General features: G+C 37.3%; 8 protein-coding genes across 9 annotated transcripts in view; 4 read left to right on the forward strand and 4 right to left on the reverse strand.

Moving 5' to 3' along the window:
- Positions 1 to 47,429: 47,429 nt before the first annotated feature.
- LOC112043080 (E3 SUMO-protein ligase EGR2) lies at positions 47,430 to 90,475 on the forward strand. 2 transcript variants are annotated; one of them, XM_024078343.2, is made up of 2 exons: positions 47,430 to 47,960; positions 84,652 to 90,475. In XM_024078343.2, the coding sequence occupies exons 1-2, from the start codon at positions 47,675 to 47,677 to the stop codon at positions 85,554 to 85,556; spliced, it is 1,191 nt and encodes a 396-aa protein (XP_023934111.1). In that variant the 5' UTR covers positions 47,430 to 47,674; the 3' UTR covers positions 85,557 to 90,475. The 2 variants fall into 2 exon arrangements, with proteins under 2 accessions (XP_023934111.1, XP_023934113.1); XM_024078345.2 differs by lacking the exon at positions 47,430 to 47,960 and adding an exon at positions 80,725 to 81,058.
- Positions 90,476 to 92,987: 2,512 nt separating this feature from the next.
- On the reverse strand, positions 92,988 to 105,218 carry LOC112043065 (protein TAPT1 homolog). Its single transcript, XM_024078329.2, has 10 exons — positions 104,923 to 105,218; positions 104,569 to 104,833; positions 104,165 to 104,478; positions 103,224 to 103,321; positions 102,252 to 102,490; positions 101,385 to 101,573; positions 100,682 to 100,831; positions 99,967 to 100,075; positions 98,605 to 98,748; positions 92,988 to 97,611 (listed from the first exon to the last, which is right to left on the reverse strand). The coding sequence occupies exons 1-10, from the start codon at positions 105,044 to 105,046 to the stop codon at positions 97,459 to 97,461; spliced, it is 1,785 nt and encodes a 594-aa protein (XP_023934097.2). The 5' UTR covers positions 105,047 to 105,218; the 3' UTR covers positions 92,988 to 97,458.
- A 588-nt stretch (positions 105,219 to 105,806) lies between these two features.
- Positions 105,807 to 107,192, forward strand: LOC112043067 (8-oxo-dGDP phosphatase NUDT18). The gene has a single exon (XM_024078330.2). It carries the CDS (start codon positions 106,052 to 106,054, stop codon positions 107,051 to 107,053), a length of 1,002 nt encoding a protein of 333 aa, XP_023934098.1. The 5' UTR covers positions 105,807 to 106,051; the 3' UTR covers positions 107,054 to 107,192.
- Positions 107,193 to 109,377: 2,185 nt separating this feature from the next.
- LOC112043081 (peroxisomal N(1)-acetyl-spermine/spermidine oxidase) lies at positions 109,378 to 118,926 on the reverse strand. Its single transcript, XM_024078346.2, has 3 exons — positions 117,468 to 118,926; positions 115,740 to 115,860; positions 109,378 to 114,299 (listed from the first exon to the last, which is right to left on the reverse strand). Exons 1-3 carry the CDS (start codon positions 118,814 to 118,816, stop codon positions 114,111 to 114,113), a joined length of 1,659 nt encoding a protein of 552 aa, XP_023934114.2. The 5' UTR covers positions 118,817 to 118,926; the 3' UTR covers positions 109,378 to 114,110.
- Positions 118,927 to 119,285: 359 nt separating this feature from the next.
- On the forward strand, positions 119,286 to 134,554 carry LOC112043082 (protein CREBRF homolog). The gene is made up of 6 exons (XM_024078347.2): positions 119,286 to 120,607; positions 121,295 to 121,481; positions 122,246 to 122,450; positions 123,390 to 123,640; positions 124,878 to 124,994; positions 125,085 to 134,554. Exons 1-6 carry the CDS (start codon positions 119,879 to 119,881, stop codon positions 125,177 to 125,179), a joined length of 1,584 nt encoding a protein of 527 aa, XP_023934115.1. The 5' UTR covers positions 119,286 to 119,878; the 3' UTR covers positions 125,180 to 134,554.
- Positions 134,543 to 136,139, reverse strand: LOC112043083 (uncharacterized). Its single transcript, XM_024078348.2, has 4 exons — positions 135,978 to 136,139; positions 135,671 to 135,813; positions 135,142 to 135,566; positions 134,543 to 134,742 (listed from the first exon to the last, which is right to left on the reverse strand). Exons 2-4 carry the CDS (start codon positions 135,751 to 135,753, stop codon positions 134,567 to 134,569), a joined length of 684 nt encoding a protein of 227 aa, XP_023934116.1. The 5' UTR covers positions 135,754 to 135,813; positions 135,978 to 136,139; the 3' UTR covers positions 134,543 to 134,566.
- Positions 136,140 to 136,729: 590 nt separating this feature from the next.
- On the forward strand, positions 136,730 to 140,702 carry LOC112043084 (cullin-5). The gene is made up of 4 exons (XM_024078350.2): positions 136,730 to 136,923; positions 136,993 to 137,554; positions 138,082 to 139,712; positions 140,498 to 140,702. The coding sequence occupies exons 1-4, from the start codon at positions 136,915 to 136,917 to the stop codon at positions 140,633 to 140,635; spliced, it is 2,340 nt and encodes a 779-aa protein (XP_023934118.1). The 5' UTR covers positions 136,730 to 136,914; the 3' UTR covers positions 140,636 to 140,702.
- Positions 140,703 to 141,373: 671 nt separating this feature from the next.
- Positions 141,374 to 144,179, reverse strand: part of LOC112043085 (eukaryotic translation initiation factor 2 subunit 3) — a 34,754-nt gene continuing 31,948 nt past the window's right edge. Inside the window, exons 7-9 of the mRNA XM_024078352.2 lie at positions 144,103 to 144,179; positions 142,867 to 143,015; positions 141,374 to 141,512 (exon numbers count right to left, since the gene is read on the reverse strand). The exon at positions 144,103 to 144,179 is cut by the window's right edge and continues 61 nt beyond it. Coding sequence (XP_023934120.1) covers positions 141,455 to 141,512; positions 142,867 to 143,015; positions 144,103 to 144,179 — 284 coding nt within the window. The 3' untranslated portion in view covers positions 141,374 to 141,454. The remainder of the gene's footprint in view (positions 141,513 to 142,866; positions 143,016 to 144,102) is intronic.

Below are 144,179 nucleotides of genomic sequence, written 5' to 3' on the forward strand. Positions count from 1 at the left end.
ATTTGAAGTAAATTAATTTTGACTTTGACTTTGACTTTATGGAGGCCGCCGCAGCGACACCGCTCCGGCACCGCTACCGCACCGCACCGTGTGGCGTCTCCCTAATAGGTTCTCGCGCGGCGCCGGTGAGCTGCGCAACACAAATCAGTCTAATGAACGGATCCCCTGAAAGCCTTTTAATTTCCCATTCGGTCCGGGCCCAGATATCTGACTGTTATTAATATAGCGGAGGCCGGTCGCCGGTGGCGCTCCCGACAGCCTCGATTGCGTCCGACCTTACGGAGGTATCGCGACGCTCTCCGCGACTTATCTCCCGCTATTAATTACGCTTAGATATGCACCGGACAAGTTTTAATGCAACCGCTTCATTTGTTGCTGCACTAAAAGTGCCATATCGGAGACGTTATAGAAGCGATAACTTTGTGAGTCTGACAGCCGGTCATACGGATACACCACTCGGTGAAACGGCTCTTGTTGCCTATCAGCTTCGCCTATCACGGCGGCCAGATGACTGATAGCTTTCCGGTATAACGTGCTCCACTTCGCGCGGATACTTATCTAAGGCTAATCCACTTGGATTTTGCAAGTGTTTTAGTCACAGTCTCAGACCAATTATAGAAGGACCTGTATCGCACTCATAGTCACGAACAAAATTGTCTGTCATTTTCTGAAGAAAACGAGCTTAGATTTGGTATATATCTTATACTAAATAAGAAATTTTTGCCTGTTTTTTACACCAATCAATTACACAGAAAGGTATTTTTACGGAGCTCTTTAACCGACTAACACGATTACAACTATTTAACATCGATTATATAGAGACAGTTTTTATAATCGCATTAGATCGTTGATCATATACTTTGACAGAAAAGTAACGTATAGCGAGGCAGGTCCTATACAATAATTGGTCTGAGGTCGCAGTACACGACTATCGTAATGCTATTTAACTGAAAGATCTTTTGTTTTTTAGATAGATAGGTTACTGATGCGCATTATACCTATGGTGGAACAAAAACAAAAAAAGGAAAAATAACTTTACTGGCAAAGAATGGATACAAATCCAATAAAATCAATTAATTGCCTGTGGTCTCCACTCAAAGCTCTTGTATCTTGGAGACAATATTCTTGTATTGAACACACCCATGTTGAAGGTGGCGAGGAAGACGGAAGTTGGAAGAGCATTCTAGCTTCAAGGGCAACCTTCATCAATATTTATTTAATGTCTACCTAATTCACGTGTATTTTGAAAGTTTCTGCTCCGGAACACAATATGATCCTTATACGCGGAGAGCGTCTGCCAAATTCGAGAGAACGACTAACAACAATGCGACAAGCTCCCCTAACCAAGTGGCACGTCGATTCTCTTTCTACAAACGCTAACGCTTCGAGTATTTTGCAAGTATTTTCGCTACAGTACACGATCAATGCAATGCCGTTTTCTGTTTTAAAAGAAAATTCAGATCAAGCGAAGCCGCAGGCATCAAGTGGCTAATAACACCCCGCTAAGAATATTGCTAGCTATTACAAAACAAACGGAACAAGTATTTCGTTCCATACAAATTCACCTTAATTTATTTACCTTCGGTGTTATTTTATCAAGATAGCAGTTTCAATGCAGTTTCTTCTCATTTGTAACTAGTTAAATAAACACCACTAAAACTAATTGATTCTTTAGTTATACCTACATAAGACAATTTAAAACAATTTCGTTAAACTTACAAGGCCTGCCTTTGTGTGCCTGCCTGTATAAATATCTGATCTTAATTTAAATGATTATATGTAGAATATGCTACCTATGGTATAGCTTGGCAAGTTCGTTCATGACACTTCCATGTTATGTGGGCGACGGGGAGGAAAGGTCTGCCGGGTGTGAAGTCGTGCGCGCGGGGCAGAGGCTGGAAGTAGGGTGCATCAGTTGTGGGTTTATCTGTCATCGCTAAATTAACATTATCTGTGACCGTCAACCCACATTGGAGCAGCGTGATGGGTCTAAGCTCCACATCCCCGTTCCCCTCCGTTCTTCGCCGTTAAAATACGCTCATGATATGAAATTAAATAAAGTTGAAGTGTTTGTCTGTGATTTTAAAGTAAACGTTTTCTCAAGTAAATTTTTGTCAGTCTGTTTGTCTGGGGCGAATCTTTGGAACGACTGTACCGATTTAATGGGACTGTCACTGAAAGATAGAGTAGGTTATTGAGCAACTATAGGTATGCTTTTTTGCCCCGAAAAATCCATACATCCATACTGATGACATGATGATGATGACGAAACTAAAAGAGATGTTAACGGAAGGCGAATGAGTTACAATAGAGAATAATGTCTTAGATATTCAGAATTGCATGAAGACAACGCAAGTAACCACCTGCGCAATCAGCATGAAAGCGCAAATCGCAGGTCAGATGGCAATTGCGCGCGCTTGTCAAACACGAATAACGCATTGATCGGGAACACGCGAATCGCAATCGTTTGTTGTGCGACTTGACATCCGTCACCCCACACAATTCACTGTACGACTTGGTGCTCAACCAAGGTATAATAATAATAAGCCGTTTATAACCTATATATATAACTAGCGGACGCCCGCGACTTCGTCCGCGTAAAAATTGATGTAAACTTCTCTACCTCTACCTTACCCTGCTCGTAAACCTACCCAACCCTACCCTACCCTACCCCTACCTTACTCCTACCCTACCGCTAACGCTAACCCTACCCTCCCCCCACCTTACCCCTACCCTAACCCTACCCGTAACCTATCCATACCCTATCCTACCCTACCCTACCCCTACCTTACTCCTACCCTCCCCCCACCTTACCCCTACCCTAACCCTACCCGTAACCTATCCATACCCTATCCTACCCTACCACTAATCTACCCCTACCCTACCCCTACCTTACCCCTACCCTACCCCTACCCTCAGCAAAATTGGTCCAGCCTTTTGAGCGTGGTGCAATGACCAAAAGACTATAATTTCCCAAGCGACTTCTATGCTAATACTATAAAGAGTTAAAGTTTGTGTGGTTGTCGGGGGTAATCTCTGGATCTACTCGACCGATTTGGAAAATTCTTTTACCAATAGAAAGCTACATTATTTGCAAGTGTCATAGGCTATGTTTGGTCCTCATATTCACACGGGAACGGGAACCACGTAAATAAAACCGCGGGGTGTCATATAGCGGCATTTCTGCGACTTTCAGAAATTTTGTATTATCTCCGAAACTATATAACTAATTAACATACTGTAAAGGGCAAATCTTATCTCTATAATATCCTTGTGATTATTAAATAATTTATTTTGATAAGGATTTAAGTTTAGTTGTGTAAATAATGACGTAAACCTTAGTTTAAAATTTAAATAATTTATTAAAGTACTAAAGGTACTATATCTGCTAAAATATAAAAGATAGATATATGGTGTCGCGGACTTTTTTGTAGAACTTTTAAAGGTTCAAAAAGTCTCCATACATTAATTTCAGTTATACGCAATGGTTGAGGCAGCGCATGCGAATAAGTAAGTTTTTCGGTCCGACCTGTAAGAGAAAACCCGCGATAACTCAGTAGTTATATATGATAGAAATATAAAATATAGCCTATAGCATTCCCCGATAACGTAGCATCCTACTGGTGAAAGTAAGTTGAAATCGGACCAGTAGTTCCGAAGATTACCCCATTTCAAAAAATTGTTACAAACTTACAAACTTACAAACTTACAAACTTTACCTCTTTATAATATTAGTATAGATATAGATTATATTATTTTGTAATGTGTGTTTAGCCAAAACACACATTACAAAATAATATAATCCAAACAATTAAAAGGTTATAGAACATAAAACTAACTTAAATTAACAAAACCTAATTCTAAAATCTATAATATAAAAATTAATCCCAAAATGCGTTGGTAAGCGGTTAACTTAACAGCGCCTTTATCAATTTGGCCAATTCTTTTTTTTAAATGTTCGTTGAAGTTCAAGGATGGTTTTTATGGGGATAAAAATTCGAATAATTACCGGACAACCCACAAAAATAGCCCTTTTAGGGTAGGGTAGGGGTAGTGGACAGCTTACATCGAGATTCATGGCTTTCGTCTAAAAAATCCGGACCCTTTGCTACCGACGAAAGACGTTACGTTACGACGAAGGTTAACAATTCAAATGTATGAACATTTGGCACATTTCGGTGCCAAGCCCGGAAAAAACACATGAAAAAAAAATATTTCTGAGAAACAAAAATCTTTATGACATCTACGCCTTGAATTAATATATCACTGGCTTCGTACCTCCTTCAAAGGGATCAATAGGTAGAAAATATTATGTTATTTTTCCCTATTTTAGTTTCGTGGGTACGTAAATGTTAAGAAGTCGGTTGTATTTTCTTTTTAATAATTATAACTTAAAAAAGGCTATCATACATAGTTTGCTCTCTTAGTAATAAAATATTGTTCATCTATATAGTCCAGTGGAATCCAAACAGTTACTGTTGCAAATTTTTGTCATCTCAGTATCAGGTGTGCCGTTATATCTGCGATCATAATTCACGTCGCCCTGGAGTCTGGACGCTAAACCAGTCCGCTAAAAATAATTGTTTAGGAGCGATGTCCTGCCCCGCGCTATCTACTGCACAGAGCACAGCACAGTTCGTACTGTGTCAACTTTGTCGTACATTACCATACACAATTTTTAGATTTCCGAACGTACGTTACGTACAAAAACTTAATGCTTATAATCAAAATGGGTAGGTTCAGCTGATCCAAAGACTAGACCAGACAAACAGACTGACAAAAATTTTAAAAAAGCTTGTTTGTGTTTAATTTTGTGTAATAAGTAATATGAACAACACTAGAAAAAACACAAATATTTTTAAATCACGAACAGATACTTTTATTATTAGTGTAAGAATCATATTCTTAGTAATAGTTGTACCTAAATGAAGTACAACTATTAATAAGAATAGGATTTTTACTAGGTAACCTAATCCATACTTTCATAATTCTTACTAATATTGTACAAATACAAAAGGCCCAATGCTCTAGTGAGGACCAACCCATGGAAAGACTGTCTAGAAATAACAATTAGTTGTCGAGGAAAACACAACAATGATCATTTTAAAATCTGACAATGATACGCCAAAACCTATAGGTATCTATATTATAACTAGCGGACTCGGTCAAGCTTCGCTTTGACTTACCTTCGCTGAACCCTACCCTACCCCTACCCTACCCCTACCTCTACCCTACCCCTACTCTACCCCTACTCTACCCCTACCCTACCTCTACCCTACCCCTACCCTACCCCTACACCTTTTTCTTTGCTATAAACCTCACGGAGCCCGAGACCTTTCAAACGAATGCAAAACCGTGGAAATCGGTTCGTGCGTTCTGGAGTTCTAGCGTCAGGAAGGAAAACCCGACTTATTTTTATCTATATTATAATATACGAGAGGACGCTCGCGACTTCTAATATTAATGCCTTTCGTTTTTCCGTAAGTTGTTCTTAACAGTAGTTAGATGACATTTCAACAGAAATCTCATAATTTTCATCTCCATTTAACCAGTCTATATCTTTGCCATTTCGATTGTAACAATTCCTTATCCATTTTCAATTTCAACAGCACAATGAAGGAAAGCTTATCTCAGACATAAAATGATTTATTTTATTGCGTTCAAGTTGTATTTTAAACTAGGCAATAAACTTAATAAGAACTGTTAAAGGCATCGACTTAATTATTATTCCGTTAGTTTACTTGAACCGAAATTGAATTGAATTTATTGATTGTCTTTCTGTTAGAGTAAGAGCTGTACACCACCGAGATAACACACCAGTTATATTTTAATGAATTGCTACATAATTATTTATACTGTTGGTACGTTGGTTGGTATAATTACCATTACCTATAATTATTAAAAGTATGACTTAAAGAAAACAAAAAATCATTTTTTCTTTTCTTTTCACGCTAATCTCCGAAGTTACTAATCTGGTTTTTATGCTGCTTTTTCAGGTAGATTAAAACATGCTTCTTCGGTCAACCGACCCTCAGATTGCCTGCAGATTCAGACGACGTCAAAGTCACAAGACACCGCCCCAACGCAGGACAATAATGTCACATCACCAACCAATAATGGCACACCGAGACTATCCCAAATAAGGCGGGAATACTAAGGAATTGAAGGTTTTATACTTCATAAAAATGCAATTCGCGCAACATTCAGGTAAATTGAAATTAAAAGTATAAATATTGTAGGTCTCGCACCGCGATGTCCAGCAGATTCAATCCTCACCCCATGAAGCCTCAATTGCAAAGCGGTAAACAGGACTCAATACCGTGGTTGTGGTTTCGATTCCAGCTCGCTGGACTATCGCGCATACTCCTAATAGTCTTTTCCGACTAATTAAAGGGTAACGGGCCATATTTAAACAGGTAGGTATAGCAAATATAAAAAAAATCGTCTGCAAGTATCTTAAACTCGTCAGTTTATTATAAGCGTAATAAAATGTGTTTTACCACACTCCTTGAACTCATGCTTTGGCAGGTCAAAAGCTGTTTTGGGGATCTAGATAAGAAGGCGCATATTACCTACCGTTACAACTTACATTTCGTAAGAAAATTATGCAGGCGCAAAGAAGTAGGAATATAAATTTCTAAAATATTATAATCTAACCGAACAAGATGAATATCGCACACGAAATATTATAACTTGATATGTTTGAATACAAATTTTTTCCTCGCTCCCATTAAGAGAGGGCACCCGAAAGATTTTTAGATTGTATCAGGAGGCATTACCCGCGTGATGTGCAGTCAGCGGCTGCCTTATCTAGTGACAGCGCTGAAACCAGAGACACTGCCAGGGCTGCCACAATAAACAACTTGTTTATGTTGTTTTGTACTGCCTGACAAAACACTGTATCTACAAAATAGCCATTTTTGAAAAATAACAGAAATGTATAATTTTGGACATACATTATATATCACTAATGCAGCTCTCATTATTACTAAATCTTAAAAATCATTATTTTTTTCCAGTATATTACATAAGTTACTGTAGTATTACTCGACTTTCAGAAAAAGGTTACATTTTCAAGCCTATTTATCTACAAACTGTGTGTCATTTTTCTTTGTCTTTGGCTGCCTATTTGGTCATGTGAATAATTTGTTGTTAAGGATTCCGAAGCCTGGGTTCTAGTTCTTAGTTGTTTCTTTTGGATTTGGATTCTCTTTCTTCCAAGAAATTCTCTGTAAAAATTCTAAACCACAAATTAGGTCTAATCCATTCTTACGGATTTATTTCCTAAAATTATAAGAATAAGTAAAGTAGTAAGAGATTATAAAGTGAAAATCTAAGTATTAGGGATGAGAAAATTAAAAGTTCAGGCATGTTTTTGCCACGAAATTAAAGTGCAGGTTGAATCTTTAATCATACCTTCATTTCTTTTGAGAAGCGAGTCAAAGCAGCGTGGTGGATCTAAGGTCTACATCCTTAAAAGAGTTTGGAAGCCTGTGTCCAGTGACTTGCACTTCATATATGCAAATATGCGCTGAGGCCTCATTAAGAACCTATAAGGAATTTTGTGGAATTTGTACGTTTAGTGCCTACCTAATTTAAACCTTGTGCATTTTAGGTGGCATAAAACTAGCTGATGACGAATTAATTTTGAAAGACTAAAAGTAATTCCAGAAGCCAGTGTCGAGTGCCAACCCTGCGCCTGCACCTCTAGTTGCCATAACTCAAGACGATAACACTCTAGCGCCCCGCGGAACTGTTAACAACAAATAACACAGATAACGAAACGGCCACCTAAACGACCATATCTGACATTCGATAATATTTAATAATTATTTACATGTATTTATCTGATGGGACTGTGCGCGTGCGGCTGTTGACAACATTTTGTCTTCGGACCTGTAGTGTATGTATTTATAGTGGTGTTTGTCTCGAGCGTATACGTCATTAGGGCAGGCCGAAGAGAGGGGGCAGTCGGTGTCAGACCGTCGGACAGGTAGCCCGTGGTGGTGCGTAGGCGAGCCAAATAATCAGAAATACTACATTGGCGACGAGGTGAAAAAAAAAAAAAAAAAGAAAAAAAAAAACTGTAAGTAGTTATAATTATTATCCGTAAATTGTTGTGTTCTGTTACTTGGTAATTGGCAAAATCGCTTGCCCAGACTACGGACCCGGTTCTTGCCTGCCGGTCTGGTTTGCAGCGATTAAGCTTAAACTAAGTCGCTGTGTAGACTATGGTCTAGTTTACAGCGATTAAAAATAAAAAAAAAAAAAAAAAAGAAAAGAAAGAAAATACGTAAAAAAAGTAAAATGAATACAGCAATGCGGTTAGTCAATTTTATTTTTGAAAAGGACAGAAGGTCGAAGTAATAATTATTCTTTTAATACTGTTGAATAAATTTAATGTTGTTTATCAAGACATTGTGTGATGATAGATAATCAAATGACATGGCATTTTATGAGTGTACAAGTGATAGACATGTCGTAGCGTGGCAATTTCGTTAAGTGGGCAAGTGATAAGTCAATAGCTAATTTAGTTACCTTCGCTGGATCAAGTAGTCCTTAAGCCGGGATAACATCCTGCAGGGATTCAGAGAGGGGATAGCTGGAACTGACTATCACTACACCTAAAGTAATTCAAATAGCTAAATTAGTTACCTTCGTTGAGTCGAGCGATCCGTAAGCCGGGACAGTATCTCGCAGCGATTAGCTGGAATAGACATATTCCGTTTTGTGAAGTACGCCTTGCCGATTTGCCTGCTAGACTGTCAAGTTCACTATACCTAAGCTGGTACGGCCAGTACGGTAAGACAAAAGTTGTTGTGTTGTTTGCCAGTTGGAGTGACGGTCTTACATACATTACGTATTTACTAAATGACGTATACAGGAATTTAAATTTATTTATCGTCACATCAAGTATTACCCTCAAAATTAAAGTTTAATGGGTATCGATATTCGTTGCAGGTATCACATTGTACAAACTTTATGATAAGCGTTTGAATGAGCGATAGCCTTGTCTCAACGTTTTATGATGAGGAAGGCGGTATTCGTGAGCTCCAACGTTATTTAATGGTGGTGTTAAGAGTCCAGTATTACAGCGATAGCAATACGGTGCTACAGTACACAATTAAGTGAAAGTAATTAATTGAGTGAACAAATTAGTGATTAGGTAAACTGCTATTGTGTGCGTGTACATTACATTGACATAGCCGATTTCTGCTTGCTGGTCTGGCTTTTACTGATTAGGCTAAACTCTAAAAAAAAAAAAAAAAGACGAAGCGAATACTGAAAAGTAGTAAAATTAATAAAATAAGGAGTCGGTTGTGCCATTTAACGGCGGTCAATCTCGGACTGATTTATTAATGTTTTATGTTTACTCCCATAACATTTCAGCTAATACATTACAAACGTGATCTAAATCTAAAACCATGGTTGATGGTTTGTATAATTTGAAAAGGGATAGAAGTGATAAACGTTAATTGGTCAAATGTAACTTTTACGATGTTTTACATAATTTTGATGTTTATCAACGTGAGCATAATAAATAATAAATACTCTTGGGAAGTATTACCCAAGTTACATTGTGTGATGTTTAATTACAACCAACATGACAATAACAATGCATTCGTCTTCGTCTGTTGATACAGCTTGGTGTTCTGTGTCAAGCGCATAAGTCGCCCGCGTCGATAAACATTGGCATACTGCAATTTGCGCACGGGTTTGTGCGTGAATTGAATCTATCGTGTGAAGTGTGATAACAAAATGTTGTGGGTGCGGCGTGCAAATGGATATGTAAAAAAAAAAAAAAAAAATTACGAAAAACATTGAGCTGGTCGGTGACGTACGTGCCACCGGGCGTTTGTCATTTACTTACGAGAAGGTATAGCTATGAATCATCGAGAAAATAGTGATGGGACAGTCTATTTATGATAGATACGTATGATAAATTACGATTAAAGTACGATTGAAATGTTATTTCGTTTCACAACGAGTAATGTTACTAGAACGTTATATTAGAACGAGTACCACATTCAAGCAACAGATTCATTCTGGTTTATTGAAAAAAAAAAATCTTGGATTAGCAAGTGATGAACGATGATCAAGAAAATATCGTACTATTACGTTGATAAAATAAATATTGTTTTAACACTAGGGTAGAATATCCACGACATATGAATTACTTAGACAAGCGTAATAGACATATATTCTATAAGCACAGCTGGTCGTTAAATCGACAACCTGGAAGCAGCATTGCTTATAAAAAATTATATTTTGTTCATAAAAAAAAAAAAAAAAACATAATGCAGGTATGGCTGATCGCTAAGTCGTGCAGTTCATGTATAATATGAAAGCAGCATTGCTGGTCGTTAAATCAACAACATACAAGCAGCATAGCTGGTCGTTAAATCGACAACATACAAGCAGCACAGCTGGTCGTTAAATCGACAACCTGAAAGCAGCATTGCTGGTCGTTAAATCGACAACATACAAGCAGCATAGCTGGTCGTTAAATCGACAACATACAAGCAGCACAGCTGGTCGTTAAATCGACAACCTGAAAGCAGCATTGCTGGTCGTTAAATCGACAACCTGAAAGCAGTGTAGATGGTTGTTAAATTGACGACCTACTAGCAGCATAGCTGGTCGTTAAATCGACAATATAGAAGCAGCATAGCTGATCGTTAAATCGATAAACTTTTTAATTTCAGATTCTGCGCTAATATGGCCCAACTTACGCTGGAAAAGTTTGAATGTGAAGGGGATACTACATCCCTTCCTTGGTTGTTGTAGTTGTGTCGTGGTTAAAGGGGTCACTCCACTGCGTCGTTGGTGTTGGTCGTGAGTATGACATGGGCTATGCTGTGATAGAAGGGGACGTTCAACTTGTGGTTAAGGTGGTTAAGTGTTGTGAACGCAAAATGGTGTAAAGGATCTCGTAGTAAGAGACCATTCTGAACGAATGTGGACATGGAGATGTCACTAAGAGTTGCTGTTCGATGGTGAGGTGGTGCAGAATTGTTCTGTCATCATGCTTGTGACACTCAAATAATAATTATTTGTCTTTGTATTAGGGTATTAATACTAAATCACTGTGTTAGTTTGAAGTTATAAATAGCCAAGGAACATCCGAAGTCAGGCGGCGTGTTATGTGAGCGACATTGAGGGAGTCGCTAAAAGTTTTAGTTGTTTTACATTTGAGTTATTTAGTATCATTCGATTAAAGATTTGTTGTTGAACGTTGAATTGAAATTTGTTGTCGTTTCACCCTTATGTGTGTGTTATGGTGTATTCGATAGACTTGTTAATTGATCAAGCAGATGCCTGATTGTTTAACCTGCAAGTTTGTACAACTTGATGAAATTTAGTTTTCTTATTTTCAAAGGGTTTTTATGATGGTGCTTGCAATGCGTTGTGAAGTGAAATTGCACAGGATCATCATTTGGTCGGATTACAACAAGCTTTAATTATTGATTAGTCATTTTGCAATGTAGGTTGGTGGAAATACTTTCATCAAGACCTAGCGCAGTTAAGTTTAAGTTTTGACGCAATTTAACTATGTATAGGTGCATGATTGAGTTTAGCAGGTGTTAGCAGTGGACTGTGAATGGCAGGGAGAACAGTCCTATATATATATATATATATATATATATATATTAGAATGAGAAACAATAGCCATTGGTTCGAAGTCAAACAACATTGAGGCTAACAACGAATGAGCGGGTCAGCGTAAGTTTCAATTTTACAAAACTATTTGTTACAATTAAATATTATAACAAAGTAAGAGCATTGCGGCAAAGTTAGAATTATCTGTCAATTATTGTGACAGCTTTCGACGGGTACTTAATAATACTTGATTAATGAAAACTGACATTTGTGACAGCTTCAACCAAACGAATGTTCGAAATATCATCAGCTTTGTTTTATATGTTGTCTTCTGCACCAAAAAATTACAGAAATATAGTCAAAATGTAAGATTTTGCACCGCTATGTAAAAAAAAAAAAAAAAGAAGAGAGAGAGAGAGAGAGAGAGAGAGAGAGGGAAACTGTTGAGTTCTCTGTCATCATTGCTTCCAAAGTAATAGTATTAGAAGTGCCGTCCAGTGTATTGATAAATCTGACTGCATTAGTGTCACTTGTGGAGCAGGGTTCAATTTGTGGTCGATCCTACGATGCTTACAGACTTTCTTAAGAGTGTCATCTGTAATACGGAAATTAGTAAAAACAAAAGGTTCTTACAATGTTTGAGAGTGACTTACTAATAAAGCTATAAAATAGCGATTGCACAAATACAGATTATACCAGTGTACAATTTATTTAAGCATAATAAGTTGTGTGAACTCTCGGTGAACTTGGAAACGTCAGCAATACAAATAAACTAATTTTCAACACTCTACCACACACGTCATTTATGCAACAAAAGTGTATTGAATTTGAATAAGGAACTCTTAAAGTATAAAACTGTCATCTGGTTTAAATAAGTTAAGTACCTACACAGCTTTTGCCTTAACTGGAACTATGTGGTACGGACATCTCTAAAACCAAACAAAAGGATGTTCTTATTTTGTGATGTTAGTAAACATACTGAAATTGTTACTTATGCCTGGTTGATAGTTACGTTCCGTTATGCGAAAATCACTATCTTAGCGATGTCTCATAATGCTCAACAGACTATTTAAGGCGGTGATGGCGTAATTAATTTTATTAAGTTGTAGATAAACATGTGTGATGGTGCGTGCTCATGCAGACGCATGCTCGTGCAGGCGAGTGCTCATGAAGGCAATGCTGCAGAAGTTTATGCAGAGCGCGGAGGATCGTGTTGTTCGCAGTGGCTCTGGTACATGCTGTGGCACTGGATTACAATGGGCGTGATGAACTCCCGACCAAAACGGGGAGGTCGAGCGTCAGAATCGCGATATTTTAAAACGTCTGAAGATTTGTTAAGCAGAAAAAAGCAATTTGAAAGAGGCTTTGGAGGAATACTTAACCATGTACAACAGTACACCACATAGTGTAACTGGCAAACCGCCTGCAGAATTATTCTTCAAAAGACAATTTCGTGACAAAATTCCAATAGTTAGCGACCTAACTCGTCACCTAGAAGACTCTGAAATGAGAGATATGGATAAACAAAAGAAACAGCTTGGAAAAGAGTATGCAGATGAAAAGCGAAAAGCTAAAGAGTGTGACTTAGTGCCAGGATATAAGGTGTACTTAAAAAATTTACACAAGGATAACAAACTAAGCCTAAATTATAATCCTGTCCCCCATACCGTAGAGAAAAGTATTAGCGGAGATATTGAAGTTCGCAATGATTTAATGGGACAAATATCAAGAAGAAATGTAGTTCATTTAAAAAGAATTGAGGGACAGTGGCAAGTTCTAAATGACAAAGAGAAGGAAGTAGAGCATACAGAAGATAGAAATAATGGAAATAAGGAAGATAAGCAGGGTATGGTATCAGATTAAAATCAATATGTATGTGATTGTTATGAAAATAATTATGAAAAGCATTTATAGCTGATTATTAAATCTAAATGGAAATAAGGAAGATAAGCGGAGTATGGTAACAAATTAAAATAAATATGTATGTGATTGTTGTGAAAATAATTATGAAATAAATTTATAGCTGATTATTGAATCTAAGTTTATCAAACAAACAAAATTAGTAGATGTGTAGAAGTGCAGAGTTTATGATATCAAATTATAATGTTACAGAGTTAATAAGGATTACTGCTGTACAGACCTAGTGGTTTAATTATCATGGAATACAATTATACATACAAAGATCAAATATATTAAAATAAGGAAGGGATGTAGTGTATGTATTTATAGTGGTGTTTGTCTCGAGCGTATACGTCATTAGGGCAGGCCGAAGAGAGGGGGCAGTCGGTGTCAGACCGTCGGACAGGTAGCCCGTGGTGGTGCGTAGGCGAGCCAAATAATCAGAAATACTACAGGACCGTTTCATAAGAGAACGGTTACTTACACATGAGAAGAGGTTCTTAAGTTGCGATAACATACTAGTACTGCAATTAGTCAAGCTAAGTGTTATTTTAATTTTACCGTCTGATTAATAAGCTCGTTCCTACACGATTATATTTATTCATGCGTTTCATATTAAAGATTTACATATTCTCTCCGTTTGTATTGAATCTTCGACTACTGCCCCTGTAGCCAAGTGGCACGTCGATTCTCTTTCTACGATCGCAAACGATTCGAGAACTAGAAAAAGGTATGAGAATGACATTTGCTATCGACAGGTCACGTGATCAAGATCTGTCATTCCTATACATTTTTCGAGTTTTCAAAGCGTTTGCGATCGTAAAAAGAGAATCGACGTGCTACTTGGGATACAGTGGCAGTTGCGTTTCCCTATTTGTACCGTAGATCTTCTTTTACAACTTGCTTTAAATTTCAATTTGCGTTACCTAGCTGATGACTCTTTATGTTGGGGTCAGCGCCTTGTGTCTTCGGGTGAGAAGGAGATCTGACCGTGGTATGTTGTTGATAATAATTTAAACCAGCGTAAACTGTATTAATATCAAGTTTATTTAATATAAGATTGTACAAGTAAAACGCGACAATTTGATCGGTCGTTCAATGCGCAGTGCCCTGTCGTGCGTCGCGCAGGTCTTGGTTCCTCGTCCCGCGCCCCGCGCTCCGCTCGCCCGTATGCGCAGGCGCAGCCAGTAATTGTCGTGAACATACTCCCCCCGTTGAAGTATCTTCAACTGGAAGAGGACATAGGGTGTTGAACGCTCGTTTCATAATGCCCTTTTTTGTCTTGATTTCGGCCACCCTTGCTACGCCGTCTCGTCCGGGAAATACACGCAGTACTCTCCCAAGCAGCCACAGGAGAGGTGGGCAGCCTTTGTCTTTTATCACCACCAGTGCTCCTTCTTTTAATTCTCCTTGTGATTTTGCCCACTTCGTTTTTTGTTGAAGTATTGTAATGTACTCGTGGGAAAACCTATTCCAGAAATGCTGCTTCAGTAGTTGAATGCGTTCAAATCTGGCAAGGGACGATATTCTGCTGCAAGTGATTGGTGTTTGTGGTACGAACGTAAGAGGTCGCCCAATGAGAAAATGAGCTGGAGTGAGTGGACAGAGATCGGACGGATCATCGGATAAGGGAGTAATTGGACGAGAGTTTAAAATTGCTTCTATTTGGATTAACAATGTATTCATCTCTTCGTAGTCTAAATGTGTCAAACCTAGAACGCGTCGTAGATGATATTTAACAGATTTGACCGCAGACTCCCACAAGCCACCAAAATGAGGAGTGTATGCCGGAATAAATGAAAATTTTATACCTTCTTCAACCATGTCTATGGGAGAAATTTGACTTAAGACCTTAGAAAGCTCATTAAATGTTCCAACAAACGTAGTTCCCCGATCTGAATACAGAGTTCTAGGCTTTCCTTTACGCGAGCAAAATCTATTTAGAGAAGCCAAATAAGCCTCCTTTGTCATGTCAGAAACAAGCTCTAAATGCACGGCTTTTGTGGCTAAGCAGATAAACACACAAATGTAAGATTTGATAAGTTTGCTTCCTCGACCTTTGCGATTGGCTATCATTACTGGCCCGGCATAATCCACGCCACTTTCTATGAAAGGATGTTCTAGTTCCGCTCGTTGTTTTGGTAAGTTACCCATGATGGGCTGAATGATATTTCCTTGGAATCTAGAACATTTAACGCAAGAGCGAACTATAAGCTTCGCCAAATTTGTGCCTCCTAAAGGCCAATATTTATGCCGAACTGTTGCTAAGAGAAGTCGTGGACCTGCATGTAAATATTTTTTATGTGTACTTTCGAAAATAAGTCTACATAAAGGATGTTTGCCGCTTAGAAGGATCGGATGTTTTGTGTTAAAATCATATTTCGTGTTGGCGAGTCTACCACCTACGCGAATCAGTTTATTTTCATCTATGAATGGTGAAAGAGGTAGAAGTTTATTTTTATATGGCAGAGTTTTATTAGAAATAAGTAACTTTCTTTCCTCTGAAAATGACTCTTCTTGAGCGACCCTTAATAGAAGTTCGTTGGCTTTATCAAGTTCGTTCAAGGTCATACTGCCGCTGATCCTTTTGGTTAATTTACGACAGTTATTTATAAATCTAAATGCAAAAGCAACAATACGCTGTAACTTTGGAAATGAAGAAATCTTTTTAATTAAATCGGATAAAATGTTTTGCTCATCAGTAATGTGAAAAGATTTTACTATAATTGTTTCCGGTAATTCAGACGTCTCGGCTTTGGGCTTTACTGGCCAATGAACTATGTCGGACTGCAAAAATGATGGCCCCGACCACCACAATGAAGAATTGCCTAATACCTCAGCCTTCGCACCTCGTGACGCTATATCAGCCGGGTTTTCCTTAGTTGGAACGTACCGACATTCGTAATCAGAAAAACCTTCCTGTATCTCAGAAACACGATGACGAACAAATGGTTTCAATTGACTGGGAGAAGAGTTAAGCCAACTTAAAACAATAGTGGAATCTGACCACAAAATACATTTACTAAATCGAAGCGTCAAAGCACCTAATATTTTTAAACCTAATCTAGCTCCAAGAAGAGCACTTAGCAGTTCTAATCGAGGAATTGAGGTAGTCTTTAACGGAGCTACCTTACTTTTGGATGCTAAGAGACTAGTACTTATTGTACCATTACTGTCTAAACATCTTACATATACACATGTAGCATAAGCCTTTTCAGATGCATCTGTAAAAATATGTAGTTGTACATCTGTAGGTGAGTCTGAAGTAACGCATCTAGGTATATTTAAGGTATTTAAATAAGGAAGTGATTCAGCGAAATTAAGCCATGCTTTTCTGATATGTGATGGAACTGGTTCGTCCCAATCACATTTGTGTATCCACAATTGCTGCATTACTATTTTTGCTTCCACTATGCATGGTGATACCAGACCTAGTGGATCAAATACTTGAGCAATTGTGGATAAAATTTGACGTTTATTAACGACATTATGTGAAGTTATATTTATAGAAAAAAGAAGTGTGTCAGGATTGAAATTCCAAATTAAACCTAATGTTTTAGAAAAATTATCGCCACTAAGATCAACAGATCCCTCTGCCTTGTGGTCACCTGAAATAGCTAGCAAGATGTCTTTATTATTGGAATACCATTTACGCAAATTTAATTGAGCTGATGACAATGCACTTATTACTCCACGACATAAAGATATTGTATCATGAATAGTTGTGTGTCCGGATAAAAAATCGTCAACATAAAAATCGTGACGAATAGCTCGCTTGACATTTGTATCTGTCGCCTCATGACTTAACTGAAGTAAACACCTAGTAGCCAAATATGGCGCTGAAGCTGTACCATAGGTAACAGTGTTAAGCTGATAGCTTTTGAGAGGCTGAGATGAATCAAACCTCCATAAAATTTGTTGAAGCTTACGATGTTCCTTAGAGATTTCTGTTTGACGGTACATTTTCTCAATGTCTGCCGTTACTACATATTTATGCTGTCGGAAACGCAACAATATTGACAACAAATCATCTTGTATTGTAGGCCCTACCTTTAAGATATCATTAAGAGATTTCCCTGATGTCGTTACAGCTGACGCATCATACACCACGCGTAATTTAGTAGTAGTCGATTCCCTTAACACACCATGGTGAGGTAAATAACATGCAGATTTTGAAGAATGTGATTTTAGTTCTGACATGTGCCCAAGAGTGAGATACTCTTCCATGAAATTTACATAAAGTTGTCTCATGTTTGGATTTGCGTCAAGCCTACGCTCTAAAGAAAGAAACCTACTCTTTGCCATTTGATAGGAATCCCCTAATACATCGGGTGAATCTTTCAGTGGTAAGGAAACTATGAAGCGTCCATCAGCTTTACGTTTTGTAGTTTGTACGAAATGTTCCTCGCATTCTCTTTCTTCTTGAGACAAATGGTGTTTTGGAGAAATAGAATCTAACTCCCAGAATCGCGAGAGATCAAAGTCTAAATTTCTATTGAGCATGCAAACGTTATTTTTATTATGTGCATTAATAGCACCTGAAACAAGCCACCCTAGCTGAGTTTCGAACAGAGTGGGTTTATGTTTGCCTAAAGAAATGCGATTTGTTCCGATAACGCTCCAAAATACATCTGCTCCTACCAAGATATCTATTGCAGATGGAATATGAAATGACGGATCGGCTAAGCAAATTCCTGAGGGTATTTCTAAATCTTGAAGATTGATATAAGCTGATGGTTGTAAAGTAGTGATAGTTGGCAGTACTATACAATCAATGCATTTTTTATAATTACCAACATAGGACTCAAACGCTAATGAGCAAGACTGTGAACTGTTTAAAGCTTGACTATTTATGCCTGTAACCTTCGAATCGACAAGGCGTGTATTAAGTTTCAACTTTGCACAAAATTCTTTTGTTATAAAATGAGAAGTACTTCCATTATCTAGTAAAATTCTAGCAGCATGAGGATGACCATTGTTATCAAGGACCTTTACTAAAGCTGTAGAAAGTAAAACAGTTGAAGGAGTAAAAAGTGGTACATTTAATTTTTTCGCTGATAAAGCTACATTTTCTATGTTAGCAGGATTATTAGTTTCATGCGAATGTAATAATGTATTGTGCCTTTTGGCGCAATAATTGCATTTTGGAAATCTACATTTAAATTCTGGATGACCAGTTGTGCGTAGGCAAACTTTGCAGACCTTTAAGTCTTTAACCTTTTGAATACGAGTTTCAACTGGCAGTGCCCGAAAGGATTCACAATTATACAAATAGTGATCTTTTTTGCAAAAAGGACATGATCTAGGTTTACTAGTTGATGCTACAATAAAACTTTTAGGTTTATTACTGTTTAATGAATGTTTACTATTATCTTGCTTTGTAGCATCTAAGGTTTCTAAAACATTAGCTCTATTTGAAAGGAATTTTAAAAATGTTTCCAAAGTAGGAGAATCTTTTAATTTATTCCTATGTGTCTCCCATTCTCTTTTAGTCACACTATCTAAATTTCCTGTTGTTATGTGAATTATTAAAATGTCCCAATGTTGAACAGCATGACCTAAATTCGCTAAAGCTCTTAAGTTTTTATTAATAGTGTCAACTAAATTACGCAAACCCACACTCGATTCCTTTTGAATAGAATCCAATTTAAAAAGCGCATTTAAATGATGATTTTCAAGAAGGCGTTTATTGTCATATCGATCGCATAGAATTTTCCATGCTGATTGGTAATTATCACCGCAAAAATCCAACCCTGAAATCGATGACGCAGCGTTGCCTTTAAGTGATGCACGTAAGTAATGAAATTTACTAATTGGTTCAATAGTATCATCATTATGGATTAACGAACTAAAAGTATCTCTAAAGCCGAGCCAGTATTGATATTCGCCATTAAAGTATGGTAAATCTATTTTAGGAAGTTTTACAACCTTACGTTTGTGTGGATCTGAAGCATCAGAATGTACCATCGCCGATGATTCGAGTGGTTCCTTACGATGACTTGTTAATAAAGCCCTTCCCGCAGCCACAAGCGAATAGTATAACGTCTCAAATGTTTGACGTTCTTGGTACTCGTCTTCGGGCGATTCGGAAAGTTCTTCTAATTCACTCTGAAAATTGTCAAAGTCATCATATAATTTCTCAATTCTATCTAATCGCAACTGAATTTCAATTTCATTTTGAATTAAATCGGCGTTTTCATTTTCTTTTAAAGAATTTAAAAAGTTTCCAAAATTCGTAACCTTTCCTTTAATGGTGGCTCGCCTTTTAATTAAATTTTTCAGTTGCCTATCGGTCATCTTGTATTGTACTGTAAAATAATTTTAATTAAACGTAAGAAAAAAGCAATAGCAATTTTGTAAAAAAAAAATGCCTGTTTTAATAAAGTTAAAATTTTAATATAATCCTTCAACAAATATTCGATAATCACTAAGCGCACTGAGCAGTATAAAAAACAATATTCAATATTTATTAATGCCGATTGCGGAAAATAAGAAATAAGCAGTGATTCAGTGCATATATGGATTGCGGGCCGTTAAGCCTCGCGACAAGTGAAAATGAAATAGCTACTCTTTAAAAAGAATGTCTGGCGCACCTCGCACCGCGCAGCGGTGAAGTCAGCGGAATGGAATAGTGAATGTCTATCGCGAAGGATTACCTTACTTCATGTAAAAAGCCGTGATAAATTATTATGCCTAAATTACACAGTGAAGTAAGTATTTAATTTATGAAAATAATGAACAGCAATAGATATGCAAATATGCTTAAAAAAATATATATATAAATAATTAGGTACATAAGCACATTACTTCACGTGATAAGCTGTAATAATGTAATTATTTAAATTACGCTTTAAATTGCACTATGAAAATAAAGTACCTACCTAGGTTATAAGCAAAAATGCCTTAGAAAAAAATCAATAAGTATTAGTTACAATACTTCATTTCACGTAAACAGCTGAAATAATATTATAATTATTACGCTTAAATGTACTATGAAAATAGGTATGATGTATGAATACTAATAAATAAGGAAGAAATAATGATAACTACCTACATTAATGCTTTATTTCACGTAAAAGCTGTAAGAATATAATTATTACGCTTAAATGTGCTATGAAATAGGCATAATGTTTAAATCCCATTAAATAAGGAAAAATAATAATAACTACCTACAATATTTGTTTTATTTCACGTAAACAGCTGTAATAGTATTCTATTATTATTTATTACGCTAAATGTACTATGAAAATAAAACATAGTTAATTAAACATTAAAATAACTGCATTAATACTTTATTTCACGTGGTGAGCTATAATAAATTTATTATTACGCTAGGAACACTATGAAAATAAAGTATAACGTATGAGTATAATTAAATAGGTAGTAACTTCATAGAAAGATTATAAACGTTATAATAACTACATTAATACTTTACTTCATGTGATGAGCTACAACAAATTAATTATTACGCTAAAAATGCACTATGAAAATAAAGTATTATGTATATAAGATTAATAATAAAAAGATAGTATGGGACTACTTGCAACATGCTAAGAAAATATGTAAGAACTGCATCGATACTCGTAACTACCTACTTTGTTTTACGTGACGCGGTAAAGATATGCCTATTTAACTATCTATTATGAGTAAATTGAACTATAAAATTAGCGTCGGTAATGCATGAACGAATATATAAGTAGTATCTATGCAAGCTTTAAAATATATATATATATATTTAGACCTATATGACTGCGCAGAGATGATACTTGTTAAATAAAATGAATGACGTAAATGTAAAATGAAAAAGCAATAATAGACTAGTGATAATGATAAATGGATGAAGAAGGATGGAACAATCTCACGTATGTGTCCGTTGCACTGAATCGCCAATTTCTCATCACCAGATTTCACTTTGTGTACACAATCTTCCAGACCGTTCCAAGCAAGGGTTCCTTTGTTAGCTCGATGGACCATATGTTGGGGTCAGCGCCTTGTATCTTCGGGTGAGAAGGAGATCTGACCGTGGTGTGTTGTTGATAATAATTTAAGCCAGCGTAAACTGTATTAATATCAAGTTTATTTAATATAAGATTGTACAAGTAAAACGCGACAATTTGATCGGTCGTTCAATGCGCAGTGCCCTGTCGTGCGTCGCGCAGGTCTTGGTTCCTCGTCCCGCGCCCCGCGCTCCGCTCGCCCGTATGCGCAGGCGCAGCCAGTAATTGTCGTGAACACTTTAGGAGGTAAGTTAATCAGTCATTGACTTCTGCACAGTTATTAAGTTAAATCTGAATGTATGAGCCTAGTCACCAACAGCACAATCTTGTCACTGGAACATATCATCGCCATCATCATCATATCAGCCTATGGACGTCCACTGCAGGACATAGGCTTTTCTAGGGCCTTCCAAACATCACGATCCTGAGCCCTACATTTAGCGAATCCCTGCGACAAAAAGTTTACATTAATGATTGTGCGTTAAAATTTTAGAACGCAATATATAGAAACAATTTAGAAAAATGTTGAAAAAAAATTTAGAAAAGAAGTCATATTACATATTATATCTAACCCCTTTTCTTTCAGCTAAGTGAATCTTTTTGCTAGGAGTATTGTATAGTTATGACATATTAGTAAATATATTCCTACGGTCTGGGATTGCATTCAAGATTTGCAGCTTAGTGATTAAATTCTCCAATTGCAAATTTAATTCTTACCAATCACAAAAAATACCGAAGTCATTATTCAAATGCAAAAAGAGGTTATACCGTTCCGGCGTTTTGTTTCTTTTTAAATAACGTTAAACTTAACATCGCTCACGTGGTCAGATCAGCACTCAAGCCACCTCGCACTTAACGTCATAAATAACTTTGTCAATCTGCTAACTTAATAGCATAATTTATCCGTCGCAGGACAACATAACGAGCAATGCCGATAATAAACCAGAAAAGCCACGAGGTGATAATAGCCGTCCGTAAATAATGATTCCTGATTGTCGGACCACGCTTCGACGGAGACAACGGAACAGTACCGCTACATCTCTCGAAATATTTTAGTTATGGCAACCTGTTGATATCCTACGGCTAACGAAATGCCCAAAGAAACAAACATCATCAAAATCGGTACTATAACAATAGATGACAAATGGGGGATCCCATTTTATAACTTTACAAGTACAACTTCCTGTAAGTGATTTCATCATCATCATTATCAACCCATATACGGCTCACTGCTGAGCTCGAGTCTCCTCTCAAAATGAGAGGGGTTAGGCCAATAGTCCACCACGCTGGCCCAATTGGCAGACTTCACACACGCTGGTATGCAGGTTTCCTCACGATGTTTTCCTTCACCGTTTGAGACACGTGATATTTAATTTCTTAATAATGCACGCAACTGCAAAGTTAAAGGTGCATGCCCCGGCCCGGATTCTAACCCACACCCTCCGGAATCGGAGGCAGAGGTCGTATCCACTGGGCTATCACGGCTTTTATTGAATATACGTAATTTATTGAATATACGTAAGTGATTTATTGAATGCTAAAACACAATGTTTCTTATTAAAAATTCAATTTTAAATACAAAATAAATAAATACACAGATTTCTCACAATTTTACGGTTATAATTGTTATGCTTTAATAATTTATATTAATACTAGGCGTATTACCTTCACAGGAAGTGTATAAAGCAAGCGCTTTTAGACCTTGCACAAGCAATGCCTAGCAAGCGATATACTTACTTGTACATGTACATATTAGATATGTTTTCTGTGATATTAGTATGTCCTATCATTTGGCACTTCTTGAAATTTTACTTTAAAGTTAAGCAAACCAACACTTGGTTTAAACGATGAAGGGAAACATCGTGAAGCTGTGCGAAGTTTGCCATTACGCACTTTGCAGTGAGATAATTTTCTATCCTTTGACATTTTTTATCATGTTTAGTATATAGAAATTTTTAAAAGAATATTAATATAGAATATACTCAAGCTCTTCTATTCCAGTACTATTTTGAAAATAAACTATTGCTTCCTTAATTAATGCAAAAAGCCAAATTTTTTTGTGTCGGCATCGCTGTTCCTGGCCCTCACGACTGTAAAATGTAGATAATAGAACTCTTCCTGTACTTTGTCTAGGACACCGCGATTTGACCTCGCTTCGCATGTCTTTTATTCCTTAAGATGCATTAAGCACAGAATTGTAACGCACAGAAACGCAATCTGAATGATTGTGTTTCTCGCACGCTCTCAAATAGTAGCTGACTTTTTAAAGACTATCGTGGTACTACGTAATACGTAAGTATATTTTTTCCATATTTATGAGTACGGGTACTTAATAAAATAAAATAAAATGTTTTCAAATCGGACTGCCAGATTCCACATATTAGCGTAATTTAACAAATAATTATACTCTTTAGCTTTATTTTGTCAGTCTGATATGTATGGGTGATGTTTCTAAATCATGAAAAACTTGCCGAATGAATTTTTATACACTTTCACACAACTATGATAGAGCCTATATCTCAAAACAACACAAAGGGTACTTTATGTTTGTCTATTGAAGGAAGATGAATTTCTAAATGATTTTCAAACATGAATAAAGCATGAAAATTTTGTTAAGGTATATTCGTCGTCATCAACCCATATTCGGCTCACTGCTGAGCTCGAGTCTCCTCTCAGAATGAGAAGGGTTAGGCCAATAGTCCACCACGCTGGCCCAATACGGATTGGCAGACTTCACACACGCAGAGAATTAAGATAATTCTCTGGTATGCAGTTTTCCTCACGATGTTTTCCTTCACCGATTGAGACACGTGATATTTAATTTCTTAAAATGCACACAGCTGAAAAGTTGGAGGTGCATGCCCCGGACCGGATTCGAACCCACACCCTCCGGAATCGGAGGCAGAGGTCATATCCACTGGGCTATCACGGCTCTCAAAAAAGATGACAAGGTGACAAAGGTATATTACCTTAACAAAATTTTCTCCGAAATAAATATAGAAAAGATTAAGGAAAAGACGCTTAAGTATCAGCTAACTTATCTTTTAAAAGCCTGTTTCTCTGTTTGGTTACGCTTCAGCCCGCGTGTGTCGTCCGCGCTTCTAAGCGTAATTACTCTATGGCAATAAGAGTCTAATTAACGCAGATGCCTGGGCAAGGATGTTCCGATTACAGCGGCTCGCCCGTTAAGGAGAAACAATCACATCTCCAACAAGGAGTACGCGAGATTAGCTACTTCCCAGACTTAGTATTCCGCCTTGTAAATGGTATGTTTGATGAGGCAAAATAGAAGCAGCCATTGTTTCAAGAAACATCTGGACGACCGAGCTTCAGTCGGCGATTGTTTTCTTGTAGAGATCTTGTAGAGTTTTAAGATATCAAAATATAGCGCAACGTATTTTTCCCTTTCAATTGCCGAAAGAGGGTTCTGTATTTCGATCGTATCGTATTAGGGTTATGGTTTTTATTAGGTACCTACCTATGATTATTGCTTCCAACCTGCAGTTTTTTCCTTTTTAATTTATGTGCCTCCTCATTTATATAAGCGATTAGGTTACTCTTTCGGTTTCTGTAAGAGAACGGACGCAGAAGTAGTAGATACTACAACGCCACGTTGCATAGAAATATTAATCACTGTTTTCAGACCGGAAGCGAAGGCTCAAGAAAAGTTGAACACAAACTTGATAATGAAGAACAATATTCTTCATTTATTTATTTTATTTATACTTTATTGCACAAAACAAAAAGAATAACAAAGAAAACAAAAGAAAACATAGTAGACAAGTATGTGCAAAGGCGGTCTTATTGCTTATAGCAATATCTACCAGACAACCTTTGGATAAAGGAATTCTAATTTAATTGGATTCTTCTTTCTCATTTAAATGAAAATCCTTTAGTAGATTCCTGTAAGAAGAACAAAAGGAGTCCATCAATGGAGATAGAAAATTAGCAAATATCTATATTAAATTTCTTTGATTGATTTTTAACCCCCGTCACAAAAAGAGGGTTGTTATAAGGTTCCGTCGATGTATATAGCTCTTAGCTATATTTTTTGGTTAGTATCGGTCCATCAATGTAAGAGAGCCTATCGGCTGTTTACCAAAGTGATGTAAGGCATTTTAACTCCCGATGCAAAAAAGAGGGATGTTTATAAGTTTGACGGCGATGTCTGTCTGTCTATGTCTGTGTCTGTGGCATAATATTCTCAAACCGATTGCAATGGATTGTTTTCCATTTGAAAGTAAATAGTTTCATTGATTATATTGCATCATCATTTAAACTTTTCAGTTAAGATATTGGGTTGTACCAGTTTCTGGTACAAAAGTCGTAGTTCTGGTTAATTTCGTGACCTCCGGGAGTTTATCATGTTCTATTTTAACCTATATTTCTTTCTATGTGAGCTATATAGGTATTGTAGATGTAACCGCTAGCATTGGTACGTTAAAGGTAGCGGGATAATGTAAAGGCAAGCGCAAACTAAATACACGGGTGCTGCGTCGATACGCTTCCTGATAGCGGGCGCACCATTTATTCACTGCGCAATAAATTCAAATTACCGGATTAACAATATGGCGGATAGCATCTCCTTCCGATAGCTCTTGTGAGACGCAAATGTACGAATGCGTCACTTAATCACATGAAACACTTGGCCAGTTGAACACCTTAAGGTGTTGTTAGACTTGAGCATTCATTTTATTTTTTCTGATTGTGTAAGTGCCGTAGGCTCCTTATGGGGCTCCTCAGCGGCGTCATCGGGGGGTTTGGGCGAGCGCAGAAGCATCGCCTTATGGGTCCCGAAGGCAGAAGCAGAGTAGATGGGCGGAACGACTCTCTAAGGGCGTCTCCTCTGAGACTCGGACCTCGACTTAGAGGGCCGTTCGGAACTTGAGCATTCACTGTTGACACCTTAAGGTGTCGATAGATTTGAGCATTCACTTGTAACAGAACATAGAGCATTCAACGTTTTTATATTTGTCAAATTGAACAAAGAGCCGAACCAAGCATAGAGCCAAATATTGCTGCGAACATCTTGAGAATTCTAATAGCGAACGCTGTATTCGATGCTCAATTGCTCATCAAAGCGATGACAGAAGCTTGGCTCGGCAAAAAGCTCCAAGCAGATCTGCTCGCTAGAATGCTCGCCAGAACGCTCGATAGAATTCTCGCTAAAATGTTCTCGTATTTTTCTGTGATGTAACATTCATATAAATCCTCAAGTCTATCAGCACCTTTATACAAAAATAGTCTATAACTTAGCATAACTAATAATATAAAGGACATGTCCATAATTCCATGTATAGATTTTAAAATAAATGTTATTTAAAAAAATAGTTTTATCTACACTAATATTATGAAGAGGAATTGTATTTCTGGACAGATTTCAAAAGTTCTTTTTCCAATGAAACCACATGCCGCATGCCACGTTTTACGTTTCACGTGGCATTTAACACTGTAAAATTTTGATACCAGAATTCGCACAGGAACGGGAACAACGTGGGTTAAACCGAGTGGTCCACTTGCCGTTTATAAATGTATCTCAAAATAATAAGCTTGGAAATAGCGTAATACTATAAGGTAATGGTAATGAAATTTATAAGATTACCTACATAAAAACAACATTTATAACTATTACGCACAGTCTGTATTTATACTTACAAAATTTGTACATATTTTAAAACTTAAAAAAAAAAAAAATACCGACCGAATTGAGAACCTCCTCCTTTTTGAAGTCGGTTAAAAAGATATAAAGTACGTAAAATTAAAGAAAAGTAAAATATGATGTTCTGATTAATCTGAAAACTTTAAAAGAAAAAAATACTCGCCTGAATTCAATGTGGACTTAAATTATTAAAAGTGACAGAAATAAGATATTTGGTTTGTACGACATCCAAAATAGGCGTCAAATATAGAGCAAGAGGAGATTCAAAAACAGCATGGACTCTCAATAGTAAGTACCTAAGGCAGATGCAAAAACATTTTTCTTGTGAGAATTTCAATTATGAGTGCTTTTGCAATTTAAATCCACTGGATTATAAAATATACAAAAAGTAGACACTTTTATTTGCTTGTATTAATAAAATACAATCAATAAACGTCGCAACTAGCGAGGCATGTCAGCGAAGGCTCATGAGGCTTGTACCGCTCGCGAAGTGGACGCGATATGGCCCAATGAAATCCTACACCACGACGAATCGAATGCTGTCCTGTCGAGTTTGAAATTTCTGCAATATTTCGCCCTTTTCACGCAGATATCCCGGCCCGTGTCTAAACTCCGGACGTGAAACACAATATCTCCGAGTGCGCTCCATAATTTATACGCACCGGCTCCGCTGTTTATGTGATAGTATACTGCGAGTGTAAAATTTTAGATTGTCCACCGTCATATCAGCGAAACTGAGGGGGATATGGAATACGGTAATACTCATACAGTAAAAGCTCATTATTCGCGAGGGATACTCTAAATGTGTCGCGTATACAGAAATCGTAAATATGGAATGGTTTTTATATAGGATTCTATGGGATACTTACATTCTTGAGTGACAAAATAAAAAACAAATATATAAAGAAAAAACAATTAATTGAAGTTATTGATCTAATCTTCAGTCTTAGACAATGGTTTGAAGAATTTTGAAATTTTTTATTGCTTGACATTTTTTAAAAGCTTCAGAGTGATTTTAAGCAGTGGCATTCTTAAACCATTCGCAATTTCGGCAATAGGTATTTGCAAGTTAAAGTTTAAATTTGCAGATTTTACGTCAGTTTCGTCAGTCAGATCTGCGAATAACGAAATATTTAGCCGCGAATATAGGAATTGGGACGCATATATAGGAAGTGTGAATAAGGAGTTTTTACTGTACTGAGTATCCAAGCTAATGGGATTCCCGTAAAGGATTTTTCATGCGACTGTCGATCGACAATGGGGATGATGACTAGGTGTAAATAATATTGATTTTTATTAAACATTCGGGTAAATAAGGTCAATATTAACTAATATATACGTAAAAAAGCATAGACTGTCTGGATGTTTGGAAAATAAATAAGATTTACTTTACACATCGATGCTGCCAAGTGGTGAAATCACCTTAACATGGCACTAGTAGTTTTTCGACAAGGTAAGTTCTAAGGTAAGTTCACCAAGGACAAAGGACTCAACTAAGAAATATAATATTGTGACGGCCCTCGTGGCGCAGTGGTATGCACGGTGGCGGGTGGATATACAAGACGGAGGTCCCGGGTTCGATCCCCGGCTGGACCGATTGAGGTTTTCTTAATTGGTCCAGGTGTGGCTGGTGAGAGGCTTCAGTTGTGGCTAGTTACACCACGGCACCACCCTACCGATAAAGACGTACCGCCAAGCGATTAAGCGTTCCGGTACGATGTCGTGTAGAAACCGAAAGGAGTGTGGATTTGATCCTACTCCTAACAAGTAAGCCCGCTTCCATCTTAGATTGCATCATCACTTACCATCAGGTGAGATTGTAGTCAAGAGCTAACTTGTAGAGAATTGAAAAAGAAAAAAAAAGCATGAATATTTAAATTATTAATATAAAATTATTATATAAAAATGCAGACACTTGAATATAATGAATACAATGTTCTCTCTATTTAAATATAATCAAAATAACTGAACATTCATGAAATGTTGAGACATTTTTGCTGACACCCACGTTAAAAGTTCTCAATGTCTAAGAAATTAGACAAAATGCTAAATAAACAAAGGAGACACGATTCAAGAAACCAGTAGGTAGTACCTCCTAGCTAAAAAAAACAGATCTCATTCAGAAAAACTTTTCTAGTAGTTTTATTGAAAGGGTACAATATATTATGAGTTGCGTAGTAGTAAATGTTTTATTTATTAAAATATTATGCTCCAGACCGAATTGATTTTCTTTTCGGCCACGTCGATCAATGTAATGGTGAGATGGAAATATTATAGTGCCCAGGTGTGTGCGCTAGCATAGGTGCATTCTCTTTTCCCTCACTCTCATAGTCCGATGGGACGGCAGACCGATACGACCGGTGAGAGATCACGCGCAGGACCGACGGCTTTACGTGCTCTCCGAAGCACGAGGTTGTACCAACACTGCCGACTTCTCAACTCCAAGTTGCTATTACCCAATAACGTATTTTATTTTTGTTGACCTGACCCGGGACGCAATGTTTTATTTAACTGTATTAAAAATTGTAGATAATATAATACTTAGATATAGATACGTACTTATGTATGTTATTAGACATGTTTACCCGACGCAAAAAGAGAGGTGTTATAAGTTTGACGTGTCTGTCTGTCTGTCAGTTTGTCTGTGGTACCATAGCTCCCGAACGAATCAAGCGATTTCGGTTAATTTTTTTTTTGTGTTAAAAGTGACGTATGCGCGAGTGTTCTTAGACATGTTTGATGGAAATCGGTTAAGCCGTTTAAGTGTGGGAGGTGAAAGTGGGGAAGATTAACCGAATTTCTGCAAATATACCTACTCGAGTGGGGTCTCGAAGCAAGAAAATGAAAGCACACTGAAAGAGACTTGATCGGGATTGTAATTAATAATTTCATGACATTATTATGACATTTTATGTTATTATTAAGGCTTTAAATAAAAATAATTCGAACATCTCTGACCCGGTTGGTAATGCAGTGGTTTTTAATAGAAAGGTCTTGTGTTTAATCCCTAGCTCGGGTCAATTTAGGATTCTAAATTTTCTAAATTATGTATCTAAGTAGGCATAGTAGTGGCTTGTTAGACGGCAAAGACGTCCAGTATGAAACCGCGTGTATCTCTCTGAAGAGATCGGTAGAATATACTTGTACCTACCTCTTCCAAGTAAAACCGCTTCCATCTTAGACTGCATCATCTCTTATCATTGAGTGAGATCTCAGTTCAGGTCAGTCTCAGCTAGCCTGTTATTAAACCAATTTTCACTCATAAAGACAAAATGTTAGTTAACACTGGGGGCAGTGTGATGAACTGAGGACATCAAGCGAGTCGCAAGAAGTCGCTGAGAGGCTTTTGGCGCTTTTGACGGCCTCCGTGGCGCAGTGGTATGCGCGGTGGATTTACAAAACGGAAGTCCTGGGTTCGATCCCCGGCTGGGTCGATTGAGATTTTCTGCATTTATCCGGGTCTGGCTGGTGGGAGGCTTCGGCCGTGGCTAGTTACCACCCTACCGACAAAGACGTACCGCCAAGCGAAACCGAAAGGGGTGTGGATTTTCATCCGCTTCCTAACAAGTTAGCCCGCTTCTATCTTAGACTGCATCATCACTTACCGTCAGGTGAGATTGTAGTCAAGGGCTAACTTGTAAAGGATAAAAAAAAGGCTACTCAGTACCGCGTGTTACCAATACAAATCTCGATGACAATCTCTATTGAGAGATAAACAAAGATTGTCAAAAAATATACTGTTACATTAAATTTATTATTAGTTTTTGATAGCCTGCTAACGCCTACATACTGAGTACTTCCTGGTAAACAAAATAACGTGGGCTTTTACCACAAAATATAATAATGAACTTTTTGATAAACTTCATTGAACAAAGATCTCCTCTCCCACTCGATAACAGAACATTATCCATCCCTTAATGTCATAATGTTTTATGTATGTTAGTGAAAATGTCTACCTATTAACATTTAGAAAGGGCACAAGGAAAGCCCACGTATGTATCTCATAAAGTATCTATTTAAAAAAAAACATGTTTTATTTATTCGAATATTGACATTTTATTTTTCTTGATATTGTCACATAAATTTGACCGTGAATTCAGATAATTTTTCAAATGAAATATATTCAATCCTTGTTTATTTATCTTTCTCCGAGTTTAATTTTTGCGCAGTTGGCGCAAAGGGTAGCCTTACCTTTCTCCATTTAGCAGGGGCGTATCTACCGCCGTATCAGGCGTATAAATGACTAGCTGATGCCGCGCGGTTTCACTCGCGTGGTTCCCGTTCCCGTAAAAATACGGGGATAATATATATAGTCTATAGCCTTCCTCGATAAATGGGCTATCTAACACTGAAAGAATTTTTCCAATCGACCCAGTAGTTCCTGAGATTAGCGCGTTCAATCAAACAAACAAACTCTTCAGCTTTATAATATTAGTATAGATACGAGGCCCCCAAGACTTCAAGGGCCCTTAAATGTATAAGATACAAATTTGTAAAACTTTATCTATAATCTCTCTCAATCTGGTGCTTCACGGAGGAAAAAAACATAAAACCTGCTAAAGAGATTTACGTGATTTGCCGCCCTGAATGGCAAGCTACGCCACTGCCATTTAGGTATGTAAAGTTTCAAATCGTATAAAATATATTTCGCAATAAAAGCTAACATTTTATATGACGAGTGAGCAAAGCACAGCTTTTTTACCATTATGAAATCGTATTCACTGCGACGCCCCGTGGAGCAGTAGATACATCGTACTCTTACCGAAAAACTCACGACATTGTATATCATCACCTAATGCCATAACCACGGTACCGTTTTCACTCAACCACGAATTTCAGGCAGTCCGCGGAAATAGATCCACATTTGGCCTTTCACGGGAGAGAACCGGAAGGTCCTGCGAAAAATTAGGCAAGGTGAACACAACCTCCCGTCCCAGATTTCCAAACGCCGACATCGCATTCGTCTATTAAAATCAGACTTTTTTGTTATCGTGACCTAAATAAAGTACAACTTGACAAACTCGAGTGCCTTCAAAATGTATGCATACGCTATAATAGGTTACGGTTTGCGTAAATTTGATAATATTTCAGAATTTCATAGTCGTATAAAATGGTGACCAATTATAGATTTCGCCGTCAGCTCCATCTTCTTAGACTCCTTTGCCTTTCTTGCAAAAATGCAGCGTAAATTCATATATTATTTTGAACTAGCAAGACGCGATAAACATTTTTCTTAACGCCCGAAGGTATGAGCCATCGCGGTGGTCATTCCTGCGGCAATTTACGCACCAGCCGCGGTAATGGCCGCATTAACGGAATCCGACACCGGTCCGTGAGACCCCACTCACGAAACATAATATTAACAACGCAATCACGATATAATAATCTAATCCTCATCCTCACACGGTGAAATGCCTTGTCCTTAACTCGATTATCGCATGAAAACGCGGTTTTTATATCTTCTTCTCCGATTTCTGATCGCATTGTAAATATTTATCACGATAATACCGCCTACATATCAATGGTAATTAAATACATAATTGAATTTGAAATGTAATCGAACATAATGTTGAACAGCATGTAAGTACCTCTGTACGAGTGGTTTTATTACTCGAATGGCTTGCATCAGCGGATCTACAATGTATAGAAATTGTTCTATTACAGGGACCTATTACATTAAGTTGAATTACGACACAGTCTTAGTCTAGGGACCGATATAGCGAGCGTCTCTCGCATTATTTATTGGCACATAATGGCTTCTAATGGGCGCTATTGAATCCGCCACCTGGACGTCTTTTATCTTCGACGGGTCCGCGAAAGGGCGTGAGTCCCGACTGGCCGGTCATGTGAATATTCATAAGTCATAACGGCTGAGGTTTCGATTCCACGGATGATTTAATTGATACCCGGTCCGCATCGCAGACGAGTACAGACAAATCGTAATTGCTCGTTAAGGCTCGATACTCGATTGTTTCTCGATAATGAAAATAAAAGAGCGACGAGCAAACATTGTGCGATGAATTTTAAAGGTTCCTTTTAAAGGCGCGGGGCTATATTTTAATCGAGCCTTCGTTCCAATTGTATCGCAATAACGATATTGAAATATAAATGCAGTTACCTATACTGTACATCAAAACAAACATTATTCCCCTCTCGATTCTGCGTTGATGATGATATCGACGAGCAACAACAAATAAGTGTATATTCGAATTTATTTGGACCTTTCGTCGATAACACGTAGTACTCCAGTTCTTTTATTTGCGCGACACGACGGACGCAAGTGCAATTTATTGATACTGTGTTCGATAGGCAGTAGGTGCGGCCCACGCGACGCGCGACCGACACAATCGCGCGCGCGTCCGACCCGTAGGTAGGTACTATTGCGTCCCTCGGGAGGAATTGTGACGCGGACTATGCTAAATACACTCCATAAATAGCTGAGGTTATGGTGTCGTAAAAACAAAGTCAAGCTGCGCGGACAGCATCGCAGGCTATAAAGAACGAGTGTCATCGCGCCTCGGCCGACGCTCACCTCTACTTAGTTCATTTTCACAATCGTTGTAACTATATTGTAACAAATATATTATGTTTACTCAGACCAATTATTGTATAGGACCTGCCTCGCTAGACGTTACTTTTCTGTCAAAGTATATGATCAACGATATAATGCGATTATAAAAACTGTCTCTATAGAATCGATGTTAAATAGTTGTAATCGTGTTCATCGGTTAAAGAGCTCCGTAAAAATACCTTTTTGCGTAATTGAATTTTGTAAAAAACGGGCAAAAACTTCTAGTTTAGTATAAGATATACACCAAATCTTAGCTCGTTTTCCTTAGAAAATGACAGACAATTTTGTTCGTGACTATGAGTGCGATACAGGTCCTTCTATAATTGGTGTGAGTATGTTTGTAATAAGAAACGAAGCGCGAATACACGCTTATAAACAAAGACCTATAATATTGTAATGCTCGAATGAAAGTCCGTTTGTAATTTTGAAACAGAAACGTATCTACAGATATCAGTTATGGTTAACTAAAAATGGTTCTCTAATTTCATCAATCTCAGCGCTTTTTGCTTCATAAGCAGACTTTTATTGACTTTATGTTGGTATTGTATGGTATTTTAATTAGCCATTTAATTTAAAATTAAAATAAATACAATTAAAATAAACAATTTCAAATATTGTTTATTTATTTTAATATAACATAATTTAACTGTTCTTTTGCTTAGTGATTACCGCATTCATAAAGTAAACAAACTGTTTAGGCTTTCATAGAAATACAAGTATTAATAATATATAGTCTCTTTGTAAAAAATAGATGTCCAATTGTGGTTAAAGATCAAATATACTCACTTAATCGTTTCTGAAGTGAATTTATAATGGAATAAAAATTTCATTAAAAATCTCATAGCACAAAATTGAATAAATTATATTAGAAAACTCGGGATTATTAAAATTGGAAATCGATATCAAAACCAAAGAGAGGTCAGATCAAACCTTATACACAGCGAATAGAATGTATGAGCCCTCATTCGCACGAGAGTTTTTTTAACGGACGTTAAAAAAGTGTTCCAATCTATATTAATATTATAAAGCTGAAGAGTTTGTTTTATTGAACGCGCTAATCTCAGGAACTACTAGTCCGATTCGAAAAATTCTTTGAGTGTTAGATAGCCTATTTATCGAGTAAGGCTGTAGGCTAAAAATTATTTCTGTATTCTGGAACGGGAACCACGTGGGTAAAACCGCACGGCATCAGCTAGTATAGTAAATGACGGTCTATTTCCAACGCCCAATTGAAAATGCAACACTGCTCGAAAACCCTCGTGCGAATGGGGACTATACACAGTGATTAAAATGTAAAATAGGGCTATCACCCAGTGCGAGTCGACACATTAGAAAACTACTTAGAAAACAACTTAAGATATCATTTACATTTAAGTAACCGGGGCAATATAGTCATGCTGAGACTCTTTAATATCATGATCACCTCGCGTATTTTATGACTTGTTATAATGTGCATGCATGCAGTGAGCTATGCATAAACGAATAGGTGTTTAAGTTGGCATCTACCACTGTTTACGAGACAGAGTAATATCATAATAACAGTTTACAACAAAACAAGCGATGCGTTGGGAAATTCAATTAATTGATGTAATAAAACTGTCGTAAAACCTTACGTGTGAAGTCTGCCAATCCGCATTGGGCCAGCGTGATGGACTATTGGCAGTACCCCTCTCTTTCTAAGAGGAGACTCAAGCTCAGTAGTGAGTCTAATATAGGTTCATAATGATGATGATGATGATGAAGACCTTACGTGATCTACTAAATGCGTCTGTTTATATGGATCTATGCTGAGACTAGACTAGATAAAATAATAAAATAAAGTTGAAAATTTACAAAACCCCCAAATGACGTGAAATTATTAATTACACTCTCGATCAAGTCATCAATATTCTCTTACAGTGCGCTTTCATTTGAGATCCCACTCGAGTATATTTGCAGACATTCGGTTATCCTTCCCCACTCTCACCCCTACCTACAACTTTTAAACGGTTAAACCGATTTTCATCAAACACATTTAAAAACACTTGCACATAAGTCACCTATAATACAAAAAAAAAATTGGAATCGCTTCATCCGTTCGGGAGCTATGGTGCCACAGACAGACTGACAGACACGTCAAACTACACCCCTCTTTTTGCGTAGGGGGTTAATAAAGAATGAAAGGATTTTATCTACCGTAAAATTAAAAATCTGTTTGATGCGATGCGTCCGATACGAACGATGCGGATAAGTGGACGCCTACGTTTATTAGCTTGCGTCAACATAGGTCAACATATCTCATAAAATGAAAAATAAATATTGTCCACTAATAAAGCACACATCTAAGGCCTACCACTAATTATGTGTGTGTTATTCCAACAAACCTACTCGACTAAATCAATAAGATAGTAAAACCAAAAATATTCCAAAATCCAAATAATAACAATAGCAAAATAAAATACTTGGACCTTGCTCACGAGATTACCGCCATGTGGAATGTTGAATCAACTATTTATTGTTCCGATACTTGTTTCAGTCAATGGTTTTACAGCGAAAAGCTTCGACCCTAAGATGCTTTCGCTTAACCGTCGCCATTGACGGTCAATTATTCTCACGTTTCTGAAAAGCAAACGGCAGGACCTACGCGGCATACTATACAAGTCATGTACGCAGTGAGCAACACACGATCAATTATAGTCGTGGGTGCTACAGAAACGTGAGAATAATTGACCGTTTGTGGCTAGCGATACAGAAGGTAGTGATTCTTGAAACGGCGCATATTGTGAGGAGGTTCGTAACTCTCGAGCCCTGACCGTGGGTGGGGGGGGTTGATTTTGTTTATAATTTTTTAATAGTGTTTTAAATTATATTTTGTATTAATATTGTTAAAAATTTTAAAAAGGGACATATAAATGATAAAAAAACAATAGTAACAGGAAACAAAAATTAATTCTAACATAAATCACATCATCACAAAGTATTAACCTCGCTATTGTTACTTTACCTCTTTGAATAAATCTTAACCAAGAGCGAAGCGCCTCACAATTTTAATTTGCCCTCCGGCTTTGATCTTTACGCGCCCTTGCACCTTCTAGCCCGTGACCTACGCACTGTGGAACTGCATAAATCTTGTCATACGAAAATATCGTGCATAATTTTCTGGACGATGTTTGAAAGATCATTTATTAATGTTGTCTCACTTCATATCGAATTTAAGCTTCTGTGGCATCATAAGAAAGGTATATTTTATATTAAGTAGTAGAATAAACAAATAGTACGCGATCCGGTATAAGAAATATATACCCTCATCTATTATTTATTTAGTGTAAGAAATAAATTATATAAAATATTCACATTCGTCACATAGCACATAGGTTGTGTAAAATTGCGGCCGAATTATATTAAATGATTACATTTTTTATTTAACTTATGTATTTATTCGTATATACCGTTATCATTTATTTTGTCGTCTAATTTATGTCAAATGATAGCTTATTGTATGCTAAACTTAAATTTAGTAAGTTGCCTTTAGTTCATGGTTTCATAATTTTTTTATGAAAAATGTGTCTGGCTGCAATTTAACTAGGCAAACTATTTGCAATTTGTCACTGTGAATATTATCTATCATAGATGAGGGTATTTTTTTCTAATGCTGGATCTTAGACTAGTCGTAAGATGGCTTTTTACCTGTAACTGTATAAGCTCTTTTACAGTAGAATCACTACGTACCTACAACAGACAACAGGCAGACTTGTTTCAAGTGTTTAAGCTATTTTAAAGGCTTACTTGAAATATTCTATTTTGATTTCGTGTCGAAATTGTTTTATTTTGTTACTAGCGGATGCCCGCGACTTCGTCTGCGTGGAGGTCAGTTTTTCACATATCCCGCGGGAACCATGGCTTTTTAACGGACGTTAAAAAACCATGGTTCCCGACGACAGCGTTTTTAGAACAGGACGCTTTTTTTCGAGCCGTGTTTTATTGTCCATTGGATGTTGGAAATAGTTCTTCATTGAATGAGGGCTAATACCTACGATTGAACTTCAGTTCAAGAGTGCCCTCATTCGCACGAGAGATTTCTTAGCAGCCGTTAAAAAAAGCGTTCAAATGAATGAATGTGAATGAATGAAAAAAGCGAATGAGACCCACCGGAATCGGAGGCCGAGGTCATATCCACTAGGCTATCACGGTTATTGGTCCCTGATTATGAAGCGTAAATACATAACTCTTCAAAAGGTTGCATATAATGCGATTCACAAGCAATTACCATTATTACATCACGCAGAGCGGTTTGGGGATAATTGAAAAAGGAAAAGCGCCACCCCGACACAAATTACCGACACTATATCAAGTGTTAAATGGCACTTATCGACGCCAAAACGGCGAGAGATCATTGATGATGAAAAATACACAATTTAAGCCGATAAATCAACGTCACGGCTAACTCGGCCCGCGGTAGCTACTATCTCAATGCTTCACTCTTTTATTTATTACTCAAAGCATGGTTTTTATTGAGTGCCTAGTAATAACACGCTTGTTACAGGTGTTCTTTATTGCTAGCAGCGATCATGTTTAATTGTTGTTTTATGGAAATTGTGAGCTGTGATAGCCCAGTGGATATGACCTCTGCCCCTGATTCTGGAGGGTGTGGGTTTCAATCCGGTCCAGGGCATGCACCTCCAACTTTTCAGTTGTGTGCATTTTAAGGAATTAAATATCACGGTTCTCTCAAACGGTGAACGAAAACATCGTGAGGAAACCTGCATACCAGAGAATTTTCCTAATTCTCTGCGGGTGTGAAGTCTGCCAATCCGCATTTGGCCAGCGTGGTGGACTGTTGACCAAACCCCTCTCATTCTGAGAGGAGACTCGAGTTCAGCAGTAAGCCGCATATGGGTTTATAACGAACGATATGGAAATTTTCTTAAATTCTTGTATCTACAATGTATGGTTTTATCGGAAAATTAGTGTTTATTTTCCAAATTCGAAATTCAAATTTCATTTTTTTCAAGTAGACTTGGTTTGCAAGCACTTTTAAAACGTCAGGTATTTCCGTCTGTAATCGAAAGGCAAGATCTTTTGATGAGAGGAGCCGGTTATAAACTCAACATTTGGTCTTTTAAAAAATCATATATTATTATAGTTTCCAATGGTTAAATTAATTACAATTTCTTTTACTTTCTATGTGAAGGTGGAACCTGACCCAAAGGCCGGCAATCATCCGATCATTTTTAAATAACTAGCCCGATTACTACCCCGCAGTTACACCTGCTTAATTTCCTATTCTCGTAGGAATACGGAAATTTTATTTTACTCGCTACATCCAGTATTCACAAGTCCTGGATTTTGCTTGGTGTTCTTCACTCTACCACGCGATGGACCCGGCACCTGCACGGTGAATCCATGGAATGCTAAGATATTCGTCTCTCTAATGTAGCTTTCCATTGGTGAACGAGATTTTAAATTCGGTCGAGTATCATCGAAGCCTATATTAAACTAACAAATATTTACTTTTTATTACTTTAGAAGCTTAAAAGATGCAAAGCCTTAGCAAAATGTCGTTAATATGCTTAAGTCGTCATTCTAAATTCAATAAAAATAATATAAAACTAACTTACTATAGATAAGGAAGATTTATCTATCAGTAAGAAAATCTATAATACAAAGTAGTGTAGCACGTAGTCTTAGTTGTCGGCGAAGGCGCGTGTATCGCTATTTGTATTCAATACGCAAGCTCTAATACGGAGCGCGATTCATCGACAGTGAGCAATTTATCTCAGCCGGGAATCGAACCCCAGCCTTGCGAGAAATTGCAACAACATTTCCTGTTGCCTTGCATGACACCGAATTGCTTCTACATACGGCAGTGAATGCAGATTGTCTGTTATTGTTTTGTTTTAGCGTAGGTACCTTGCGTCTTTAAACACGATTTGTCTATTTTCATACATACTGAAATTAACTGATATATTGGAATCAAATTGTTAATGGTTCTAAATTCTAATAAAACAAACATTTATCATTTTAGCGGTTTCAGAAGTGATTACAAAAATAAGAAAACTAATGTCGAACAAAGGATATGATTCACAACATTTAACACACAACATAATTAACAAATCAAACTTTAACCTAGAATTGCAGAGAATGACCTTGAGTGAAGTCACGCACTTGTGAACGTTGTGTGTAGGGTTAAAGGATCCTTTGACACTCCCCTTTTCCACTCAAGTCACTCTCCCCGCCTATCCTAAGTAACCCATAAAGAATTACACGACAAGAGATGTGGATGGCTCGAATGCCACGAGCACACGGAATCCGTACGTACCGCAAGTCGTTGCAACGCGGCGATAACACTCATCATCTTATCAACCCGATGTACGTCCACTGCAGGACATAGGCCTTTAGTAGGGACTTCCAAATATCACGATTCTGAGCCGCCTGTATCCAGCGAATCCCTGCGAATCGCTTGATGACGTCAGCCTACCGTTTTGTTTCGATCAACACAGTGCTTTCTAGTGCAGGGTCACCATTCCAGCACCTTGGGACCCCAGCGTTCGTCGGCTCTTCGAACTACGTGTCCTGCCCACAGCCAGTTCAACTTCGCGACTCTTTGAGCTATGTCATTGACTTTGGTTCTTCTGCGAATCTCCTCATTTCTGATTCGATCAAGCAAAGATACTCCTAACATAGATTGTTCCATCGCCCGCTGTGTGACAAACAATGTTTTTATTTAATGTTATTGTACTATTTGATGTCCGTGACTGCGTCCGCATTAGTTTGTCACTATATCGCGAGAACTAAGAGTTGTTCTCTATTTAAAAGTTCACAAAAAAAATGAACAGGCTGTATAGTCACATACCATTGCCTGTAATACTCGTGCCGTAAAGAAAAATAAATATGGCAGTGTCTTAGGTGCCGATAGACTTGAGCATTTACTTGTAACAGAACAACGAGCATTCGCCGTTTTTATATTTGTTGAATTGAACAGCAAGCCGAGCCAAGCATAGAGCCAAATAAATATTCTCGTATTTTTTTGTGATGTAACATTCGCACGAATACTTATTACAAGTGAATGCTCCAGTCTATCACTAATAATTCTTAAGATATTCATAGCAATATTTGGCTCTATGCTTAGCTCAGCTCATTGTTCAGTTCAACGAATATAAAAACGGCGAATGCTCGATGTTCTGTTACAATTGAATGCTCAAGTCTTCTCACCTTAAGACCAGTTGACAAGTGTTTCTACCATTGAAACAAAACTAAGCCATCCATAGCTGTCCTTATAGCATTAGTGCGAGTACAACAGTACAACAAGTCAGTATAGGAACTGATCGTGTATGCTGCCATCATAACTGATGGTCGGATTCACGGCCACAGTAGAGAGTAATCAGTATTCCTTGCCGGTGTCTATAATATATGTATAAGCTCCAAGCAAATCTGATCGCTAGAATGCTCCCTAAAGCGTTCTCGTATTTTTCTGTGACGTAACATTCGCACGAATGCACCTTACAAGTGAATGCTGAAGTCTATCAGCACCTTAAGACCAGTTGACAAGTGTTTCTACCATTCAAACAAAACTAAGCCATCCATAGCTGTTCTTATAGCATTAGTAAGAGTACAACAGTACAACTAGTCAGTATAGAACTGTTCGTGTATGCTGCCATCATAACTGATGTTCGGATTCACGGCTATAGTAGAGAGTAATCATTCCGCCATGTTTGTTAATTACATTCGAGCTCAAATTAAATAGCCTCATTACCTCGTCTCAATACCATGTCGAGATTGAATGACCATATTATGTACCGACAATTACACAGATGATAAGTACATAGCTAAGCATCAAAAAGGAAACGTCTTTATCCTCGTAAATTGTGTAAATAATTAATACTTGTTTGGATATTAAAATAGAACATTTCACGAAGCTTCAATGCGATGAAGGACTCAACGCCGAGAAACTAAGTATTGTTAAAATATCTATCTTTGAAAATATCGGTAAAGACTTGAAATTTAAGGTGAATTAGTAATTAAAATTAATTTTATTTATTTATTACATTTTATTATTTTAATTAAAACTAATGATCAAAAAATAGATGATCAGAAAGGGCTCAAGAGACGAGCACCACAAGATGTCATGAACATTATTATATTTGTTAAAATCAAACATATAACGAATTAAAAAAACCTGCTGACGACTGATGAGTTTATTGTGTACCTACTTCTTAGACCCACTTATTTGTAGCAGGCCAGTATATGCCCTTTTAAAAGCATATTATATTTCATTCGCTGTTCATAATCATCACCACCATCACATAGATGTCCAGTGTTGTACATAGACATTCTCTAAGGACTTCTCTAAGGCTTTCTGCTACCCGTTTGCGGTTCTGAAGCGCCGCTAAAAGTCACAATGTTAAAATTCATTTATTTCAAGTGAAACGTTAGGTTAACTTACCTACCTTATCAGCCGATAGTCCACTGCTGGAAATAAGCCTCTTGCATGGACCTCCAAGCACAACGATCTCGAGCCGCCAGCATCCAGCGGCTCCCTGCAACCCGCTTGATATCCTCGGTCCACCTAGTGGGGGGTCGACCAACACTGCGCTTTCCGGTGCGGGGTCGCCATTCCAGCACCTTGGGACCCCAACGTCCATCGGCTCTTCGAACTATGTGGCCCACTGCCACTTCAGCTTCGCGACTCGCTGAGCTATGTCAGGTCACGTTATGATAATATGGCTTAGAATTTTGTTCTTCGCTATGGCGCTATCATGTATAAATAAAGAAGAAAAAAAATACTTTGTTTTTTAACCATTCAAACGATCTCGTTAATGACTAACAACCTAACCCTATTGATTTGACCCTATAAGGCAGTCAGTCCAAATTTCAATATGTCTATACAAGTACACGGAAGAGCGAATGTTTTTTGTGCAAAAGTCAGGCAAAAGCTAATCGAGCGGTGACGCCGGCGCGCGCGCCGCTACCTTATAAGTCGATGTAACCGCTCGCCCCCGCGCCCTAACTCGCGGAACCTCTGTCGAACCATTTTACTATGTCTGATTAATATTTTAAACGATCGATGACAACATAGCTTGGAAAAGTTTATCATTGTCGTTAGATAAATAAAACTAATGATATTTTATACTAGAGGGGGCACATCAAAACTGAGGTGGACAAATGTGGAAAGAATTTCCATTTCACGTCCACTCTTGTACCCCGTATCATTAAAATTAAAAAAAATACAAGGATTTTATTAAAATTTATAAAAGTGAATAAATCCAACTAAATTAAAAGAAATAAATAAAATAAAAATCCAAGTTTTTTAGATATATCAAGATGGCGCCTTTAAAGCAAACATGACAATTGACAGCAAACGTCAAATCGATTACTGCATTAAAAACGTCATCTATCCGCCATTATTACCCTTATTAGTGTTGCATTTCTTGGGAGATAATGAATATTATTTCGAAAGAATTAAAGTAAATTCGTAGATTTGTATAATCAAAAATTGTTAAAAAAATATCTTCTATTATTTCCGCTAGGGTACAATGACTGATCCTGGGCTCCATACAATTTTGGACCATCTCCTTTGACTTAATTGCATTTAGTCGCTTATTAAACAACAAACGTTATACCTAAAACTCGTCTACAAAGTCGAATTGTGTGTTCAGGAAGCGTAAAAACTATATATTACATAAATATATAATGGATAAAACAGTAAAAGAAGTTAAATTCGTACATTAAATGTATTTTTAAGGTATTGCATTGCGTGATGGACTATTGGCCTAACCCCTCTCATTCTGAGAGGAGACTCGTGCTCAATAGTGAGCGGTTAATAATGAATATTCCCATTCCCCTCCAACTAGTCGAGAAAGACTACATTAGGAGTGGATACGACAATAGACCAACGGGGCGGGGATCGAACCACCACCCCTCGGTGATGAGTCCGACCGCTCTTACCATTGAGCTATTGAGGCTCAAGGGAAGCCATGAAGCAGGCAGACGTCAATAGCAAGGCGATGAGTGGAGACGTAGACGTCACCCGCCCCCGAACAATGATGCCACTGCCAGCTGTACGTTTGTATTGTGTGAGTGTCAATTTACGTACTCCCGTGCTCATTACGCGTATGCTAAGTCGCGCATAGTCTAAGAGACTGTTACAGCTTTTGTAATTCTATAAAAAGAAAGTTGTGCATTCTCTAAGCTGGTGTTTGAGGCCTATGTTCTCACATGAGGTCGTCCATCAAAATTGATGACGATGATGATGGTACTTAATGGAATATTTGACAGCCCATGATTCTTCTATGAAATACATAGACGTTGTAGGGGCTGAGCGTCAAATCCTCAAACAAATAAAGGTTAAACTCGACACTCAGCGGCTGAATGATCTCCTACAACGTCTATGAATTCCACTGTTAGTTAGGCAATTACGAAGTTGAAATTATGGTAGATTTACAAGTAAATAACAAAGGTAACAAACGAAAAACCTATTTCTTATATTTTCTTCGGAATAATAGGCGAATAAGAATAATGTTTTCAGATCAAGCACTTGTTGCAAGTTCAAGTAGGCTTAGTTTACAAACACTTTTAATAGAATGACCAGCTTATGTTATAATGATGTATAGCTTTTTTTTCTGTCTGAGTAGGTGCCGATAGCTCCCTGCGGAACCACTACGGCGTCACCGGGGGGGGGGGGGGGGGGGGGGGCACAGGCTCGCAGACTATAATGCTGAAACCCGCGCTCTAAATAGATCCCAATAGACGTGTAACCCTTTAACGATTCACACCGACGTATTAATTTTGCTGGAATCTTGTTTCTGTATACGTTACGTCTAAAATGAGCACTGCGGTCATATCTAGTTTTAGCTACCTATAATTGGACTGGTTATTTATTTGTTACTAGCGGACGCCCGCGACTTCGTCCGTGTGAAAGTCGATGTAAGCTTTCAACTACCCCTATCTTACCCCTACCCTACCTCTACTCTATTCGTACCCTACCCTACCCTTACCCTACCCCTACCCTACCCCTACTCTACCCGTACCCTACCCCTACCATACCCCTACCCTGTGTATCTTATTAAAGGTTTAGCCAATGATGGATATGAGTTGGTGCCCTAACCCTGTACGATCAAGTCGTTTAATAATCTCGATAACTTAACAATTCCCTACGATAATTAATGTCGCATGTGGCCACTAAAATTCCTTTATAGCTTGCCATAATTCATTTGGTAAATATTTTATACATTCTAAAACGAAAATATAAATCACGTAGGGTTGAAAAGCTCACAAAATAACAGCATTCATTCGAAACAAATTGGCATTTGAGCCTATTTTTACTGAGAATCAATTAAGATCATTTTATTTAGACTAATTTTATTTCAAACTCTTATACTTAATGTATTTTGTTAATTACGTACGTAGGTTGTTATTTTCTCTCAAGTTAAACTAAATTTAGATAAGTACCATTCAATTCTGAGTTGATTTATTTTATTTGAGACTAGCGGACGCCCGCGTCTTCGTCCGCGTGGAATTCACAAATCCCGCGGGAAACATGGATATTTTCGGGATAAAAAGAGCCTATGTGTTAATCCAGAGTAAAATCTATTTCCATTTCAAATTTCAACCAAATCGCTTCAGTTCCAGCACATTCACCGATTCTTCGATCTATTTGGCAATGGGCGTGCCACTTCAGCTAGCGACTACTTGAACTATGTAGGTAACTTTGGTTTTTCTGCGAATCTCCTCATTTCTGATTTGATCACGCAGAGACACTCCAAGCGTAACTCTCTATCGTGCACTGAGTTATTTTGAGTTTTAATACAGTTAACTCTTCATTTTCTTTATCAGCCTGTTTAAATAACACTACAGCCACTTTACGACACAAGCCTTGTCTTTCCTATAAGAACCTTTCTTAAAGTCTTTCTGAGTCTTTTCCTTAAAATACAGAGAAGGCCTGTGTCCTTTTCTGATGTCACAATGAAGGCCTGTATCCTTTTCTCATACAACAACGGAGAGCTGTTATTTTCTTTTAGGATAGCGAAGACCTCTTCTTTCTTATAGAATAGTGGAGGCCTGTGTTCTTTTCCTACACGCTGTCGTAAGCCTGTATCCTTTTCTTATACAAAGCGTTTGTCCTTTTCGAGTAGGAGAACGGAAATCTATGTTCTTTTCTATTAAGAGAGCAGAGGCCTGTGTCCTCTTCTTACAGTAGAAGAGAAACTGTATTCTTGTCTAAAAAGATCCTGTGATAGTCAGATATTCGTGAGTTTGTTCACACTGAAAGTTTATTAGCCCCTTCGACCATTAGCCCTTGCTCATACAATAGGTAAGTTCCCCGCCCAGATTATATTATCTATTATTTCGTGGGGTAGAAGTACGACTTAAAAAGAACTTAGGTTACTTTATCTATACTAATATTATAAAGAGGATATATTTGATTGTTCGTTTGAATGTTTTGAATAGGCTCTGGAACTACTGAACCGATTTAGAAACATTCTTTCACTGTTGAGAAGCTATACTATCCCCGAGTGCTATAGGCTATATTTTATCCCCGTATTCCTTCGCGCGTCTGGTAGTTGATAATATATTTGAAAGTTCTAATGTGTAAGTACTTAAGGGGAAAGTTACCACACTTTATTGACAACATATCGGCAAAATGTTTGAGTGCGCGGGTGAGCTAACCGCAACAGGTGCCGGCACGCGCCCACTCGCTGCTCTCTGACATTTCGCCTCGCCGGGATCAACAGATGGTCGCCATGGCAACGCCTAAACAGTTCGTGACCTTTTCACAGTCTCTTTCTCGGAATTCATTCATAAAAAACTAATTCGTTAACTTTTATTCCAAGCTTATTTCAATACACTGCCTTAGTGATTAAGGCAGGTATTTACCGCTGATAAGTACTCTTGGGTATGTATATGAATTATAGGTAGACTCATAAGACGTTTGCTTACTGATGGTAACAGGTACTATTTTTTTTTACTTATTACGTATTACTATATACGTAGGGGTTGTCTCTTTAAACTTATAGATACTATAGGTATACCGTGTAGGAAAAATAAATTCAGTGTTGACATGATAATCTTGAATGCCTGGGTATAATGCCTATGTCGTAAGCCTTACAACGTGACGGATACGTATAACTGCTGCCTACTTACCCACGTCGTCAATAATTACGATGTACCTAAAAATAGCGAGTTATTACGACCTACATCGTCGTTGGTCGCGCACGTTACGTCGCTCGCGGATGAGCAGAGGCATATATTTAGCAAACGCAATGATTTACCCGATGTACGTAACTCGGCGGCTCTGGTCCGGGCCGCGACGTCACTGGAGCGCGTGGCGCGCGGCTAATTGTGGCATCGCCAAAACGGTCTCCGGGAGCGAGCGAGCGCCCGAAGCGGCGCGTGAATCAGCGGAGAAAGTGCGGATGACGCGCGAGCACGCGGCGAGCCTCCGTGCCCGTGCCCACGCGTGCTCGCGCGCCGCACGCTCTGCGCGATGCCGGCACTACGCTCGTGCTGCCCGCACTTTTCGCGCGCCTTCGTCGTCGCGACGCCGCGCCATTTTCTCGCGCACGTGGGCGACGGCAGCCGAACGAGGACGCCCGGCTCGAGCGCCATTAACGCGGCCGTCGTGAATGAACACCGACCTCGACCGGGTGGCTGGCGTCCATTGATAGGGCGCGCGGCGGTCCTCGACCGCGGCTCCGCGCCTCATCGCACGGGGGCGGCCTCACGCCCTCGCCGCCTCGCGCCTCAGTCGAGGATGTGGCGCTCGCGGCGCGACGACACTCTCCGCGTGCTAAATCTGTGTTCATTTATCAGTAGACGTTCGTGACCCTTCCGTGTGTATCCGTGCCCCGATAATGTTCTGTGATCGCGTCAATTGCCCTAGGACAGTAAGCGAGTGAGCCGGAGCGCGCGAGCGCGTGCGAGTGCGTGCAGTGAGCGAGTGCATGTGCAGTGCGGGGATGCGCGCGAGCGATGCTCTCGGTGATCGCGATGCGTCGGCCGGAGGACGAGGAGCTGGGCGGGCGCGGCGACGGCGCGGGCGACGAGTTCGTGGACATCTCGCACATGCAGCTGCTGGTGGAGGCGGGCCCCAGCGGCCTGTGCCCCGGCCTGTACCCGGGCCCGCCGCCGCCGCTGGCGCAGCACCAGCCGTACGCGCCGCCGCCGCACGCCAGCGCCACCGTCACCTCCGCCACCGCCACCGCTTCCGCCTCCGTCGACGACTTGTTCGCCCTCTACTTCACACCGAACACTCATGGTGAGCATATCAACATAGCTACACTGACCCGCTGGTTTCAGGTAAATCTCCCGAGTGTCTAACGTCGAGTTTCATACTCTCACTCACAATCGCAATAGCTAATAGATGAGTGAGGTTTTAGCCCTCAAGAGGATACAGGTACTCAAACAGCAGATCTCATACATAACATAACACAGTACATACACAACGTCAAAAAAATACTAGATTAGTATAACCAGGAAACTTTATTCCTACTTTTACTTTTCAGTTATGTGAATTTTAAGAAATTAAATATTGCGTGTATCAAACGGTGCAGAGAGAAAAACATCGGGAGGAGATCTGCATGCATAACTATTTTCTTAATTATCTACGTGTGTGTAGTCTGCCAATCCGCATTGGGCCAGCGTTGTGGCCTATCCCCTCATTCTGAGAGAAAACCCGTTCTCAACATTGAGCAGAAAATGGGTTGCTAATGATGATGATGAAGTATTTGCTCTATCTCTGTCATGTAGATTGTAGGTACATTATTCCATCAAGAGAGAGGTATTGCAGATAGTAACAGACAGACGAGACAAACCATGATGATATGGTTCATTTGGATACACTTTCGATTTCGTCTAGAGCTAGGTATGAAACAAATTTAGATTTAAAACAACTGAACCAATAAACTCTTCTTAATCTATTAGAATACGAAAAATATCGACTGTTATATTAGTGTTAGCTACACATTGCTCTAAAAAGACAACCCTAATCTACAATCTCACCTGATGGTAGGTTGATGATGATGCAATCTAAGATGGAAGCGAGCTAACTTGTTAGGAGTAGGATGAAAATCCTCATCCCTTGCGGTTTACATAGGTAACTAGCCACGGCCGAAGACTCCCACCAACCAAAAGCTGCTAGTATTGTTAGGTCTTTTACAGACTATTTCGGAGACTGTCCACATGGAACTATTTGAGCTCATCACCGTCAATTCACCATGGCACTGCAAGAGATTATACAATTAAACAAACATTTTTCATATATCAGCATAATGGTTGATTAAATTTTGGTCAGCATTCCGTCCATCGTTATCTGGACCGGACGGAGCTAATCGGCTGCGTCTGCGACAAAACGCTATCAGGTTTGCTCGTTATTGCAGTACACTGCTATGATTTGTATGCAAGACATCATCATGGGAACTTGTTATTTGAGCAAGCTTTCAAGGACAACAAAAACGAGAATTTTTAACAAAATAAATGCTTTATCTATCAGTTAGGTACTAGCGGACGCCCGCGTTCAAACCATTGACAAAATTCAACCTTTAAAGATGGACTTTTTTAAAGGGGAACAATCAGTCATTTTCATCAGTTCATCAGTCAGATTTCTCTAACTTTAACCGTTTACGCAAAACACACAATTGAAGCTCTTAAAATGTTATATGTTTTAAGAGCTGTAAGAATTTTAACTTGACTTTATGAAGATTGAGAACGTTTGGTCGATTGGATCAAATCTTCTTTGCAAAAGATTTAAGGGTCTACTTTTCAAATTGTCTTGTCATTCATTTATGGGCATCTAAGCTGTTGGCATCGTCAAATACGAACCTGACGGATTTCTGGCCTCTTTTCTCTGAATTAGACAAAACGTACAACGTCAAGGTAGTAATTATAGATCAATCTCTTGACTAATCGTTCTGTTTAGAAATTCTGTCATTAATAACAATTAGTATGAGCCAACAGAGACGCGCCAATTCTTAGAGAAACATAATAGATTAAGACCCCTCGTGAATTTTTAAAAGCTGAAAGTTGGCCATGCTCGTGCCATAATTAAGTATAACTATAGTATTACTATCGTATGGTACGATGTACTATATATAAGTATAACCAGTGGCGTACCCTTTCTAGATGTAGAAATAACTGCCCTAGAAATTCCTCCCCTAAGAACTCATTAGAAACCTGTATTTGAGAAGGATTTAGCCATTTCTTTACAATTTTCCCTTATAATGCATACCCTAGTGGAAAACTTTTTGCACGCCACTGAGTATAACTACTGTATTTTGGACCATGATGGCTTTGGGAGGTGGCAGGTATCAAAAACTTTAACCGTTCTTTAAAGGTACGAGTATATAAAGCGAACTTAATTTTCTTTATCCTTTTGAGGACAATATGAGGAATTATTTCCCCAGTCGCCTATCTATATACCTTTTTTTACCTTTACCTGGGAAATGCGTTTACGCATCAAATCCGGAGGCTGCAGAGACTGTGCAATCTGCGGCCGGGTATGTGGGACTCGCTGAGAACCAGAATACCCACTAAAACCCAGCGGGGTCACCTGCGTCCTATTAGGATGTGTTCACATCCCGACGCGCTCGTCGTTCCACTCACTGGTGTTTACAAGGGTGGGAGAAGATGCGCATAACGACGCCTTCTACCACCCGTTCTTCCATCGACCATAGTTCTTCACTGTCTAGCATGTAGTTCGCTCGACAGCGAGAGTAAGTTTTCTATTAATTAATATCGATTTTATTTCATACCTTTAATCCATGTTCCATTCGAAATTAATATTATTTATATTAATTTTGAAATGAATCAACAACCCTTTTGTTCGTACTTACGTTTAACGTAGGAGTAAACGTTTCAGCTTATATAAACTGACGATGGTCTAGCTGTCACTGGCTTTCGCCTGATACAAGGTAACATTCGAATTTAAAAATTATTTTAGTTTTTAAAAAAGTTCAAAAATATTTTTACCTATAAAAAATCAGGTGCTTATAAAAAACCTTCCATGGTATTCTGTTTTGCAAAAACACATCATAATATCGTTGTTATTTGTAGAAACCTTTTTACTACACCCACATAGCCTTTTCAATTATGGAGTGGTACACACCCCTCGAACAGCTTAGAATATTTCTAACAGTATGATTTGATTTGACTGTATTGAAAATTCTAGAAAGAGGCGGGGCCTACAGCGTCTTCTTCGTCGTTGATTGGGCGATGCAGTGTAGCGAAATAACGGTGAAATATTTTCTCTTGTTAGCGATCTCTAATTAATTATATCTATTTGCCGTATGATAGTCAATATTGATAAAAATAGCTTGTTATTTGTTTATTTTTCTGCTTTTACTTTATGTTAGGATTCCGTACCTCAAAAGGCAAAACGGAAACTTCTCGAGATAAAGGGTCTTCACAAATATACTAACAGATAGACAGACAGACGTACAATAAAGTGCAGTACGAGAACACGTGGAAATACCGAGTTGAAATGAAAACCACACACTCAGGTCTACAGTTCCTTGAAATTGTGAAAAAATCAAACTTCTAAGATCAACTTGAAATTATATTTTTAGCCGTTTATGTCGTAAAAAACCTATATTTCGTCAATCTCGGCTGTTTGAACTATACTTATATAGCTGATAGGCATTGGGGTCCTTAGATGCTGGAGTGGCTACCCCACTCTGGAAAGCATAGGAAAATATTTGCCATAATTATCTTTTTAAATATGTTCAATATCCCCGTTCCCCTTAATCAGAAAAACTGTTTAAGGAGTGGGTTCGACAATACTTAGTCATTTACCGTAGAGCCATTGAGCAACGTGATACTTCATTGAATATGACGTCTGCATTCCAATATCCGGAAAACATCGTAAGGGAACCTGCATACCAATCAATCAATCAATCAATTTATTTATTTGCAGATACATGCATTATATACACAGGTGATCGGTATATGTCGATGGTAAATGTATCTTGCCATACCTGAGTATGTTCTAAATTCTCTACGTGTGTGAAGTTTGTCAATCCGCATTGGGCCAGCGTAGTGGACTATTAGCCTAACTCCTCTCATTCTGAGTGTGAGAGAATATAAGTTGTCATGATGATGATAATAAGCCTTCTAATTGGACTAAAAATTATAATTGGACCAATGACACACTCCATGCAACAAGCAACACGCAACCACTAAAACACAGAAGATAAAAAAGAATACTTAGCATAATTAGTAATTGTGTCCATAAAGACAGTGTAAATACTTGTACTTTAGTTATTAAAATAATATAATATTCAGAATAATATAATATTTAGTGAACTCGCCATCCTTACAAAAACGTCAAGTTTATGAGGATGGCTAACTATGTACCTAAATAATGTAAAACTTTTTGTTTTGAACAATAAAATTAAATAAGAATTGATCCCTTCCCCTGCAAATAAGTGTAAAACCTCTGTTAGGAGTACTACGTCAATAGTCTAACGCCTTAAATTTTATAAAGATTTCAATACTGAGACTTCATCCCTATACCGTTGATGTCCCTAGGACTCGTAAAAAGTACTCGTAAGCGGTATACATACGTTATACGAATGCAATGCCCGTTATGAGAATATGGATATCTTTACTAAGAATAAGAAAAATGAGGTACTTACGCAAGGAGCTTGCAAATTACTAGGTAGGTACTTACTACGGGTGCAGAAAAATTTAAAACAGTAAAATAGATGCCGTAGGTATACTTAGTAAGAGCCGTTCAAGCCCAGTGGATATGACGTCTGCTCCGATTTCGGAGAGTGTAGGTTCGAATCCAGACCGGAAAAATATCACGTGTCTCAACTGGTGAAGGAAAACATCGTGAGGATGCAGGTTTCCTCACGATGTTTTCCTCACCAGAGAATTTTCTTAATTCTCTGCGTCTGTGAAGTCTGGTAATCCCAATTTGCGCCAGCGTGGTGGACTATTGGTCTAACCCCTCTCATTCTGAGAGGAGACTGGAGCTCAGCAGTAAGCCGAATATGGGTAATATAATAGTGGAACACGTATATAACGTGGTGTATAATGTATATTTTAAATGTGGCAGACCAAATTTTTTTCTCAGTATAGGCACTTTTGCAAGAGCGTGCTATCTTAGGCCACATCTATACTTACCATCTTGTATAGTGGTCAAGCGCGAAGTATAAAAACTCTTGGAGATTTCCGATTCAGTTCCCCTTGACCACGGAGCTACTGAGTCCCACCCCAACATCAAAAAGTGACGACAAAAATGACAAGGAGCATAAACGATAGAGCTTCTGGCATGCTGTCTTTCTCCTTGACCACGGAGCTACTGAGTCCCACCTCAACATCCAAAAGTGACGACAAAAATATCAAGTAGCATAAACGATAACGCTTCTGGCATGCTGTCTTTCTCCTTGACCACGGAGCTACTGAGTCCCACCCTAACATCCAAAAGTGACGACAAAAATGTCAAGTAGCAAAAACGTTAGAATTTCTGGCATGCTGTGTTCAGCTCCCCTCCACCACAGAGCTATTGAGTCCCACCCCAACACCCAAAAGTAACAACAAAAATATCACGTAACGTAAACGATAGAGCTCTGGCATACTGTGTTCAGTTCCCCATGACCACGGAGCTACTGAGTCCCACCCCAACACCCAAAAGTGACAACAAAAATGTCACGTAACACGATGGAGCTTCTGGCATGCTGTGTTCAGTTCCCCATGACCACGGAGCTACTGAGTCCCACCCCAACACCCAAAAGTGACAACAAAAATGTCACGTAACACGATGGAGCTTCTGGCATGCTGTGTTCAGTTCCCCATGACCACGGAGCTACTGAGTCCCACCCCAACACCCAAAAGTGACAACAAAAATGTCACGTAACACGATTGAGCTTCTGGCATGCTGAGTTCAGTTCCCTATGATCACGGAGCTACTGAGTCCCACCGCAGCACCCAAAAGTGACAACAAAAATGTCACGTAACACGATTGAGCTTCTGGCATGCTGAGTTCAGTTCCCTATGATCACGGAGCTACTGAGTCCCACCCCAACATCCAAAAGTGACAACAACAATGTCACGTAACACGATGGAGCTTCTGGCATGCTGTGTTCAATTCCCCATGATCACGGAGCTACTGAGTCCCACCCCAACACCCAAAAGTGACTAGAAAAATGTCACGTAACGTACTCGTTAGAGCCTCAGGCATGCTGTGTGTTACTGTTAATAAAGAGGTGCATCCCACGCCGTGCGTCACATCGGGAGCGGCGGCGCATGTGAGGTGCCCACGGTACGCCATTACACCTCGCGACGTACTGATGGCTGATAGCTGCAGCTTTGATCGGCCCGCTTGCTCTCGGGGGCACGCACGTGCCTTTGAAGCGGCCCGCCGTCTCGCGTCACTATTACGAATTGAAATCTATTCACTTACCGGATACGCCAAGTTTTTTTTTTATTCTCTACAAGTAGCCCTTGACTGCAATCTTACCTGATGGTAAGTGATGATGCAATCTAAGATGGAAGCGGGCTAACTTGTTAGGAGTAAGATGAAATCCACACTCCTTTCGGTTTCTACGTACTAGGTACGTCTTTGCCAGTAGGGTGGTAACTAACCACGGCTGAAGGCACCAGCCAGACCTGGAACAATTCAGAAAACCTAAATCGACCCAGCCGGGGTTCGAACCCAGGACCACCTAGAAACCACCAAGAAAACTAAAATCCAGAAAGGTGTACTTAGATGGTTTGGGCAGGTAGAGAAGATAATTGCACGGATACAAAAAAGGAGCCTATTAGGAGACGGTGAATGGAATTGATGGAAAGGGAAAGCCAAAGCGATTAGATCAAATCCAGGACATTCTCAATAAAAGCCAGGTAAAGAGTAGGTACCTACCCTAAATCGAAGAACTTGTTGTTGAACTGGGTTTTCCTATATGAATATGGCAATATGATAGAGTACGCAATTCTTCAAAAGACATGCAAAGAACACGTCTAAGTAGTCATCAGTTTACAAAATTTAAACCTACAAATTTTTCACCGAAATAGACATGCATATATCTCTCCCTAACTAAAACGTTTATCGATGACAAAGAAACCATGGTTTATACATAGACGTTCATTCTTTAAACAATTACAGTTTCCCATGGCATTAAATCGGCTATTTTTTAAAAGTAATCGCACACTACCGCATTATACGTATATGATGCTATGAAGTGATTTAGTGTGGATGAAAGGACGAAAATGTAAAAAAACATCACCACCAAGATTCCTGAACTGCATTTAAAATACCAGAAGTATGCAACTTCATCTGCGAGGAAACCCTTGATTATCATAAAATATGTTATAGTGAGTCTACCATAAAGGAATGACATCTAAACATGTACTTTTTTAAAACTTTTAAAACATCTCGGACCAAGGCGCGTTTGGATCCCTCGTAACTTTAATTTTAAGTTTTTGAATGCTTATTATTACCATTATCTTAAGTTTAATATTATTTCGTTTCGAAATAGCTTGTAAACTAAGCCTATTTGAAATAAATGAATTTTGACTTTGAATTAGACATCTGAGGTTATGGATTTCTTTCCAGAAACGACCGCTTAATGTACTCTCCAATCCAAGGTATTCTTACCACTAACATCCTAACTAACTCTTAATTTCTCAGAGCAATAAAAGCTCAATATTTCATAGCCCAATCTAGGACACGCATCCATCTCATAATCCGAAGCCACGTAGGGTAAACACTAGATCAACAAGGCAGTTAAAGAGGATGCCCACAATTTAAAGAAGGACCTGTCTATAGAACTCTCCGATCGGCTACTAGTGTTCATTGCATGTTTACACTGCACAGGCTATTGCGTTTCTGCTGGCAGTGCGCTATTTACATAAAGAAGCCTGGCGCGGCGCACCTGCGTAGCGGAATCAGTGATGGGGAACAATTGCCATCATTAGAGCCTATCGAGCCCACACGCTAAATATTCAAATTGTCGCAATGACAATGCGAGTTCATTTTAAAGTCAATAAATTATCGCTAATGCCCAATTTGCGTCGACCGGCTAACAATGGCGGTTCCCGCAATTACTTAAACGCATGTTACTGCAAAAGATACGATCTAAGACCGAAGCGGGCTGCGGCCAGTTATTGTCTCACTCGATTCAAGTACATGCTCTACAATTACACTATCGATTACAGTTGAGTCAGTCTTGGGCCGATTGACTGCGCTATAAAACATTGTTTTTACTAACCGTAATTAGTGTTTCGTTTGAACGAGATTAGCCTTGTAAGGCGCAGAGGTACATCGAGTTTAAACGTGTACACTCGTATCTTACTTATCGCTGACTCACAGTGTATAAAATTCAGGTAACGTCCAAGTAAACGGCTTCTGGAAACCGAAAACGGCATAAAGTATTCATGTCGGTTTGCAATCTTATTATCTCTTTGACCGGAAGATCTCGGTTCAATGATACCGTTTTACATCACTAGTGGTAGATAAGTACTTCTTGCAAAGACTTCTTCGTACATTTTTTTTATTATTATTTGTAGGTGGTATTAAAGCAACACTTGCCTTTAGAATACAAATTAATGCAGATATACCGGAATTAGATTCTGAACCGTTCTTATTTCATTTCACTTTTAGCAACTAAAGTTGGAACAGCGAAAATGGTTTCCGTATCCGAAGCCATTAATCCTACTTCTCCTAAAATTATGAATCAATAGTCAAACATTGTACAAATGTTTCATTAGAAGATTCCATTGCCAGGAAACGATGGTGATATAGTTTTTCGCTATAGCTATCTTAAAGCTAATTACAAGAGTTTTAAAGATGTCCCGATTCTCAATTGCTTAAATTTTTCGATTTGGAGTTTGGCACAGGAAACATATGTACAAGTTCGGTCCCATCAAAGGTTTTTTATGATTTGACCTTTGATAGTATTTGTTTATTTTCATATACTAAAGCTGACGCTAAAAACAAATAATACGCGACATGCAATACTGACTCAACGTTTCAGTGTTGCAAAGTCGACAGCACCGAAGCAGTTTCACAAGTTTATCGGTTCATTACCGCACTAGAGTCAGACCCTACACAGTGTTAACGATTATCTAAACAGCTATTTTAGACAATCGTATATTTCATATCATGAGACATGTAGGTATTCTTTAAGGCAACAGTTTACAAGCATCTTCTGTGCAAAAAAAAAACAAACTTTATTTTGGGTACTGCCTTTAGGAGCGTTTCGATCTAATTCCTTCATTTACTATTAATAGACTGCCACTTAGATAATCTGCGCAATATAACTTTGGTTTGTTATTCCTAATTCACACTGCAAGACATAGTATTCCCTAACGGAGTTCGTTTTCCATATTTAAGGCACGAATTTTTTTTTTTTCTGGTTGTGGGATGCCGTGGCTAGTGACCACCCTACCGACAAAGACGTACCGCCAAGCGATTTCGCGTTCCGGTACGATATCGTGTAGAAACCGAAAGGGTTGTGGATTTTCATCCTCCTCCTAACAAGTTAGTCCGCTTCCATTTTAGATTGCATCATAACTTACCATCAGCTGAGATTGTAGTCAAGGGCTAACTTGTAAAGAATAAAAAAAAATGTCACGAGAATACAGGTAACCGAATATGCCTATACCTAGCGTTTGCCTGCACTTACTTCTCTTACCGATGATTAATGATTCGCTTACCTACGTGATTGCAAGCAAACGCTTGAGACTAGACATAGTGTAAAATGGGCCCTGCAACGTCGACGCTGCTTCCCATCATGATTGTAGTTAAGCACAAGACAATCCAGTATAAAAAAATAAAAAGGCAACATAAAGAGCAACAGTAGGTATGAGGAAATGAGAACAACGTACGTTGCGATACTAATCTCCGACATTCCACGGAGCGCGAGAGTCCTGCGTCCCGAATACGTGACGACATCACACTAATGACTTCAGAGCTGTAGGTATCATCATATTACACACTGTACACTTGAAATTTAATACTCATGATACTGTCGTTAAAAAAAACAAACAACCGACTAACGGCCCTGTTGGTCCAGTGATTAGCCTGTTGTCCCGGATCACGAGGTCCTGAGTCTGTAGCATTAAAAAAAAACAAACAACCGACTAACGGCCCTGTTGGTCTAGTGATTAGCCTGTTGTCCCGGATCACGAGGTCCTGAGTCTGTAGCAGTGGCGTAGCTAGGTAACCAAGGGCCTTGGTGCAAATAAAAAAATGGGCCCCACTACCATCTAAACTGGTTAGGTTTTATCAAGCAAGAATATTCATTTTTGTTTTCGAAATTTTCTTAATTCAGTTCGTGGTAAAGATTAAAGGGCCCTCTGAGCTTGATTGCATTACCTAGCGCCTGAGTAGTTACGTCGTTGGTTGGAATGACAGATCCGGTCGACACTTAGACCATCACGTGTCCTGTCGATAAAGAATGTCATTCTGATATATTTTTTAATTTTCAAAACGTAAGCGTTAGTAGAAAGAGAATCGACGTGCCACGTGGCTATAGGCTCTGAATTCGATTTCTGGGTCGGGCTATAAGAGATACTGATTTTTTCCTTCTTCTAAGAAATTTTCACTTAAAATTCTAAGCCTGCCAGAAGATGGATCACCATCGTGATTCCATCGGTCCCGGTATTCGTTAACCCATATTTGGGTTACTGTTACACGAGTCTCCTCTCAGATTGAGAGGGGTTAGGCTAATAGTCCACCACGCTGGCCCAATAGGCTAGGTATAGGCAGACTTCACACACGTAGAGAATTAAGAATTTCTCAAGTAGGTATGCAGGTACCCTCGTGATGTTTTTCCATCACCGTTTGAAGCCGTTTAATTTGTTAATATGGACATATCTGAAAAGTTGGAGATACATGCCCCGGAGCGGATTCGAACCTACACCGTCCGAATCAAAGGCTTGCATGTCCCCTGTGCTATCACAGTTTCTATACCTAACTACTAGGTACAAAAAGGGCCTTAAAATCTCTTCCAAAACTCAGAAAATATCTTTAGCGATGACATCAGCCAAGCGGCCAGGCTTATTATGCATGATTTCTATTTTAGTCTACACTAAAAACCTTTTTAGGACGGTTGTAATCATTAATAGATGAATAACAAAGTTTTGTAGTTTCAATCGACGTTTTAGTCATCACAAAGTTCTTGATTCACAATAAATAGAGGACAGGCATGAGAAGTCGGTAGGTAGAGACTTAAATATTGTTATTATTCATCATCTTCATCATCATATCAGCCGATGGACGTCCACTGCAGGACATAGGCCTTTTGTAGAGACTTTTATCCTGACGATCCTGAGCCATGAATATTATTATTATTTACAGATAAATCTATAAATATAATACCTAAGTCAATAGAATAATAATACATAGTGTGTAGTCGCAGAATTCGTAAGCCGTTTTTTGTGCCCCGAAATGGGAGCCCTTGACGCATCGCTACGCTGCGATAAGTACGCTTGTTGTGTGTCGGGGAATGGAATAAGCTTAGCTCTTACGCTCACATAGTCACAGAAGTGGCTTACGTTTCGAGCTTTAAATCGAAAAATTTAAATTTAATTGTAATTTAAAAATACATCTTTGTGATTAGTAGATGTATGTACCCTACTAGAATATATTTTTCTTTGATGCATTACATATTGTTTATATTACACTAAAAAGAATTTGTAATATAATACAATTACAATTATAAAACCCTCGAAAGAACTTGAATAATAACTTGAATAATAACTTGAGGCCTTACATCAACGGCATATATTGTACCTAAGGTACGTATACCTACTCGATGATCACAGTCGCATGGCTCTCGAAAGTGATAGCTAGCCTATTCACTATTTTAGTCTTATTTGGATAATATCAACCTATTAAAATAAACAACAAATCAATTGACAAAATGTCATATACTACTATTATATAGATAGCCACCAACAGGCACCGGATGACAATTGTTACATAGAATTTCAATTTCGTATATGTCAACTAGCATACGTCAAAGATAGCGAATAAGCCTGCAGAAGATTATATGAAAACTTGTCAAATACTTAGTTGCTCCCCGCTTAGTATTGGGAACAACTTTTGTGAGCCGTTTTTATGAAAAGTAAATGCAGTCTTTACAGGCTTATCTATCTGTCTTACATTCATCATTGACGTTTGTGGCTCAATAATTGAAACTATCACAGTTATTTTAGAGCGGAAAGATTGTAGAATTTAAACTATAGTGAGTGTTATTCATAATAATTGATTATTAAACACGGCTAAAACTCACGTGATATGCGGTCGGAGTATGCCCGACTAGTTTCGACGGGGCCCTTACTCATGAGCTGGTTCTTGCAACGCAGCATGATCCAAAGCACGACTAGTCAGGCAAACTCCGACCTTATATCACGTGAGTTTTAGCCGTGTTTCATAATCAATTAAGTGGAAAGATTGTTAAGTAGAGAACGTTGTTACAGATTGTTTAAACATTTCAGTTAATATTTCCACTCGAGTGGACGAGATATTCAAAAGAATCTGTTGAAAACCTGGAATTGAGCCAATGTCTGAGTCATTTTGAAGTTTTATGCAATCGCCCTATTTTTTCTAAACTAAATTAGTTGCACGCGACACCAGATACATCTGTCTCATCGTGCCATCTTAATGGCCATTTCTCATTTATTTTTTTTTTATTTCGTAAAATAAATTAACTAGGTATCAGCGCCGAAGAGATCATGCAAGCCGATTCCCGCCGGATTACCTTTAAAAATCCATGAATATTAATTGTTGTATTGTATCTAGACATATGAGAAACCGGAGTTTGTATTACGCTATATGAATTTCCTTTTCTTTGACAGACGGGTTATCTTCATCTAAATTCCATCTTTCGCCACTGCTAGGTACCTATACCTATTTAGGGTGGCATAGGAATTAACGGGGGAGCCGCTGGATGCTTGCGGCTAGAGATCGTTGTGCTTGGAAGTCCATGCAAGAGGCCTATGTGCAGCAGTAGACGTCCATCGGCTGGTAATGATGATGATGATGATGATGATGATGAGGAACTAAAGTAGGTACTCTCTGAGACACTGGCTACTTTTCCACTGGCTACTTAAAATTTCCAACTCTGGGCTGAGAATTAGAGAAGAAAGATGAGCTTAGCCAGAAGCCGAACCCAGAACTTTGTGATTCGAAGCCAGATAGTCTAACCATTTGACCAATAAGGAAGATTGACTATGCTAATATTAAAATAATAGCGTTGACCTACTGGTGGCTAACTGTACATGAGACACCAAGTGTCCATTGTGCATTAAAATTAATTAACGTCATCTCGGTCGCGTGCCCTCGACTTTGACTCATCAATGAGTTTACCAGATTTTTGTCAATTTGTGGCTATGTCCTAAAGTAGATTAAGATTTAAAAAAAAAACTTTAATTAGATTAGAATCTTTAAAAGTTATTTGTGGAAGGAATAAGTTTCTTTTTTTTTAAATTGATCGTTATTGGAGACTAGGCAAAATCGATAAATGAGGTACATAAATACCTAAGCGATAGTTTTTAAAGCCCATTATTTCTTATAATTATTTAGATTTATAATAATTTAGTTACAATCATACTAACAAAGATGTAAATATTTAATAATTATTTAATCATCACGCCACAATTTACAACAGTAGGTATGCTAATAAAAATATATCATGGCACAAAATCTAAAAGTAAATATCATTTCTAAATTATAAGAGCCGATTTTACTTGGTTTTAATTTAGATTTAGAGACACATGGATTTAGCACTATCGTAGCTTTATCATTAATTTACCTTTTAAGGCAAATTAGGCACAGTTTCCGTTCCCGTAGGAATTCTGCAAATAATTTCAAAAGATTTTTCAAACTATACTAAACTAAACTTTACCTATTTATAATATCAATATAGAGATCGTACCGTACCAATTTATCCCATATATAATTATGATATTGGTTTCATACCGATGCTATTGAAACAAAAAAAATTCAATTACATTTGAGTCTTGGTTTACCTGGCTGGCACGTAAACAATTACTAACGCCACAGGAACACAGTATGTGAATGTACAAAAATATTGAAAGAGTCCTGAAAAAATTACAAATTTGATGGCAAGCCTACTCATAATTGACCGAGGAAGACTAATGTAATAAGCAGCGCAATAGAAAAAAAGCGGATACTCTAATTGATGAACGTGAACAAGGTCCGTGACTGATTGGTGGCTACACTAGCCTACATGCTTACAATCTTATGGCGCTCAAAACGTACCTGTGAAAGACGTTCATACTCACTACAAAGTTACAACACCAAAAGATTTTTTTTGTACACGTGACCCCTGGATGATGGTAAATGAGCAACAAATTAAAAGATAATATTATATTGTATAGGCGCCCGCCAAGCGATACTTGGAGTACTTGGCTACGTAACGTTTCGAGTTACGGAGCAGTATTATTAGATAACGTATAGAATGGATTTGTGAAAAAAGTGAAAAGTGAAAAATACTTATTATAAAAAAATACAAAAACCCAATAATAATTATTTACGAACTAAACAAAAAAGTCTTCAGAAAATTTAACAATTACAAATTACACAGAACACAAACTAACAGTAGTTTTAAATATTTTAGTTTTCATTTATTTATCTATTTAAACCATTTACCAGCCTATATTTAATTAAAAGTTACAATATTATTACGCTAAAACTAAGTGTATATTATTAGATGTGAGGGGTGTTTTGACACCAACTCTAGGTTAGCCTGTGTCATAGGTGTCATAATTTGTCAAATTTGTACATTAAATGACAGATTCTGGCGATAGCTGTCGCGGCGCTAGATGTCTCAGCTTGAAATGTCAGCTGAGTTCTCAAATGCTAAGAGAGACAATGAGGAGAAAAGTGGATAAAAAGATGAGAAGAGGAAAATTGAAAATTCTTATGAGGATGGCACGAAGAAATTCATGAAATTGCGATCGTGTAATGCGCATTACACGATCGCAATTTCTTCAACGTAGAATTGATATAAAACAATTCCATGTAGGCGAAATCAATAGCGTCCACTAGTAGGTAACGTAATAGTTATATGAGGACTGCTGACCTACTCGCTACAAACAAGCGTAGACGAGTGAGCAGACACGCGCCGGCGCTGGCGCAGTAATTAGATAAACGAGCGGTGGAGAGGTCCCGACCGCAGTAATTACTGCACCGCTCCGACTGCTCCCCATATATCAGCGATATGGGACAGCGCCACTGACTCACGAATATCGGCCGAATAACTTCATAATGATCTCATAAATTAATACCTACCTTGCGAATAGCGTTACAAAATAGCGCGCGGAAAATTGCGGCTGGTTGGCATTAAATATAGCGGATTTCTTATCGTTGAAATATTTTTAACACTTTACAGCTAAGCTTGAGATGATCATTATCGTATGTATCGTGTGTGTGAAAAAAATATACAGAGTTGTCGGGAGTATTTGCCATAACTTCAAGGTATTAACGAGACCACTTATAGGAACTGAACTGCATAATTAATATTTTATTACCTTACTACAAATAAATATTGTTTTCGTATTTCAAAGTAATTCAAATAATACCGACTATCCATGTAACACACGCCTTTAGGTAACAAAGCGACAACGTTGCATTTTAAAATATGGTTTCTTTATTAGGATGCATTTTAAGATTTATTTACAAAAGAAATATTATTTACTCCGAAAATATTCATTTTAGAACACAATATGTTCCTTGAATCATGAATGATGAAAAATATTTATTCGAACTTTATATTCTTTTGCTTATTTGCTAATCGACTTCAAAAAAGGAGGAAGTTTCTCAATTCGACCGTATAATATATATTTTTTTGATTCCTCTCAAATACTGGTAATTATGCAATGTAACAGACAGGCAGATATCATTGATTTTATTATTTACTAGCGCCTACCTATACCTACGTCTTCGTCTTCATGGAAACTTGACAAAAATCAAACCTACAAGATAGATACCCCTCTCATTCTGAGAGGAGACTCGTGCTCAACAGAAAGCCGAATATCCTCTCCACTGTGTCTGTGGATTTCTAAGTGCACCAACTGTGGAGCCATCTTTAAAAGTCGAGCGTTCCAAGGTCACGCGTGTTTAAAACGCCCGATTACATTAAAATGTACTATAGGAGCTATTTAAATATATTTTTTTGTTGGAATTGTTATTAAACAAGCTAATTTTAATTAATAAATGTAATAATGCAGTAAAAACAAGTAATTTTCAATAAAATTTTGAAATCCGAACGCGCGATAGTTGCCCGACTGTCGCACAAAACGCGCTATAATTTAAATTTTTACCTTTATTTCTAGATTGTCTTTGGTTTTTTACTTTTTCTATACATTATTTTACTCTACCAAAGAATAAAACACTCCTAATGTACAAAGATTTAAAAAAAATATGATTTTGAAATCCTCGTCTGTAGACCGCGCTCCTAGAGCGCGGTTTTAAAAACTGTCAGTACTAATCACAGACGTGTTTTGTACAGGTTATGAGTGATTATATGCCATCCTTGTTCTTTTTACTACATGTGAAATAAGTTAGAGTGTGACAAGAATAGGTTAAAACAACAAAAAAAAGGTCAAAATGATATGAGTATGAAATCAATCTTTAGAAGCTTGATCCACACACAGGTGTTTCAAAATCAATCTTCTCAAGCGTGATACACACACGAGGGGTTGGGTTGTTAATGATGATGATGATGACCTACTAAATAAACAATTATTATTATTACTACCTACAAAATATTACCTACCAGCCTATATTCAAAGAAACATTATCTAGTTTCAAACAAGGTAGATATCTACTCAGTTGCAGTCAAATTAAAACGAAAAGAAACCGTCTCGAAAGCTTTTCCACTCAGTGTAAAAGAGACATCGCTATTTCAGTCGAAAGCCAATTTTTAAACCCGACTATAAATAACAGTAGACACAACATCACTACCTACTCGCAGCAACCTATGCAGGCATTCTAATTTTAGGAACAGACAACAACAACGCAGAAAGATAAAACTGTCAAACGATCCAGCTGAATGCAACTTGAGTTATACGTACTGACACGCAGTACTCTGCGAGTTGAATAATTTGACTTTGAATTTTGATTCAAGTTGTATATCAGCTGCGACAGCCCTGACAGGCGGCCCGACAATATCTCATACGATACAGTTGTAAATCAGAAACGATTGACACAAAATTACAAATAATATCTCAAAGACGCCCAATATTTGAATAAATATTATTTATGGTATGTATTAGATACTGTAAAGTATTTATTCAGGAATGAAATTTTCGCTATGGTAACTACTTCACTTCATCATTATCAACCCATATTCGGCTCACAGCTGAGCTCAAGTTTCCTCTCAGAGCGAGAGGAGTTAGGTCAATAGTCCACCACGCTGGCCCATTGCGGATTGGCAGACTTCACACACGCAGAGAATTAAGAAAGTTCTCTGGTATGCAGGTTTCCTCACGATGTTTTACTTCACCGTTTGAGACACGTGATATTTAATTTCTTAAAGTGCACACAACTGAAAAGTTGGAGGTGCATGCCCCGGACCAGATTCAAACCTACGCCCTCCAGAATCGGAGGCAGAGGTCATATCTACTACTAGTTCACTTACTGAAGCCGTAATTATCATTATTACAGCCCCAATCAGCCTGTTATAATAACCAAATACAGGACCAGGTCTCCCTCCTTACAGGACGGGGTTGTATTGATACTCTACAATAGGGTTGTTGACTCATATCAAATTTAATATAAACAATATTAATTTCGCATAGTAGGCACATGAAATAAGGGTCCGAATCACGTTTCAAAAAAATATGAAAAAAATAAATTTCAATCTAGTAGATCATGAACTATATAAGACCATTAAAAAAAGTGGCAACCCTATTAGTACTTGTAGAGTGCTTCAATTTGTACTTTAACCTTGTTCATATTATATGTATTCTGTGCTGTAACTATTAATTTCAACCAAGGAATAGGTACACCAATATTCACAGAATATACAAAGAAAAGGAAAAAAAACTTATACGCATAAAACTTATTCAAGTACCTAACTTAAATAAAAAAAACGTATTTTCTGATTTGTAACAAAAAGACACCTTAAACTCGTAACATTTTCGATGACAGCAAAGGAAACATAACATAAACAGATTTACAGTTAAATTAGTCGCTTCAATGTTCAATTTGCGATCAAAGCAATATAATATACCACTTTATATATGTACTTAAACCGCTATGTCAACAAAAACCAATATATCAAGATGAGTCAAGCCACAAGAGTCAAGAGTCAACGTTTTGCAGCAGATGGCAACGGCAATCACTTAGTGTGTTGGCGGAAACAATGCCTCTAATCCGTGCCACTTAAAACTCGCAGGCCTTACCTTGACTCCTACGCCTCAGTGCTCCGTTTACACTAACTCCGTCCGAGTGAATTACTTTCCATACTAACGCGTAGCGTAGGCTTAGACACGTTTCACTTTCACGTGAAAAGTGTTTGTAAATAACGAAATGTTAAACTTTGCCTATCATGCCTTGTTCTAACACTTTTATTTTTTATTCTTTACAAGTTAGCCCTTGACTACAATCTCACCTGATAGAAGTGATGATGCAATCTAAGATGGAATCGGGGTAAATTGTTAGGAGGAGGATGAAATCCTCACCCTTTTCGGTTTCTACACGACGTCGTACTGGAACGCTAAATCGCTTGGCGGTACGTCTTTGTCGGTAGGGTGGTAAGTAGCCACGGCCAAAGCCTCCCACCAGCCAGACCTGGACCAATTAAGAAAACCTCAATCGGTCCAGCCGGGGATCGAACCCAGGACCTCCATCTTGTAAGTCCACTGCGCACACCACTGCGCCACGGAGGCCGTAAAAACACAGAGTTCTACTTACTACAATATTTATCTATATAAAATACTAGCGGATGCCCGCGACTTTGCCGCGTGGAATTCAATTTTTCACAAATCTCGCGGGTACCATGGATTTTTCCAGGATGAAAAGTAGCCTATGTGTTAATCTAGGGTATTGTCGATCTTTGTTTTAAATTTCAACCAAATCAGTTCAGTAGTTGCAGCGTTAAAGAGTAACAAACATCCAAACATAACTCCAAACAAACATCCATACAAATTTCATTTAAAGGATATAAAATGTAGTCTATGTTACTCGCTGATAATGTAGCTTTCCATGAGTGAAAGAATTAAAAGAAAATCGGTCTAGTACTTTCGGAACCTATTCTTAAATACAAACAAACGATCAAGTCTAGATCAGAAATTTAAGTAAACATAATTATTATACCTGCACAGACATCACTATCAGAATTGGTCGAAGTTATAAGCCTACTGCAATGGTCTATTACAGGGTCATGACTTAATCCGTATAGGTATTGGTAAAAGATTTTGAGCTTAGACTCACCACGCTTCTACAATACGGGTTAGCGGCGATTTACGTTGACTAGGTTGACAATGTTTGACTTTGTTACGATTATTATCAGATGTTAATGAAAATAATTAAGACAGAGGACATATCGTCCTCTCCGAGGCACGGAGATGTAACATCACCAACTGCCCAACTCCGGCCTGTTATAATGAAAAAAAATCATTATTTCTAAAACCTAGGTCTTGAACCGAAAATTATACAAATGCAACATAGACTATCCTCATGGCCAACTTAACTGCATGACAAACAATTGCCTGCATAGCAATTTCGGCTCTAAAATCTATCGATTACTATTTGCAATTGTATTTGCCTGTACAAATTACGAATGATGTAATGAGGTAACGCGTTAGATAAGCGAGCGTCGTCTCAAGTAGATGTAATATAAGTTCGTGTACACATTTCGTTATGTTATTATTCATGAGGAATGGCCTCCGAGCTAATGAATGAACGGGCTACGCCGCCGCCCACGGCGTCTTCATTCATACAGGCTACAGGGCCCTGCGTGGTCGTGAACAATCTCAATGCCTACTACGACATAGGAAGGAGGCTGTTGAAATACGTAATATATTTACCTAACCTTTATCAATAGAGAGGTTGACGTTAATCAAAATTGATTACTTTTTGCGTGTTTTGGAAATGCCAACAAGAAGTTTTTGGGTGAAATATGTAGTTCTACCCCAACGTATCCCACGCAAATCTAAATGTCAAGTCACATATCCATTTGTGCCCAAGAAATATCTGTACTTACTTAAATGATATCTTCTACAATCTTCTACAACAATATAACCAATTTCCGGTTACAATTAAAAATTATGGATTAATACTTTATCATTCCTAAGTAACAACATTTCACATATGATTTGCACTAATAACAGCTTTTTAAATTGATTTTTCTACACAAGTGCAATTGATAATTTATGAAAATTGAAAAGTAAGAAAGAAATAATCATTCAGTAGTTTAAATGCAATAATTCATTTCTAATTGAGCAGAACCACTAAAAATTATAGCAGTTATTTATTGCAGACAATCAATACCTATAATACTTTGACTGACACCTATAAAAGACAATAATACCTCTTGTCCATCTCTTGGTGGAATCTATAAACGATCGATTATGCCTTACAAATCGAACTGTAGATAATTGGGCCAACGAAGATATTTACCACTCAACAGATTGCCGCTTTAAGGTCAGAATCGATATCGAAATGGCAAAGTTGAAGGTGAAACGCTGCTCGATTCAACTCATGCCGCAGTATGAATGAGATGGGGGGCCCGGCAGGAGGTGGGGTAGGGGGTCGGCATGGTTTCGTGGCCACGGCCACGGGATGACGTCCGTGTGGCCAGGGCGCGTGCGCACTGGACGCAGAGGTTCAAGGACGCTGCATCGATCGGCGGCAGCGTTCGCGTCCATGGCCACTAGCGTTCCAACGCCGCGAATGCCAATGCCAATGCCAGTGCCACGGTCGGACTACCGGCTGTTGATACATTTCACAGTCATAACATCGACTCGTTTGAAAATCGAGTACTTTAAATTTTCAATTTTCCAGTTTTAAATAGTTTATGCTACTTTGACAGCCAATTGATGCAGATGGGTTATGTTCATCTCTTACTTAAAAAAATACGGTTTATCTACTGGCCACGCCTGTATAACTGGGCCACGGGAAAATTTTCGCTCATCGCTGAAATCCCGTGGCGCCTGGCAAGGCAGGCCCTCTTTTGATTTACGTAACTCCTTAAAGGCGCGCCGGGTTGGTATTTACCAGCTGAGTCGTGCGTCGGCCCTATTAAGTCGATAGATACTCATTTTGATACACCGTTTTGTTTGTTTATTGTTGGCTCAATTTGTAAATTTAATTTGCTCTTTCATTAAACTCATTTTCAGTGTGAGTGATACTTACTCCGATGAGCATTAATTGTTAAATAAAGAGAAAAAAAGCTCTGAATTCCTCATATAATGTAGATATTGTAAATAGTCTTGATTGTACGCGTAATCCGCCGTGGCCCGTAAATAAGCGACGCGTGCGCCTCTGATTACATTGCTCAGAGCAGGAACAGAGACACCCGTGGAGTATCCGTACAACATCATTCAATGGAATATTTTTTCACTTCTATTGCTCAAAAATTCCGTCAATTTAATGTATTCAATCGAAAATATTATCTCTTTTAGTTAAATTTTAATAAATTAAATGTTTTTTTTTTTAAGAAACAGTAAAAAGTTGAGCTTTTATTCATGAATTAAATATACTTATGAATAAAATCTTTTCCACTTTTGTTGGCTCGTTGGTCGATTAATATTGTACTTATTGAATTTATAATATTGGATATGGTTGTACTTATAACTTTTCTTGAAAACTTTGTACATACTAACTTGTAAATAAAAACAATCCCTACCAAATCTTACAAAAAATTTACGATTTTATTATAACACTTCGCCAGCGCTATTTGGCAATGTGTACTCGTACCTGCTGACACGTGTGCTTTTCTTGAAAACTTTAATTTATCTCGGACCAGAGTCTCTAAGGGTTTCTATGTCGATTACCCAACTCTAAGAATAAACCGTCATTACGGTATTGATTGTAAATTATTGTAAATGCATATTTACTTTTGTATAAGAATTTATTATGAAAAAAAATGTGTCATCTCTATTGGTAACGTGCGCTGATTGCGGCGCGAGCTTGCGCGTGTCAAATTGCGTGCCCACGCGCATGCTCGGTGCGCTCGTGAAGGCCTTATTATGTCGATAGGGGCTCATTTTGATACCCTTTTTGTTATTTTAACTGGCGTAAACATCATCATCATATTAATTAGCCGATAAACGGCTGGAGATACGCCTCTTTACGACCTTCTAAGCGCTTAAGCCACTTGCGTCCAGCAGTTGTCTGCAAGCCGTTTGAGGTAACCGAGCCACGGTGAGGTCGATCAACATTAAACTTCTCGGGTCGCAATTCCAGCACCTAGAATCAGTTCTTCATGGCGGGACAGGACATTATGAGTAGTAGTAGCAAATTTTAGCTCGCTATTGTAAATTTGTATTTCGAGAAATATTTTATATAGCTGAGTAGTCTAAAAAAATGTATCTAATGTAGCTTAATTAACTTTTGTGTTTACAGAAGATACCTACCAAATAAAAAAAATAATGAAATATATTTATGAACAAAGGATTAAAGTTATTGGTTTTTTTACTAATACAATCTAAGTTTTAACAAAACATAACAACAATGCCTGATGATAAGAATATTATTTAACATCAACAACTGCAAAGAAACATTTGTTTCATTCACATATTAATTGCAGTTTGCATGAAAAAACATTGAAAATGTTAAGTGAAACTTATTATGCTGGTGTGCGCGCCATTCATGAATTTCCCGCCCGTGGAGTGGGGGCAGTGGGGGCAGCGAGTGTGGGGTGCCCCCCGTTTATGAATGGGGCCACACGTCATCAGTATCGACCCCGCGCGGCCCTGCTTGAGGTTAGCACGGCGGGGACATCGCCGGTCGTTCAACAGGTGGCCATTTGACGCAAACAGACTTTTCCGCGAAAGTAATTCGCTATCACTTCAATTCTGACGTCAGCTGATAAGTGGTGACGTTATAACATGATTATCTTTGCACTTTATTAGGAACTTTACAATGCCATAAATGCTATGGACGTCGTTACATACGTAAACGCGCGAAAAATTTTACTGAAATAAGTTAGTTGTACAAGTTTGAACGCATCAAAAGTTTATGATTAAAAACTGTAGTATATTTTGCGGAGATTTAGCTTGTAAACGATAAATCACATAATGCCTAGTTCAAAATCCAACCGGAACGATCCAAACGGCTTCTGAAAACAGGATATGATAATATAGAACAACCACGAACTAACTAAACAACTAGAGAAGAGAGTGAAGAATGAATTCTAAATCTATACGAATTCATAGTTCAAATAATTATTATTATTTACTGAATATATATTGTTATATTCAGTAAATAATAATTAGTTACTATCGAAACTAGTTAACATTGTAAACTAGCATTTTCTGTAAGAAGTAAAAGTCTTTTATATTTTATTTTTATTATCTGTAACATTTGTGTTACAAACAAAACTAAGTAAAACAAAACTAAGTAGGTAGTGCTTCTAGCTTTTTGGCTAGTAAAAGGCGGACAATTTTTCATGCTTATAGGTAAAGCTCTCCTCAACTTTATGCTTTATTTACTAGGGCAACGTGACGGTATCTTTGACCTTAAAAGTCTCGTAACCTTTACGAAATGCTACAATTTTTCCGAGATTAATTTAATAACCAAGGCCAAATTTATTCGCTGGTTATTAAATATAAAGTGTTTCCATTGCTACTGGTCAATGGAAACATACCTAGTAGCTAAATAATATATCAAAACACTTGCGTCAGCTATGAGTATTTCTGGTAAAAATAAAGCATATTGGACTTATACAGAGTCACTGGACATACATAGCAATCCCTTTAAGGGGTGATAGAATGGATCATTAGCTACCAAATTACATTGGGTTGTGTGGGCAAAGTTGTTGCAATTTCGAAAAAAAAATCCTTTTCTCTTTTTAATAAGAATGGGTTACTTTACTTCAAAGTGGATTATAAAATAAAACTTACGTATTTAGAGGTTGCTTTTTGGAGTATCTAAAATACCAATGTATTTCCAGTATTCAGATTATTTTCGACTTCTCTGGTGCGTTTGTTGCGTTGTTTTATAACAGGGATATCCTGAGTTGAATCGCCAGCTCTCTAAATTAGTGCTGTTATGGTAGATATCTTGTTACCATACTACCGGCGAAGAAGCACTGCCAGGCAATTCAGCATTCCGAGACTTCGCTGCGTAGATTAATATATTACCATTTAGAGATATGATTTGAATGGCCGCTGCAATAGGTATAAGGTTACTTTACTAAACTGTTTCTTCATTAATAAACTGATATGGTATTATCAGTCAAGAGTTTAATTAATTTTATTTTTAAAGGTTTACTTTTGAAGTAGCTAGTACAGTTTTCGGAGAAAGGGACGGTTATATCGTCTTTCTTCATTGATAAGTACCAGCTGATCTTATTTTAAATTTGTTTTACTTAAACTAAATCAACCAAACAAAATGTGTCTTATATTTGGCATTTTCCATAACTATACACAACCTACGATTTGCGTTTTTTTTATTCTCTACAAATTAGGCCTTGACTACAATCTTACCTGATGGTAAATGATGATGCAATATAAGATGGAAGCGGGCTAACTCGTTAGGAGTAGGATGAAATCCACACTCCTTTCGGTTTCTACAAGACATCGTACGGAACGCAAAATCGCTTGGCGGTACGTCTTTGTCGGTTTGATTAATGGTTGCAAGTTGGTAATTAGAGACAGTCACATACCCAATTTTATTAATAGGTCGTTCATTTATATAGGTACTGATATTACAAAGAGATAAAGATTGTGGTGTTGTAGGGGTTAATCTCAGGATTCACAGAACCGATTTTTATTTATTTTTCCACTAGAAGGCCACGTTATTTGTGTTATAATCTATATATTATCCCTATATTTTCACACCAATGGAAACTATACGCGTGTGAAACCATGGGGCATCAGTTAGTTAGATATAAACTCAAAAGGAATGGTCAAGAAACTCACATCGTCGCAAAATGTAATCTAATTATGTGGAAATCTCTTACGGAGACAATTAGATTCCGTGAGCTTGAAGGCCTTATTACTGAAATTTCAGTAAAAATTCTAGAGAAGCCTGCGTCACGCGATACTACACCGCGGGGGGTTATGGGGAGGTTGTGACGTCATGATCTCTGACAACCGCTAATAGGCTTTCAACTCAAGTCACAACCGAGTTACAAATAATATTAGGTTGCTATATCTTCTACACATTGCGTCAGTAACGACGATCAGCTGCTTTATATAGGTCAAATAATAACAAGCATTTGTGATGCTTATTTAGAGCCGGCCCGTCCTTAAGGCGAATGGAGCAGTCTCGCCAGGATGGGGGCGCTAAATTTACCTTATTCCCTATCATAGACTGTTATAGATAGTCAGACCTTATTTATTCCCTGTCATAGATAGTAGGAGTAGGTACCTAAGAGTAAAAGTGAGAACTCTCGATCAGAGAGGTGTATTTGTGCCACTTACCTATTTCAGCGTTCATATATTGTTAGAAGGATTTAGTCAGATAAAATGTGTTCGGCTATACTCGTATATTATAACATGGCTACTATATATTACTTAGAACAAAAAGATCTTGTTCGGTTTGACTGAGTGGGGAGTATAACTTGAGCGAAGAAGGAGAGTTTTAATGGATTCTTTGCCCTACGTCCATCGGTCACAAGTCCGGAATTAGCTCAAGGTTATTCTCTGCTACTCGAGAGTTTATTGGTAACATTCTTGGTGGGAATTGTTAGACTTTCATTAATTGATTGATGTTTTGCCCTTTAATTAAAATTTATGTTGTCAACTCGTCTCCAACGATATGTTTAATGTAAAAATATATCATTTAGGTACGCACTAACGCCCAAACATTCGGATTAGCTATCGGCACACGCCACAAATAAAAAGTGCGTCAGATACATTGCGTTAGAGCATCGATTAGCGAAACAATTTACGACTGAAACGAGATAAACATGTAGGCATACGTCAGCGCTGATGAATCTCTGTGAAATTACTTTTTTTTCGAGTGTCGGCGCAGTTATAAAGGTGTCATGACGCGAGGCGTGACGCCCGTCAACCATCAGCCAACATTGTTTGCTTGACGCGAAACTTCGCACCATCTATTTCGCATGGTTCGCGTGACGACGTTTAGCTCGTGTTATCAGTCAACATTTGATTAGCACTTTCCGCTTTGTTTTCTATTCTATATTAACACCCAGTTTTTGTACTGTTGGGTACCTACTTCAATCATCATCATCATTATTAACAGTTCACGCACTAGCTCCCCCTGATGACAGGAATAGGCTAGTAGACACTTTTAAGGGTCTTAAATTGTTCATTAGCGTTCTACTAAATTGAAAAAAAAATTTAGAGACATGAATCAGTAAGTTCATAAAAAAAATAATTTTTAAACTTTTTTTTTTTTTTGGTAATACATGCCTTAACGCTGTCGGCCATGATATTTTAACTGTTTCATGACGTCAGGTTAACACAAAACCTTAACCAAACGAACGAAGATAATACTTTGATGTTTATTCCTTTAGTGACGTCACAAAATGGACGACAGCTGTTTTGAAAAATTTGGAAAAATTTAATTAATACCTACATATTTTTTTAAATTAAGTTCTTTATCAAATCCTTAATTAACTAATATCGATACATTTCGGACCCTTATCCCCTTATATATTAGTCCACTACCCTGTTGCGGGATAAGTAGCGCTGAGACATCGAAATCTAGAATTACAGTAGATCCAACATAATATAATAGAGTATTACGAACACACTAGAATCATCTAGGTATAACTTTCCAAAATAACGATACAGTTATAAATAGCTCTGACTTTCCACCTCGCGTCGACACTCATCTAAAGATTGTCTTTCAAGTGCCAACTCGATAGCATCATAAATAGTTACCTAAATACCAAACCTAACATCTTATTGCTTCTTTTTCGTAAAAAATAACCATCTAGATTTTTGTATTATTTACGGAAATGATATTTTGACTCATTTTGAATAATTTAATTAGTAAAAATATTATAATGTGAATAATAGACGTACGTACCACGTAAAAATGCATCTTTCTTCATAACCTTTTTTGAGCCTTAATAGCTTAACGGTAAGCGCGCTCGGACTCATCACCGAAGGGTGGTGGTTCGATCCCCGCCCCGTTGGTCTATTGTCGTACCCACTCCTAGCACAGTCTTTCCCGACTAGTTGGAGGGGAATGGGAATATTGGTCATATTATAAAAGACATGGCAAATATTCCTTTTAAAAAAAAACTACGTTAAAACGTTTAATTTACCTAACGTAATATTTTCTTTTTCACAAATCCCGAGAAAATCATTGATTTTTCCTATTTAAGTTCCTATATTTTTCAGTAAAAGTCTCATTAAAATAAAGTTAAACCGTGTCAAAGATAAAATATTTAAAAAGAAATACTTGTATAGAGACCTACTTTAAACGTAGATCGTCTATGGATTTAATTTTGCAGATTTAAAACGTAACGAAATCTCGTAGGTATAGGTGATTTCATAGTTACGCCATGTCGCCATGTTTTCTGTGGTTACGCTTCGATTTCTTTTGATACAATTACGAACCCCGCAGTTTCACTAGAGTAGGTATTCCCCGTTGCCATGAGAACGAATAAGGTGGCTTTCTATTGGTAAAAATATTTTCAAAATCGGTTCAGTTAACCAAGAGACTACCCCTACAACCTCACAAACTCTTAATGATATTAGTGTATAATATGTAAAAGATAGAGAAGAGGCTCTTTTTTTTATTCTTTACAAGTTACCCTTGACTACAATCTCACCTGATGGTAAGTGATGATGCAGTTTAAGATGGAAGCGGGCTAACTTGTTAGGAGGAGGATGAAAATCCACACCCCTTTCGGTTTCTACACGGCATCGTACCGGAACGCTAAATCGCTTGGCGGTACGTCTTTGCCGGTAGGGTGGTAACTAGCCACGGCCGAAGCCTCCCACCAGCCAGACCTGGACAAATTAAGAAAATCTCAATCTGCCCAGCCGGGGATCGAACCCAGGACCTTCGTCTTGTAAATCCACCGCGCATACCACTGCGCCACGGAGGCCGTAAAAGGCGAGGCTCTACAGCGAAGTATTAACTTAGCTGTATGCAGTCAATATTTTTACCTATTACTATAGCGATGCTCTGAATACTCCGTCTATACTCTAGTCAGCCGAACACCCACCGCCGGTCGACTGACAGCCACCCGTGGGAGCCACTCACTACTCGCTACTAGCTAACCAACACAACAACTTGTTGTTGTTATTGTTGTTGTTGTTATTGACATCCTACGATTGCATTTTGTTTTGCATTCGAAAAACAACTTTTAAGGGTCTCTTATTAAAGGTTTCCGAAGCTGTCTGATTGAAGTCTGGCGACTTTACGAACATGATTTCTACGGTAAGTAGGTACTTACTCGTAACTCTGGACTTTTATTTTCTTTACCTGCGTATAGTTCCCATATTCATGGGAATACGGGGATAAAATAATACTCACAAATAACGTTGATTTCTGATGTTAAAAATTGGTTCAGTAGATCTAAAGATTTGTAATAGTATAAAAAGGTAATTTATGAGGTTATAGGGGCAAAACTTCACAAATTACCTGATTATATTATCTGTAGGATAATATAGACTTCAGACTACTAGACTAGACTAAACTAGGCTTGACATAAACGTAGAAATTATTTTGCTCTAAATATCGTATTGAACCTTGATGGGATCACAAAGGCCTATGTCAATCAGAAATATGATGTAGCAGATCTAAATACAATGATCCAGTACAAAAAATATTTGCTGACAAACCAAACTATAAAAGTACTCTCGAATGCGTCAACAGAAAAATGTATTAACATCATGTAGAAGTAACGCATGACGTCCGCGCGAAGATCAACAAACCGTACGCGATGGAACAGTGAAGCGACAAAAATAGACGGGCGTTAGGATAACGCGTCGAAATAGAACCCCGCCTCTGAAGTCCGAACCAAAAGTAGTCAACTTAATTATAGACCGATACCCGCAGGACGTTTTCATCTCGTGATTCACCTGCTGAAAACTCGATTGTTCGCATTCTACGTCAATCGGTTGCGTGGTGTTTACGAGCGGTAGCGGCCGCGTCAGCTGACGGCCAGGAATAGCCCTGACATCGCGGCCACGCTATGCGCCCGCGCACCCGCAAATAGCGCGCTATAATTAGACGCCGGTGAAATCGTGGGTTTGTTATTTTTCTTTATCGTCTCCGTTACGCGATAATTGGGTTAGCGGCTGCATGTGGGCCCGCGGCGTCGGCGTGTCTCGAGCGAGGGGCTCCCCGGCCGTTGTCCTTACTCCTACCTATCTCTGCCTGCATTGTCACCGCACGGACTGTTTGACAGTTAGTTTTTAAATGCTGTTATTAAGTAGATATATCATTTTAGATAATGACCTCTGCCTCCGATTCCGGAGGGTGTTCGAATCCGGTCCGGGGCATGCACCTCCAACTTTTCAGTTGTGTGCATTTTTTAAGAAATTAAATATCACATGTCTCAAACGGTGAAGGAAAAATCGTGAGGAAACCTGCACTTCAGAGAATTTTCTTAATTCTCTGCGTGTGTGAAGTCTGCCAAACTTCATTGGGCCAGCGTGGTGGACTATTGGCCTAACCCCTCTCATTTTGAGAGAAGACTCGAGCTCAGCAGTGAGCCGAATATGGGTTGATGATGATGATTAAGTAGATAACTATATTAAAATTCACCGGCGAAAACTGTTCGTACCTACTTTGACCACTGCCGAAAAGGTTTCAATTTAGGGTCTAGAACTAACATTTGGAATTCCACCAAAGTATAATAATTAATACCTACCCTAATTTTAAACAATTAAATAATAATACTTCTAGTGTATGTGTATCTACTAAATAGATACCTATATTCACTGTCTCATATATACTCGGAGTGCAGGGGTAAAGAGCCACTCTGTCATTGTCGTTGGTGGAGATCCGAGGATGAAAAATCACTGTTATACAGGTCGGTCATCCATCTGAAATATTTTGCCAAAATCTATATCTACCTGCAATTAAAGTCCTTACCACGCTGCAATACAGATTGTCGAGTTCAAAGTCACAGGGTGATACTATTTAACGGGTGGATTGACTCAACACTTCTCTACAACAACAACAACAATAACAACTTCCCTAATCCGGACTGCTACTAAGTATAAGAATATCTTGGAAAAAAACTAAAAACTCTATATTTCCTAACCCTTAAGATTAGTAGTTGTATAGGCTAACCACTGATCCAAAGAGACAATTTAACTTAATAATATCATCACAAGAAAAGCTATTAGACAGAGGTCGGTAAGTAGGCAAGCACCGCCCACTCGGCACCAGCAGATAATTGCTACGCAGTAAGCGAGCTGACACAATCCGCCAATTAGTAATGGATACAATCATTACTGTCCGATCACCTGCCCACCTGCGCATGGCCCGCCATATACAGAGATACAGGTAGTTCGCTCAATGTCTACTCGTGCTTGTATAACTGTACAGATCCAGTGGGGGAAAAGGGGCATTTGTCCAGAGTGAAGTGAAGTTGCCCAGTGAAAAATGAAGTGCGACAAAATTGACTTATTCCCCAGCAGAATTTGTTTTATTTCTTTTAACTAATATCTATAGTATTATTACTTAGGTACAACAAACTAGGCTCAAAAACCTAACAATATATAAGTAAAGGACGGCAAAATTATATAACTACCCTAAGTAGGTACAATTAGGAGGTGTTAGTCCGTAAGGCGTCGAGTATCACATACTCAACGGTGAAGTCGGACGTCGTCATCCAGGCTACCTGGATGTCATTCATGAGGATTTTATTCCTATAATAAAAAAGGTAGGTACTATTAGGAGGTGTTAGTACGTAAGGCGCCGAGTATCATAATATAGTCAACGGTGAAGTAATAAAAAAGGTAGGTACTAATAGGTAGGTACCCAGGATCACCAATACTAGAGCCTAGGCATATGTCTAAAACAGAAGTTCCCAAACTTTTCTTAACCACTTTCGAAATCTACTCGTAAGTGGTTTCGGTGGACCCCTGTTGATCTAACTATGGACATTTCCATTGCAGCTAGGTTCCAACCACTAGTTAACAGCACAAGGAGCCAATCAACTCTCAATTATTTTATTAAGAAAGAACTACTAATATAAGAAATTGGTATGACACCTTATTTTTTCAGAAAAGCAATAGGTACTTACACTGTTTAAAACTAAAACCCAAAGCAAGGGATTGGCGGCCAAATGTTATAGGTACCTAGCTCCTTTTTTTGTCAAATTCGAAAACACCTTAGGCAGTGAAATTTCATCGCAGAAACTTACGACCTCAAAGAACTCTTCGTAGAATTTATTCACATCCATAGATTTATAACACATAGGTAGATAGTGTGTAGTCACAGGCTTCGTAAGCCTTTTTAAGAGCCCCGAAATGGGAGCCCTTCACGCATCGCTACGCTACGATAAGTACCTACGTTTGTATGCGTGTCGGCGAGGGTAATTAGCTTCTTACGCTCACATTGGCACAGAAATGGCTTACGTTTGGAGTGAAAAATTGTTATGGTGTTGCGAGTCTATAAGGTTATTAGTCTAAGTTCCCTTCTTTCCTTCCAAATGAGACGGTGTCTGACTCTGGATGAAAGCAGGCAAGGTAGTGTGCCCATACCTAATGCCTATCAATAAAGCCAATCGCCAAAAGTGCCAATATTGCACAGAAAGCATCGTTCACCGACAACCACTCCTCCAAGAGCGAATGATTCATCATCATCATCATCATCATCATCATCATCATCATTTAAAACCCATATTCAGCTCACTGTTGAGCATGAGTCTCCTCTCAGGATGAGAGGGGTTAGGCCTTAGTTAACCACGCTGGCCCAATGCGGATTGGCAGACCTCACACACGTAGAGAATTAAGAAAAGTCTCAGATAGGTATGCAGGTTTCCTCACGATGTTTTCCTTTACTGTGAACGAACGATTAAGAAGAAGAATAATATAAACAAAATACGGAAACACAAAATCGCAAATCGGTGCTATGCGAATTCACCGTCGCAATATGCTGCGATGGCCGATGTGATTCCATTTGATGACTAGGTACCTAATGATTAAATGGAATGAGATGAATAGTAAGATAGGTATTCTTTGTCACAGTGAGTTTTCCAAGAATAGCACACGAGGTAGGTAGGTACCTATACCTATAGGTAGTTGGCAGCAATGAGAATCGCAGTGTTTAATAGGTATAGCCGCCTACTATATTATTTGCATTCTATATTGACTCATGCAACAAACGCAACTAAGTGCAAAGTGCAACTAAAGGTAGGTATCTATAGGATAATAACAATTAGAGATCCAAATAAAAAGAAGACCATCTCTATAATAACCTAAGGTACCGTAAAAGTAAATAACATAGGTCACTTCCACATTAGAGTAGGTATACATATACAACAATAAAATAATGTATTATCCATATACCTACCTACCTACACCTTGGTACCTAGCTTATTTCTATTCATACACCCATAAGTCACTTTAATTATAATAGGAAAACCATTGCTAAAATAACTGTTTTGTAAGTCCATTCAATCATAAATTTGTAAATATTTACGTAGACGTTCGCTGACATATAAAATGTAGGAATACAAATACAACGGAACGGATACAAAGATCGTTGTGAATTATTATAGAAACGCGCGAATCAAAGCCTCGAGTCACGATAGAGTGGAGGCTTCAGCGGCAGCGGGAGCGAACAGCGAGCGCGGTGCGAGCGGGCGGGGGGTGGCGGGCCGCGCGGGGGGCGGCGCGGGCGGTGGGCGGCGACGGGCGGTGACGTCAGCCGGGGGGGGCACACGCGGCCGTGCGATTGGCGGAGCTGCGCGCGCCGCTACCGAATATGGGACCGCGGCTCCATTGATAAAACTGCGGCGCGGGGTCGCGCGGCGCCAGTCCCTTTCGCACCGGCCGCGTGGAAGGCCGTTTTCACGCTGGCGTTGTTTGTGATTCCGCTCGGGCCGTGGGCCGAGGAGCAGGTGGTGCCGGACGGGATGGGCGCCGACGCGGAGCTCCCGGCCGGGCCGCACCTGCTGTCGCTGGCCGACGTGGGCGCGCTGGGCTTCGACTGCCTCAAGCCTGCGCTGGCGCCCACCGCTGGCGCGCCCGCCGATCTCAACACGCCCGTCACCACGTCCGACCTGCCGGCCTTCTTCCCGAATCTGCTCGAGCCTCCGCCGATCTCAGGTGCGCCCGCGCCCGACCGTGGGCGGCCTCGCCCCCGGTGCTTCCGTCCGATAGCGTTGTAAATAAATAAACATCGCACTCACGCCGCGACCGATAGCTGTTCCGTTCCGTTGCACCCGTAGTGCAGCAATCGTAAATTAGTAACAGTGCTATTAAACATCCATCCAACGATGAAATATCTCGCAGCCGCTAGTTCGTTTAAACTCAGTGCTTCAACATGTAGTGAAATGGAAAGTTCTCTCACCCGCGCTCTACCTAGCGATACCTAGGAACGGATCGATACTGGAACGGGGAAATCTTGAATGAAAAGATTTCATTGTGATTTTCCGCCGGTTCAGTGTGCGTTTCAGCAGTGACCTGTAGGTAGGTGCTAGGTAACTCGTAGTGTCTGTTCCTATTGATGTGAAAGCCCGTACCATAGCAGGGAGGCATTTGTGTTACATAATAGATAAACATCGTATCCTGTTTACGGTAATTATAACAACTTCCTTATAATTTTATCACTTAAAACAAAATTCAGTTATTCAGTCATTAGATACCTACAATTGAAAAATAGACTGGTACTTATCTTACGTAGGTACCTACCTAACTATTCCCAATTTAAATAAAAGGAACAATGAAATAATGTAAAGCTAAACTCTACCTATACCTGTTGGTACAACATTTACGTTTTTATTTTTGAGTTTGTGTTTAGAACCAAAAATAATCTTTTTTTAATAAAATTGTTGTCTGGAAATATTTTTTCTCTACATTTCTACACTACATACCTAATACCTTAAAGGTATCTAAGTATTAATACCTATTTAATTATAATAACTAATAGGTGCCAACGCTTTTAAGTTTTTTCTATTTTTTTCTAATAAGATTCTTCTATGAATATGAAACCTAATTAACGAACGAACATAGGTAGGTAATCAATGAAAATTTTATAGTAGGTAGGTAATTCCTAAATTACTATTTTATATGATCTAATTTTTCAACATTTCTATAATTGTTATTATTATTAGGTATATATCTATTAAAATTTAAAATAAAATGGGAATATGGAACTAAGATACCCGTGTATACCTAATACTTTCTCCTACCTTCCTCAGTTTAATAATTTTTTTTTCTGGAATCTGGAAAATTAACATTGAGATTTTTTAGCATCGTTATCTCCTAAATGCTAAATTCGATAGTATTATTTTAAAAAGTCTAGATTATCTAAATAATATCTACCTTAAATGACAAAACAATTAATTTAATTTATTAAATATATTAAGTAAATGGGTTCTTATTTTTTTAATTTATCCCGTACGAACTTATACGATATCTCGTAGTTACGGTCTCATTGCCAATCGGCAAGGATAGCGGACTGCAGCCTTTTAAATTAGATTGTTTTATTATATTTTGTATTTATTTATTAATTTAATTAACATGTAGGTACGTAAATAGTCCCGTAAGAAGGACTCCTTGGTGAACAAGACTGGAATATTTTTAATAAATTGATAATTAAGGCTTAATTTGATTATCAAAAATCTTGATTTTTTTTTTAATTTAAAACAATATATATTTTCATAAATAGTTATTTTTCATACCTACATATGCCTATGTAAAATATTCTATCTTCTCGAAAATATTATTAATTTGTAAGGCTTAAGTAACACCATCTAAATGTTATAACATGCATTCAATTCTCTATAACCTAATTAACAATCCGTAAATCGATAGCCACATAGCGTAGGTAGGTAAGTAATAGGTAAATAATGCAATCCGTAATTGAGAAACAGAAAACAAAAAAAGAGTCAGTGTTTTTTTAAAAACCCGGCCAAGTGCGTGTCGGGCCACGCGCAGTACAGGGTTCAGTAGATTTAATTTTAGCACTTTAAACCTTTATTTAATGCACAAAAAATACATAATAACCTACACCATGGGATGGACGATAAAAAGTTCATCCTCACTTTGAATAGGGAAAGAAACCCAAAATTTTTTTTTCTAAATATTTCTTTTTACCACTTTAAAGACGTAATTAATAAACATAGCCATACCAAATTTCAGCTTTTTAGTTTCAACAGACTCTTACTTACTGACAACTTTACCTTTTTAATTAACAACGGAATTAGTATGCAATTATCGATTTCCAATTACGTTTTTTACGTTGGTCGATTTATACTATTATTTACTGTTTAAATAGCAATTGCTATTTAGCTGTTATCGTTTTTCTTCGTTAGTTAGTAATTTCATTATTTATATCCTACTCTCGGGAATTTTTACGTCATCCATGAACAACCGTTCAACCGGTAGATAAGGGGGACTCTAACAAAAATTTGCTCTTGAAAGCTTAATATTTTACAAACAGATCCCTAAATCAAAAAATATTCTCATATCTTTCAAAGACCTATCCAATGATACCGCACACTATAAAATAAACGATTAAAAAAAATTCATCCCCACTTTACTGTGGGGATTTTACATGTATTTCAAGATTTTATTTTACGACTTTGTTCACATTTGTAATGTACATACTCATGCAAATTTACAGCTTTCTGGTATTAATAGTCTCTGACGCCAAACCGCGGACGGACGGACGGACAGACAGACTACGTCCTTGTGGATTACGGAACCCCAAAAACGAAAAAGTGTAAAATCATTACCCTGCCTATGTAAAAAAAATCAAATTACAAGTATCAAAGTAAGTTATTCCAATATTTGCACTATAATTTTGGGACTGCGTTCCGATTTTTTTTTAATTTGCCGGACGATTTAAATCTACTTTCGGTAGCGTAATGTGCTTATATAAGAGGAAAGGACATACAATAGTAATGTTTAAAGTAGGTACGTACCTCGTAGGTACGCGTCCAGTAGAACTGATAGACACACTATCGACATCCGCGCTTATCGCATCCGTCGCGCTACACTACGCAAAATATTCGACTCACGTACCTATTCAGTACCTTACAAATAACAACATCGTATTATATTACTCGTATTGTCATAGGTTCTGAGCTTTGAATGTTTCTGAAATACCTAATTGTTAATACGTCGCTACCTATGCGATGAATATGATAATAAATAGGGCTCGAAGTCACTCAGCGGGCGATGGAGCGAGTTATGCTTGCAGTTTTTCTGCTTGATCGAATCAGAAATGAGGAGATCCGCAGAAGTTAAAGCTCAGCGAGTCGTGTAGCTAGAGTAGCAATGGGTAGGATAGTGGGCACATAGTGCGAAGAGTAGATGGACGTTGGGCTCTCAATGTGCTGGAATTGCGAACCCGCACACAAAACGCGCAGTGTTGGCCGATCCTCCACTAGATGGACCGAGGACATCAAGCTGCTTGGAGCCGCTGGATACTGGCGGCTTGAGACTGTTATGTTTGGAAGTCAACGCAGGAGCCCTGTGTCCAGCAGTGGACGTCCATTGGCTGTTAATGATGATGCGATGAATTCCATCGTAACATTTAAGAAGAAGTATTTTCGGGAAACTAAGTAAATTTACAATGAATAGAGTAGGTAAGGTAAGAGTACTTACCTACTTAAACGTTTAGGTAGTAGGTAGGTAAGTAAGCTAGGCATGTGCTAGGTGTAGCCAGTACTGACGGAGTGGTCGTTCCGCAGGCGCGCTGCCGGGCGATGAGCTGTCGCTGAGCTACTCGCCGCGCCGCCACAAGCACGAGGCGTCGCTGTCGCCGGGCGCGCGCGCCGAGGACGCCAGCAACGCGTCCAGCGCCAGCGCCAGCGCCTCGCTGTACGGCCCGCCCGCCGCCAAGCGCGCGCCCTCGCCGCCGCTGCAGTGGCTGCTGCCGTCGGGCCCCGGGCCCGGCGTCGACAAGTACTTCCAGCAGGAGTACGAGGAGCGCGTGGAGCTGCTGCCGCCCGAGTGCCAGGCCTACTGCCCGCCGCCCGCGTGCCCGCCGCAGCACTGCGAGTACCGCCCGCAGCCGCCGCAGTGGGAGCAGGAGTACGCGCAGCCGGCGCCCGGCCCGTCGGGCGTGCCCAAGCGCGAGCCCTACCCCAGCCCCGGCGGCGACGGCCGGCCCGTGCAGCTGGCCGAGTACAACCCGTCCACGAGCAAGGGCCACGAGATCCTCTCGCAGGTGTACCAGCAAAGCGTGCAGCCGCTGCGGCTCGTGGCCGTCAAGCCGCGCAAGTACCCCAACCGGCCCAGCAAGACGCCGGTACACGAGCGGCCGTACGCGTGTCCCGTGGAGGGCTGCGACCGGCGCTTCTCGCGCTCCGACGAGCTGACGCGGCACATCCGCATCCACACGGGGCAGAAGCCGTTCCAGTGCCGCATCTGCATGCGCTCCTTCAGCCGCTCCGACCACCTCACGACGCACGTGCGCACGCACACGGGCGAGAAGCCGTTCGCGTGCGACGTGTGCGGCCGCAAGTTCGCGCGCTCCGACGAGAAGAAGCGGCACGCTAAGGTGCACCTCAAGCAGCGGCTGAAGCGCGAGCGCGGCGGCGGCGGGCCGCACCACGAGCCGCACGGGCCGCACGAGCCGCACGCGCAGCTCTAGCCCGCGGCCCCGCCCTCGCCCGCACATTCCAGTGGCGATGAATCTGAATGAACTTTTAAAAAATTTCACGTTGAAGTTATTAAATAATTTCATCGCATAGATCTAAAAAATTGTCTTTAACGAAGCTTTATTAACTCTACATTTGTAAATTCACCGAAATTTATATATCTTTTTATACATATTTGTAATTACTACGATAGAAGCAATCGACTCGATGTATTTATTTTAAATTAGATAGAATAATTGAATGAACTAGACTGGGAACAATATAAACGAAGCGATGTGGCCTAAAGCGTCCCGCGCGCCGGAAACCGCGCGGTCGGTGCAGCCGCGCGGCGAGACATATCTCTCTGTCGATACTCTTGATGTAAGGAAACGTTTCTCAGATTGTTATCGGCTGCAAGGTCGACTTCTTGTGCGTAGAGAGATGACCGTTGAGAAGTGATATGTACCTACTGGGCCTATTTGCTGAGAGTGAATGTTTGGAAAATGTTTGCCATCCGCTATTGTAGAGTTTTAGATTAACGAGCGTAGATAGGTACTGTTTATAATGTTTAAAAAAAATGTTTACCTTCTATTGATGTTAAACTTAATCGTGGCAAACATTGTCTGACTGAGATTATCTTCTTATAAGTAGGTACTAGGTATTTATTAATGACGTATAATTAATGTTCTTATACTTGATGAAACTAACGTGAAACTGTGCCATTCATTTAACTTTACGACGTGCCACGGCCATTTTATTTAATACTAAGTGTAACACGACTGCTGATTAAGTGATAATATTATTATATTTATATTTTATGTATGTGTTTAATGTCTAGTCGAAGATATGGGTGTGTGATTGTCGACTACAGTTGCCTTCGTCCGTCACCTCTGTACCCATTTCTCTATCTTTCGACAGCTGCTGTCAGGATCTTCTTGCTCAAACGTTTATGGGACAAAATTTGCTCAAGTCTTTCTCTATCTCTTGTCATTTCATTGAACCGATCGTTAGAACATCGGTTCAGGCTTTACACCTAACACCTAACGCTTTCTGGCCTTATACCGCACTCGTTATTTTTTGTTACTTCACTTCACATTGTGTTTCCCAGTGGTAGGTAGGTAAATATTTTACTAAGTATAATATATATTTCTAAACATTTTTATAATTAGACTAATTTAATGAAAATAGCTCGTAGGATTTAAATTATGATCTCTTAATCATTATTAATTATTTGCAATTATAGCGAAGGCCCCTTGTTTATAATACTCATAGGTTCTGCATAAAATATATGTGTAGCGAAACCGTAGCAGCTTGTTTGAATGACGGCTACGTTTGAACGCCTCAGATGCTAGCAAAGTGAGTCGGTGAATGATTCGTCCAGGGGCGTAGCTAGCGCCCTATCAGCCGTATCAATGATACGGGGCCCCTTACGTGTAAAGGCAAAAAAAAAAATAAACTGCAAAAATGACAAAAGTAAAAAAAGCAATACTTTGTGGTAAACGGGTAGTGTATATCAAAGACTAAAAAGATTTTTCGGGATTCGGTACTGCTCATCTATTGGGCTCCACAACTAAATTTGATACAGGGCCCCTCCTAAGGCACGTTACGCCACTGGATTTGTCATTCACAGATCACTCTTCTCTACTTCGTTATTTCCCAGAATACTGAAGAGCATTTTGAAAATTATGAGGACTTGTTTTCTTATTTAAACGTCGAAAATTGGAGTTTTACTGAATATGAAGGATGGCCTAAAGAATTTATTAACTTTCCAGTGTTCTAATATTCGGTCGAAAGTAGATAGTGTTAAAATAGAATCGAGAAGGATAGCACAAAATAATGATACACCTAACTGTCATATACCAAAATCGTGTGTATCAAAACTTAACTAATAAAAAAAGATACCTTCAATTAAGAATTTCATTCTTATTAAGTACGAACTAAACATTTCTTTAAACTATTTTCGAATTAAAAATAGGGTATGCTAAATAGAAGAAAACTATCCGTGTTGATTTAATTAAAATAAAATGTTGAACTTAAAAGTGATGAAAATGTAACAGGGTGGGCCTTTCGAGTAAACTAGGGTTGTTATGAATTTAGGATATCTGACAATAATATGACTAACTCTTGCGCCTAAATTTCAAACAGAGCACTACAGTGAAGAATGCTAAACTGGCGTACCTATAGTAAGTTTCCGCAATTTAAACTATGCCATGACTGTATTAAACAACCATTGATGGCATATGAGATATAATTCACAGGACAAACGTATATCTAGATACCTAAATTGTAGCAGTTAATAATTAAAAAAATCAAAGTTTCATAACTGAATCTTCTAATGAACTGTTATTGTGTGTTGATGTTTTCAAATCTATTCCTCAGTTATCTTTATAACGGTCATAATTTGCTACACTACCCCAAAAATCTAATCAAATATTAATTTACGAGGTGGCATATTTGGAGGAGTGTTCATGTTGTGACTGTTACTGTAATGTGAATATATTTTTGTGTGTTATCAATGTAATGTATGTTTTGTTTCCGTTTGTGTAACCTGTGTGCCTAGTGCGGGTTTTACCTATTCGATTGCGTAGAAGTAAACTTCAATATTTATATAATTGATTTGCGATTTGTGTTTTCTCTTATTGTAACTAGATGGCGCTGTTTCAATAAAAGTTTACTTTTACCAAATCTAGTACATACAAAGATTGGGATTCGACACATTGTCACGGGGCTTGCTGTTCAGGTCTATGGATCTGGATCAGTGGCGTAGCGTGCCTTGGAGGGCCTTGTATCAAAAATAGGGCCCAATAGATGAGCGGCAAATCCCGAAAAATATCTTGAGGTTTTGATTTACCGCCAACTCTTTCACCACAAAATAAAATTAGTACCAAAATATTTGTACATACATACACAAGATGTAATATTTTTTTTGGGTTCGAGTGTGGGAAGTTTTTTACATTTTTTACATTTGACTAGTTTTTGCTTTCACACTTAAGGGGCTCATGTCCGGGGACCCCGTATCATTAATACGGCTGATACGGTGGTAGCTACGCCCCTGATCTGGATGGTAAACAAACATAAACAGGCATGGCACAGTTGCATGTAGGAAGTTCTGAGTAAAAGCTCTGAAAGGAGGCAACGTATGAACGCTCTTTTTAAAAATATACCCGAGGAGAATGTGGTGTACGAAGTTTATAATGTTTTACTACAGTAGACGAGACGTGGTCTCTGTTAGGCAAGGCTAGCGTAGATAGGTTTTAATAATGTGTATTCATGTTAGTTAAACGAGTGACAATTGAAACGGAGAAGACTAAATTCTTACATTATGTAATATTGCATCGCGTTGTCGTTATTAATATACGATTTGTATTAAGGGATTCAAGTTTAAGCTCGTTGTCGCCGCACATTATGCATATTAAGTTTATAAACAGTTGGTAACTACAGAATTAACCAAAAGTCCTTATACAGTTCATAATAAACCTATACCTATTGTTTATATTAGATACATAATATCTACCTATATGTTAATTTACGCGCGACATTTTCCATTCTATGTCATTGTATAACTCCTTATCTTGTACTTGTAGTAAGCTTATCCTGGATTCGTTCCTAGTTTGAGTCAAATTAGGATTTTATATTTTTAAATTATCTCAGGATGCGGTTTGGGTTGTCACTTAGATAATATAAAATTAGCAGGAAAAGACTAACTTGCTGTTCCTCAAAAATTCTTAGTTTATTATTGACTATAGCCATATCTAGCAATTGATTGGTTTTATGCATGATGTGCGACGACCACGAGTCTCTACATTGTTGTAGCTTCTGTATTTAATACACCCACGGACTTATATTTAGTAGGATGCATTTGTTCAATCTTGTTATATGATCCAACAGCCTCTTTACCGGCGACAACGAGGTCCAATTTTAGGTGCGGGGATGTAACGACTGATCTTTCTTAGACATAGGGTTTGTGAAAGTAGTCTCTCTCCACAAACACCATCAGTCCTATTCTATCGTCTCTCTAAACCAAGGTCCGAGTCTTACAGGACTCCTAAGAAAGACGATCTGTCCCCACTACTTTCTTCTATTTTTAAATATATTTAACAGAGCTTTTGTGATCGCCCATATTCTCTGCTGTAGCTGCTACAGTCTAATTAAAAAGCCTGCAGGATGTGCACAATTTGGTTGGTTTGGGTGTGCGCTAATTCTATGTCAGAGTCAAGCCTGGACGAATTAAAACCAAGAGTCAATATTGGAAGAATTAAGGTAGACGAAGTGTTACTCTAAGGGCGTCTTTTGTTATACTCCCGCTTTGGCGGGACATACAATCCCAACATACCTCTTAATGTTGGAATGGAAATAAAGATCAGTCCTAACGCTCCTGTGACTGATTTGAAATTCACGTTCTGAGCGTAAGAAATCTGGGCCCTTTTCTTTACCGGTAAAGACGCTGTGAAGTGGTTTACTATATTATCAAGAAGGCATTGACTGTGGAAGGCAAATGGGTGCATTGTACAAATATTTCAGACACATTTGCATGTCATCTAATGAAATACAAGTCCGTGGGTAAACCTCTGTTGCGAAAATCGATCATTATTAGAAATGCGTTTCAAATCACCCATTGTGTATAGTCTTACGCTGCAATGAAAGTGTCTTGGTGTTCGCCGGGAAATGCCCAATGTGTACGATTTTGTGTACGATTGTTTACAATTGACGCTGTCTTCACCAGCGTTTATGATGTTGTTGTTTCTACATTTAGATAGCTATAAGCTCTAATTAGGTATTGTTAAATCTCACTAATTTTTACTAAATTCTATTTAATATATTTGTAAATACACTCTGACTAAATTTGAATTTAATGTGTATATAAGAGATTTTTTTTTTATTTAATATGAAAATTCACCTAAGGTGCAAAAAATACAAATTGTTGAAAACTTGATCATATGTTATTTTACTTAATACCTTTAAATTTAGTGATCATATTCTGACGTCTCCCCTAGGTAGGTTTTTAAATATTACAAAAACTATCAAGGACAATGAGCTTTTACCTACTTATGTAGCGTTCAAAGGCTATTTTGTAAAATATTTTTTTCGTCTCCAATTAATCGTAGATAGGTACTAGTAGATATAGGTAGTCATCGAGTGAGAATCCAACCCAAGGAATTTTACCTTATTTTGAAATACCTATTAGATATGCTAAGTATTCTCTTCTTCTCTTCCACTCTCAAATTAGCAAAAACCCTGTAAGTATTAGGAGATAGTATGAGAATAGTCATATATAAGGGCTTAACTCCACCACCAGGTCTCCAAGCAAGCTAGGTAACCAAGGGCCCAGCTAACGCCGAACGAGCAATCCACCACTATTTCAGCTGATTATTTTTTAAATCTGCAAGTTCAAGATTAGGTAACTATAAACTGGTCAACCCATATTCGGCACACTGCTAAGCTCGAGTCTCTTCTCAGAATGACAGGGGTTAGGCCAAGAGTCCACCACGCATTGGCAGACTTCAGACACGCAGAGAATAAGGAAAATTCTCTGGTAGATATGCAGGTTTCCTCACGATGTTTTCCTTCGTGATATTTAATTTCTTAAAATGCACACAACTGAAAAGTTGGAGGTGCATGTCCCGGACCGGATTCGAACCCACACCCTCCGGAATCGGAGACAGAGGGCATGTGAGGTCTATCACGGTAGGTACTACTGGTCAAGCAGGAGAAAATGGCTGAAATTTTTTTTACAATACACTTTGAGAAACATCGAGAAGGTTACGACTTTGAGAAACTCCTGCTCAACCCACCATCAGAATCACAGCTGACCATTTTACGGTTGCATAGAACTAGACAACGACTGTATAAGTAATGGACCGAGAGGGTATTTCCCGTGAAATCTGTTCCTGCCTTAAGTTAACCTACCTACTAATGATGCCTCAAAGCCGATTTCGGCTACAGCGACGCTTCTGACTCCTCAAATCTGGGTAAGGAACTCGGATGTATAGTTCTCTGGTGTGCTTTCCAGTGACTAATGTACCCTATTTTGGCCTTAAAAGTGCGACTACATAGGGCACAAGTTAGCACACCATCACAGTAATTGTATGGAATTGCGACAGGTGGACGAAGCTTAAGATCATCTCGCTTCCGATCTAAGTCGAGTCGACGTTTGAGCAACAACCTACTAACATTACTCACCTAGGTATTCGTAATCTTGTAGACATACCTACACAGCACAGATAAATTAGATACCTAACTGCAACTCCTGAAATTCCACTCTCTTAAAACATTCCGTGAAAAATATATTTTGTTGGCAACGATATGAAAAACATTAGTGTTAAATTTAGTGTGACAAGTGGTCACTATTGGCACACAAAAGTGTTTACCTACACGAATTTTAACACGAATTCGTTAAAAAATAAACTGTAGCGGTGACAGATTTGACTATCTACTATTTAGCCACCTATTTTATTTTAAACTAGCAGAGGCGCAGAAGACCATCCATTTGTTTCAACTTACGTGCCGGAAACAATACATAGCAGAGCATAGTGTAGCTATAGGGATGATGACAGCTGTTTAAATGAAAAGTATGCTAATAGTAAAGAATTTTATAGAAGTAACAGGCTAACTGCGATCTATGCTTTCGGAGTTACAAGAATTTAAAAGGTCTTTGCGGCGCTGTCACGTATAGCTAAAAACACTCCATTCTAAATGGCACGAAAGAATGAGGTCCTCGCTGAGAGAGATCGTTAAAAGAGATGGCCCAAAATTGTATGGAGCCCAGGATCAGTCATTGTACCCTGGCGGAAATAAAAAAAATATTTTTTTAACTAGTTTAGATTATACTGGTCTACGAATTTACTTTAATTCTTTTGAAATAATATCCATTCTCTCCCAAGGACTGCAACGCTAATATCGGTAATAATGGCGGATTGATGACGTTGTTTTCAACGCAGTAGTCGTTTTGATGTTTGCTGTCAATTGTCATGTCATAGTTGTTTCATGGACAGCATCTTGATATAACTCAAAACTTGGGTTTTAATTTTGTTTATATCTTCAATTTTTTTTTTAATTTTTAATATTTAATAAAATTAATAAAATCCTTGCATTTTTAAAATTTTATTGATACGGTTTACAGGAGTGGACCTGAAATGGACCATCTCCTTTAAATGGGTGTTCAAACAAAATTACAAATAGGTACATATTTATTTTATTTGTGCGATGTAAAAATGTATTTGTATTGATTTTGAAATTTTATAGTCTTATTTATTTTATAAACATCCAGACAATCTTAGTATTAATTAGTTAATATTGACCTTTATTACCTGAATGTCTCATAAAAATTAATATATATTGAAACCTTGTCATCATCTCTATTGTCTGGGTATCTTTCGCTTGGATTTGTCGTCAAAATTATAGGTAAAATGATCTTATAAAAGTTGAAAATACAAAAAAAACATAGATTTGACTATTATTTACATTTTTATTTCCATAGGAACATTTTACATTCAAAACATCGTCAAAATTATTTCACAAGTAATTTTGTGCCAATGTTTATAAGAGAACATTTTTTTTCATATTGATTTTGTCCTCCAAACCTGTACTCGGTTTTAAACTTATTCTAAAACAAAAGATATAGAAAAAATATAAATAATAATTTATATATTCATAAAAAAACATTTAACTATAACATTCTATAGGCATCTATACATATAATAAACATTCAATATCACTAAAAATATAAATTAGCAATAATTGTTATACGGAACATAAACGTTTTGTTCTAAATACAACCTACTATGAAAACATTGATATAGAATACAAGTTCCAGTGGTGTACACAAGGTTATTATTAAATAGGGTATGCATGATATTCACAATTCCTACCAAATTTTAAAGGAGACTTACCATTATTAGGCCCAGCACGTTACAGAAAAAAAAGTTACAAAAATCCTTAAATAAAAATTTAAAATCACCGAAAAATAATTAGAATTGTTAATATATTTTTTTTAATTTAGTTGACTTGGGCTATCTAAGGATCTTTTTTCTAATATAGGTTCATAATGAACCATATGAGTGGGCAGTGTTTTTTTACATCTTTTTTTTTATTCTTTACAAGTTAGCCCTTGACTACAATCTCACCTGATGGTAAGTGATGATGCAATCTAAGATGGAAGCGGACTAACTTGTGAGTAGGATGAAAATCCACACTCCCTTCGGTTTCTACACGACATTGTACCGGAACGCTACGGTACCTCATTGCCGGTAGGGTGGCAACTAGCCACGGCCGAAGCCTCCCACCAGCCAAACCTGAGCCAATTAAGAAAAAATCAATCGGCCCAGCCGAGGATTGAACTCAGGACCTCCGTCATTTCACTGCGCCACGGAGGCCGTCAAATGGATGGATGTGTACACAACTGGATAAAAGATAGTTCTCTTTCCGAGTCAAACGGTAGGAGATCTATCCTATTGTCTGAAATAATGACGAGAAAAAGTTTACTTATGATAATTATGTCGTATTTTTAAATAACAACCAATCTAGGCACCATATAAAAAAGGATAACTAATAAAAATATAAAAATGACTAAGTATTTATTAGGAAAGTTTACTCCACTGTCTTTTACCAAAATCGGCCTTTATTATTTATAATTTTGTTGCTTAAAAAACAATTTTTAGAATTTTCGGAACGAGTATTTTATTAAATAAATATTTTTTTTTTGTTTAAAAATTCCCTTGTCTACAAATTAAAAATAGACAATACAGTAAAAGTGTTCAAAACACCCAATAAAAATATCTGGAATTGAATTCATATCCGGTGTAAGCTGTCAATGTCATGTAATATTGTCAAATGTTAATATGACACAAGTTAGAAACATTTAATTAATAAAAAAATGCAGGTCCCATTTTTTTATTTTAGGTTTTAAGCCCTATATTTTATGTTCTTTTAAAGATAAAAAATTTGTTCTCCTTAGTTGGCATGCGGAATAAAGGCCCAGCCTCCATACAAAATTGGGGCATATCCTTTGTATGTACGAATAGTGCTATTCTGTAATGTTTTTAAACTCTTACTACGTAATCTACTCAATATAAAACCTCGAAACATATCAAAGCGATTAATTTCTACAGGTCGTTAGGTAATGTTCATTACCACACGGCTAAACGTTGCTATAATTTTTTTTTTAATTTCAAATAGTTCTATGGCATTGGCTACAAAAATCCAAGCTTCCTTATTTAAGAGACAAAATCTAGAAAGCCACGCCAAATATTGTTTAAATTTTGTCAATTATTTTATTACTTTTAGAAAAAGTAATGTATGCCACTGCACGTAAATAGCCATTGTAGCACTCGGCTTTATCCAATGATAAAAACCACTCGTGCTAAATGACAGTGGAAACAAAACAATTTTATAACTCAAGTGATTTTCGAATTCTTTTCTATCTACAGTATTCTGTTAGACAAAGAGATGTACAGATCAATTTGAAACTCACACTTTCGAGTCTTAAAACACATCGTTACAGAATAGCTACTGAGTCAATTCGAGCCCACTAACGATTTCGAGCGTACACCCAACACGTTGCAACAATTCAGATTGGCGGGCGTAGTGTGATTTTTTTTTATAATTACAGATATTAATGATAATGGCCCGAGACATTGCACAATTAAATTTCTTAAGCTGCTTAAAGTGGCCACATAAGCAACATTATGCAACACGGAAGAGATTCGAAAAGGAAATAAAATAGGGATGATGACAGTTTTTTAAATTGTATATAAATTAAGAGTACGCTAATAGTAAAGCAATTTTGTAAAAGTAACAGGATATCTGCGATCAATACTTTCGGAGCTACAGGGATTTAAAAGGCCAGATTTACGGCGGTGCCGCGGATCCCTGAAAAACGCCCCATACAAAATGGTACGCACTTATGACGTCGTAGGCAATCAGTGATCGTTAGATTTGTATGGGCTTTTAAACAAAATTACTAATATCTTTGTTATTTCTGCGTTTATGTTTATAGTTCATTTATTAAAAAATGTCACATTTAATGTAAGGAAGCTAAAACTGTATGAATTTTCATCTAAGTACGATAAATAATTTTAGTAGATTTTGAAATTTTATAATCTTATTTATTTTGCAAATATCCAGTCAATCTTTGCTTTTTATGTATAAATTTGTTAACAATGACCTTATTTACCCGAATGTATCATAAAAATCAATATATTCAAACCTAGTCATCATCCCCATTAGTGACACCCATATATCAAAACAATAGAAGTCCTAATGAAGGACATAATGGATGCATTGACCTCTTATAATAAAAGGACGCACAATCATGTAGAAAATTTCACTTTAAAACTGGCCAATTTTGCTTTGACCGTTTGAGAATTATTGGTAAAGAAAATAATACCTAAAGGCCTTTAATATAGTCCATTATTCAATAAAATCCCAAATTCAGAGCAAATTCAAACTTAATTATTGAGTTTAAGGTTGAATTTGCAAATGCGACTACTTGAATTGAGTGCCAAGTGTTTGGCACTCATTGAAAGGGGACGTTTTTTGGCCGCTTATTGTGCATCCACTTTATAGTAGGAGATCGATGAATGGATGGCATATTTTATTAGAAACAGGCCTTATTATGATGCTTTGAGTAAGTTCATATGCGATTTGATAAATTGTGCTTATTGTTTTTATTTTCAAAGTTCTTGGAAAGGTAATCTGTGACGTAGTATAGTGGTTAGTATATTGACTACAAGTTTGCGACACGAAAAGTGAGACATTCTGATAGCTTATGGTGGTGAAAATGATTAAAACCTCAATAGCACCAAGGTAAGGGGTCAGACTCAACAACGAGAGGTCTTGGGTTCAATCCCTGTCTGCTGCAAATATTCTGTTAAAAACAAGTGTGCCGTATACAACACGAATGAAGTAACACTTCTTGAAAAAAATATATCAGATAGAGAACGACAACGAATTGAGGACCTCCTCCTTTTTTTAAAGTCAGTTAAAAATAAAAACAAAGCGCTATCTATGAGTCTCAGGCATAACTGCATCAACAGGTTCTTAAGGGTACAAAAAGGTTTGTTTCAAAGTTGTCTAGGAACGCCATCTACAGGTAGTTTAAAATAACAAACACCGTTTCACAGTGACTGGAGATGGCTGCACAAATCGCAGGATTACAACTTTCGTAACGCATACACCAACTTGCTCAAGTCAAGCGTGCACCCCGAGTGCTATAGGCTATATTTTATCCCCGTATTCTTGCGGGAACGGGAACCACGCGGGTGCAACCACGCGGTGTCTGCTAGTACACCATAAGCATCAGAACGACCACCATATCGTGCCACGGATATAGAATACAATTAATATTTCTCTATCTCTTCAGTACTTTTTAGGCACATCAATATCGTCATTTCAATAGGGATGATGACAGTTTTTTAAATTGTATATTAATTAGGAGTATGCTAATAGTAAAGCAATTTTGTAAAAGTAACAGGGTATCTGCGATCATTACCTTCGGAGTTACAGGGATTTAAAGGGTCGGATTTGCGGCGCTGCCGCAGATTCCTGAAAAACGCCCCATACAAAATGGTACGAATTAATGACGTCGTAGGTGCATTCGTTAGATTTACATGGGCGGTCAAACAAAATTACTAATATCTTTGTTCTTTGTGCGTTTATGTTTATAGTTCATATATTGAAAAATGTCACATTGAATGCAGGGAAGCTAAAACTGTATGAATTTTTATCTAATTACGATAAAAGATTTTTAAAATTTTGGAATCTTATTTATTTTGCAGATATCCAGTCAATCTTTGCTTTTTATGTATAAATCAGTTAACATTGACCTTATTTACCCGAACGTATCATAAAAATCAATATATTCAAACCTAGTCATCATCCCTATTCCTTACGGATCTCATTCTCCATTCTCCACTAACTCTAAGTGGTCTCTTGTTCGTCGTTTTTCGCGAGGTTAGGTTCAGACTCCGACCGGCGCTTGAGGCCGTCCGCGTCCGGCGAGTGCGGCCGCTCCACTGACTCCTCGATCGCTGCTGCAGCTGCTTTTATATCTGGTGCGCTGCGGCTAACGTCCTATTGGTCAAATTTAATCATCATCAACATCACAATCATCATTGTCATCATCATCACCGTCATAATTATCAAAACATCACGGTCAATTAGGCACGGGGGTTGTTTTATCACAATTTTCCAATTTCGGGGTTCTACTGAGAACTCAGAGCCGTGATAGCACAGTGGATATGACCTCTGCCTTCGATTCCGGAGGGTGTGGGTTCGAATCCGGTCCGGGGCATGCACCTCCAACCATTCAGTTGCATGCATTTTAAGAAGTTAAATATCACGTGTCTCAAACGGTGAAGGAAAAACATCGTGAGGAAACTTGCATACCAGAAAATTTTCTTAATTCTCTGCGTGTGTGAAGTCTGCCAATCCGCATTTGGCCAGCGTGGTGGACTACTGTCCTCAGCTCAGCTCAGCTCAGCAGTGAGCCGAATATGGGTTGATAATGATGACTGAGAACTCACTCGGAAAATCTAATAAATTGTATCTCCAGGAGTCCCTTGATCCGAAGACGCAATGGCTTAGTAAGTTAGTAGTGGACGTCAATATATTGGTGCGAATTTTGGCCTACAGGGTGACTAAGATTTTTGTAAAAATAACCCAATTTTAGAATTTAAACTATCGTGAGTGTTATTTATATTAACAATGCTAAAACTCACGTAATATAAGGTCGGAGAATACCCGGCTAGTTTCGAACCTATACGGGGCCCTTAGTCATGAGCTGGTTCTTGCAACGCGGCACGATTTAAACTGCGAAGCGGCAGCGCGGCGAACAGCCGCTCGCATCGCGCGTTGGGGGAAGGTTATGAAGATGACATTAATGAACCGTCGGAGAGTGTAATGAAAACTTCACTCCCCACCACTCAACTCCTCTCAAAACAACGTATTTTTTTGTTAGCCTGACATAGGATTCGAACTTGGGAGTCTGATTTTATTGTCCAAAGCCGAACTAACTAACCATAGGGCCAGACCAATGATAGCAAAGTTGTATAATGAAGAAGTTACCGAGTCCGGGTCGATGTAATCAGCGGGCTCCTGCTTCACTTGCGCGTTCATCTTGTCGTTGAGATAGCACACGCCGTTCAGATCGATCGCGCTGTTCGAGAAGATGGCCGCCGCGCCCACCGACGCGTCCACCAGTGGCTCACTCTGTAGGAAAAGTACTAAATGATTTTTACCACAATTAATTTTAGCCATTAATTTTACCTACAAGGCCAAGGACCAGTAGCGGCCATCCAAGCAGGGATGACTGCTCTACTCCGTCACGTGTCCAACTGAGCCCGCTGCTGCCTCGACGCAGGATAGCGAGAAATCGCAGTCCGCGCGGGGCCACCGGAGCTAAGTACAAAAGTAAACCGGTAGGCCTATTGGCCTCAACCCCGGGAGGGGTTGAAAGAAAACACCGGGGGAGAATGATCCCCCGCGACACGCCCGGGCAAGGAGGCACTGCCTCGAGGCCCGTACCCCCGCCCCGTGTTACACGGGTCGGAGAAGACCCGACGTCATTTTAGCAGCAAGCGGCGCCTACCGACCTCATCGCAGGCCCCACCATCAGCCCCCCCCCCCCTCACCTACAAACAGGAGGAAACCGCGGCCACTATGGACTTGACCGCCGTCGTCTGTTTGATCGTGGAAGCTCTGATGGCCTAGGACCAGTGGCGGTCAGGGTACGTCAGCAGGCGATGGAACGAGGTATATTAGGAGTATCTCTGCGTGATCGAATCAGAAATGAGGAGATCCGCAGAACAACCAAAGTCACCGACATAGCGCAACGAGTTGCGAAGCTGAAGTGGCAATGGGCGGGACACTTAGTTCGAAGAGCCGATGGACGTTGGGGTCCCAGGGTGTTGGAATGGCGACCCCGCACTAGTAAGCGCAGTGTTGGCCGACCCCCCACCAGGTGGACTGACGACATCAAGCGAGTCGCAGGGATTTGCTGGATGCAGGTGGCTCAGTATCGTGATGTTTGGAAGTCCCTACAAAAGGCCTATGTCCTGCAGTGGACGTCCATTGGCTGATGTGATGATGATGATGATGATGATGATGATGATGATGATGATGATGATGATGATGATATAATAATTAGAAAAGGAAGACCATAATTTTATTTTAAAAAAGGGAGGGGGGAGTCCATTCTCCAATCAACGCTGAGCAGCACCGGGTACTGCGTTGTGTGCCTCAAAATAATTGGAATTTGGTGGAAAAAGTAGTAGTAAATGGCTTACCATACTGTAAGCCATTTACTTATAATGCTACTTATTATGCACTTATAATGCTGTAATAAAGATTTTTTCTTTCTTTCTTTCTACCACAGTACCACAATCAGTATGTGGTAAGCCATTTAGGTGGTAAGTAATGATGAGTTACCAGGGCAACATTTTCAGGGATGACAAACTTGAGCTGCACCGGCTTTCTGTCCAACTCCGCGTCGCATGTTTTATGTGGCGACGATAGCTCTTTCGAATCTTTCTGCTCCCTGAAACCGAAAGATAAAATATTAGTTTTATAGAAGTTAATAAGTTAATAATAATTATTTATTATAATATAAACATACATGATACTTGACTGGAGAATTACTACACAAATCAAATGAAATTAGTTTTTTATAAGTAGGCTTAGTTTCACACATGCCTTTGTTTCACAATTACCTTATCTACATTTTAAATAATATGCTGTGTTTTTTCCCACCAGACAGATCTGGACCAATTAAGAAAATCTCAAACCTCAATCGGCCCAGCCGGGGATCGAACCCAGGTCTGTCTTGTAAATCCACCGCGCCACGGCGGCCGTCAAACTCGACAGTGTGTTGTTGTTGTTGTTGTTGTGTTCAGAAAATGTAAAAACTATATACCTACCTATACATAAATATATAATGTAAGAAAACACAAAATTGTGCATGTGTGCGCTCATGGAGTAGCTAAATTCGGATCACTTTTTGTGGTGATTTTGTAGGTAATATATTTATAGAAGAAAATCTTTGGCTAGTATACTAAAAGTGAATTAACTTAACTTAGCTCTAACTCTTCGATAATGTTAATTGACGCTTTATAGAAATAGTAACATGACCATAGATTATAATTACTTTTTGGGCGTGGCGTGGTGACTGTCACATTTTTCATTCTGGTGTTGTGATATCAAATCGCAGGCCTTGCCAAGGATCACGATGGACACGAGCACCCGTATCGATATCAGACATAAATAGGCTATGAATATTAAAAGCACTGCGACCAACCTAGAAATTAAATAAATAGATATCATATTTTTTAATTTTGACAAATTTCATACAACACAATAATATGTCAGAAACAGATTCACATATTGCACAGAAGTAGCAAGATACTATTATTATATAAAGTTCTACTGGGTCTCAAAATTCTCATCAAGAATGAAACCAATAATAAACCCTTGAATGGCAGAGAATAACTTAGAGCAGTTCTTCAAAGCCGACTGTATAATCACTTTTGACAGCATAGCCACAACAGACAACAGACAAGTTAAATAGTGTTGTAAGAGGGAAAAAAGTTAGTTCCGTTTCTACACTTTTTTGCCAAGCTGTAGGTAAGTAGGAACTTGTGAAATAAAACAAGTCGGACACGAGAGATGGCGCTACTATTACTTTATTTTTGAAAAATGTTTTACTTCTGTGTCATGGTCTAAAGCACACTCGTTTATTTCTTAACCCTCCACCCCACTTAAGTTGGATAAGGGAAAGGAAATGAAGAAGAAGAAATATACTTTATTGTATATATGTATATGATGATGATGACGATAAGCACAAGACTCACCCATCGATTTTAACCGCATGCACCAACACCCTAGTGATAACAACGGCCAGTGGCAGCGGTATGAAGCCCATGCGTCGCGCGACCAGATCGGAGTGGTCGCTGAAGGCGTACTTCTGTCGCGTCTGCGCCACGTCGTACGCCAAGCTCACCGTGTACTCGCGGTACACGCCGTATGGTATTTCATTGAACCTGTAGCAATCGTTTCAATCATCATCATCATATCAGCCGATGGACGTCCACTGCAGGCTCAGACCAATTATAGAAGGACCTGTATCGCACTCATAGTCACGAACAAAATTGTCTGTCATTTTCTGAGGAAAACGAGATTAGATTTGGTATATATCTTATACTAAGCTAGAAATTTATGCCCTTTTTCACACCATTCAATTACACAAAAAGGTACTTTTATGGAGCTCACGATTATAACTATGAAACATCGATTATATAGATACAGTTTTTATAATCGCATTAGATCGTTGATTATATACTTTGACAGAAAAGTAACGTCTAACGAGGCAGGTCCAATACAATAATTGGTCTGAGACTGCAGGTCAATTTTGTAGGGACTTCCAAACATTTTATATATATTCTGGGCCGCCTGCATTCAGCAAATTCCTGTGACTTGCTGGAGGTCGTAGGACCACCCGGTGGGCAATCGCTTTGTTTTCTGCCAGAGATTGTCAGTGCACAATTTAAACCAAGGTAGGCATTAATGTAAAATTCTTTCTCCAATACAGATTTGTAATGACTTCCAGTTACTTAAACACTCAAAAGTCCCACAAGCATAACATAGAACAGAATTATTCTATAAATATTTTAATAGAATAGAAAATAAAAAAATATAGAAAATTTAAAGTTATTAATTACCTTGTAATAAACGCATGTTTCACCCAATCAATAATAACTTCGAAAGTGAGTACAAGCACACAGTCTGGGGCCAGTATCCAGAACCTCTCCTCCTTCCACACATACTCCTTCATAGTCTGCAGCACCACAATGAAGAGCAGCACTGACAGATGCAGACGCTCCCTAACATCACTACATGACACTTGGAAGAGGTTGTTTTTGTCAAACTTCTTGAAAACGCTTCCCTTTAGTTCCACAAACTGAAAGAATGTTTCAATTAAAAAAATAAGAATTAGCAATGACATTTTTCAAAACATTATTTATTTGCCCTTTACCCTACATATTTATACCATTTGTAACAACAAACGTTCGTGTGGCATAACGGACGACAGCGCCATCTAGAATCTATACTTATAATACGAATTATGTACATTGAAGATATTTTGAAATTTTTTTGTTGGAATTTTTTTTTAAATTTATATTCAATACTGAAGCTAAAAATATTTTTTTCGATTTTTAGTCTGTCTGTCTGTCTGTTTTTTTGTTATTCGGGCATCACGAAACTTGGCACGATTTAAGACCATAATACGGAGAAGGTTATAGGATACTTTTTATTGCAAAAATAAAATGAGAAGGGGGTGAAATAGGGGTTGAAAGTTTGTATGGAAAGTCCTTAATTTTTAGAGTTACAGTTATAAAAATTTGTTCCTAAATCTTAAAAAAATTCGAAATATAATGTAATTCAAAAATGTTCAAAATTCTACCCCTAGTGTGGTGAAATAGGGCTTGAAAGTTTACATTGATTTAACGCGGACAAAGTCGCGGGCGTCTGCTAGTTATGTAAATTTCTGTACTATGTATTAATTATATTCTTACTCAAACCTAATACCTCGTGACCCAAATTGATATTGGACCAAAGAAGCAGTCAAATCCCATAAATGAAACAGTAACTAAATTGTACATAATTGTACAAATACATAAAATTATACTCACATTATTTGACATCATTATTATTAGTAGGCTCTTATTATTTGAATTAAAAGCTACATTGAGAGTAGTAGCTTGAAATAATATCAACAAGCTATGAAGAACTGATAAAATGTTAAGGAATAACTAAGTAGGTGTAAGACAAGAGCCTGCAATAGCTAGACATTCCTCATTTAGTAAAGGCTGAAAGTTTGTCAGCCCACACTCCTAATATAGGTAAGTATATAGTCTGGCAAATTCATTGATGACACGATATGCGGGCGACGAGGAGAAAGACTGCGCGGGTGTGAAATCGTGCGTGCTGGGAAGTGAGGTGCGTCAGTCGTGGGTTTTTCATTTATTAATACACGCCCCAGGCCTGCTCCCGCATGAGGAGTGTTATGAATGAACTTGCCAAACTAAAGTAGACAATTATGGAATTTTGAACTATGGTGACTTTTTAAGGATCTACATTCTAAAGTGTCCAAGTATAAAGTGTAATTTATTCACATTTTCTCTGGGATACTATAAAGAACCATGTCTCTATACCACAGCTCTACTTAATGTGTACTGTTTACCAACAAACAAATTAAAAATGAGGGTATAAATTGCTAGTCATTTCACACCTAGTAATCATTTTAATTAACTTGTTCTTAAAATAATTAAAATGATTTTTTTATGGAAACATTTCAGAATTAAAAATAAATAGGTTACAAAATGACATGCATTTTAAACCTTCATTTCTAATTCTTTTGTCGTTAAACAGTACACCCTTTGCTAAACTTAAAACTATGTATAGTATGTACAAAACTTTTAGTCCTCTCTGATACTGGAACAAACCAAAATGTGCAACTGTTATAGCCATTATAGACATTCTTCGTACACTCCACTGCTGTACTCTTGTGTTCAGAGTAAACTCAAAGTTTAAGTTTTAACACATATTATCCAATGATATATGAAAAGGATACAGACATAAACCATGGCAAATATTAAATGTGGGATGACACCAAGGTGCTCCCTTTTTCTATCACGGGGTTCTGTTGCTGTCCAGAAGAGAGCATCAATTGTATCTTGGCCAAATGCTGAGAACAATCTATCGCCAACCTCGAGCATATTATAGAATATATATAATTTCATAACACTCTGACTTTTCACCAAGTGGTACAGCATATTAGTGTCAATATAGCACATTAGAATACTACATATTAATAATATAAAACCTTTAAGTACATCACATGTTTCAGCTGGATTGAGTATACTTTTTCTTGGATAAGAATAAAACCTAAAATGTTAGAAAACAATAAATATATAGTTAATAGTTATATAATTTTTTTAAAGAATTTTTAAGTTATCACAAATAACTGTAACTCACCCAAAACACTGTCTAAATAATCTATCAAAGAAAGAAAAAAAGGCCATAACAAATCTCAGCGGTAGAAATGTATAAACAAATAGCATTGAATCTGCACACTGGAAAAAGCCATAGACCATAAACTTTTCTAATTCTTGAGGAATTTTAAAAAAAGAATACACTTTCTCCCTTCGTGCAGAAAACCTCTCTTCATCGTGTTCTAGTAAATATCCTCGCGTAAGTTCTACATGAAGAAATGTAAATAGAGAGGCTGACTTCACTCCATCTAGGGAAACAATAACATCATATTATTACTACATATTATCTTCATACATTTAAAAATCGACACAAAAAGAAAAGAGATGAGCAGTATACCTTTACTACGAATGTCTCTACTGTTTTTATCACTGATATCACCTGAACACTGTTGTACATTGGTTATACTCTTGAATCTTAACCTTTTTGTATGTTCCTGTAAATCTTCATTTTTTAACGTCATTGTACACGGGTTTAATTAGACTAAAAAATAAATAACATTTCCAGATTTCTATTTACTTATTTATAAACTCATAACTATGCTTTTATCTTGATTCAGACTGAAAATAATAAATATTTTGTTGTTTGAGTCACTAACATTTTCAATTTTCAATGACATGACATTGACATCACAATGACATTGACATTGAGTTTGACTTAAGACTTTGGCTATGATTTTACATACAGATAAATAATTAATGGTGTTATTGTTTGTTCTGTAAGTTTTTGTTTGTTCCGGAAAGTAACGGGTGCTCTGACCTCAGACTAAATACCAATGGACTTGTTCCGCAACCAAATTCACCAACAAAGTAGTCTGTGATTTTTGAGGGAGAAGACACACATCGAAGCTGTTGCTGAAGAATCGGTTATTTTAAGTATTGTTTTTATTTATTACAAGTTTGTTAAAATTCACTTTTAGATACTTACAAACTATGCGTAGCTTTATCTTTTTGTAAACTAGAAGTTGTTGACCGTTTTTTATGCCATTCAACTACAGGCAATTTTAGGGAGCTCTATAACGATTACAATAATGAATTGTTGTCAATGATCAACAATCTTTGACACATAGGCAACGTCTAGCAAGTCAGTTCCTTTTGTAATTGGTCTGAGATAATTTACATTTATTTGTGTTTCAAAAAAATCTCAGAGGAACTATCATTTTAGCCAAACCCTCATGTCAAACCAGTGATTGTTGTCATTGTCACATTGACATTGACATTTGACATCTACAACATTTGAAGTGTTTAATTTTGCATTTGGCGATAGATTCATAAATATTTAATAGGTTTGAATCTTTACTTTACTTCCACGCTATTTTAATTTTGTTTATTTTTAAATTCAAGTGAACCAAACATTTATCTGTTGAAAATTCTATAAGAGAAACTGTTATTATCATGGTGAATTTATCTTCGTTTCTGTAGACCGTCTACGATTTCCATTAGAAGTAATAACTTGTAAGTAGGTAACTATGTCGCGCCAAGTCGACTTGAATATTACTAAACTTCTGGCTGGATCAGGACTTGACGGTGAAGAAAATGATTTCTGTGATTTTACTATAGCAGATCAAAATTCCGTTACCGAATCTCAAGGCATAACTCCGACGACGCCTTCCAATTTCAAACCGGTACTCGGTGCCAACGTAACTTATGTTGTGGCTTGCGTACTCTTAAACGACCAAAATGAGTTACTAATGATGCAAGAAGCAAAAGAAAGTTGTGCTGGTAAGTGGTACCTTCCAGCAGGACGTATGGAGAAAGACGAAACTATAGTACAAGCTGCAACCAGAGAGGTACTGGAGGAAACAGGTTTACATTGTAACCCAGATACATTATTAGTTGTAGAAACTGCAGGAGGCACTTGGTTTCGTTTTGTGTTAACAGGAACTGTTACGGGTGGTGAGCTTAAAACTCCAGCTAGAGCTGACAAAGAATCTCTACAAGCTAAATGGATAAAGAACTTACAAGAAATAACATTGAGGTCAAATGATATCTTGCACCTCATTGAAAAGGCAAAACTGTACAAGCAAAGTAGACCAGGACAAAATTGGCACAACAACATCCTCCCTGCACCTATCCCACACATAAAAGATCTGATGAGATTAGTTATATTAATAAAAAAAAGAAGTACAAATAGACTGCATGTATTGCTCAGTGAGAAAACCACTTTGCATTTTCCGACATGCGAGATAAATCCAGCTAAAAGTGTTCATTCAACATTGAGGAGATTCATGGTGGAAATGTTTGGTGCAGATGTAGCCCAACACAGGCCTTTGGGGTTGCTTAATGTAGAGGCTGATCCTTCCGCAGATGGATGCTGCCTAACTCTTCTCGTAGTATTTAGACCACCTATGGAAGAGGTACCATTGATTGGTAAATGTGCATGGCACGAATTATCACAAGAAGTAGAGAAGAAATTGGTTCCTCTAGTTTCTTCAAAGAATTCTACTATAGAATTACATGTTGTGCGTTAATCTATAGTTATATACAGAGGCAGATTAAAGGTCCAGAGTGCCCTAGACAATCACTTTATCGGTGCCCATGTAACGGCCATAAATGACCATCATAATACTATAAATTTTAACTAGTTTTTGAAGTTACGATGATGTTGTATCATCAAACCCTAGACTTTAGTAAACCAGGACAATCGTACTTATGCTAATGTGCGAATTAAATGTCTTAATAATTGAATTAATCAAGATGACAGAACGAACATTGAAATTCATAATTCCTCCCTGCTCTGGGAAATAGTCCATAGTGTATGTTGACGCCTCTTGTAACTAAATGGCCCTAGGCTTACGGATAATCCGCCTCTGGTTATATATAGATAGTAGCTTTTCAATTAATGAAATTATTCATTTAGTTCATTTACTAACTTTATTTAATGTTTAATCATGCTCTCTTGTTATTTGTGATAAGGCATTAACCGTCCATAATCATGTAATCTCTATGATAGTATTATATAAAATGTTACACAATTAATAAATTAACATTCCAGTAAATAACATAAATGTAGAAGTGTATGTTTGGTGAAGGTGTTTCTAGATGTATGTAACTTTAACAAGATCTGACTAGGTGTTAAATTGGCTTGCCAAATAAATAAAAAATAAAAATGTTATTATGTTATACAATATAATCTACTTTTTAATATAGCTGTTGAAGATCTTATAAGATTCTTATTAGAACTGTTTGTCAATAGAAAATGAAAATTCTCTCAATCATCATTTTCATAAATTACTATACTTTATTGTTGAATTTATAATTCAAACAGTAGTTGGTTTATGTTTGATTAATTAAAATATTATTCAAAAACTATTGTAATATATTTTACTACAAGAATGATTTAAATGCACTTTTTACATAATTTATCATACTATTAAACCAAAAAACCAATGATTCCACAGATTTGTTGTACTTTAAAGATTATTAAAATATTTATTATTTTACAAATACTACCTGATATTTACATATTTAATATAATTTAATATTTTATTTAACAATAAAAAAACTGTACCTTATTTTGATACTTTTTTACATTATCATAGGATATGTTATACTTTTTATTTTATACTTCATGTCACAACTTCTTTTAAAATAAATCATTATGATTTACTTTTTTGCTTTTATTTCCCGGCCACCGACTCTTTGTCTATGTCAATAATAATAATTGAATAACTTCAATGAAATACCTACTCAAGTGAATGAATGGTAAGATTCAATTCTCTAATGTAATTGGCTTGCAAATGCCACACCTTTAATCTGCCAAGGTCACATACCACGTTACTGACGTGTTTTGGTTATAACTCGTTTGTTTACTGGTTCAAATACAATATTTACCTTAACTATACGTACCTAGATACTACAAGTGATACTCGATTTACCGGAACCTAGTAATTAGAGATTCGGGCTATTCGAATCCTTTCTAGGAATCCTACTAATAACATAAACGCGAAAGTTTGTATGGATGTTTTTTACTCTTTGACGCCGCAACTACTGAACCAATTTGGCTGAAATTTGGAATGGAAATAGGCTACTTTTAATGCTAATCCATGGTTCCCGAGGGATTTGTGAAAATCTATATTTCATGCGAAGTCGCGGGCGTCCGCTCTTAAATTATATGCCTTATAAAGGAGAGCGTACTTTTATTTAAACAAAATCACTTCTTCATACATTAAATAATCCGGGTTTTTAGTACCTAACCAAATGACCTTCAACAGTTACTCAAGTATCTGTTGTAGTCCTAGTAATATTTTACAGAAAATCAGTCTAAAACTGATATTATTATTTAATTGTAATGGTTCATTCATCAAATCTGGGCCTGGCAATGTATGAAAAATGGTCTTTTAATTTTTTGTTTTTTTTATCGTGATCTTATGATCCAGGACCGATCTGTTAATACACTTGACCCTTAGAAAAATGAGACAATGGATATTAACTATTAAAGGAACCCGCTGGAGTTCAGATCCATAGAGACAGATTACTTCAGTAGCCATCCTAAAGTTAATAAAGGGTACCTAATGAATAAAAACAATAAAACATCATCAAAATCGATCCAGCAGTTTCCAGCTAAATATTATAGTAAAACACAAACAGAATTTATAGGTAGGTACGTACCAGTGGCGAAGGATGGGGTATTGCCGAAGCCGTATCAAAGAAAAGCAAATTTAATTCATACCGCACAGTCGTTACAAAAATGAACATGTATGTATTTATTTCAAGGTAACACGGCGGGAATCGGCCTGTATGGACTCTTCGCCGGTACCTACCTACAATATAATAAAATGATTAAAAAAAACAATTAAATTTTTCGTTGATTTAATTAAGCGATAAAAAATTGCACTGACTAGAAAATCAAAAATAGGTCAACCTATCTATTATAACTCCCGAAACATTTATTGCATCAAATTATATATATGCTTAGGTAAATTGTTTTACATCGTATTCGTATCTACGATTTAATTTACTACATTTTATCCACTAAACACTTGATGAGTATAAAAATTTACATTACATGAGGATTAAAATAAAAAACTTAAATTAAGTAGGTACTTATAATAAGAATAATGAGGCGAGATAAAATACGTAAGCAACTTGATCATCCAAGCAATGCGAAATCCAAGAAATACTATCTCTAACGATTTTTGGATGGTAAGTCCAAAAATCGTTCGTACTCGACTAAAATACTAAAGTAGTCCGAACTAGGCTTAAGAGGCCGTACAGACTACTTTAGTATTTTAGTCGAGTACGAAAGATTTTTGGGCGGTAAATCCAAAAATTGTTCCTACTCGACTAAAATACTAAAGTAGTCCGTTCTAGGCCTATACTCAGCTGTATTGTCAATCATGTTGTCAATTTGTTTACATTATTTATCTCGCTTCGTTAAATATACTCTCATTAAAGTAGGTAACAGGTTTCTGATTAATATTGTTTACTAAAAGAACATAAAATTAGTTTTTTGAATATGTTATAATAATACCTATATTGAAAAAATAGTTAGGTATTCGCTTAAAGAGAAACGATGTACCTATCATATTCACTTTTCAAGCGGAAAAATACTACTTACAGAGAATTTAAGTCAACTTTTTAATTGTTAAGTTACTGAGTTAATTGGTAAGTTAATTAGCATGGCCTTCAATGGAAGGTCAGCTACACATGCCATGAAGTACCCACAAGCAATTTGCTTAAAGTTGCAGCTGATTGCACAATAGTAATGAATTTATAAAAAAAAGAAAAAAAGTTACTGAGCTCAAATATGAATAAGTACAGTCCGATGCAAACTTTATGACGCCTCGGAAATAAGCTGCGGTTGTCGCTACGCGCAGGTCGTACATAAAGCACGCTAAAATCATGGGGTGATGCCGCGATCCTACGTTACCGCTAATACCTAAAATATTTTATTGCGCATCACGATGTTCCGAAACGTCATAAAGTTTGCATCGTACTGCACCTACTGAAATATATCAATTGAGTGATGTAAAGTTTCTGAGATTGTAGGAGGTAATCTCTGGATCTGCTGAACCGATTTTGAAAATTATTTCACTTCAATAGAAAGCTACAACTTCACCGAGTAATATAGTAAGACTGTGAGATATAGTCTACATTCACATTATACCTACTTAGTAGCGCTTACGAAGCCAAATACATTGATATAGGTCTTCGAGATTAAAAATAAGTGTACAAATCAGGCGGGAATGTGATGCAGGTATAAATACGGTGACACACAAATTTATAAGAAAATTAACATGTTTGTATGCATACCTACCTATAACTATATTAGTTAAATTTAAACAAAAGTAATTGATTAACTTAGACTCGTAACTACCTGATATAACCATTATACCTGTTACCTATGAAGAAGTATCTATAATATTAGGAACCCAAGTAATAAATATTTTGATTTGACAGAACATTTTAAATAGAAAATATTAACTGCTTAAGCATAGGCCAAAATTTATCAAAAGACAAAAAATTGTAAGCTGAATAATTTTTAGATAGCCGTGTACAATCTAATTAGGAACCTAGAAGAAACAATTAACGTCAAAAAGGTTGTATTCAACTGTACTTTATTTCAGGGAGACGGATTAGCTTTTAATGTAGTAGTGAGGAGAGGCACATGCGTGTTTGTGTCAAAGGGCTCTCGCACACAGGCCATTGGCCACAACCACAAAACGCCGCTACCGACATATTTCATGCGTTTTATATGGACTCGCCGCACACGGTTGACGCCGGTGGCCGCCACACGCTACAATCGTCGCTGTTCGCTTCTTGTGGGCCTCACCGGCCACTAAACGCCGACACACGCCACTCGCGCGATTCCGCACCCATATGAAAAACAGAGCGATTAAACCTTCTTCGTCTGAGTCCATTATGATACTGCATGCATAGGTTAAGAAAGTAGCAGCCACCGACCGCAATTTGTCGACCACCAGCCACAAATGGCTGTCGCGCGCTTCAGTTACTTTTGTGGCCCCTTCTTGTCTCTTGTGGCGGCGTTTCTAGCTATCGAGTGTGGCCCGTGCGCGGCGACACTAAATGAACGTCAGAACAGCAAAAACTCTTTCATAAACTAAGAGGCCTTTTAGACTAAGAGCCAGCGACAGCCAGACATTTGCCATTATATAAAAGCTGAAAGTTTGTCAGCTCATGCTTCTATCCTAAGCTAGTTATGGGATTCAGACAGTAACCACAGTCCAAACTCCATAATACACACAACATACATAAAACTTTTCAGATTTCAAGAATCCAGACGTTCAACTATCTTATCTTTTTTTATTCATTAGTTAGCCGTTGATCACAATATACCCTGATGGTGTGGTTTCTACACATCGTACCGGAACGCTAAATCGCTTGGCGGTACGTCTTTGCCGGTATAGTGGTAACTAGCCACATCCAAAGCCTCACACCAGCCAGACCAATTAAGAAAATCTTAATCGGCCCAGCCGGGGATCGATCTCAGGGCCTCAGTTTTGTAAATCCACCGCGCATACCACGCCACGGAGGCCGTCAAAGTATCTAAGTTTAAAGTGGCATTTGAGAAATTCTATATCCATTCGCCTCTTGGCTTCATGGCAACTCTTCGCTAGCTAGCTCTTAAAGTTTTATCTTGATTAGCATTTTTCGACGAATTGCCGCAAAGCTAAGTTACTGGCGACTGGATATATAATTTCTCATATTATGCTGAAGAAAACAAAATTACTTAGACTGTTGATCTGGTCTTGTCTGGATCCTTTCAGCTTTTTAAAAATGACGAATGCCTGTCTGTCGCTGGCTCTCCGACTATGTGATATTCAAAAAAACAATGTCTAGGTGAGAATTAAAAATAATTCTGCTCTATTAATGCTCTTACACACACAAAACGTCTGTCTGTCACCTTACTACTACAATCAAGCTTAACTGTCTTCCGAAAACAGAACATCTATAATAATATCACACTGACTACCGATAACAATTTAACATTTCAATTGATAGAAAATAAAAAAATGTAAAATAAAACTGGAATATTGCATGAGGAATCATACTTAACCTACTATAATACTGCTAATCTAAAAAATGCAATTGTGTGAAAGACTTTTATGTGGTAACACAACTAATGTAGGCGTAAATTTCATATATATACAATTTGTACAAAACAATAAATCATCATGTCATGAGAAATTTATAATAACCAACAACATCTTCTGCCCAGGAATTGGGGAACATTTTTACAATTGATTACGATCACATTAATTTTGAGTGATTCAACTTTCTCGATTTTGTTATTTACTTGAACTAAAAAACTATAACACAAGGGAATAAAAAAAATCCAAGCGAAAGCCAAAAAAACGTTCAAATATAGTATGAAGTTAAATGAAGCTCTATTTCCAACGCCCAAAATTGAAAATGCATCACTGCTCGAAAAAAAGGGTTGTGTTTTAAAAACGCTGTCGTGTGAACATAATTATTATGCATTTGTTAAAATTGAACGCTTTTTTAACGTCCGTTAAAAAAACTCTCGTGCGAATGAGGGCTAAGACAGGGATAACATACCACACAATTTATAATAAATAATAACCTTGGAACAGAAAAAAAAGCCTGGTTATAGTCTGGCAAGTTCGTTAATAACACTTCCATGATATGCTGGCGACAGGGGAAAAGACTGCGCGGGTGTGAAATCGTGCGTGCGATGAAGTGATGTGCATCAGTCGTGGGTTTTTCATTCATCGCTATACGCCTTCCGGCACGCGCAGTACATCGGGAGTATTACGAACGAAGTTGCCAAGCTATAGTAACTATTTTAATGGATATTGATACAAGTTGAGGATTTAGATAAATAAAAAAATTGAGTGACTCATCACAATGACGGAAAATTAGCATGATAGTAATCAATTATAAAAATTATCTCTGGATCCTAGACTCATAATGAAGCTTTTTGACAAAACATGAGCATTGTATATAAAAGTATAGCTTGGCAAGTTCGTTGATGATATGCGGGCGACGGGGGGGAAAGGTCTGCGCGGGTATGAAGTCGTGCGCGCGGGGCATCGCTAACCCCCTCCCGACCCGCGCGGACCATCAGGAGTGTTACGAACGAATTTGCCAAGCTATACATATAATAATTCATTGAACAAGCAATTTCATAAGTAATTCAGAATTATAGGCAATATCGATACAATCAATTACGACAACCCAAAAAAAGAAATTCATGAATGGATAAATTACAATTATCGAACATATTATTTCATGAGAATAAAAAAATCTACTTAATCTTATTGTAAATATTAGCTTGCGGTAATTCTGTAATCATTTGAATAAAATTAGCCTCATTTTTTCAATGAAAAAAAAATCAGTTACGAAATAAATAATAAGCTACTCTTGTTATTTATATCAAATTCGTGTCTTTTATACATTAGGCAAACGCCTGTGTCATGCAGTGACCCAAAGGTTTACATGAGCAATATTCAAGGTTCAACGTTTTCGTATCTAGCGCTTACCCTGAACGGAAACCCTGTGCACGTCACTGTTGACACTTACATTTTGGTTTGCAAAACAGTGCTACCCATCCAGTTGTACACCTTGGATCCAATTATTGAGGTCATTAGACTCGGGGCCTTCCAGTACATTTTCAGCAGCAAACTCTGGAGTCAGTAAACGTCTGGCAGCGATTTGACCAGAGAGATATGCGCCATGCACAGTGGAGTAGAAGCTACCGTGCGTGTGCTCTCCAGCAAAGAGCAACGCAGGCTGAAACCAGTTAAATGATCATCATTATCAGCCTTTTTGATGGCCTGCGTCAAAAAAGCTGATAATGAAAGAATGAAAGGCGTATATAGCGGGCGGGCCGGGTGGGCCGGGACCACCCTAGAATGTTCCAGTGCCCACTCTAGAATTCTGGGCTACCGATTTAAAATTCTATGATGGACGCCAAAATACAAAATATACAAAGAAAAATCAATACAATCAGTCGACCCGTTTTAGAGGCCAGAGTCCGGCAGATTGAGATTTTCTTAATTAGTCCAGGTCTGGCTGGTGGGAGCCTTCGGCAGTGGCTAGTTACCCTACCGGCAAAGACGTACCGCCAAGCGATTTAGCGTTCCGATACGATGCCGTGTAGAAACCAAAAGGTGTGTGGATTTTCATTCTCCTCCTAACAAGTTAGCCCGCTTTCATCTAGGACTGCATCATCACTTACCATCAGGTGAGATGGTAGTCAAGGGCTAACTTGTAAAGAAAAACAACAGCTAATTTTAACGTCTGTAGGCTTAACACACACAACAACCAAATGACTTATCTTGTAAAGAAATACTTTGAGAGAGATTTATGGGCTCTGTTCAATAATTCGGCTTACAACAATAGTTTTTGTCATTGGTTGTGTTCTTACATATTTAAGTTTCATTAGTTATCGAAGGCAGAGGTCATATCCACTGGACTATCACGGCTCCTATCATCAATACATATACATAAATAAAATTGAAGTGTCTGTCAGTGATTTCAAAGGCTGAACCGATTTTAATGGAACTTCCACTGGAAGATACAGTAGGTTATGGAGCAACATATAGGCCACTTTCTATCCTGAAAATATACATGGTTCCCGTGAGACTTGTCAAAAACAGAATTTCACGTGTACGAAATCGCGGGGGTCCACTAGTATCCTACTTGTATTATAAACGCAAAAGTTTGTATGGATGTTTGGATGTTTGTTACTCTTTAACGCCGCTACTACTGCAGCGATTTTGCTGAAATTTGGAATGGAAATAGATTTTACTCTGGATTAACACATACCTTTTTCCCGAAAAAATCCAAGGTTTACCTAGATTTTGTTACTCTTTCACGCCTCTATTACTGAACCGAAATAGCTGAAATTTGGTATTGAGATATATTATAGCCTGGATTAACACATAGGCTGCTTTTTATCCCGGAAAAATCCATGGTTCACGAGGGCTTTGTGAAAAACTAAATCTAATTGAATATCATGTGTCGCAAACGGTGAAGGAAAACATTGTAAGGAAACCTGCATACCAGAGAATTTTTATAGTTCTCTGCGTGTGTGAAGTCTGCCAATCCGCATTGGGCCTGCGTAGTAGACTATTGGCCTAACCCCCTCTCATTCTGAGAGGAGACTCGAGCTCAGCAGTGAACCGAATATGGGTTGATAATGATGAAATGTGTTTATATAAATATTACCTTTTTATCATGGACATTTCTAAATAATGGTTGTGCTAAGCTTTCAATATCACTTTGACTTGCTCCAACAGCAATAGCTGTATAAGCCCCTCTGGTATATGGCTGCTTTTTCCAACTAGTGCTGTAAAATGAAGAGAAGATATTAAGTTTTACCTATTTACTAGAACTAAAGTTTGTGAGGTTTGGGGTGGGGTAATCTCTGGATTGACTGAACCAATGTTGAAAATTCTTTTACTAATAGAAAACCACATTATTTGTGGCAAAACAGGCTATATTTTATCTCCGTATTGACACAGGAATGAATACTATACTGTTGAAACAGCGGGGCTTCTGATAAACGAGTACATAATTATAATCGATATAATATAAAAATTAATCCATATATTCCTTGGTCACGCAATCACGCGTGAACGGCTGGACCAATTGTTTGTTATTGTCAGTAGACAGAAAAAGTTTAATAATTGAAGGTAGTATGGTAGTTATAGGGGTAGGGTAGAGGTAGGATAGTGTAGGGTAGGATAGTGTAGGATTGGGTAGAGGTGGGGTAGGGCAAGGCAGGGTAGGGTAGGGTAGGGTAAGGGTAGGGGTAGGGGTAGGGGTAGGGGTAGGGGTAGAGGTAGGGTAGTGTAGGGTAGGGATAGGGGTAGTTGACAGTTTAAGTTTACAATGAGTTTCATGCGGGCAAAGTCGCGGGCGTTCGTTAGTATCAAAAATATTTGAACACTGTTTTAAGCTATAACAGAATTTTTTTTTTAATAATTTATGTCTTATAATAATAATAATTTTATGTAATATCATAAAATAGTAAGTAATATATCTCCCTCATTTATTTATTTATCTTTCTTTATTGAATTTTAAAAATGTTTATAAAATAAAATACAAAACTCTATTGATTTTTTCATGAAAATGACAACCCTCGCATTGTGGTCCACTTTGTGTACCCAAACAAAGTGGTCAAGGCTCCACAATACGCACAATCTCAAGAATCACTGTCTTCTGTATCGGACCCTTGATCTAACAGTTAAGCAAAAGTTTCTTAAAGTGGTGGACTTTCGCTATAAGACCATTGACAGAAATAACTATTGGAATAATAATACTTGAATCAACATACAACAAACAAGTATTATTAATCTGTCAAAACTTATTAAAAAAAAATAACTATTGAAGAGTTTTACATTTTATAACATCACTTATCTGATATCAATGTTATCTACAACATAATCATACCTCTATTTAAATTCCGGAAAATATCATCTACTTATCAGTATTTGCCTAAGATTGTTTAAATAGATAGAGATTATTATAAACAACTTGGTTATTTTATACTTAATGTTATTTTATAATATAATAGTCATAATTAATAGATTTCTTTTGACCTACTTGTAAAGAAAAATTAATGACCAATTGCATTTAATTGCCAAGCTTTCCTCTTCATAGATTGTTAGGATTTGTAGCTTAAACCCACCATAGAGAGATTGGCTTAATGATTGATCATGTAACAATTTTCTTCAGATTCTAATGATAATGAAGGTCTGGTGGCTTAATGTGCTCTCCAAGGTACAAGGGTGTACACAACCAACAGTTCCTGGCAGCTAAAGAAAAAAGAAAAGCTCAATATGTCATAGCCCAAACCAAGAATCTCATGATCTGCAACTACATAAGCTAAGCAGATCACTTGAGCATGAAATTATTAACTAATTAAAACTAAGATTGATAGTTTTTACTAACCATACACATGTTTGAGGTTCTGGCACAAAAGGGTCATTCAAAAATTTTCGCAAAAGCTTTGTGCAAGTAGCACCAACTTCTTCCATTGACAATGTTTCCATATACTCGGCTTCCTTTCCAGAGACCCACCCTAACAACAATGTCTCTGTTACCTTAACAAAAGAGTAAATCTTTTTAAACCATGATTTTGATACATCTTCTGGCATCGGTGGACTTTCCCAGAGCAACATGATTTCAGTGATGTCAGGGTTTAAGAATGGCCTTTCGTATTCTAAAAAAATTTTATCAACTGCATTAAATAAAAGCCTCTCAATTGAATCTAACTTATACTGTGGCAACGCTGGCTCGAACAAGGTACCAGCTTTATCTTTCAAGACGCCCAAAGGTATTGTACATATCACATGATTTGCATAGAAACATTGTCCATTCTCACACACAACTTCTACACAGTGCGAGAATTTTTTACTAGATTTTTCAGTCACGTTAGTTTGGCCTTCACTGGTATCCCCCGCTTTCTCGGGTGATGCTTTAGAGATATCTTCTATCACAGTCTGGTCAGAATCTTCTGATTCGTCGCCCACTTCTTCAAACCTTGAGCTGCTATGTTGCTCTGTGTCCCATATGATTTTAATAACAGGCACATTTTTTATTATCTTGTCGGGCGATATATTTTTTGTCACAGGTTCTAAAATAGAACTAAACCCTGATGGTATCACTATGTTACCACCCTGCAATTCAGTGTAGCTGCCTAGTTCCAAAAGATCAATATCATCCATAGTGTTGCAACCAGATATACATGTTTCGCGTTTCAGTAAACAATCAAATATCAACCGTCTTAGCTTCTTTTCCTCAGAATTAGGTAGTCGTTCGAGATAAATAGCGGCTTCCAAATTTATATGTTCACCGACACTATGAATATCTGGTGGCGGAAGGTATTGACATAAAAAATATTCTTCACATCGTCTGAGAAAGCATACGTACGCTTCGTGTATTTCGTGTAAAACTCCAAAAGGCACTTGCTTACCATCTTCAGTGGCGGCTATAACCTTGTGTGGCTTGGGTACATTTATTATGTTTACGAGACCATTGCCTGTAGCCAATTCAAATATTGGGTTGCCTAGAACGCCGTGTATATAGTTGGCTCCTAATTCCACACTATGATTTTTCAATGGTATTGATATAATTCTTCCGCCGATACGTTTTCTAGCTTCTAATATTATGAAGTCGTCCATGCCATTTTTCACAAAGTAGTTGGCGGCGGCTAGTCCAGCTATACCGCCGCCGATAATTATTACGTCATATTTATTTGTTTCACATTTTTTACGAGAATTTATACTTTCGTCACCCATAATATTAAAAGTAGAAATTACTTAATTTTTTTTCTCCGAGCTTTTAACGCTCAGTCAGCTGTTAATTTGTCATTTTTTAGTCTGTTGTTGTTTTTTTCTTGTCATTTGGTTTGACACTTTGACAAGTTTGTCAATTTTGCCAATAATCAAGATACAGATAAAAAACTTTACCAAAACCATAGACAAAAGTACTAATGAAAGATAATTTCAATATATTTTTTGAGAACAAATTTAATAATTAAAAGGAATCTTTTTATCACAACAACACTGCTAAGATGATGATGATAGAAATTAAAAGTTATCGTATTTCATATTATTTTGGCTATGGCAAGTTAGTTCTTTTCTTGGATCTTGCCTTTCACTTCACTGCACGAGTAGCATTCTTTCTCTGTCTAAGTGTCTAGTGTTTACGTTCTAGCAAGTAGCAAATGACGTAAAATCCAGGCCTGCACCCCCTCCTCCCATACTTCCTCCTGATTTTAGCTTAGTAATGCTATCTCACTCTGATATTCAGCTTTTCCTATATCTGTTGCTCTCTAATGACCTTTGAATATGCTGAATAATACATGAAATCTTTGTTTACTTCCAATGAGTAGTTGTATCTTGCGCGAGTGTTTTCGGTTTTTGTTATTGTGAGCTAAGGAAAAATATTATCAATACACAAGAATTCACGTGTTATCTGTTATTGATTATTATCCGAATAATCGAAAATACAAAGACGTTAATCTGTTGTAGGAATTGCAAAAGTGGGTGAAATTAATAGTTTGCTCTAAATTTAATATCGATAGTCATTGTGTATAATCAACTGCTTACAAATTATTTGGTGTTGTGCTCGTGGATCGTATTATGTAATGTGACGATGAATTTGATTAATCTCGGACATAATACAACAATCACCTAAACATTCACACAATATTGTGTCGTGTAAATCAGTGAAATAAATAAACATTGTAGGGTTCGACACGTGGGTTTCCGTGAATCAAAATCGATAAAGGCGTAAGCGTGCGCCAGTCTATCAACAAGACGATTCTACGTCAAGGTCACTTCACATAAACACGTGCAATGTCGGATTCTATTTACAATCATGACTTTCTTTTAGACCCGAGTTTAGAAATTAAACAAGAATCGCCTTTCGAGTTGGGGACGATGTCAGCTTCCGTGCCGATTCCTCAGAGGCGCGCTGACTTCTGTGACTTCAACTCGGACCTGGATTTGTGCTTACAGGACTCCCAAGTCGGCTCTTTCCACAGTGTACCTACACTATCATACAACAAGCTCTCCTTTGATACTGAATCTCCAAAAATGGAACCATTCAAAATGGAAGACGACGATATATTCCAAGTAGACAAAGCTGACTTGATATTGGGGCCGACTCTTGCTGAGCTAAATGCAAACCCAGACACATCACTGGATGATTTAAACTTTGATGATTTACTCTTACCAGAAGAGAGTGGCTATTGTATACAGATAGGAGGAGCTATGAGTGGGTCTAAGCGCACAATGAACACTTTACAGACAAGCATGTTGATGACAGACAGTCCATGTAGTCCGTATGGGCACGCTCAGCTGGCATTTTCACCATCCAGCCAACATAGTTCTGCATCATCAAGTTTTGTTCCACCTATTAGTCAGTTGCCAGAAATGCTTTTGCGCATGGATGGCTACAGTGGGGAAATTGCATTGGGGCAATCTGTACCTGCATCATCAGTCTTGCCACCCTTTCCCAACAATGTAAAAACACAACAAGCCCCTCTGTCCTCGTCCGCACCAACACATCTAACAATGGAACAGGTAAATGAATTTCTTAATTTACTTTAATCGTTTGTGTAGTATGTATCAATAACATTTTAAACATTTTGTTTCCTTACAATTTCTACTAAAAATTAACAAAATGCTAGGTATTATTTGTTGTTTATATTCTAATAAAATTATATTCTAATTTCTAAGTAACTTACTAAGTTTTATATTAATTATGTTTATAGTATTTAATCTTTTGAAATCAAGCTTCTTTCTTATTTTTCATAATTATAAAATTAATCCCAAGAAAAACATTTTAGTACAATATCACCACTCAAATTATGTCTGTCAACCTGAGTTATATGTAAGCATAATATGGCAGAGCTTCTTTTACATTAATATTAGACAGAACAAGGAGATAACGCACTGGGTGTCAAGTGGAAAGTCATCACTTACAATTAAAAAAAAAATATTGTATAAGCTGCATGCCACTGTATGTAGGCCAATCACCCTTTTTTGCATGTGGAAATCTTCACGGATACCTCCCTACCCTTAAATCCTGGAGTGTTCTTACTCATTACTGTATGGCCCAAGGCATATGTTAAGCCTCATTGGCCAGATCAGTTCAGACCTTAACTTACAAGAGCTGCTTCATTGCAGAATTCATCATAGCAATAGTCATTCCCAGACAAAGTCTGTCATGTGCCTTTAGATATAAGTAAACAGTTGTTTGTCCACCAGATATGGCAGCGACGAGAGCCACGTAAGCATTTGTTATCCACCAGCTCCTTGGCAGAAGCAGGCTCTGTATCATCCCTGTCTGGTGGCCTACTCAGCCCAGGCACTGGAGACTTCTCACAGGATGAAGATGACAGGGACATAGAGTCAGACGAAGACAGTGACAGATATGAGGATCTTTCATCAGATGGTAATTAGAAAGGAGCAAATTATATTTATTAAATGGGCCACACACCCCATTGTATACCAGTGTGTTTACCACTTGAGCAGACAAAAATACTCAAGTAGTGACGAACAACATACTGTGATGTGTGGCCAACCTAGCCTATTATATTACAGCTCAGCATGTTCTTATACACTTCTTTTTAAGGAGCATGCAGCTCCGATTTCCAGTTACTGTCACAGTCTAGCTGCCACCATGAACTTAGAACAATTATTTTAAATAATGATTGATGCTGTATTTATATAAATTGTTATGTGATGATATTCATTCATGCAGTCATTAAAAATGGTATTTTATTATTATTGTTACACAATATTATATAAGAAACTGTATATAAATTGAGTAAGGAAATGATTTCATTAAAAAATTAGCCAATTATAATTAAATATTATATAGATGGCTTGGCTAATTTTTTAATAGCTTTAGATATTAAAAGAAAGAGGCCACTAGTTTAAAACAACATGAAAAAATCAGCCCTAATTTATTGTATAATATTGTAATTAACTTAAATTAAAGTAACACATCCATAAAGTAATATTGTATGTCATAAGATTGCATCATCATAAAAACAAAACAATGTATTTATATCACATTAATATTATGCAGTGTTTAAACATACAAAAATTCTTATTCACTTATAATAATTTAATAAAGCTATACAAATATTAATTTTATGGATAATATGTCACTTAATTAGCAGAAAGTAGTAGAATATTATATTGTCATTTCAGAATCCAATGACGACTGTCCAGAGAGGAAAGAAGCTAGGCAAAATGCTAAGAGGGAAAGGTATTTTTGGCAGTACAATGTTCAAGCTAAGGGACCCAAAGGACAAAGGTTAATATTAAAGAAAAAGTCAGAGGATCCACATGTCCTTAACTCAGTTACAGATCCAGTGTTCAGTCCCAACTGTAATGTGAAAGGCATAAAACACAGGTAACTTATAAAATCAAATTTTTAAAAAAAGTATATGGTATAGATAGATAGAGATATAGATAGAATAGAGAAATCACCTCCTTTTTTGAAGTCGGTTAAAAAGAAAACATATTTAAATTACCTCATATACAAGTAAAGCATAACATATAATATATATTCCATAAGTTGTTATGTCTTATATTGTACTGGTCCGGCATACCCACAGCTATGCAATTTTGTTTCTGGTTCCCGGTCCCAATAGACTCCATTATCACTTAACATTAGATGAGGTTGCAAGAATTTTAACAATAACTAATTTATAAAAAAGTAAATTGCTAGATTAATTACATTGTTACATAATAATGAAAACTGCTATTAATGACTCATGCAATATCATAACTGGAAATAAATGTTCGTTTTGACATTATAATAATCTAACTTCTTTTAAGTACAGCTATACAGAGTATCCCATAATTAATGGATAAAGAATAGACACAAGTTTTATACAAATTTACAAACCTGTAAAAATTTATAAAAGTGTACTAGTTTTTAAAATGATGGTACACTTCAGTCACATGAATTTTTTTCAGAACATTTTGTTTTAATCTGGTCATCATAATGAAAAAAAAATATTGCACTAAAAGCTTCTTCTACAAAAAAAGTAAAACATTATTAATATTAAAACAGTATCATAGTACATTGGTAATTTAATCCATAATGTTTAATCAGAATAAATCAGATCTTTTAAATCTAATTACAGCATTGAAAAATCTGATTCAAGATAGAAAATTTTGAAAAATCCGAAAAAAAAATATAACTTGGTCGCCCTAGGGATTTTTCAAAACTATTCAAATTAGTTTAAGATAATTATGTGGTGTGTCTACTATTTGCGTTTTATAGACACCCTGTATATTTACTTGAAAGAAAACCTTCCTTAATGATTTGACATTTCTATTATAGCGGAAAAGCGCGAAAAGGGGATGGTAACGACCTAACGCCTAACCCTAGAAAACTGTACGTAATCGGCGCAGAATTGGACAAATTGGGTAAAGTAATAAATGACATGACCCCTGTCAGTGAACTGCCATTCAATGTAAGGCCAAAGACAAGGAAAGAGAAAAATAAACTAGCCTCAAGAGCATGCAGATTGAAGAAAAAGGCACAACACGAAGCAAACAAGTTAAAGCTGTATGGCTTACAACAGGAACATAGTAAGTGACAGAATTTAAAATGAGAGAGGAAAATCAAAAATTATTTAGATGGTCGTTTTAAATATTCTTATAGTATATCAGTTGTGTGGACTGTTACAAGTTACTACCCTAGCAGCAAATTTATTACAATACTAGCGGACGCCCGCGACTTCGTCCGCGTGAAAGTCGTTGTAAACTTTCAACTACCCCTATCATACCCTACCCTACCTCTACCCTACCCCTACCCTACCCTATCCCAACCCTACCCCTACCCTACGCCTACCCTACACTACCACTGCCCTACCCCTACCCAACCCCTACTCTACCCCTACCCTACCCCTACCCTACTCATTAAGGCTGCACATCTTTATTTATTCCTCCCACCGCGAGTCGCGTCGAGCGCTGCAACCGTTACACAAAAATAATCCTTAAAGTCCTTAAAGCATGAATTACTATTCACGCGCAATGGCTTAGCGTATTTCATGTATAACTTTGGTGTTTCTTTACCGATTTTTATGATTCTTTTTTTATTGAATAGGTAATAATGTTAACTTTCTTATTAGTTCGTTCGTAACTTTCGTATTAGGATGAGTGATGAGTGTTATAAACATAAGAGTAGACAAATATAATCAGAAAACTCCCAACTGCTAAGCTATCAGGAGTTACACGTGTTATTGTGAGTCAACCATAAAAGATAGACATATATATGCTGTGGTGTTTTTATAGATAATTTTAAGGAGAACATTTCCGTCATACATGATTTCTATGTAGCTTTAACCATTAAGGCTGTACACAACACTTAGATTCAACACTTAGATTGCAATGTCAAATAACATTTAACATGTGGGACAGCATAGTAGTCAGGGCCGTAGCTACCGGCGTATCAACCGTATCAATGATACGGGCCCCCGGACTACAGGGGATCCTTACCTGTGAAAGCAAAAATTAATAAAATGTAATCCACAATTTCACATAATCTGGTGCTTCCCGAAAAAAAAACTATAAATAAACTGCACATAATTTCATATTTTCTATTATCCCGGGTAAAGCGTGCGCCCAAAAGTTAAAAACATCATACATAGGTTAAGACACGTCCATAGTTACCTATGCAAGCATTTTTGTTTCTTTTATGAGAAATCTTTTACGGAGCTCCCCTTCATGCGGCCCCCTCAATTAATTTTGATATCTCGAAGGCACGCTACGCCACTGATAGTATTCAAGCAATCTTTAAATTATTTCTATATATTTATTTTTGCAGGACGTCTGATGAATGGTATCAATCAACTGAAGCAAATAGTGAGAGGGCGTGTTACGAATCCTGAAAGCAGTGTCGATTGGTCAACGCACATCAGTAGTGTAGTTAATACAGCAACAGGTATGTTTATATATTCTAAAAAATCGTCCCCTTTCTATTCACATCTAACAGTATTTAATATCATTGTTTAACTTGTATTATTTATTTCAGAGGTCAAAATAGCCGGCAAAACTTCCGAGTTCGTTAACACAATATTGGACAATGTGAAATCAGGACAAAATAATGGCGGACTAACCGACATTTAAAGGTAACATTTACGAATATTATAAACGAAAGGCTGTTTTATGTACCTCCAAAGTTATATAGAGAAAACTCGCGTCTTTCATACGAAAGCTTAATTGTCATAGACAATTTTATTTTTGTATGAATCGGAAATAGAAAAAAATAGATTTAATAAATACTATGTAGAGATGTCTGAAGGCAACTAATAGAAATGGTGAACACAATTCTCATGGAAAACTTTAGTTTTTATTTTTATTGCTTAGTGAAACTTGTGTAATGTTTTTTAGACATTAAGTGAATAAATAAGCCAAACGATTAACGAGATAATATTAGTTGTAGAATAAAATAAGTGCTAGTTTGTAAGTGAATAAATATCATTTCACGTTAAAAAACATTTTTGAAAGTAGTAGTAGTATCCAGGAATGTACCAAGGGTTGCCAACCCTACTATAATATATAGTGTTGTACTATATTTTGGGTCTGCGTACTATACATACTGTTGGAGAAATGTATAGTTCGAAAAATACTATATTTTTCTGAAAAAATGTTGGCAACCCTTGATACCTATGCCAATGCAGCCAACCATCATCGCTGGGTTTCGGCTTTCATTATACTATAATATATAAAATATATTATCTACGTTACAAATATGTTTATGACAAACCAATTTAATTATCGTTAAAAAAATAATATTTTAAATATTATTAGTATTTTTAAGATAAAAATTATAATACATAGATATTTAAAAGGTTATATGATTGATTTTTTTAAGAGCAATTTCCAAGATATATTGTTTTATATTTCAATATATGTATTGCATGCGCTTGTAGAGCGACAAAACCGCTAAACTGAGTCTTCGGCCGAGCAATGCAGGGGTGCGGTGTATGAATAACAGGGGTAGGTATGAATAACAGGAAGGGGGTGGTAGGCATCCTTTCATTCAAGAAAAAGTCGACTCGACTATTACGCCGACCTCATACACTTGTTTTCCGTATTCGTTTTCCGAATCTGTTTTCCGTGTCCGGAAAACCGAATGCATGAAATCAATATCATCATCACCATCATCATCATCATCATCATCATCATCATCATCATCATCATCACCATCATCATCATCATCATCATCATCATCATCATCATCATCGTCATCATGATCAGCCGATGGACGTCCACTGCTGGACATAGGCCTCTTACATGGACTTCCAAACAAAGGTCTCGAGCCGCCAGCATCCAGCGGCTCCCTGCAATCCGCTTGATGTCTTCGGTCCATCTATTACCATTATATTATACTATTCGGTCTGGGGGGTCGACCAACACTGCGCTTTCCGGGGCGGGGTCGCAATTTCAGCATCTTGGGACCCCAACGTCCATCGGCTCTTCGAGCCTTCTAATAAATAGTTAGCGACCAAGTCTAGGATCCATAGGTCATCACTGGCAACACGCACTATTCGAAGATTTTCGTCTTCAGGCACTGAGGAATTTCGGACGAAAAGATGTCACGAAGTTTCCCAAACGCTGCCCAACCGAGCTGGATTCAGCGATTCATCTCTTTCTCGAAATTAAAAATTATTTCTTGAAAAATATAAAATACATTAAATGACGCACATGTACAATTTTTGCGAACGGAACAAATTCCGCGAGTACGTAATGAATGCGAGCGCTTGCGATAATATACATTCCGTATGAAGTAAAACGTAAAGTCAGTAGTCTCACGGAATAGACGCATAGACACACAATAAAAAACAAATACTAAGCCTTACTAAAGCCAAACTCGATATAGTTTATCAATAAACAAATTAAAAGTTGAAAACGTATGTTATTTATTTCATCCTAATTTATTTAAAATCATGTATTGTTTTTTTTATATAAAATGTTATTCACAAGATAATAACTATAAATGCATTAAGCTTACTAATCAAAATTGTCGTTAATATAGATTAGGTTCAAAATGTTAAATGACTAGCTATTTATTTTGGTTTGGAATTTGGCCAGTGTTTTTTGGATCATCTTTTCATTCAAAATTGATTTATTTTGATTAGGCTTAGTTTACTACTTACACTTTTGAAAAGTCAAGTTCTGTCATAATTTAAATTAATCTAATGGTGGTAATAATAGTCGAAAACTTAAAATTAAAGTTACGAGGGTTCCAACATTAAAAGAGACGTCTGCCCCGCATCCCTGTACCGCGTAAATCGGGACTTAATTATTAAAATCGTCTGTACCTCCTAGAAAGTTACGAGTATGTTACCATATATACCATACCGTTATGACAAAGTTTAAATAAAAGCATTTTAATTTAGCGGTGCTATGGTAAAAAATATCAGATTTTTGTAGAGTGTGTTCTAAAAGGAGTTTGTTGAAAATGATTATTACGTATATAATAATCTTTACGCTAAGAATAGCACGATGATAAAGATTTTTGATGAATATTCATAATGTGTTTGTTAGTCAGCCTCAAGTTCAAACTAGTCATTATAAGCATGTCAATAAATTTATTTTTTTATATATTGTATTGTACGCCATGATATGCTTCTGTGCAATATTAGAACCTAGCAAGAGACATTAAAAAACGTATTTCAGCGTCATTGTACTTTTTTCGTCAAAAAGCTAAAAAAAAAATATAGCTAAAAAAATAATAGGTTTGAAAATAGAAAGGCTAGTTGTTTTGCTTTACTCAACAACCTCACCTCTGGTGTAGTTTCTTTGTTATTTTATAACCAAGAGCCTGACCCTGAGGGTCTTGGGTCGATTCAAATTTTATATTTTCTAAATTGGTTGGACATTTACTTAGAACTACCTTAAAATAATAGTAGAATAAAAATCATATCACTTGCTAGGTTTTGAAATTGCACAGTAAATATTTCATATTTCCAATTAAAATCAATAAGATAAAAGTATCATGCGACGTTTTTAAAATGCATAGTTTGGAAAAAATTGTTAGGTACATTGTAAGTAATTCTAAGTTAAGTATATTAATGTTAATTAGCTTATAGGAATAAATCTGTCTAGAATAAAACACATTAAAATATTAACTATGCTTTCATGGTAATTCTAAATACAATAACAACATAGGGGTCGTGCAATTTTGAAGACACCGCGATTTATTCTAAATTAAATTAAATAAATAATGTAACTTGTTATTATTATAATTGGCTATAGTATGTTCGCGTAACCTATACAAGTACTATAGTGTCCCCATTAATACAGTGAAAAATAATTTATAAAGACTACTGCGTAAAAAAAATTAGGAAATTCTGCATATGATATTTTATATACGCAGGAAGCGCATTATTTTGAGAAAGTGGTCAATTGAATGTATAATTTTAAGAAGATTAATTAATTGGATTGCGAATTTTAATATATTCATTTTCGAAAATATTTCGATTACTGGTAACGTGTGTGATCTATTATCTATCTATTAATAAATAACAATTGAACTTGAAATTATAACGACGCATGCCATGATAGGTACATATTTATATTTTTTTACAATAATTATTGAGTAAAATATATACGGTCGAATTGAGAAACCTCCTCCTTTTTTTTGAAGTCGGTTAAAAATAGTCTATCTCAACGTTTATAATATAAAGATTTATTATTTTTCAATGATATTGTAATCAATTTGAAATGTTTGATTTACAATCAGATTAAAATTAAATTGATAAAAAAATATTTTTGTAAAAAAAAAATTGGTATTTATTTTTTATTATGTGTAATTTAATAGTTGATCGATAAACTGAGTCTACAGAGGCGAAAAATTGTTGGTAGCACTCATCAAATAAAAAAATGGGGTTCCTAGGTTTTTAACTAGTGTTGTGTTCACCCTGGTTAAAACTTTGTGCAAGCCATTGGGGCCCCCGGCAATGAAATGATGACCTTTACAACTAATATTGATAACAAAAACACTGCGTAAAACATTGACATGAGTGATAAAACACTCATGACAATTTTCTGCGATTGATTGATTAGTTCTGTCCGCTTAAAGGTATGCGTCCATATATCCACATCGTCAGCATCGGACGCATCGCATTATATGGATTTTAAATTTTACGGTAGACTAGTGCGACTTTCTGTACAAACACTACGATCCGTATGATGCTCTGCGTCCGGCACTTATAATGCTGATTTGTGGACGCCTACCATTATTCGAGTACGTAGTCGATTATTGTCAATATCACATCGATAAATATTTAAATTATCCCAGAGATTTGAGAGACAGACTAATCAATGTGTGTTGTTTTTCTGATTCTTATGACATCAATATGACATTGAATTTATGACATATATGGTATTTTTATATACTGAAATATTATAGGAGAGCTGATATGAATTGGCGGTGTTATTAGAGTGTGAATCTAACGATCACAATTATCAGACGGTTAATGACTTGGACCGACCGACGGCTTAATATGCTCTCCGATCTTCCCCACTCCGGGCCGAGAATATTTCTTAGTATTATTTTATACTCGTAAATAATTATATTTGGTCCAAATTTCTTTTATTTTTTAAGAATATTTGCCATATCTTTTTAAATATGAGCAATATTCCTATTCCCCTCCAACTAGTCGGGAACGAGACTGTATTAAGAGTGGGTACGACACTAGTCCAACGGGGTGGAGATCGAACCACCACCCTTCGATGATGAGTCCGACCGCCTTACCATTGAGCTATTAAGACCAAGTTGTCGCTTGGTTAGTTTTACCTTTCCACCGTCGACATTATTCCAGACCTTATAACAAATAACTTCATTCCAACTCATCGCTGGAATGCATTGTTATAGTAGATTTATTGACCAATTGAGTGTTTGTTACATTGAAATTATATCAGATTCATTGAAATTATAGCAGATCTGGGGGCGGGCATTCGGATTTTTGATTTTTTGTTTTATTGTTTATAAAACTATAATATCTCCATCTTTGTTAGAATTCTTGTTTTCAACCGGCTATTTTTAATCAAATTGAGTTACCCGTTCCCGAGATCACGAAGTAGATGTAGGTAGAATACATAATATTATACCTACGTGGTGTTTAATAATTAATCGCTTTAAGTGTTTAAAAGTTAATGTACTATTCAGGATTCAATCTGCTGTGATCCAAAATATATTCAAGGTTTAAAACCATTTATTTTCTATAAAGACCTTAAACATATTATATAAGGCCCAGATAAATATACATTTTATGTGCATGTGATAGTTTTACATCAAAAGTTTATAATAAATCGAAGTACATATTGTTTTACATGTCAGTAGTTTATCATTATCATATGATATTAGATGTCGTTATATATATTTTGTATATACGTACAGTCGTGTTTTATTTAGTACCATATTTAGTAGGTATAAGAATAATATTAAAGTAATGTTTTACACATAAGTTGTACTAAATACACCTTACTATAAAAAAATACAGTTATATATTATACATATAGTATAGACGTCAAACAAAAACCAATTCAAAAGCTTGATGAGAAAAAAATGACGTAGCATCTGTAGCATTGTAACACATGACCAGAACACAGAACCAGAACCAGCTAGGCAGACAAGACAAACTGACAGAATAAGATGCCTCGACACGTATTGTAGGGGGTTAAAAGGAGAGCGAAAAAAGACCAGGTCTTTTTGTTAGAGATTGTGGCGTTTTTTGTATTTCTAGTCAGGCTATAACAATTAAAATACACTCAGATAAGACAAGATACGAGTAAGACCGTATTCACGCATCCTATCCTCAGGATTTCATATTTATAACAGTTGGCTAGTGTAGATGTGTTGCTTGCCTGGGACCAGATTGTCTACATACCTTGTACCTATTTATCGTGATAAAGGCATACGTAATAATAATAATTCAAAATTCAGTGTTTCCAATAACTACCAATTCAATTATTTACCAATGTATCGCGCTTCCCAGCAACGCTCTACTCACTTGGACTGCGTAGACCAGCTTACAAGATATTTTGAGTGTTTTTAAGATATTTTACTACAAAAAGAAATATATATTTGTTGTCGTCTTATACATCAATCGATCAATTTTGATATTGAGTCTAAATCGATGGTACCATATTATATCATCATAGAAATACTAATTAAGTCGTCGGGTTTTATTGTTAATGGTTCTAAGAGTTCGTCGATGCATATATGTAGTCTTAAGGTTTAGTTTACTAGAGCTATCCGGCACCTGACCGACCTGTACAGCTTGGTCTTTTCATTTAGTATTCTATGTGAAATATAGAATACTAAATGCAATATAGTATTAACATGCACTGATAAACACACATGCATTATCAGTGCATGTTAATGAATTAGACACACGCTCAATTCATTAACATGCACTTTCACAATGCGAGGCGGCAGCAGCATTTCAGCAGGCTAATTCACTAACTTTGACGTATGTTAGTTGACATAATCGAAATTGAGATTGTATGTAACAAATGTCATTCGGTGCCTACTGATAATCATTCGTGAATATCATACAGTAGGTAGATGACATTTCTCAGTTGATTTGATGATTTTAATATGTTTCTGATAAAGACCAATTTAGTGAGTAGGCCAACTGGTGGGACGCTGGATGGCTCTAGTGAGCTATGATCCTGATGCTTTAGTTTAAGTTTTTTATATCAATAAATCCAACAATAATGTAGATTTTACATTGACGTGGTAGTAATCACTTATGCCATAAACACACTTCGTCACTTTGGGCGTGGCCCATATTTTACATATTTACACTTCAGTGAAGTTGATTATAATTAGCGATTACCTAAAATATTGCTTTTAAATAATTAAAAAAATAATGTAATGGCAGTACAAGTATTATAATTACAAAGTAGTCATAAGAATTTATAAAAAAATGAGGAATTGGATGTTTTCTACATATATAAATATTTAGTTTAGACGTACCTTAATGCGCTATAAGTACCATTGCGAATTGTATATATTCAGACTTTATCACGTTAATACTTTATCCAGAATCTCTGTATATCCAAAAAAATAATAATCTATGAAGTAAGTTACGTGTAAGCCTACACTACACAGCCGCTTTAAAGGTTTGGTCAAACTGCGGATGGGTCGTACTCTATATCTCCGGCTCGAAGGACCATTCTGGCTTGAATTGAAGGCTTGAAGCTTCAATTGTGTAAATTTCGAATGCACTGGTTAATTTTCACTGTAATATGTAGGCCGCGGTGGAGCCTTCGGTCTCGGCTGGGGGTTTCTTCGAGCCCCTTTCGGTGCTGAGGTATCCTATGGGTTGATTTGAGGGTTTTAGGGGACTGCGACTTCTCGCTATCCTGCCCTAGGGCTATGTCATGTCCGGTGATTTGTCCCGCGCTAGTAGCGACTAGGTCCCCATCCTGCACCGGAACTGTGTTTCGTCCAGTGTTTTTTCGCCGCGAAATGCGATGGTGTCGCTATCCTGCAGCGGCGCTTCGTAAATACTAAACAAGCCTGCCAGAAAAATGATACCCTGGATACTCAGCGTGCCACAAGTACTTTCGTACGTAGGAGTGACTACGGGGTCAAAGAAGGACCTCAAAACCAGTTGACATAAAAAGTTGATTGTTTCCGCAACATGGCTAGGTATTTTATTTTTCTGGTCAGTCAGCAGTCTATACCTACATTATAACTGTAGCCGTCCCGTCCGCTGTTTGACCAAACCCTCATCTCTTGTACATTTATGACCATGTCAAAAATGACATGGTCGTAAATGTTTTTATTTCAAGATTTTTCTAGAAAAATCTTGTTAAATTAATTCATAACCATTAATTAAATCGGAAGCTTCAGTACAAAATGTGTCAAACACGAGGAGAGCAAAATTTTAGTTACTCTTATGGATCTAGAAGATACCTAACTAAAACTAAATAATGGCTATTCAATATAGCGTCTTCGTGTGTCAGGTTTTATGTATCTAAAGTCCAAAGTATTTTTTGTATTTCAATATTAACTATTTCAATATCATTGCGCTTTTATAGCACGCATATCATAAAGTAGGTACAAATAGCATATAACATATACCTACCTGAATATATACTTATCTACAGTCAAAGTAGGAAATTACTATTTTTAATTTGTGTATTAGTGTAAAATTTAATAATTTAAGTTAATTTATAGTAACACAAGGTAAAACTAAATGGAGGTTTTTTATAAGTATAGTGACTTCAATAATTTCCTTGCCATGAGTTGGTGTTGCCAACATTCCTGTATACCCAGGAAACATTTTCAATGTATTTAATTAAGGTATATTCTAGGGAGTGTTCTGCTACACCAATAATTGAATTATTGTGCAGCTGTTGTTATCAGAGACGCCTATCATAGCCTACTAGTATATTCGCTATCTTGGTCACTTTCAGAAAATTGGAAGCCAAGGCTTTCTGCCATAGGAAATATTTTGCTATATCTAGAGTATTTTTTGTATCATTCAATGAAGCTGCAATGTAATAAATAGGTACTAATTTCAAACAGACTTGGTTAAAAGAGATCATTCACGCTCCATACATTTTTGGGCTCTTTTTGAAAGTGCCGGCTAACAAAAAAATGGCACAACTCGGTAAAATTAGCCAATTGGAGCCCTAGCTAATGTAATATAGCATATAAATTGTCGGGTTCAAAGATATTTCCATACATTTTGTAATTCTAAAAAGTGCTCGCTAAGAAAAAAAACTGGTACGTATCGTTAGCACTGTCCATTTGGAGCAATAGTTAGTATGGCACAAATGTTGCAGGATTAGTCTGAACAAAGTTATAAAGGTTCTAAGCTATTACTCCAAATGGCTAGTTCTAACAATTCGTAGGCATCAATTTTTTTTAGCCGGCACTTTCAAAAAGGGCCCAAAATTAATGATCTTTTATCCTCTGAAAGACACAAAGTTAGCAAATAATCTAGGATCATACAAAATTCACTGTTGTTTATGATTGGATGACTAACATGCTAATTGGCTTTAATGTTATATGGTTCTATATACCTATTGAAAAAAGGCGTGTATACATAGTTGAATACACTCAAAGAAGTGAAACTTGTATGGATCCAAATGCCCTATTATTATTTTATTTTTCCTTGTGCAAAAGTTTCACTTCCAAAAGGAAAATCTGCAACACTGTGTTGTCTTAAAGAAAGAAATTTTTGAACATAATGAAACAACCCTAAACAGAAATACCAGAACGTTTTGATTATTATTATTTGTTATATATTTATTTTGCTATATAAACCAAACTGAACTGTTCTGCGATCCAACAGGCTGTGCTTATTTGTATAAACTCTTTAAGTTTATGTTGTTTTCTTAAATTAAGTTTGTGTAATTTAAATAATAATTTTGTGTTATATTAAGTGTATTGTAAAATATAAAATATGTTATTTTTTTAATTAATCAAATTGTTTATGATTTTAAATAAATAAAGTTAAACACATACACAAAGTATTTTATTTATTAAATGTACAGGTTTGAATTGAGTATACCATTTACTTGTGTACTACAAATGCTGTTGATAATTTTCAGCTTTTCCAATATTTGTTGTATTTCATCAGTTTGATACTCTTCACTGTGTTCAATATAATAAACAAGTGTAGTAGCTGATAAATCTAAATGTTCCCTTAGACATAATACTGAAACAAGGAAAAAATTGTTGATTACAATATTGCTAATTCAATATTTATGAAGCAATTAATTCTGAATGAGCATCATTATATTTGTTTTAACAAATATACATTTATATTAAATGTTTATATATCAACTAGATAACTAATGGGGATGATGACTAGGTTTGATTATATTGATTTTTATGATACATTCAGGTAAATAAGGTCAACAATAAATAATTTATACATAAAAAGCAAAGATTGTATAGATACTACGATCAATAGGAGCAGAGCAGCAGAAGGGAAATGTTGGAAAAACGGAGAAGTTACTCGATTTACAGCAATACTACTGTAATGGCTGGATTAAAGAGGTCTAAGGGCAGACATAGTCGAAGGGAGTCCGCAAGTAATAAATAAAACAATTACCTCCTGCGGCAACTCCTGATATAATGTTTGGCTGCTCTAGCCTTTTAAATTTCCCATCCCACAGTTTGGGTGCTGGTTTAGAAGTGCTTAACTCTCTGATAATCAGAGGTGAATTTACTGGACTAGCAGTTTGGTATTCCAAAAGTGTCTTTGTCTGTATTGTAACAACATTATCACTTGTAATTATAAGCGGTTTCAAAAGCTCCACAATCTCACTACTATGGAGCAAGTTGTAATTCTTGATGGTACAAACATATTTATTTGATGCCATTTCATATAAGTGCAAGTTGACTTCTAGTACAGAGTTAATTAATTTTAAATGTGCTTGAGGGTGCATTTTCACACATTCTGATATGAACTTGCCTTCTAGGATAAAGAGTGTCTCAATTTTATTGAATGTGTCTAAGGGTTGTTGCCATTGCAACCTGCAAAACAAAAATGACACAATGATAAAATAATAACTATTGCAATATTGTACAGTATACAGACTCGGTAATTACTATTACTATTTAGCTCATAGAGTACTCACGATGCAATATCAGGGATTTCGTCGTCCCAATCTTCCCAAGTAGACCGGCTGACTGGTTCGACGATTTCACCAAATGTGCACATTTTAATTTATAGATATTTTTTACTCTTGGAGGATAGGACCGATGTTTTATATATTAGTAGCTGAAAGATATAAGATTACTGATTTGATTAGGATAATCCACATTTTCATCTATCAAGTAACATGCAGGCTGCAAGTGTGACAGTAATAATTTTACAAACGGAGAAGCAAATCTTTTTTAATTAATAAGTACCAAGTTTAACCAAAAATGTTTTTATTTACTTACTTTTATCACTGTTGGTAGAATTCAAATGTATGTTGTTGTATGTATGTAGTACTTGTTAGTAGGCAAGGGTTTAAATATAAAATTTAAATTATTAAAAATTTATGTATTGATTTAAATTTTAAATAAATGACATTGCAATAATATTATTTATATTTTTAGAGGTCTATAATCTATGTCATAGTGAATTTATATTTATGTCTAAGGTCTATGTGTCGATGTTGACACCAGGCTTTTTAGAGCCCAGAGCCCTAAAGCCAGTTAATAAAAAAATAATTTAGCCATAGATATATTATAGAGCAACACTGCAACTCAGCTGTGGTCACTGGTCAATGGCACTCAGAGGAATTGTATCACCACTTACACATGACTATCATCAATGTATTTTATGCTTGCAGTATATTTTTATATTTTACTATTTATTTGAAACAAGTCAAAGCTGTAATTTAGTGCTCAGGCTACGTTTCATTTATTTTACAGACGTCAATGTTATAGGATTTATTTTTTAATTATTTGTCAAACTTCTCCGGTCTACAAAAAAATCCACGAGTCATGACAGCGATAATCGTCGGACTTGTCCCGTTTCTGTAAAGAATCCATTCCGTGTCCTGTTTTTTTATGTGTTTTTGCCTGATGCTCAAACCTCAGACGATTATGCTATCAATGCGTCTATTACTTTATTTGTCTACCCAAGACCAAAGAGTACAGGCTCTTACAAACGAAATATAATTTATACTGTGCAAATAAAAAAAAAACAATATGGCAGAGGCCACAGAGGCCCGACTTTCTTGTTTCACTGTACCTACTTTATAAAAGAATCGAAAAATATAAAATTTGCTCATGTATTGAGAAATAAATAGACGAAAATTGTGAAATATTAATATTATGATAAGTGTTTCGTTACCTATAAATGAGTATTTGTAATTAAAAATAAGCAAACATGTTAAAGGTAGGTAATAACTAAATTGGATGAATATTTTAGGGAACCAAAATATACTGTGAATATTTCTCCTTACAGGATAAAGGACAAGTAACTTTCGAAGATAAATGGCCATCGATGCGCCCTATAGTTTTAAAGTTATTGAAACAAGAAACAGTAACTCAAATCGAATGGCAAGATCTTTTTGGGGCAGTGCATTCAGTATGCCTGTGGGATGAAAGAGGCCCGTATAAAGTTAGAGAAGCTCTTCAGCAGGACATAATGATGTATATAAAACAGGCCCAGGCTAGAGTTTTAGCGCAACGTGAGGACCAAGCTCTCCTCAAAGCGTACATAGCTGAATGGGGCAAGTTTTTCACTCAATGCAACTATTTGCCTACTCCCTTTCGTCAGTTGGAAAGTTCTATTAATAACATAAGCAAAGTGGCGAGTGCGAATGCAACTAATTCTCAAAAAAAGAACAATAACAATAACATAGAAGAGAGCTTAGTGAGAAAGTTGATGTTAGACTCCTGGAACCAGAGCATTTTTGTGGATATCAAGCAGAGACTTCAAGATTCTGCTATGAAGCTTGTCCAAGCTGAACGTAATGGTGAATCTTTTGACTCCCAATTAGTTATAGGTGTAAGAGAGTCATATGGTAAGTTGTAACTTATTATTCTATCCTAATATATTGGTTATTCATTTGACTACTAGCTTTTGTCTGTGGAGTCACTCACAACAATTGTCTTGAATTTAAACTATTGTGAGTGTTATTCATATTAATTGATTATGAAACACGGCTAAAACTCACGTGATATTAGGTCGGAGTATGCCCAACTAGTTTCCAGCCTATACGGGGCCCTTGGTCATTCTAATTGCTGGTTCTTGCATCGCGGCACGATCCAAACTACTCGGGCATACTCCGACCTAATATCACGTGAGTTTTAGCCGTGTTTCATAATCAATTAATACATATTCGTAGTTGAAAGTTCAATAAATTTTCTGTTGATGCTAAAGATCTCACATTTTTGTTCTCACACAGTTGAAAGGTCTGCAAAATTTTAATATTTTGGCTAAAATCTCAAGGTTTAAAATGCAATAGTCACACTTGTACCTACAATATGTGCTTAATATTTCTTTTTCAAGTTTATAAAAATTAAATATTTATTTTTATTTTGTTTCCAGTTAATTTATGCTCGAATTCCATAGATAAGCTTCAAATATATAGAGATAATTTTGAGGCAGCTTACATGCAATCCACAGAAGAATTTTACAAATTCAAAGCAAATGAACATCTATTATCAAACGGTGTTCAATCATACATGAAATATGCTGATCAGCGTCTCAAAGAGGAAGAAGCACGCGCCCACAGGTACTTGGAGCCGGGGAGTGGGAGTGTGGCTGCACTCACTCAGTGCTGTGAAAAAGTTTTAATAGGAGAGCATCTGCCAACGTTGTTAGCTGAAAGTGCTCCCTTAATAAAAGCTGGAGAAACTGAGAAACTTCAGCTGATGTTCCGTCTTCTTGACAGGGTCCCCGAAGGTGTTACACCAGTTTTGAGGGATTTGGAAGCTCATATTGTATCAGCTGGTTTAGCTGATATGGTAGCTTCTGCTGATATCATAACGTCAGATTCTGAAAAGTATGTTGAACGTCTACTAGATCTGTTTAAAAGATTTAGCACCTTAGTAAAGGACGCTTTCTTGGATGACCCAAGGTTCTTGACGGCCAGGGATAAAGCGTACAAGTGTGTAGTGAACGACACTACTGTGTTTAAGTTGGAACTGCCTTCCTCTGCACTCCTGCGTGGTAGCAAGGGCACAGCACCAGAGAGTAAGTGTCCTGAACTATTGGCAAACTACTGTGATATGTTATTACGAAAAACACCTCTCAGTAAGCGATTGACTAGTGAACAAATAGAGTCTAGATTAAGAGATGTACTGTTAGTCCTAAAATACATTGAAAACAAAGATGTTTTTATGCGATATCACAAAGCTCACCTCACTAGGCGTTTAATATTAGACTCGAGTGCAGATTCTGAAAAAGAGGAAGATATGGTCGAATGGCTTCGTGAAGTTGGCATGCCAGCTGATTATGTCAACAAATTAGCTCGCATGTTTCAGGATATTAAAGTCAGTGAGGATCTGAATACTCAGTTTAGAGGTGAAACTACAAGGCATGATGCTATCAATATTAAAATACTCAATGCGGGTGCATGGGCTCGAGGTTCTGAAAGAGTGACTGTTAGTCTGCCTCTAGAGTTAGAAGATTATATTCCAGAAGTCGAAGACTTTTATAAAAAGAAACACTCGGGCAGAAAATTGCAATGGTACCACCATATGAGCAATGGCACTATTACATTTGCAAATTCAGTGGGTAGATTTGATTTGGACGTTACAACTTTCCAAATGGCCGTGTTATTTGCTTGGAATCAAAGACCAATGGAAAAAGTAACTTATGAGAACTTAAGACTTGCCACTGAATTGCCTGATCCGGAATTAAGAAGAACTTTGTGGTCACTAGTCGCTTTTCCTAAACTTAAACGACAACTGTTATGTTATGAACCTATTGTGCAAAATCCTAAAGATTTTTCAGAAAATACAACTTTTTGGGTCAACCAAGAATTTGCTCTTATTAAAAATGGGAAGCCACAGCGCCGGGGAAAGATAAATTTAATTGGAAGGCTTCAACTTAGTACTGAACGCTCACAATTAGAAGACAACCATTCCATTGTTCAGTTGAGGATTCTAAGAACACAAGAAGCTATTATAAAAATCTTGAAAATGCGAAAACGCATTACAAACACTGCTCTGCAGGTAATTATTGTAAATTTAACCAAAAACCTTACAATAGTACATTATGATATAAGTATGGTAAGTTGAAAATTACAGCCAAGGTGATATTGCAGCTCAAACCTTGGTGAGAGCTATAGTAAGGAAGTTTTATATTACACTAGCGGACCCGGTCAAGCTTCATTTTGACATAAGTGCACTTATTCTCTATCCCTACTCTACCCTTCTGTACCTCTACCCCTACCCCTACCCTACCCTACCCCTACCGCTTGACTCTGTTAATAAATCCGTTTAGACGTTTTTGAGTTTTAGCGAGACTAACAAACAGCAATTCATTTTTATATATATAGAAGATTACGGCAAATATGCAATACTTTACAAGCAAATGTGTTATACATTTTATTGCAACATTCACTTCTCTACACACGACTTTTTTTTTTTACTTTACAAGTTAGCCCTTGACTACAATCTCACCTGATGGTAAGTGAAGTTGTTAGGAGGAGGATGAAAATCCACAACCCTTTCGGTTTCTTCTCAACATCATAACAGAATGCTAAATCGCTTGGAGGTACGTCTTTGTCAGTAGGGTGGTAACTAGGCGCGGCCGAAGCCTCCAGACCTAGACCAATTAAGAAAACCTCAACCAGCCCAGCCAGAGATCGAACTCAGGACCTCCATCTTGTAAATCCACTGCACCACAGAGGCCGTCAAAAAAAACATAGACTAGCTGACTGAAAACATAATTCTGACATATAATGTAAAATATTTGAAATATTTGTTATTTATTTTATATATTGTTTTAATTGCAGAGTGAATTAATTGAAATACTGAAGAATATGTTCCTGCCGTCAAAGAAAATGATAAAGGAACAGCTGGAATGGCTCATTGAGCACAAATACATGCGGCGTGACGATGACGACATCAACACTTTTATATATATGGCCTAACAACCTCACAACAATACATCAAGGTGTATGTGAATATCAAATAAATTATTTACTCAAGATCTGCAAATGTAGTTTTTAATGTAACCTCTATGATTATTTTGTGCACATGTTAAATACAGGCAAGTCAATACATCAGGAGATGACACATTCAAGCAGACACATAGCTTTATTATCAATGATGTTAAATAGTGTTAGATGTGTCATGAAAAATGAGGCGCTTAAAAGAGGAAATTTCCACATCTCAATGTTAGTTGTGGTCAACGAGCGTTATATAAACAAATAATACCTAAATATCGTCTACAATGTGGAGTTGTGTGTTCACGAAGTGTAAAAACTATATATACATAAATATATAATGGAATTAATGACAAAATTGTGCATGTGTGCCTATTATTCGGATTCAGTTTTGTAGCCTATTATTCAGATCACTTTGCGGTGATTTTGTATGGACGTAACCGATCTATAGTATAAAATTATCATTGTTTATTTTTACTGTAAAGTCTTCATCTTGTCGTTATCATCTTTAAGTTTTGCTTTAAGGTATTACAAAATACTTATAAGTATTGTTGCTAAATGTGCATTATAGACAGACAAGTTGAAAGTACTTTTAGCTTGAAAGTCTCGCAAAACTATACAAATATGTATATAACAGCGAAAGGTCACCCTCATGAAATATACAAAAAGATGACGTTTGGCAGGGGGTAGAGATTTTGTTGGCGAAAATAAAAAACCTGATAATAATCATTATTATTGCAATAGGCTTTTATTTAAATATATAAGACAGATACAATATAAAAGGTAAATAAACGAATGCTTTATTTAATTTTTCCCTGGTTCAATCGTTTCACCACCTTGTATCTGACCCCAACCGATTAACCTGTAAACAAATACTAGTATTAGTCTTCAGTTTGTATCAGTGGCGTGCACAAGGTTTTCGATTAGGGTAGGCACTACGTAACGTACGTATACGTAATAATTGTACAAAATGGAAGGATTCCTTCTAAATTAAATACAGGTTAATAGTGTTTCCTCAGGGTATGCAGTGCATTTTTGCATCTATGGAATGCACGCCACCGGTTTGTATCACAATAGGGATGATGATAGTTTTTTTTAAATAGTACAGCAATTTTGTAAAAGTAACAGTATTTATTGAAAAATGTCACGTTCAATGTTAGAACACTAAAATATAAGAATTTTCATTTAATTACGATAAAAGATTTTTAATTGATTATGAAATTTTATAATCTTATTTATTTTGCAAATATCCAGACGAACTTCGTTTTTTACGTATTATTGACCTTATATCCGAATGTCTCATAAAAATCAATATATTCAAACCTAGTCATCATCCTAATTTCATAGAATTTGTAATGAATATATCTACCCCCATAAAAAGAAAGTTTATTCAATTATAACCAATCAGTGGGAACTTCAGGATTCAGCTGGCATAAATAAAAGTTTGATCTGTTCTAAATAATTATCTGTAATCTGGCCATTTTTCAGTTCAGATTTTTGTTTGAGTTGACATTTTTTTTTTAAATCTTAAATTTTTAAAGGGCTTTTATTTTACAAAAAATATGTCAGCCCTATCATACCCTAATCAGATCAGTTGTCATAAATGAACTAAAAATACTACTGCATATTGGAACATATGTACATACATTGATAGAGGATCCTGAAATGATTATAAAATACTAACTGACACCGCGCGGGTTCACCCGCGTGATTCTCGTTCCCGTAGAAGTATGGAGATAAAATACAAATAGCCTATAGCCTTCCTCGATAAATGGGCTATCTAACACTGAAAGAATTTTTCAAATCGGACCAGTACTTCCTGAGATTAGTGCGTTCAAACAAACAAACTCTTCAGCTTTATATATTAGTATCTCAGACCAATTATTGTATAGGACCTGCCTCGTTAGACGTTACTTTTCTGTCAAAGTATATGATCAACGATCTAATGCGATTATAAAAACTGTATCTATAGAATCGATGTTTCATAGTTGTAATCGTGTTCGTCGGCTAAAGAGCGCCGTAAAAGTACCTTTTTGTGTAATTGAATGGTGTAAAAAACGGGTATAAACTTCTAGTTTAGTATAAGATATATACCAAATCTAAGCTCGTTTTCCTCAGAAAATGACAGACAATTTTGTTCGTGACTATGAGTGTGATACAGGTCCTTCTATAATTGGTCTGAGATTAGTATAGATATAGATAATAAGCTTACGCACCGCCAATGGTTTTCCACTCTCCTGCTGAGCGCCACTTTCTCTCCAATCTCGGTGCACACGGGGCTGGTGAGCGCTATCTTCGCCAGATCGGCTTTGGTGGCGATCACTTTACCGCCAGTGCTGAGAGAGCCGATGTTTACTAAAAGCGCCTGGAAACAAATCAAAAATTAATATTTCATTTATTCTTTACTAACGGATGCCCGTGACTTCGTCCGCGTAAAACCCTACGCTAACATACCCCTACTCAACCTTACCTCTAACCTACCCCTACCCTATCTCCTTACTTTTACTCCATCCTATATCCTGGCCGTAAGATATCTCTTCACCAATTTTCAGCCGAATCGGTCCAGCTGTTCTTGAGTTATAAGAGTTATGGCGCGCCTATTCGCACCTACATGCGCTTCCAAAAACGAGCTCATACGCGCGTATAAAACGCTAGTCTGAAACCGCTCTAAGCCGTCAATTGGAGCATTGATGGCTCTAAGCTCCATATTCCCTCACCTATGAGAAGGACCTGACCCTGTGGGCTGATAAAATGACATGATCTGGCACTACAGTACCTCAGCTGAAAATCAGCGCCGTGTTTATGCTTGCATATAGTACACGGCATAAATCAGTACACTCTTTCTTTTTAAGGGTTACAGACAGACATGCTGTCTTTAGGGTAGGCATAGCTGGGCATTAACTCGTTAATCCGTTAATCGTTAATTAACGAAGTTAACATTTTGATTAACGGATTAACTTTTAAGTTAACTTTTGAAAATATTAATGGACACGTTAACTTCCGTTAATATGTAGAAGTCCGTTAATCATTAATCCAATGCCCACTATTTACCGCGCGACGCGAAATACAGGTTCAGACAAGTAAAAAATTATAAAAGATTTTTTTTTCAAAGAAATCATCAAATTACTATATTTATATTAAAATTATAGATAAAATCAACTAAAAACAAATTATGGCACGTTTGACCAGTGCTCACCCTTATTTTTTCAATGGTGATCAATCATATAAAAATGCAATATTACACAGTCATATTAACGGATTAACGATTAACGTTAACTTGTGTTAATTCTTCCGGAATGTAACGCTTTAACGTTTAACGAAGCTAACTTTTTTTGTAGCGGATTAACGATTAACGAAGTTAACTATTTGATTAACGGTGCCCAGCTATGAGGGTAGGATACTGTTTGTAACTTTTAAATAAATTTATTTTCTTATTTTTCTTCCTTTCTTACCTCGTTCCTCGTCAGTTTCTGCACTTTGGCAGCCTTCTTGTCCCCCTCAGTGCGCACGCCCAGCAGACGCTTGAGCA

Source organism: Bicyclus anynana, chromosome 13, assembly GCF_947172395.1.
Source record: "Bicyclus anynana chromosome 13, ilBicAnyn1.1, whole genome shotgun sequence".
Taxonomy (NCBI): domain Eukaryota; kingdom Metazoa; phylum Arthropoda; class Insecta; order Lepidoptera; family Nymphalidae; genus Bicyclus; species Bicyclus anynana.

Excerpts from the sequence above, each read along its gene's own strand:
- LOC112043080 (XM_024078343.2), top strand. The coding sequence starts at position 47,675 with ATGCTCTCGGTGATCGCGATGCGTCGGCCGGAGGACGAGGAGCTGGGC. Across the intron at positions 47,961-84,651 it reads CTTCACACCGAACACTCATG|GCGCGCTGCCGGGCGATGAG; the intron begins GTGAGCATATCA and ends GTCGTTCCGCAG.
- LOC112043065 (XM_024078329.2), bottom strand. The coding sequence starts at position 105,046 with ATGACGTTAAAAAATGAAGATTTACAGGAACATACAAAAAGGTTAAGA. Across the intron at positions 103,322-104,164 it reads ATTTGCCATGGTTTATGTCT|TTCTTCATAGCTTGTTGATA; the intron begins GTATCCTTTTCA and ends ACATTTTATCAG. Across the intron at positions 100,832-101,384 it reads CATGCGGTTAAAATCGATGG|GTTGGTCGCAGTGCTTTTAA; the intron begins GTGAGTCTTGTG and ends TTTAATTTCTAG.
- LOC112043067 (XM_024078330.2), top strand. The coding sequence starts at position 106,052 with ATGTCGCGCCAAGTCGACTTGAATATTACTAAACTTCTGGCTGGATCA.
- LOC112043081 (XM_024078346.2), bottom strand. The coding sequence starts at position 118,816 with ATGGGTGACGAAAGTATAAATTCTCGTAAAAAATGTGAAACAAATAAA. Across the intron at positions 115,861-117,467 it reads GAACCTCAAACATGTGTATG|CACTAGTTGGAAAAAGCAGC; the intron begins GTTAGTAAAAAC and ends TTCATTTTACAG. Across the intron at positions 114,300-115,739 it reads GAAATGTCCATGATAAAAAG|CCTGCGTTGCTCTTTGCTGG; the intron begins GTAATATTTATA and ends AACTGGTTTCAG.
- LOC112043082 (XM_024078347.2), top strand. The coding sequence starts at position 119,879 with ATGTCGGATTCTATTTACAATCATGACTTTCTTTTAGACCCGAGTTTA. Across the intron at positions 121,482-122,245 it reads TGAGGATCTTTCATCAGATG|AATCCAATGACGACTGTCCA; the intron begins GTAATTAGAAAG and ends TTGTCATTTCAG. Across the intron at positions 122,451-123,389 it reads GTGAAAGGCATAAAACACAG|CGGAAAAGCGCGAAAAGGGG; the intron begins GTAACTTATAAA and ends TTTCTATTATAG.
- LOC112043083 (XM_024078348.2), bottom strand. The coding sequence starts at position 135,753 with ATGTGCACATTTGGTGAAATCGTCGAACCAGTCAGCCGGTCTACTTGG. Across the intron at positions 135,567-135,670 it reads GAAATCCCTGATATTGCATC|GTTGCAATGGCAACAACCCT; the intron begins GTGAGTACTCTA and ends TTTGTTTTGCAG. Across the intron at positions 134,743-135,141 it reads ATCAGGAGTTGCCGCAGGAG|TATTATGTCTAAGGGAACAT; the intron begins GTAATTGTTTTA and ends TCCTTGTTTCAG.
- LOC112043084 (XM_024078350.2), top strand. Across the intron at positions 137,555-138,081 it reads AGGTGTAAGAGAGTCATATG|TTAATTTATGCTCGAATTCC; the intron begins GTAAGTTGTAAC and ends TTTTGTTTCCAG. Across the intron at positions 139,713-140,497 it reads TTACAAACACTGCTCTGCAG|AGTGAATTAATTGAAATACT; the intron begins GTAATTATTGTA and ends TTTTAATTGCAG.